The sequence below is a fragment of the Candoia aspera genome, chromosome 4, assembly GCF_035149785.1.
Source record: "Candoia aspera isolate rCanAsp1 chromosome 4, rCanAsp1.hap2, whole genome shotgun sequence".
Lineage (NCBI taxonomy): Eukaryota > Metazoa > Chordata > Lepidosauria > Squamata > Boidae > Candoia > Candoia aspera.
The window spans coordinates 73397103-73511651 of NC_086156.1; the positions used below are offsets into that span (position 1 = coordinate 73397103).

General features: G+C 40.0%; 3 protein-coding genes across 3 annotated transcripts; 1 reads left to right on the top strand and 2 right to left on the bottom strand.

Moving 5' to 3' along the window:
* Window positions 1–5389: 5389 nt before the first annotated feature.
* Window positions 5390–18568, bottom strand: DCAKD (dephospho-CoA kinase domain containing). Its single transcript, XM_063300542.1, has 5 exons — window positions 18444–18568; window positions 16904–17021; window positions 15371–15574; window positions 9342–9429; window positions 5390–7421 (listed from the first exon to the last, which is right to left on the bottom strand). Exons 2-5 carry the CDS (start codon window positions 17013–17015, stop codon window positions 7136–7138), a joined length of 690 nt encoding a protein of 229 aa, XP_063156612.1. The 5' UTR covers window positions 17016–17021; window positions 18444–18568; the 3' UTR covers window positions 5390–7135.
* Window positions 18569–21737: 3169 nt separating this feature from the next.
* On the top strand, window positions 21738–45693 carry NMT1 (N-myristoyltransferase 1). The gene is made up of 12 exons (XM_063300543.1): window positions 21738–21889; window positions 34001–34109; window positions 34568–34712; window positions 35129–35247; window positions 36074–36165; window positions 37764–37880; window positions 38446–38616; window positions 39546–39654; window positions 41236–41406; window positions 42455–42622; window positions 42868–43005; window positions 44864–45693. The coding sequence occupies exons 1-12, from the start codon at window positions 21783–21785 to the stop codon at window positions 44882–44884; spliced, it is 1467 nt and encodes a 488-aa protein (XP_063156613.1). The 5' UTR covers window positions 21738–21782; the 3' UTR covers window positions 44885–45693.
* Window positions 45694–49086: 3393 nt separating this feature from the next.
* On the bottom strand, window positions 49087–109238 carry PLCD3 (phospholipase C delta 3). The gene is made up of 16 exons (XM_063300544.1): window positions 109000–109238; window positions 79743–79904; window positions 74784–75012; window positions 73763–73892; window positions 71128–71353; window positions 66712–66913; window positions 65387–65531; window positions 61523–61675; window positions 60779–60895; window positions 58930–58965; window positions 57673–57832; window positions 56436–56552; window positions 55227–55405; window positions 53890–54025; window positions 52756–52905; window positions 49087–52187 (listed from the first exon to the last, which is right to left on the bottom strand). The coding sequence occupies exons 1-16, from the start codon at window positions 109124–109126 to the stop codon at window positions 52099–52101; spliced, it is 2358 nt and encodes a 785-aa protein (XP_063156614.1). The 5' UTR covers window positions 109127–109238; the 3' UTR covers window positions 49087–52098.
* Window positions 109239–114549: the final 5311 nt, after the last annotated feature.

Consider the following 114549-nt stretch of genomic DNA (forward strand, 5'->3'; position numbering starts at 1 on the left):
GACTAACCACTCCATACACACCTGAACAAAATGGAGTTGCAGAAAGGAAAAATTGCTCACTAATGGACATGGTAAGATGTATGCTTTTAGAAGCAGATCTGCCTGACAAATACTGGGCAGATGCTGTTTTAACAGCTACATACTTACAGAATAGACTGCCAACCAAAGCCAACAAGGCAACACCTTTTGAGCTATGGCATGAACACAAACCAAGCGTGAAGCATCTGAGAGTATTTGGATCCAAGGCTTATGCACACATACCAAAAGAGAAGAGATCCAAACTAGATCCCAGAGCTGAAGAAGGCATCATGATTGGGTATGCTCCAGGAAGCGATACAGAATCTTGAACCCGAAGACAGGAAAAGTAAGAACATGCAGAGTGGTGTACTTTGATGAATGAGAGAGAGGCCACCATAGTCATGCTGATGATGACTGCGCAGAAACCAACAGTGGCAGTTACCAGCTTGAGATGTTTAGCCCAACTTTCGAAGATACAACCACCACACCAACCCAGAGGGAGATAGAAGCCCAGGCAGAAACTCCACCAGAGTCAGATGATGAGGCCACAGATGCAGAAGGGGTTGAACCACCAAGTGCCACTCTTGAACTTGGTCCAAGATGCTCATCACAACCCAACAAAGGAGTTCCAGCCAAGAGACTCACCTACCTCGCAAGGTCGTCGTTACCAAAAGAACCTGCATCGTGGAACGAAGTCCAGCAAATGCCACCAGATGAAGCAAGCAAGTGGAAGAAGGCAGCACAAGAAGAGCTAGAAGCTCTGCACAGGAACAAAACATGGACTTTAACAAAACTACCAACAGGCAAGAAAGCCATAGGATGCAAATGGGTTTCAAAGCCAAACAAAATGAAAATGGAGAAGTACAAAGATACAAAGCTCGACTAGTTGCAAGAGGCTACTCAAAAAAGTATGGACTTGATTACGGTGAATGTTTTGCCCCTGTTGTAAAACACACCACAATCAGAATGCTCCTGAGTCTAGCAGCTTCCAGGAACATGAGTGTTGAACACCTAGATGTAAAGACTGCATTTCTACATGGAGAAATAGAAGAACTGTACATGCTGCAACCTCCAGGCTTCGCCAATCCCAAGACACAGCAACTCATTTGCAAACTTCAGAAGGGGATTTATGGCCTGAAGCAAGCAGCAAGAGCATGGAATAAGAAGTTGAACGAAGTACTTCTTAAGCAAGTTTTTTTCAAGGCAAAGCTGATTCCTGTCTCTACACAAGACCCAGAAATGGCAGAGAGGTGTACATTCTTTGTTATGTGGATGATTTGATGATTTGCCATAATAGCAAAAGAGACTTTGATGAAATCGTGCCCAACTTGAACAAAGAAGTAGAAGTCAAGCATCTGGACAATGCCAGCTACTACGTGGGGATACAGATTGAAAAAGAAGAAGATGGAAGCTTTCTTCTGAGCCAGAAGCAAAAGATCCTAGTACTGCTGGAGAATTTAGGACTGCAGAATGCCAATCCTATGCCAACACCAATGGAAACAGGTTTCCACAAGCAACAGGAACCTAGTGAACTTTTACCTGAGAACAATGGCTACAAAAGTGCCATAGATAAGCTATTGTATCTAGCCACCACCACTAGGCCAGACATAGCAGCTGCAGTAAACATTTTATGCAGAAAAACTAGTGCACCCACAGAGACTGGACTGGTGTTAAGCGGGTGGGAAGGTCCCTAAAGGGCACTATACACCTAAAACTAAAGCTACTAGCCACTGACAATCCTCAACTAGTGGGGTTTACAGATGCAGATTGGGCAGAAGACATTACTGACCGTAAATCCACTAGTGGCTATGTATTTTTCTGTGGGGGTGGAACAGTAAGCTAAGGAAGCCATAAGCAAGCTACAGTTGCACATTCATCCACAGAGGCAGAGTATGTGTCAGCAGCAGAAGCATGCAAAGAGGTTTCATGGCTCAAGCTACTGCTTGAAAACATGGGAACAGAGGAATCTACCCCTATTCAGGTCTACGAAGACAACCAAAGTTGCATTAGACTCTCACAGTCAGAAAAGATTAATGGGAGAACTAAACACATTGATGTTGAGTATCACGTAGTAAAGGACTTGCAAGAGCAAGGCATAGTCAGACTAGACTGTTGTCCCACAAGGAACATGACTGCAGACATTCTCATGAAGCTGTTGCTGAGGAGCAGTTACCAAGAACCGCAGAAGAAGTTGAACCTTCTGGACTCTGAGACATACTGAGAAGGGGTGTTGGAATTATCAGGGATCAACTCAGCATTGTCTCATAAGCATAAGGGGGTCACTTTAGCAAATCCCATCTCTACTGTGCTTGTGGGATGTCATGTGGGTCACCTGACTTCCTCTTCCTCCTTCTTCTTGGGCTTGGGAATTAACAGTCTCCATTACCTCATGGGCAGACATGCAAGCAGGGGGGCTGCAGGATGCAGCTCCTTGCCCTTTCTATTCCACATAGAAAGTGTCTGCAAAAGAACCAGTGATGATTAAGTGCTTTCTCCTATGAATCTACTTGTATCCAGATCTACTGAATAAAAGTAAGCTATCTCTATTTTTTCTTCATCTAACTACAGTGTGAAGACTGAATTTATTTCTGAACGTAATTAAGCTTAATGTGCAAATTCTCTTATTTGGTTCACGCTTCTATTGTGCAAGATTGCTGTTAGCTGCTTGGAGTTGTTTTATTAACCTTTAAAAACTCCATCAAATTACAGATCTGTTTGACAATTGTTACCTTCATTCATTTCTGTGACTTCAAAGACCTCAAATTTAATATCATGTTTCTTCTATTATCAGATATATTTTGGGAGATACAGAATTTTGAAAATGACATATATTCTTTCTTGCAACTCAGACTCATTGGGGAGACTTTTGGAAGAAGAATTTGCCAGCCAATAATAGGGTTTTTTCATGTAAAGGGAAGAAATCATCTAGCTGGTAGGCTACTACCCTTCATGGTTAGTCCTTGGAGGAATCTGGCTGGAAAATCTTGGGTCTGAACCAGACAATTGCTATGTTGCAGCTGAAGCATAAAAACAGTTTTTTTCCTAAACGTATTACAATTCCTTTGTAAATCTTACCAAATCAACCAAGTCTAACTATGATTTACAAAGAATTCTACTATGTGCACCTAGAGAGAAGATCATGCCTGCTCCATCATCGTTTTATTAACAGAACATGAGTTTTACATACACATTCCAGGATGTGCAAATTACAATATTTCTAGTAGTCCATCGAAAAATAAATACACAAATAGGCACAACTCAGCACTACAATCATTAGAAACATGGAAAACAGTGGGTTTCCACTGCCTGAAGTCTTCATATGTCTGACAAACCTTTTGTATACAAATGGGAGATTCAGCTACTCTGAAACCAGCAAAGCTAGGGTTTTATTCCTGTCTGTAGTTTTCTTTAGCTTGCCCTAGCTATGCTTTGGAATTACTTTATAATGATGAAAAGGGGGTTATTAACTGTATAAAAACATAAATAAAACACTTGCCTACTGTGTCCTGGGAAAATACCCTTCCTGGGGGGGGGGAATTATCATCTTAGATAAAACAAACTTTGAAGCCTTTACAGCAGTCAGGAGACGTCACTGGGTGACTGCTGTTTAAAAGATCTGTTTCCTGATCCAGATGGCCAGTCAATCGCTTTCCCCAATGTGGCGTCTCCTAGAATTCACCACTTTACCCCAGCTGGCTGAGAATTCCGAGACCTATAGTGCTGTATGTCTGAAGAACGCCAAGTTAGAGAAGCTTGAAATGTGCCGCCTACCCCATGCGATTCCTCCCTACTTGCTTCTCTCTTTCAGTTCTGTGTCCCACTCCTATTTCCCACTTTCTTCAATATTTGATGCATTTCAACTTCTCAAACTCTTAGTGATTTGTCCAGTTTGGCCTTTAATGTAAACAGCTGCATTATTAAAGTAGCAGCAGTCCAGTGGATTAGTTGCTGATGGCAAAAGCAAGAATTAAGTCGAGAGAGAGAGGTTGCACAGCCAGTTAGTGTCAAATGATTAACTTAATTTTTGCCCACCATTTTCCTTATTTGGTCACTTCCCCAAAGTAAAGATCAAGCTAAAGTGCTGACTACAGGGCTTCTCTGCTTTGTTTATCAGGAGAAAGTTTATAACACAGTGATCATAGTCTTTTTTACATTTTCTGTGAGAGAACACAGGTTCTACAGATTGGTTATGCAGAAATACAAAAAGTAAAATAGTTCTGCTCTTTGAACGGTTTACACAGCTAGAGTGAAACTGGGCCACCACTGCCCTCTCCTGGATATGCGAGGTAATGCCTGCCTGTACTTTCACATGTGTTCTTCTGCCTTATTATTGAAGCCTGTAGCTAAATAGTTGGCTGATTAGTTCAAAATAATTATGTGGAATTCTGTGTACCATACAATGCCTTCTGGCTCCCTTAGATGGGCCACAATGCTGCAGTGACTGTAAAAGCTACAATTCTCAGAATCACCTTTTTCAGGACAAAGGCCTGAATATTAACACATATTTGATCCCAGAATTGTTTAGCCTTCTCACAAGTCCACCAAAGATGATAAAAAGTCCCTTCACCAAGAGAAAATTTCCAGCAAACATTTGTTACCCCATGTTTCCCTCGACTCTTGAGTCAATAATAAACCAATCCCCCCCACTTTATTCTTCTTTCCCATCTAACCCTAAGCATTTAATATCTAATTTTAAACCGTGTGTGGAACATTTAAGAACCGCATGCAACTCCGACACCCCACTGGAGCCTCTGTATAGAGCTGAAACATTTGGAACCATTGTTTTCTGTCAAGGTTGGGGATACTTCATTTTATCACATACCCCTCACCCTCCAGATGAAAATAAAACAGGGTATCTTAAGTCTTCCTTTGCTCTTTTACCACCCCCAGATGAAAAGAAAAGGAAACACGGTCTGCATAACGTGAACCCCATGGCAGAATTTAGGCCCCACTCACTGTAATGATGCCCCACCTGCAGTCATGTCACGTATGGCTTCTAGACAGGGTAGAAAAAGGAAGTGCCCATTTTAAACACAATTTCTTCAGCCATCTTCTTTCATCAGTTCTCAGGCTCCTTTTCCCTTTCCTTCATTCTTCTACTTTTCCTTGTACAGGTTCCCTCTTTCTCAATCCATGATTCATTCTGCATTTTTGGCTAGGTTTCCTTGTTTGGGGGCAGTCTGCCCTTCAAGCTTCCCTGTGTCTCAGGAAATCCTCCAAAACCTCTGCTATTCAGGTGTAAGAGTTTTGTCCCACCTGTTACCCACCCCTTCCCTCCACCTTTTCATTGACAGGAATGCAGAAAATGAATGCTACAAATAGCACAGGCCTGGAATACACATTTGAAAATGCTGTATAGTCAGAAGAAGGGACAGACCAGTATTAAGTAAGTAAGTAAGTTTATTGTAACCACAGGTCATAACATAGGGACATACCATTATGCAAACATGCCATACATATACTCTTGAGGAAACCAGAATTGTTCTTGGCTCCTGCCAACATAGCAACATTGCATGGTTTGTTATTTGTGGAAAGAATGTGACCACACCAACCCATTATCCCTAGTCCAGTGTTCTGAGTCCTGTGTGTAGCACTCTTCAAATCTCACATTTCTCAGCTTTAAAAGAAACCCCAGTTATCTTACAATTTCACATGTGTGGATGCAGCTGTGAAACCCCACCTGTATCAAAGAGGAATAACTGGGAGTGTGTAAGAGAGTAAGACTGAATTTACAAATGAATTTCCTACATTTATCCCTTTCAAGAATATGAGTCAAGCATTTCTCTACAACAATCCCTGCTTTCACAGAGCCAGACAGTCCTGAAATACAATTGACTGCATTTGAATTTATTGCACATATTGCCTGCAAGCCATTATTACCTTCCTACTGATATCTGGATACTGTTTATAGTTATGGAATGAGGACATTCTAGACTAGTTTGCCCTAGAATGCAAAACTGGGCTTGTCAGGAGCTGAGCCTCACTTCAACTTTACTCTCTTGCACCATTTATATACATTTCAGTTGGGCTATTACAAAATAAAGAACTGGTTAATGTGACATATAATTTCTTTATATATCAGCAACAGCTGGCAACTGTACATGAGCAACCATCTGATTGCAGCCAGTTACTTGGCTATCATTGCTGGCTTCTTCACCTAATGTCTAGTTACAAGAGTATCTTAAGTATGTTCCAAGGTTCTCTAACTATACATGCAGGATTATAAGAGTATGTATCAGCCTGGGTTGTGTTTTAAAAGTACATTCTAGGGTGTTTCTCTTCATCTCTGTAACACTTATGGAAATCTTGCAGCTTGGGCATAAAACCTTTGCAGACATGCCGCATGATCAAGATTCTCTAACTATAGGAAGTTTAAAAAAATACTTGGACTGCATTACATTCCCTTATACTGTCTTAGACCGATCGTTATAATGTTAAATAAAAGTTCTGTATTGTAAGATATGCTGGTTATATAACACTGGGTTCTATTAGTCACTTTACTAAAAAGACATTAAACGTTGAGAAGCGGCACAGTGTCCTACTGAAAGTCTACGGATTTGATTCCTCATTTCCTTGTAGGAAGTATTTTAGTGGCGTGTGCTGCTCACCCATTCCTATAGAAGTAATATTTTATGCTGACTACATCCTTGAAGGAACCACCAAAATAAACATTTCTAAGAGCCGGTCAGTAGCAGATTTCATCCATCTGATGGATAAGGGTTCTTTTTTTAAAAAGCACTTTGTTGTACAGTTATTCTTATGCCAAAAATTAATGAGAACAGCACTTTGATGCTTGGCTTGTTAAATTCATTTAGCTCCCCAATCACCATCTCCAACCTAGCAGGTCAAAAGTTTTGCTTCCACTCACTAATCCAAGTCCCCACCTAAATTCCATCTTCACCCATAATCATTCTTTTGTGCAGGCACTTTGAAAGGGGGGGGAAAGGCAAAGACTCACTTCAGAGGGAACTAAGCCTCTCTTCACTGAGACATTTAGAGAAAAAAACTGGAAAGGCTTTAACCAGACTGTTCCTCGAACTCAGTTTTTCAGGTATTTGCATTTAGACAGCAAAACCAGCTAACGGTCCTCTGCCCTCTCTGATAAAGAAAGATCAGTCTATCGAACGAGCTGCTGTATTAGAAAGTACACAAGGCTTCCAACACCTGCTGTTGCTGCAACAGCCAATAAGCGCAGCATAAGGAAGTCCAAGGAGTCCTCCAACGCTGCATGCAATTTCAGGACCTGCCTCTTGGTGGCCTCAGTGTCTCCTGAGTTGTCAATGACATGATCAGCCAGCTTGACCTTCTGGGCAAGGGGCATCTGGGCAGAAATGCGCGCTTCTGCCTCTGCCTGAGTCAGCCCGTTCCTGTGCATCAAGCGAGATAGCTGGACTTGTGGGTCGCTGGCAGAAGAGAGGAAAAGGAATTCAGTTAAAATCAAATGCTCTCCAAAGTGCATCTATAATATGCATCCATGATCTAGACCAAGATCCCCGGGAGAAGAAAAGCTTTCACCTTGTCCCTCCCTCCAGTGCTTCCACTGCAGGCAGGACAGAGGCTTCCTCAATGTTATTAGTGAACAGGAATCAATAACCCCCATTAGGTTTGTCACTGTTGACGGCAGTAGCAGTGAAAGCTTTAACCGTGACTCTCCCTGCACACTGTCCCTAACAGTAGCAGCTGATCAGCAGAAGAAATTCACCATTGTTCCTGGGGCCCTTGGACTGCCCACCAGTGATCTAGATAAACAGTTTCCAATATTCTTCATCCTGCCCTCACTTCACTGTGACCAAGACCTATTTCACACACCTCCCCATGCTATATCATGATTGGCTTGATTTTGGCTTGGTGTGTTGTATTAACCTACACATTGTGCTTTGTTAACCATGGTTTACAACTCAGCATGTCACACAAACCCAGTCACACAAGAAATGGAAGACAGGTTTCTTTGACAGATGAAAGCTCCTTTGTGAAGGCTCCAGCCGAGTTTTCTAGTATGAAAGAAATTAATGGTGCTCCTTCCCACCACCCTCTTTTCCCAAAGGAATCCCAAAATACCATACTTTCATCTTCTCCCATGGAACTGAATGTTTTGCAGTAGTAAAAAGTACAAAGCGTTGCAATCGGAGGCATAACTGTTATGGAAATAACTCTGGCTTCCATTTGCACCTAAGACGGGAATGATTTCCAACAAATGAACGACACATGCTTGCATTTCCACACTGTCTGCAGCATTCTTAAGCAACCATTTGGGGGCAGAGAAAGAGAAGGAGCTGATAGTGGAAGGGCAACTGTGTGTATGACAAGCATAACAGGAAGAAAGAATTGAGGCCCTGTTCCCAACACCCATGAGCCTCAAATGTCTTGGTTCTTGGTTTCATAATGTAGTGGCAGTGACTACTAAGAGAATGTAGAGCTCAGGAAGTATGATATTTCAGTTACCTGGTCCTGCGCAGCTTCAATTCATCATTTTCTGGAGGTCTGAACCTTTAGAAAGCTTAGCACATCCACGAAATGAAGGACAGGAATATGAGAGATACTGCCTCTCTCCAAACCTAGCTGAAGCAGTTTTGTCAATGGGCTTCCCTGTGCATCTGGCTTGCCTCCTTAGGTATCAGGAGGTGGTCTTTCAGAAACAAGATGAACTACATTACAGCAGATATGTGCCTTCCACAAGACTATCTGTAGTGTGATGGGGCTTGCCCCATGAATATCCACACTGAAGGAAGAATACGATACTGTACAGTTTGTAGACTCTGAGATGTAGCAGTAACAGTAACAGGAAGAAGAGGAAAAGGAATACAAATTTCTTCCAAGCCAGCTACAGGAATACACAGAATGATCCAAGTGGCCACTGAACCTATAAATTCATTATGAGTAGCTGCATACACAAAGGGCAGTATGCTACACTGAAAGATACTGCCTTTGTAAATAGACTGAGATTCTAATGCCGTATCTGAAAGCCTCACAGATAAAGACTTGTAATTCAGAAAACTAATGAAATGCAGACAACTGGATAAAGAGAGTGCAAGTCATATGGCATTATTCTAAAAGTTGCAATTCTGTGGGAAGGACACCAAACCGCTCCACTCTATTTCAATGGCCCTTCAACTCATAAGGACAATTCCATTACCTATAGTCTTTTCAGCTCTAACTTGGATTAAATATCATTTTAACGGTTACCAGAAAATGCCCTTTATTCCTACCTCCATTTGGGGAAAACAATACATCACACAGCCCATTCTCTGTCTTTCATTCCATCAAAATGATCAGCACTGATAGTACTTAAGAATATACAATATTTCACCCAGTACTCTCCTTACCAATACACAACAACTGTGTGCTTCATGAACTTGGTCAGCATTTTGGCTTCGAAGAGGAGGGGGATATCCAGAATCACATATCGATAGCCTGGAAAAATACAGCGAATCTTATATTAGAATTTTTTCTTTTTTCAAATGGTAGTAAACTTTGTGTGTGTAACATTGCAAATACATACAGGCAGTCCTTGGGTTACGACCACTTGTTCAGTGACTGTTCAAAGTTACAACAGCTCTGAACGAGGGGGACTTACAACCGGTCCACGAGGAGTTGTGGCCGTTGCAGCACCCCCTCAGTCACCTGATCACAATTCAGGTGCTTGCCAACTGGCTTGCAATTACAACAGTTGCAGTGCCCTGCAGTCACAGGATTGCCATTTGCGACCTTCCCTGCCAGCTTCCCACATGCAAAGTCGACGGGGAAGCTGGCAGGAGGTTGCAAGTCGCTCCTGCAACTTTTCATTCCAAAGAGCCCCCAGGCAGCATGGGGATCTTGTACTCCGTAGCACCCAACCACCCATACTCCATAGCCCCCTCCATGGCACCCACCCATCCACTCATACTTCGTAGTGCCCTCCAGCCTGCTTGCCTAGGACATGGTTTCAGCACCTCTCCCCATGTCACGGACATGTGAAGTCCTCGCTTAACGATCCACATGGTCCTTGCTTAATGACAGCAGCAGGGATTGCCAGGTTTGCCACCACTAAGTGATGCAGTCATGAGATGTTTCACTTTATGACTGCATCGCTTAGTGACAGAAATTCCAGTCCAATTGCCATCATAACCCGAGAACTACCTGTATTTGCCTACAATGCAATCAATGCAATATTTAGTCACTAATATTGATTGGACTTTGATCATTCATATTTATGCTCCAATCACCAATGCAGAAGAGGAGTTTGATGGGTTTTATGATCAAGTTCAGTTTGAAATCAACAGAACATGCAAGCAAAATGTGCTGCTTGTGACTGGAGAGTGGAATGCCAAAGTTGGAAATATAAAAGAAGAACATACAGTTGGATTATATGGCTTAGGAAACCGAAATGAAACAGGAAACCGATGTATTAATTTCTGCCAGTCCAATGACTTTTTCATAGCTAACACTGTCTTCAAACAACCAAAACGCCTCTCTGTATGAACATCACCAGATGGAATATATAGAAATCAACTTGACTATATTGTTACTCAAAGGAGGTGGAGGAGCTCAATTATAGCATCAAAGACATTGCCAGGTGCTAACTGTGAAAGAGACCACAAACTGCTCATGTGCAAGTTCCAAGTTAAGCTAAAGAATATGAACATATAGTCACCATTTTCAAGGAGAGCATCAAGAATCGCTCTGAAGTCATAAACCTCATTGATAGGTAGGTTTATTCCAGAGGAATTACGGAATGTACTTAAAGTTGTTGTTAAGGATGAGTGTCAAAAGAGCCTGCCAGAAATGAAGAAACAGAAGAAAGCAAACTGGATGACAGAACAAACAATGGAAATTGCTGAGAAGGGAAGCCAGAGCCAAGAAAGACAAAAATCTCAGAAAGGAACTTAACGAAGAGTTTCAGAGAGCTGTTAGAATACAAGAAGCAGTATTACAACAGCATCTGTAAAGACACCAAAGATGGAAACAGACATGGAAAAACAAGGAAATATTTCAAAAGATTTCTGAACTCAGAAGGAGGTTCCAACCTAGAACTGGTATGGACAGAAAGTAACCCATTCAAAAGAGATCAAAGGAAGATGGGATGAGTACACTGAAATACCATACAGTAAAGATGTCAACATCCAAGATACCTTAGAAGATATTCCCTACTTACAAGAACCTCTAGTACTAGCAGATGAAGTTAGATCAGCACTCAAATCATTACCACAGAAATATGGCAAACAACAGAAGAAGAATCAGTAAAGGTTCTAACCAAGCTATGCCAGCAAATCTGGAGAACGACACAGTGGCCCACAGACTGGAAGAGGTCAATCAAGGCAAATATTTGTAGCTCAGGGTTGAACTGTGGAGTCCTTGGTGCTCTCTGAGCCTTGTTTTCTTGCAGACGTTTCATTGCCAGACTAGGCAGCATCTTCAGTGCAAAGAGGAAGTGGGCCTTGGAAGAGGCCAGTCTACATTCTAATACCAAAAAAGGGGAGACTTAACAGAGTGTGCAAACTATTGTACAATATCCTTAATTTCACATGCTAGCAAAATAATGCTTAAGATCATCTAACAGATTAGAGCTCTAAATGGAGTAAGAGATGCCAGATGTTCAAGCTGGCTTTAGAAAAAGCCAAGGAACATGAGACATTATTGCTGATGCATGCTGGATAACTAAGAAAGCCAAAAAATACCAAAAAGAAGTCACTATGTACTTCATTGATTATAGAAAGGCCTTCAACTGTGTCGATTATGTCAAGCTGTAGAATGTGCTCAGAAAAATGGGAATCACAGAACATCTCAGTGTCCTCATGAGAAACTTATATACAGGTCAGGAAGCCACAGTGTGGCCAGAACATGGCAAAACAGACTGATTCCAGGTTGGTAAAGGAGTGTGACAAGGCTGTATACTCTCCCCTTATTTATTCAACCTACAGTATATGCTGAATGTATATATAAGGAAGCTGGATTGGAAGAAGATGAGTGTGGTTTTAAAATTAGAGAAAGAAACATCAATAACCTGCACTATGCTGATGACACTAACCTGATAGCTGAAAATGCAAAGAAACTGTAAGCTCTAGTAATAAAAGTCAAGGAGCACAGTGAAAAAATGGGACTAAAATTAAATATGAAGAAGATCAAACTAATGGCAATAGTTAGAACAACCAGCCTTAGAAATGACAATGAAGATATCAAAGTGGTAGATAGCTTCTGCCTTTTAGGATCAACCATCAACAACAAAGGAACAAGCAGTCAAGAAATATGCTGCAGACTAGCACCTGGCAGATCAACCATGAAGGTCTTGGAAAAGATATTCAAATGCCGTGATGTGTCTATACCTACAAAGATCAGAATCGTGCAAGCCAAGGTATTTCCTTTGAAATATGGAAATACCCATGGAAGTGAAAGTTGGACTTTGAAGAAGCAGGATAGGAACACTATTGATGCTTTTGAACTTTGATGTTGGAGAAGACTCCTGAGTATATTGTGAACAGTCAAGAAAACAAACAAATGGATCATCAAACAAATCAACCCAGGGTTCTCACTCAAGGCACAAATGACCAGGCTCAAATTATTATATTTTGGACACATTATAGGAAGACCCAGCTCTCTGAAGAAGGCTCTAATGTGAGGAAAGGTGGAAGGAAAGAAAAGAAGCGGACAACCAGCAGCAAAATGGATGGACCCAGTTACAGGGGTGATGAGTGCACTGTTGGAAGACCTGAAAGACAAAGTTAGGGATAGATCATCATGGAAAAAATATATCTATGTGGTAGGAGTCAGCAATGACTTGATGGCACATAATCAATCAATTAATTTAAGAAGAAAAAATAAAAACTCCTGCAAATAAAATGGGTTTTCAAATTTAGACTGAATCAGTTTCCCGGATTCTTAATACAGAATATGGCATGCCTGTCTCTGCAACAAATACCCTTAACACGTTTCAAAAGTGTAGTTCTATTTATACAGACTGTTATGAAATACAGTGAAACCTCAATTTAATGGACTATTCGAGAGAAGGAATATCTATTAAAGCCAAATGTCAATTTTTCCAAAGATGGAAAAAGGGCAAAAAATATAAGGGGCAAGGGAGAAAGAGAGAGGACCAGGATTCTTGAAAGGGGGTGGAGGGAAAAGGAGCCCCCTAGCATGCACTGGAGAATGCATGGAGAAGGTTTGGCTTTTAGAAAGTTTCAAGGCGATGATGAGTGTGCGCATATCAAGGAGATGCTTGGCTTAGAACGATTTCTTTCTCTTCAACAGGGTAGAAGCAGGGCAGGAGGGGACAGGGAGGGCAGTAGCCAAATGAGCAGAAATAGTGCCCAAAGATCCCAGTGATGACGGGCGAGGAATGAGAAGTTGCCTTTGGAAATTGGAACAGAAGAGGCAGAGGTTGCAAGCATGGTGAGCAGATGTGAAGGGGGCACTCTGCTTGGGGTCTCTTCTCTCTATGTTCTAGAGCAGTGTTTCTCAACCTCAGCCACTTCAAGATGGGTGGATTTCAACTTCCCATGCTGGCTGGGGGAATTCTGGGAGTTGAAGTCCACCCATCTTAAAGTGGCTGAAGTTGAGAAACACTGCTCTAGAGGGTGGAAGCAAGGCAGGAGGGAGGGCAACAACTGACAGAGCAGAAATCAATGTCCAAGGATCCCAGGACAACTAATCAGGAACTTTTGGGAAAGTGTCTCAGAAAAGATGGAGCATATGGATGTGCTGAGGAGATATGAAGAACCCTCTCTGCTTGGAATCTCTTCTCTCCCTCCTTATTCAAGAGGAAGACAACAGGCAGCAATGCAGAGCTAGACAGAAGTAAGCATGCTAATGCATAGACAGAACTAACAACTGTCCAGACTTTTGAAACAATGGGCTTGTCTGTTACTTGGTGAAATTCACATTCAAATTTGATCAATTTTTCATTGCATCAGAAATCTGTTAAACAGGGGTTCTGCTAAGTCAAGGTTTCACTGAACATCCTGCAGCAGCTCCTCCCTCATTCTCCTCTCTCCAAAGTTCACCACTATATTTCCCACCTTAACAGAGTAGATGTGGTTGGCCTGGACTTAGTCTTGGACTCCTCTTTCCACAGGATGAAAAAATTTGATAACCTAAGTGAAGATTCTTGTTTTCCTCGATTACTAATTAAGCCTCTGATGCATCTGACAGTGCAGAACACAGCTTCCTCATCAGCTGACACTGCTTTAACTCAGAGTCTTTTAATGTCTCACATATATTATGCCTTTATGTGATATTTCAGATACATAAATAAAACTATTATAGTCTCATGCCAACCTGTTTTGGCCTCTAATAGCTCTACAAGCAACATTCCCTCATCTCTGGTCATCCTACACATTTTAACAGAGCCCACTGCTGCCTCTTAAATCCTTCTTAAACTTCCCTTCCCCTCAGATCTGTACCCCAGAAGGCCTTTGGGTTCATCCTTGTTCCCAGTTATAGTTATACTTAATACAAGCCACTGTATTTGCTGATACTTCTGAGCAACCTGTTTTCTAGTAAGCTTTGTTGATGGCTATAGATTTGGGGGGGGGGGTTAGGTCTATCTACTTCTTTCCTTAGGAAACTCTTTATAAAGCACTATATACTCTGATTAGTACTGATTTGAAGAAGGAGGCCTGAACTGCTCCAAAGAATTTTCATAAATGAATTTACTCTGTAAAAAAAAATCAGGGGTTTTGAAGAATGGGAGCCTGAAGACACAGTGAATTTGCTTCCCCCTGTCTCACATGCTTCCATTTCATAATTTTATAGGCCTTAGAAACTAAAGGGCACAGCCTCACTATTTCCCCATTTCCCTATCTGTCCTTAATAAGCTCCAGCTCCTTTTTGTACAGACACCCCCTCTTCTGTCACAAGAGCCCAAAGCAGCCAGTGATATTATTAGGTACTGGATTCAACAGGTTTGATGGCTCTGTTTGTCACAGTTATCAAAAAATAAATGGGAAAATATAAAGACATTGCAGAAATTCCAGCTGTCAAGCTCATATTTTATCTTATCAAGTTCAAAAAGTGCTTTTAGAAGAGCACCAGGGAGAATGGGGATACTGGAGAAATGCCTGAGCATTTTAGGAGGCATGGCACTATGCACAATGCTACCTAAAGATTCTTTTGTGTGTGCTCTTTAAAACCACATTAAGGGACTAAAAATGCAAAGGGCAAGTATAAAGAGAGAATTCTCAAGATGTAAGCAGTAAAAGGGTGATCGCAAGCAATATGTCACAAAGGGAGCCAGCAAAGGTGCCTTTTCAGCCTTTCCTTCTCTTGTCATAGAAAAATAAAATTAAACACATGGCCCACAGAGATGTTATCATTTTTGTCAGCATGCTGGATGCCCCAAGGATTCTACAAAGTAAAATCAATCTCTCCAGCAGCTTACCCAACACAAAGTATTTCAAGATCTGTTTTAACATCTCTTTCTGGATCTCAGGATGAGTGATGGAGTTCAGCAGCTGACGTTTTTCTGGCTGGGAAAAAATTATACTTCCCAGAGCTTCACGGTTGATCTCACCACTCTCCAATAGAATTTCTGGACCAAAGGAATGCACAATACGTTGATATGCCTGGAAGCATGGCTGGACCACTGAAAGGAAAGGAAACATTATAGCAGGAAGAGCCACCAAAAATTCCTTAGATTCACTATTCAGCTGGTTCACATATTTTGCAAAGGCTGTCAGCTGACAAGAAGGAAGGCAAGGGTAAAAAAATGACTTTATATATATATGTACGTATGTATGTATGTATTTATTAAATCAATGTATATGGCCTTTTATCTTATGAATGCGATTTCATGCTTAGAAACAGACAAACCTCTCTCCCAAAAGTCACATTAGTCCCCCTGCACCTCCATCAACAATTCACAGAGCAGCAAATTAAAGCACAAAAAATTGGTCTGAGCAGACAGGACAATCATAAATCTAAACTGGTATTTCTTTCCCCTTGCAGAAATATTTATCCAAGGCAATATGGCTGTATTCATCTTGTCATCAACCATTTGAAGTTGAGTGGCCAGAGATGCATTTCTTGCTATCAAGGCTGAATCTGAAATGTATCTTTCAAAAAGCCTCTAATGCCAGCACATATCATAGTATCTTGTGGCAATGAATTCTGCAGATTAAGACTTGTGGTATGTAGCATTTTTTTCTCTTTTATATTAGATGTCTCCAATAATTTCAAATACTGTCATAAATCATATATGTAACTGAAGAGCTCTGGGATGGACAAGTGGATATAGGAAAATAAACACTGAGGAATAATTTCTGATGGTTTTTTCCTGGCACCTCTGTGGTCCACTAAAGTCAGACAGAGTAAGATCCCGCATCTTTCCCCAGCCCCCAAAGGTTCTTAAAGAATTCTGAAGGCTAAACTTTACCCTAAATAAGGAATTAAACAGCTGAGATTTCAGCATGATTTTCTTCTTCAGACAGTGGTGTGTCTAGTGGTGGGAATTAAGTGAGTAAGGACCTTTTTAACAGGGAAAGGGTTTTTATAACCCTTAAACTCCACAAGCAATTCTCCATCATACATTTTCTCCTTTTCCCACAGCAATAAACAGAGAGGGTAATTTTCATGCCTATAAATTACTTGTCCATGGTTAGCATTATGAGTTGATTGTGTGAGTGTGCGTGTACACACACAGTCAGAAAATTTCCATGTGGAATTCAATACAGGGGCAAAAATATACCAACTAGCCTCATAGAGCTGATGAAAACCAGAGGCTTTTTGAAGTGGAAAATGTAATGTATACATTAGCTCCGAGGCATGTCAAATGTCATATTTAAAAGCAAGAAGCATGAAACCATTCCCAATAATGTCTCCACTGGGGATTATGTAGGATTTCTAGATAGTGGTTCTCTGGCAAATCACAGTCAATCTGCAAGCAAATAACTCAGGCTGGTTATAGAAAACTCACCTTGACGAGCTATAACATCGGCATCAATAACAACACAGCCCAGTTCCTGCAACAGAGCAACTACTGTACTTTTCCCTGATGCAATGCCACCTGTCAACCCCACCAAAAACATCTTGCCCTGAAAAAGAAAGAGAATACTAAATCTGAGATAATTTGTAATTTTTTAAAAAATAAAAGAAAAATATGAGTTTAGAGATATATTCACTCTCATTCTTACCTAACTTGACATCTACCCTTCTATCTTACATTCAAATACAAACCCAGCACAAAAAGCACTTTTATAGGTCTAAATTCCTGCTATTACAAAAATTACAAACCATTGGCCAAAAAATTGCTTTGGAACTTTCAAATCCATGTGTGAAATATAGTTTCATGCACTTCTCTTCCTTTGGGAGCCTCCTTGGTCCTTAAAATTACTTTGGCATCCAAAGTAATGTCTTGTGATAAGCATCTCAGATCTCCTGTCCTTTTCTTCTTTGAACTACACGGCCCTCCTGCTTGTAAACTTTATTAATTGGCATAAGAAATGAAATATTTTTCTTTTGCCAAGTTTTACCCATCACAGCAATGGGATGTCTACAATCAAAGCAGGACTGCACGCTTTAGAAGGTTGTCCTATTCCCCAAGCTGTTAACTGGCTTGTAATGGGAATCACAGACATTTTACAGTTCTCCCCATAAAATAGCTGGTGTCTTTTCCCCATCCTTTTTTTTCCCAGAGAAGCAAACAATTTGTTTCAGGGCTCCTAAATCAGATCAGAGTCCTCAGGCGCAGCAAAAATGCCATTTGTCTTCTTCAATGCCACTAAGATAATTGCAAAGTAATATTACTATTCCCAAATCATTACTGTATCTACTAAGGATGGAAAATAAATCAAAAGTCCTTCAAGTTTGGTTATGAAACAGTTCTCAACTAGAACACCACAAAGAGTTTCTGCAAGCACTACTCAAAATATGTTAATAATGTCTGCAGCTCAGGGACTTCGTATTTCAAATTACGGTATTACTATGAATATTAAATTTTGCTTCAAGGTTTGGATTTGTTAAATAAATCACTTCTATCCCCCATCCCGCCCACCCCGTGCTCCTTTTAGAGGAATATTCCCTATGGGTGGTACCGCTTAGCTGAATTTAGCTAATTTTTGGCCTGGGAATTAAATCGAAAAGATACCCCGGAAGAAGGCAATGGAAAACCATTCCCATAATATCTCCAACAACACAAGCGTGCACGGGTTTCCGTATCTTTATTCCGATCCGTTACGGCATTCTTCAATCAAATAATAGTGAAAGACACGGCAATGCTTTCCTCAAATGTAACAAAGGTACACAAACGCAATCTTATGGGAGCTCATACCACTTGCACCTTAACTTCCATAAAAACGGGAGGGTTGGGATTTAAGTTCGCTACGCCAATCTGACATCCCTTTCATAAAAACGGAGAATTGAAGGGGCGGGCTACTACGATCGCTCAACACCGAACGGGCGAGAGAGGAGAGAAACGAAACTCTGCCCATGTACGAATAATCCTGCCAATGCCTCACCAGAACCCGGAACTGAAGAAAACTTATTCTCCCATGCAAGAGAAGAAGGAATATTGTAGCAGCCCTTCCAGCTCCCGTTCGATGCTATGAAGTCTCATTCAAGTACTTCCCCTATTTCGAAAGGCCGCTACGGCTTTCCTCTTGGGCTTCACGCGCGCCTCACTTTTCTGATTTCTTATTGGCTGAAAGACATCACGTTGGGAATTCCATCCAATCTCTGCTACCCAAGTTGGGCTTGACTTCTCCAGGCTTGAAGCCGAGCAAAGAAAAGAACTGAAGAGCGGCAGGAGACACCGGGCTTGAGATATGCTTCTTATGTCAAAATTGCTTTAAAGAAGATTATATTTGCAAGAGATAGAAACTGAGTTTCTTATTCTGAGTCAATAGAAGCACTGCTTGGTTACTGGTGGAAGTAATTCCTCGACAAATAGTAACCGTTGGCACATTCTTGGTCTTCCCAATTAGATTGGCCGGTTCTTGAAATAATTTTGAGAAAAGAATAGGGGTCAGAGTAGTTGTCGAGCAGCCTTTTAGAAGTTTGGAATTAACGTTTTCAGAATTCCTAAGCTGCATGGCCAAAACATCTCAAAGGAGTTTGCTGGAAAAGGCTTTCCTTGAGGTGCAACCAAATAATTTCAGATAATTTATGAAGCAGAGTCCTCTACAAAATCTGCCTTGTCATTTGACAACAAGTCTATTCAGGGGAAAAGACACCCTGTTTGGCAATTGACTTGAAACTAAAAAACAAAAGCAAAGCCATTTGTCTTCTCATAGGTTGAAAATAGTGTTGTTAGATTTTAACTCTGATTGGATTGGAATGACCCTGGCTTAAACCACTGCTAAGCCATTAATAGCATAGAGTGACTTTTGACCAAATTTTATGGAACTACTGAGATGATAACATTTGAGAGGACAACCATGCATAATTCCCTGAACTCTATGAAGAAAGAGAGTTACAAAAACATAATTAATTCACTGGCATATTCAAGTTTGAAAATAGATAAGAGATCTGGAAGACTTCTGAAAACCTTGGAGAATTTCAGCCAGTCAGATGATACACAGCACTGAGTTAAAAATGGGTCAAAGGTGTTGTGTAATGTAAATCACGATCATATATTCATAACTGATATTTTGTTTGTATTTGCCAAATTACTGATAACACAAAACTGATTTCAGAAATGAAATGTTTAAGATTATTAAAAAATAATTTTTTTTTCTACAAAATGAGTAGGCAATCAGGAGAGTGCAGTTCTGTGCCCATCTACAGGTAATTTTTCCTTTGAGTCAAGCCTGACTCCTGATGATAATGGGGATACATCCATACAGTTTTCTTGGCAATGTTATAGAAGTAGTTTGCCTTTCCTTCTTCCGGGATAATTTTTGGACTTCCAAAGTCTCCCATCTAAGTATTAAACAAGCTCAACCGTACTTAGATTCTGAAAGAAGATCAGCTTGTCCGTATGCTGCCACCTGTTGAGGTAAAATGCTCATACATCTGGGAATAAATCCCACTGATAATTGTAGACCTTCCTTCTGAGTAAATATGTTTAAGATTGCACTATTATAATGAATCAGATTTATAAACAATATAAAGACATTGAGGTACTGATTTTAAAAAAAACTTTGACTGATTGATCCAGGAAAATAATTATATACAATTCCCTGTATAAGTTTCCTCAAACTCATGTCTTCTAGATGCACTGGTTACAACTCCACAGTGCAATCTTTTGCTGATATGCACTGGGAATTTTAGAAGTTGTAATCCATCGCTTTTGGAAGACAATCGCATATTTTGTGCATTTTATGTACAGTAGGTATGCACTGTTAGGAAAGACAGTGTAGACTGCCTTCTTTTCTATTCATATTCATATATATTAGGAACAAAAACTGATTTTTATGTACTTTGTCTTGTTGCACAACTCTGGTGTCCAAGTTTTAGCCGTGATCAAGTATACAAGGAACTTTATTCACTCACCTAGATGGCTTGTTCCCTAATCCCAAATAGCTGAGAATGTTTTATAAAACCTGCATTATTTTCATGGAGCTGGAAATGAACTACATGTGCCCAGAAACATCTGAATCACTTTTACTTTTCTATAAGAATATTAGGAATGAGCACAGGCCAATTTCTAAGGTGAAACTAATGTATGCCTTTTCCACAGTTTAAATGAATTGGGCACCATTGTCAAGACAAATTTGCATTACAGCCCATTTACTTGGAAGGTGGTTGTTATCAGTTATGCCCAGTGTAAACTTTATACCTGCCATCTACTTGGATATAAATCTCACTGACTCAATGAACTTCCTCCTAGGAAAATTATGGAATTGTAGTCTAAATCCCAAAATAACAGAGGAAAAAAATATCTTTATTAGAACTAAGCAGATTAACACAAAGATTCAAATGTGGCTTCAGTTCTGCTGAATACTTTGGCTTTTGGATTTTTTTCCCCTGTTGATCAGCAAGAACATAACAATCCTGTTGGGTCAGACCAAAACCCATCTTAATCCAACATTTTGTTTCTCACAGTGACCAACCAGGTGGCTCTGCAGTGCTCTGAAGCCCTGGATAAAAGCCTACCTGTTTCAGGAGAAAAATGGCAGGAGAGGTATGATTGGGTATCACCTACAGTTCAAAGAATTTGACTGAATCTAATGAAATATAATAATTACAGTAAAACAGTCAAGTAAATACAACAGAGTAGCTAACAAGCCAATAAAACAATCTAGACAGATAGGTTTTAATCTATCCCTGAAAAGACTGTTCCATATCAACACCATTATATGGAAGAAAGCTTGCCCCTAGAGGTCCAATCAGCCCCCATCCTGCTGAGTTTTAGGAAAGCAATTAAGTCGATTCTGTTCTGCCCAACATGTAGGAATTATATGGTGTTTGCATGGTTTTATGTTGAGTTTCTGAGTATTGATTTTAATGTTGTATTGATTATTTGCCTGTTTTAATTCATACTTTTTATTTTAGGGGACAATTTTAATATGTTTTATTTGCTATAAACTGCTCAAAGTTTTGGGGTACAATTTTTTGTGATAAACAATAAACTCCGGTCTTTCCTGTCATTTAGGGTAATTGCTAGCAAGGTAGCCGGAGGAGAGCCTTAACTGCAGGTCTTAAGAGATGGTTAGCGTAGTATTGGGAACCTGTTTTTTCCACAAAGGCTCATGGGTACTTTAGTCCCACGCCCTCTATTGCTTAAATCAGGGGCTTCTTAATTATACCGTTGCCTACAAATCCCACGGCGCACTGCAGTTGAGCGTCCAATCGCGATTTGGCTTTGGGCACTGCGCAATCAAGCGCGGTAGCCGACGAGGTTTCCCTTTACCAAGATGGCGGACGACAGTGAGACAGCGGTGAAGGGGACGGCAGGCGAGGAGAATGACCACCAACATTGCAGCGATTGTGAGAACGAGGACGAGCACAGTTACAACCAAAGGCAAGCGGGTGCTGGCTCTCACGGAGCAAAATGTCGCCCGAGGCGAGCCGCCGTAGTACTATCGTAGAAGGGAGGGAGGAAAGGGGGAACGTGGACGAGGCCTTGCCCACTTTGCTTTGCGTAGCACTTGATTGGGTGGGGGGCTAGATGTTGTGCGCTGAATGGTCGATGGCTTTGCCTGTTCTCAAAGAAGCGCCAATGGTTACCTACCACAGTTGCCGACAGCAGCATGATTGGAAAAACTCAGCAGCTGTCGGGCCTGACGCTTGTCCCAGGACCGTAACTGGAGCTGAGCTTAGGATCGAGATATTTGGTGATTTGGGCTAAAAGAGCGTGTTGAGAATGGCCAGGGAAGGCTCGTGCTTGCTTTCTTTATGGAGGCAAAAAATTCCATCTTGTCAGCTCAGACTTTATCCACTTAGCTCAGTTTTATCTGCTTTGGCAGTGACTCCTCAGAGTCTCATACAGACATGTTTTCTTGTTCATCTCTTTCTGAATGCTTTAGCTGGTCATGCCAGGAGTTATGCTTAGATCATAAGTTTCCTTGTCCTGGCCCAGCTTCAGGGCAATCAAGTGCAAAAAGAAGAAAACCCAAACCATTGTGTCTTGAGTATTGGAAAATTAAGCTTCTGTTTTAATAAGGACATAAACACACAGCATTTGGGGTCTCTGACACCAAGTGACTGTGTTGATGTGATGACAGAGAATAGTCACAACCTGGCTATGGGAGTGTCTATAGAAGAAGAGGAAGTTGTTCATTTCCCTTCAATTTAAACCTCAAACCGATCCTAGAAACAATTGTTTTTGTAGCATGAATGTTAAGAAAGGAATTTCAATGAGTAGAGGCCAAGAACATAATATATATCATTATATATGGTATATAATATAGTGAAGATGACAAAAATGGATGTGCTCTAGCCAGGAGATCCACAGGATTATCTGGCTGCCTCGTATATGATAGACCATTATATAATTATTTATATTATTATATATTATATACATATATATATACAAACATATATACATTATATATATTATATAATATAGTGTGTGTGTGCATATGGTAAATATGGTATATAACATAATATATACAATCAACCTATTGGAAAAAATGGTGCAGAGTAAATAATGGATTGGCTGGGGTACACAAAATGCCAAGCTAATTTGTATTTGGCTAAATATATATTTTGAATCCAGCTGGAATTATTAATTTATGTCACAATAGGTTACATGACTCCAGACAATTGTGTTAATGCAGTAGCCCATGGTTAAATCAACGTGCATTAGCACATTGTGCAAACCTAGCCACTGAACACAAGTGATCTTGTGTTAAAGGATACTGCATGCCCACTGTTGTTTATTCGTTCAGTCGCTTCTGACTTTTCGTGACTTCATGGACCAGCCCACGCCACAGCTTCCTGTCAGTCGTCACCACCCCCAGCTCCCCCAAGGTTGAGTCCGTCACCTCTAGAATATCATCCATCCATCTTGCCCTTGGTCGGCCCCTCTTCCTTTTGCCCTCCACTCTCCCTAGCATCAGCATCTTCTCCAGGGTGTCCTGTCTTCTCATTATGTGGCCAAAGTATTTCAGTTTTGCTTTTAATATCATTCCCTCAAGTGAGCAGTCTGGCTTTATTTCTTGCAGTATGGACTGATTTGATCTTCTTCCAGTCCAAGGCGCTCTCAGAATTTTCCTCCAACACTACGGTTCCAAAGCATCGATCTTCCTTCGCTCAGCCTTCCTCATGGTCCAGCTCTCGCAGCCATATGTTACTACAGGGAACACCATTGCTTTAACTATGCGGACCTTTGTTGTTAGTGTGATGTCTCTGCTCTTAACTATTTTATTGAGATTTGTCATTGCTCTCCTGCCAAGAATTAAACATCTTCTGATTTCCTGTCTGCAGTCAGCGTCCGCAGTAATCTTTGCACCTAGAAATACAAAGTCTGTCACTGCCTCTACGTTTTCTCCCTCTATTTGCCAGTTATCAATCAAGCTGGTTGCCATAATCTTGGTTGTTTTGAGGTTTAACTGTCCATAAACTTTGTGAATTGCCTAAGATACAGAAGGCTGTGATAGTTGGCAACCCTGTATAGAACTGCTTGCTTTGCAGTATAACATTCTTCTCACCTAATACATAAACAAGGTCAAACCGCCATGCAATTACTGTAGCAAATCTTCATGGCATTGGCAAGGTCCACATTCTTTACTATGTAACATCCTCCCTGTGTCTAAAGCAAGCTTTGAAATGTATGTCAGATGTCCTCCAGTTATACTGGTTCATTGAAGGATAGATAATAAATTTATTCAGGCTTTCCTGTGTTTAGCAAATAAGAGTCACACTATTACACAGTAACAAGAAGGGGTAACATGCAGGGTATCTGTGTCTTTGATAAGCTAATGTCTAAGTGTTGTTATCTCTTTCCCAGACAAGCAGGCACTTCCAAAGATGACACCTTCTACTTTATCTTGTTGATTGTAAACTAATTATTCAATCATCCCATGCTCCTCTCCAACAGACTTTTTATTGTAGAGTTCTATTACTATAGCATGTGTAAATAAATAGCTTTTACCGTTTTGTTTTACTGTTTTGCAACATAATATTTTATTATCTGGAAGGAGCTCCTACATCTTTAACAATTTCATGACTATCCAGAAATAAGCTATGGTACTACCTAACTCTACTTACTCTTGCACAGGAGTACAGTTATGACAGGAGCTGCATCGTATTGCTGTTAGAGTTGGGGGAGGAAAAAGTAAAAATGTTAACTCCAGGCCCATTCTCAAAGGTACTTATGAATCTGTGGCCTGTTAAAATTAATCTACTGCATCTGAGATTCAAGCATCTTAGAAAATGGTATTGATTCTCTCATCACAAAGAGAATTATGGCAATGTATCCTCTGTGGTGGCATGCTTGACATCTTTGATTTGGACAAAAGTACATAATTATTTTCAGCTGGCAATTCAGCTGTATTATAGCCAGAAACTGAGTTAATAAGTCAGTCTTGGTGATGTGTGTAATATATACTTTCCCTTGTAGAATATGACCTGGATTTTTTTTTTTTTTTAAATCTGGGACATGTAGAAGCAACACGCCTACTCTTTGTTTATGCCATGTTAAGGACTAGACTGAAAGGAATGGAATTTATAGTTGGCTTATTTTATCATATAGAGTGGCTAAAATTGATTTTAAAAATCTGATTCCATTGTGGAATTCAAGACAGGGAATTTAACATTGCACTGACCCAGATGTGCTTAGCTTCAGTTTAGCTACTGCATAATGTGATTTTGGGGCATTCGAAGGAGTTAGATCAGCATAAGTACTATGATTCTACTTTTCCTCTCTGGCTATATAATCTTGTATTACATATATTCATTTTTTTTAAAAAGCTTATTCTTCCAGTTCTGCCTCAAATGTTACATAAAGCAACTCAGGCAATTAAAAAGCAAATACCTTTTTTTTAAAAAAAAAAAAAAAACAGGCTTAGGACAAAAGTATATAGGCAGCTTTGCTCTTTTCCCCAACTTATCTAGCTTCCCATGTAGACCAAATATTGTTCAGATAATGACTTGAAGATACGAGCAGGTTCATATTACAGCATTGTTTTAGTTAGGTACTCTGGTCCCAGATTGTAGGTGAAACCCAGTACCTTAACTGGAGTACTGCAAATGTTTCTGTGCTGTTGATATATGTAAGGGTACCAGTGAACATGTTTACCACTGTATCCTAGACCACTGGCTTTCACAGGTATTATATGAAGAGCATATTACAGTTTATTGTTTTATCAACAGTAGCCAGGTTCCTATTTCCCAGGAGTGACTACAGATGTGTTATGCCAATTTAAATTAATCAAAACTGCTCCTGATCATGATGTCCTTTTAAAAAACACATCCATGATTTGGGGAGGAGCTTGGCTTTTTAGGTGGAGTGCAGTCTTGCCTCAAATAGAGCAATCCCATATTCCAGTGGTTTTCTGACTCTGGTTTCAGCTTGAAACTCTTATCTAATCCATCACTATTCCCAGAGCATTTCAGAACAAAAATTATTTTGGATGGATTATTTTCCATGTGAAATGGAAGAGGAAAACGGTATCGTCTTTGTGATGTTTTATCTCAGATTTCCTGATGAATCTTGTGTGTCCTTATAGTTGTTAATTATCATTTGGGCAAGATGAAACTTTGCGACGTTTCCAAAAGCAGTTGGTTAAGGTGGAGCAAAACCCTTTAACGTGAGTTTTCTGGAATCTGCTTCCTAGACGCAGGCAGAATCGCTACATTTCTTAACGTAGATTAGATTCCATCCAGAACAATATAATGCTTAATGGTGTTAAAAGTTATTGAGAGTTCAAGACAAATCAGCAGTAATCTCCTAGTTGGCCTTGAAAGAACGTATACAAAGACAGTGAGCAAAAGCTTTGACCTGTTAGTTTTTTGCCTTGGAGTAGGAGGAACGAACGTGAAACAGAAAACAGCAATCCCTTTAACAAGGGAAGGTGAATAGTTCAGTGTGTTAGTAGATGTGTTTATATTCTTAGACTTAACCACTGAAGTCAATTAAGGGACGCTGTGGTCAAAAGAAGTCTGAATAAAATTTGTAAAGTATGCTTTAGCACAAATTACTACATTTTATTTAGAAAATATATGAACTACTATTTGGAAAACCAATTACAGTAGTGGACTTCTAATTAGGTATATTTATATGCACTATAATTGATGTAAAACTCACTTTGGTTCCTTTGATATAAATAAATAAGTGCATCCTGCCAGACGTTGACTAAATGGTTTCTCAGTCAGACCAGCTATATAGGATTTGGTCTCACCGTACAGTATATTAATCAGTTTTTATAACAGTTTGAGATTGGGGAATCTCCAGGCTTTGCTTTTTACATTCAGCAAGAATCCTCAGCATCATCACAAAACAAGTGTAAGTATTACATTCACAGCTTTTATGTATGTCTTTAACACAGGGGCAGATACAGATCAGCATGTCTTGAAATATGTATGTATTTCTCGGCCAGTTAGGAAACCAATTTGCCTCCTTTGGGTATCTTTTACTAATTGATTTAGTCTAACACCAAAGACTGTATAAAAGTTAGGTTTGGAAAGATAATAAGCAACCATCAGCTAGCTTCAGGACAAGAACTTCTGCATATAGTCAGATTAAGGTTAATCCAGGGTACAGTGTAATCTAAACAAAGAGTAGAACTGATTAAAGTAGTATTAGGGGAAACATCAAATAGCTATGACTACCCTTTTTCAGAAATTTCAACAGAAAAATATTTATTTCATGATGCATTTTCCTTTATTCTTTCCATCCCTTGTCACGCTGTTCAGATTATGAAACTGAGGTCAGTGGACACTTCTTCTTACACTGATCTTTACTAGCTGCCCTTGAAAGCTTTTCTAGAATAAAATTCAATTAAGAATTTCCTTCAAATGAATCATTATGTTGGACCTCAGAGAAGCTCGTTCCCTATGTACAAGCACTCAGGGACTACAACTGGTGGTGTAGTCAAGATGCTGGCCCGGAATAGTCAGCCCTCACTCAGCACAGAGGCTCACCAGGTGCCTTTAGGCCAGTTATTTCTCTTAATGCAACCTACCAGGGTTGTTGTGGGAAAATAATTGGAGGGCGGGTGTGTGGAAAAAACTTGTTTAAAAGGTCATTAATATAAACCTCCAATGCTGGGACAAAGAACTCAGTGGGATAAAAATCCAGACTGGGAACTTTTTCTGTATTCATAGATTTAATAATATCTATTATTTATTGAAGAGAGAAAGCGCTAAGTAGGCAGGTGATTATGTATAAAATTAAAAAGAGCTATGTTAAAAAATATTGTTTCCTCAGTTACATTGATTCAGTATTATACAATCAAGATTAAAAATGAAATAAATGGTGATTTATTGAAGCAGAATATTGTATAATTAACTCAGGTGTCCTTAATAGTAGAGATAATAATAGATTATTGTAACTTTTTCAACCAAGAGGCTAGTAATTTATCAGGTCTTCTCATCTCTCTCCCAACCCAGTTGTTTTATATGATTCAATTAAACTAAACTAAACTTAAATTTTAAAAATGCATAAAATTAAGACTAAAAGAACCTTTAATCCCCCACTCCAAAATCTACTGCTTTGACTTCTTGATGCTCTGTACAAAAACCACAGTGCAGGAATCCCCCCCACCCTGGTCGAATCAGCCTATTCTACTCTAAAAAAACAGGAGGGGGGGAAATCTGGCAAGCCTGTTCTTTTAACTCAGATCTTCTTGTGACAATCTCTTAGCAGCAGCTGGAGCAAAAAACCTTTTCACACCTGTATCAAGAGATAAATTAAACATTGCAGGAAAAAGAAAATAGATTTGAAACCTTTTGGTTTAGCTTGCAAACAAGCTTTACTGAATAGCTTTTGCTTCTGAATTATTTGTGGAGGAAAAAAAAAATGTCATCTTTGTTTCCCATTTGAGGGCTTCTGTTTGCTGTGAAAACGTTGAGCATAGTCCTATCATAAACCACAGGAATTTCAGAACAATGGAACTAGATTTTTGAGCTGAATGAAACTGAAAGCAGATGATAAGCAACTTGAATTTCAAGCTTATATTCTGGTTGCAATGATAAAATCATATAAAGAAATAGGGAAGTCTTGCCAGCATTTTAGGGAATATTTAGAAAATGTAAATGATTTCTACAGTGAAGGCCTTATAAGGAGGTCACTTCATCCTGAAGATTTCATTTTCTTTCAAATCTTACCACATCTGTTGCAAGTTGTTTATGAGAGTGTTCCTGCTAAGTTATTCTTGTTTCATATGAATCAGCTATTGCCTTTTTTGATCACATTTCTGGCTTGGATCTGAATTTTTATTCAGATGATTCAGAATGACTTATCTGTGTAAATCCAGTAATTCTGAACATTTAAGTGTATTGAGAGAGAGCATTCAAGGTAATCAAAAGCTTAGTTTAGTTTCTTTTTCTTTTGGATCCAGATTAATTCAGCTGAAGCTTCCTCTGGCCTATTGTCAGCATAGCAAGCTCTTTTTCCCTCCTGTGCAGCTTAACATTAAACTGATTTCCTGGCTCAGCGGAACTGAGGTTGTGCTTCATGAAAATTTTCTGTATTAATAGGGCTGAGTCAAATATTGTCTCATGTTCCATCTTGTACTCTTTTAGTGCAGCTTGGCTTGTATAATCCAAATTAATGGTCTCCTTTAAAGAAAGAAAAATCTAGAACTATGGGAATCCAAGTGGGCCACTGAAAGGCTTTAATATTCCTAGAAGGGAACCATTTCTAGAATATGGGTTTTCATCTTAATGAAAACAGTATTACAGTCTTTGCTAAATGACCAGCAACTCTGTCACTAAGCAACATGGTTGTTAAACAAGGCATCACATGACCATGACAGACTTACAACTTCACTTCCTCTGTGGTCAGTAAGCAAATCACCTGCAGTCATTAAGCATGACATCACGTGACCACAACTTGCAATTTTATTGCCAGCTTTACCATTGACTGCTTTTCAGAAGCCAGCTGTGAAGTGTGCAAATGGCGACCACGTGACCATGGGGTACTGTGACAGCCGTAAACACCTGCCCGTTGCAAAGTGCTTGAATTTTGATCGTGTGACTGCAGGGACGCTGTGGCAGTCGTGAGAGGACCAGTCGTAAAGTTATTTTTTTAGTGCCATCATAACTTTGAATGATTGCTAAACAGGGCAGTCATTAAGCAAGGACTACCTGTATTAATAAAATTACTGTGAACAATATTAATGAATGAAAAGTGTGTGTGAACAATATTAATGAATGAAAAGTGTGTGTGTGTATCTTCATTATATATGTAAAACAATATTTTATAGAAATATTTCCAATATTCCCTATATTATAAATTGTAGTTCAGAGAAAACCTGTTTACCTCAGTCCATTGAGAGGTGATTAACAGCCCAGTCTCTAGGCCTTACACTATAACTGTTTTCTGTGTGCTAGTCATGAGGTCAAAAAATTGCCTTGTTTATGGGTTCTTTTCATGAGTTATATAGTTTTAGAGACTCTGAGTTGCAGCATGTTATGGTTTTTGCCTCTATCGCATGTGAGTTGACTTGCTTCAGTCATTTGGAGCCATTCGTACAAGTGGTCAGTGGGGCATCTTGCTTTCTTTTGCTCTCAGTGTGTGGCAGATGATATGGTCCTCATTTTGAGGTTGAAGAGGTTCCCATTGAAAGAGCTGTATGTTTTCTGTTTAGGGCTGCGTTTTCCTCATCATTCTGACCTAGAGTGTAAGACTGACACTATACTGCAACTGTATTTCTCTATTTTCTTTCGTTCTGTTGGGAGAAGGCTAACCATGTTTTTTTTGCTTTCTACTTAAAACACCCCAGGTGTGTTCAGTGGTTGAGTTTATGCAGTAGTAAGCTATAACTGGATGTATTTTCCCACTTCAGTAAATGCTAGAAATTATGTGTTCATGTATAGCTTTCCTCTGCTATATTAAGAAACATAATATTTGTATTGCCATATTGGTAGGTGATGTGAAGATGGGACACTGTGGATCATATTTTAGCAATTATGTCATGTCAGTTATACAGAGGGTGTTTTATTCTTTTCTATGGAACTGTGGTTAGTTTGTGCTATAGAGTTTTATATCTTTGCATCATAGCTTAGTTCTCTTTGTTCGTTTGATTTCACCACAGTACATCACCCATAGCATGCTGAGATTCCTTCTCACCTTAGTATTTTGCCCAGACTTGTTCTGCTATCCCTTTGGGTTTAGGAAAGGTTATTTGCTCAACATAGCTAATTAACTGTGTATTTGCCAAGTAGCGTTTATGCTAGCATCTACATTTGAGACATGATTCAACAGACAGTATGAGATATTAGAGCAGAGATGAGGAGCAGTGTTTCTAAATTTCAGGAAGTTCAGTTTAAACTTTCTGTTGGGAGGAGCATTCTAATCACCAGTGAAGCAAACTATTTTGAGAAGCTCTGGATAGCCTTCCTTAATGTTTTTATAGCAGAAGCTAACTGACAGTGATGATAATGTTCTTTTACATAAAAAATGAACTACATTACAGACTTCCTCCTGAAAAACTGCAGCCTGTCTCAGTTCACAGTACGCTAGCATAAGCAGTGATAAGGGACTATGAGAATTGTAGGCCAAAGCAACTGGAGGGCACCAGGTTGGCAACTCCTATCATGTATAGCTACAAACAAGATTTTCATGCAGACTAGTCATGGGGCCTGATCAGTGCCCTATGAAAATTGTGAATTCTGGAATGACAAGGGTTAGCCAGCATACTGTTGGTAGATCCCAAGTGATTTCCAGCAAGGATTTCCGACTCTTAATTATTTTGAAATAGAATAAGTGGTCATTGTTGTTACTATCTAAACTAAACCATTGAAATTGAGAAACCTTGGAGTCAATTTGGAATATTTCTGGGGGTCAGCTCCAATTCTGGTGCAGAAAAATAATTTCTGGACTGACTGTTCATACCATTGCACTTGGCTCCAATTTTGAGGGTTGTAATTAAAAAAAATCGTTACAAAATTCCTTGGTAATCATATTTATGATTTTTTTTAAACTAGAATGGAGGAAATACTCAAAAGAACTGACATAGGTACTTTAAGGTGGTTGGAACAATTTTAAGGTGGAGTTTCACGGAGACAGATCAGAAGCTCCTTGGTCAGAGTAGAAGATACACAGTAGTAGCACTTGTCCACCATGATTGCCATTCTGCAGTGTTGCAGAAGAACATGTACCTTTGGAAAACAATTCACAGTAGTTCCTAATTTAAAGACATAGTTCAAAGGACAGACAAAAGCTTGGGTTTGATATGATGCCTTCAGACTCTTTTTGTACCATCTCTCTCCCTTCATTATGCCACTGAATACATGTCATATCACCAAAACATCCTGTGTTGCCTTGGCAACCAAAGTATTATTTAAGAAGTGAAATCTCCAGGCCAAAAAGATTGCCCACTCTATGCTTGATTATTATTTATTGCCTTTATAAATTATTATTATATGCTTTGTTATTAAAGTAATTATTACGATTATTACTATCCAAATAGTTGAGTCTTTTAACACTAAGCAGAATAATGCTAAGTTCTGCAATGACATTAGTGTGTGCTGTGTTGATTGTATAGAACTGTATTACAAGTTGCTATATTTTGAAGTTTTTTTATATTATTGTCCTGGCCTCTGACTCAAAAAATTAATAAAGTATCATTAAGAAAAAAAATGTGCTGAGGCAGAGTAATAGCCAAGCAAATAGCTCTATATTAGTCATGCAAGTAACTCATATCATATGCTGTGATTAATCTTTTTCATTTCCTCACAAAACTGGAACACAAATTACAACCTCCTTGCACATCAAAGGAAATTCTACTAATTGTACAAAACATGCAGATTAATTCCATTCATTCTACCTTCGCTGTGGGACAAGGAGCCAGCCAATCCATCAATTTCCTTTGGTCTCCCCTAGTCTTTTCTCACAAGACTTTGATTGTGTGTGTCCATGAACACAATAGTTATGTATTACACAGAGATGGAAGTAATAGGATTGTGAGTGGTGATATGGGCCATACATACGGGTGATTTCATGATATATTTGATACTTTATGGAAACTGCCTTAAGAACTCTAACAGAGTAAACATAAAGCATGTAAGTTCTTATTTTATCACATTAATATTTTAGGAAAAAATAGTGCTCTACCCTGAGCTATGGATTGGTATTATGATTCCTAAAAGCAATGATAGAGCAATTAGGAGCAAGTAAGGTATGAAGGTAATTATTACATGGAATTTGAAGATACAGTGGGGAATATGTAACATGTTAGCTTAAGAAACATTTTTTGGGTTGTCACATGCAGCCTTTCAGACCAATGCAAGCTGACCTTCTAATTAGAAAGCCAATTAAATGTAGTTGGTATTTACATTAGCATGTTAGTAAGCCAGTTAAGGATACTGTGGATAGTATGACAATTGAAAGGATGCATAGCTGGCTTAACAACCTTAGAAGAATACTTAACCAAGGTTTGTCTTCAAACTGGAATAGGATGTTACGGGATTCGCTCTTGAGCTTTGTATGAGGTGGAGAGAATGCTGCTCTGATTTGCAGATGACCTAAACTTGGATGGAATAGCAACATTTAGAAAGATCTTAATAAATTTGAAAAAAAAGGGGCTGAAAATAACATATTTACTTTGGAAACAAATAAAATGCATAGGAGGGGGGGCGGAGTTGACTTGGCAAGAGAATTAATGAAGATGTTCTTGGAATGGTAGTTGATTGCAAACTGATTATGAGTCAATAGTATAAAATGGCCACAAAAAGGCAAATGGAATTTTAGGCTGTATTAAGTATAGTTAATATAGTTAATTTGAAAGTATTGTTTCCAAATCACAGAAGTAATACTTTGACTTTATTCTGCATTGGCTGAACTCCCATCTGAGTATTTTGTCCATTTCTAGCAATCACAGGATTCAGACAAACTGGAACATGTTCAGGAAAGAGCAGTAAAGGTGATCAGGGAACTAGAAAGAATGAGAAGACATTGACGGATGTGGGAATGTTTAGATTGAGAAGAGAAGACTGGGATTTGCGATCTGATGAGCATGAAAAGGACATCCAGTTCTGTTCCCTGTTATCCCAGAGGGCAGGACATTGAATAAAGAATTTACATTATGGGAAGGAAAATTCCAGTTGAGTATTAGGAAAACGTCCCTATCTGTAAGAACAGTTTTACAGTAGAAGCAGGGACCCAGAAAGGGCTGGGCTGCCATTCACAGAGGCTGAACAGCCAAGTGTCTTGGGTGCTTTAATCTGGATCCCTGCCAGGAGCAGGTTTAAGACTTGGTGACCTAAATGGCTCCTTCCACTTCTGATTCTGTGTTTGAAAAGGTGCTAGGATAATATCTGAAAAAAAAAAATATGAAAGCCAGCATGGTTTAGTTCTTAGTAATGGTTTCTCTGGGGAGCTTGAGTCTCCCCAAAGATGTGCAGTGAATAGCCTGACGGAAGGAACTCTTGAATCCTCTCCTCTCCTCTCCCCCTGCAATCTCAAAATCCTGTTTTTAGCAGTGAATCTTTTAGGTTTGTTCCTTATGTTCCCTTTGTTCTTCAGTGGCTTAAGCCCAGCAGATGACAGTGTGGGTAAAAAGAAGAAAAAGAAACAGAAACGGAAGAAAGAAAAGGGAGAACAATTTGATCTGGTCCAAGATCAATCAGCAAAGGTAAAAACCGTTTTTCAATAGGTTAGTATATTGAACTCCTCCAAACCTCCATGCACACACATGCACTTAGTGGAGCTTAATGTCTATTGTATTTATTTTGGGGTATATATGAAACTCAAAGTGCTGAGAATCCAAACTAAAGCTGCTTGCTTCTTTCAGTTGGAGTGGTCCTTTATCTGTCTTGCCATGGCCTACCACCAGTGATATAAGTTAGCAGCTCTTTCTGGGCGGTTCTTGGCAGACTGTGATTGAATATGCTACATTTCTTGCTCTTCTGTTCAGCACAGGTAGATGTGGAAAGGGAGAACATACACATTTTATGTAGTCTTTAGGGGGAAAAAGAAGCAGGATGCCTTCTCCCCCCCACCAAAAAAAGCTTAAACTTCTTTAAAGGAGGGAAGGACAAATAATTAGGGCTGATGAGTCTATTAATTTTTCTGCACTGGGTTCATATGCAGGTGAATTCATTGCCAGCAGAAAGGATGCAGGAGATTCAAAAAGCCATCGAGCTCTTCTCTGTAGGTCAAGGGCCTGCCAAGACCATGGAAGAAGCCACCAAACGCAGCTATCAGTTCTGGGATACACAGCCAGTGCCCAAGTTAGGTATGTATGAAAAGAGTGTCTTTTTCTCTTCCCCTTCTTTCAGTTCTAAAGCAAAATGGAGCCTATGTAAACTGTACCTCTCATGCCTTTCACTGCCACCGGGACACTGTCTGCATTGAGAGACAGAAGAGGAACTGAATTAGTTGAGAAGGGATACTGATCCCAGACCAGGAACTGATTAGAAGTAGACTGAAAATAAGAACGAAATGTGAGCTAGTGGGGACGAGGCTGTCTCTCAGCCACACTGCTATAGGGATCAGAAGCGTGGACGATTGGAGTTGCCCAAACAAAATGCAACGAAGCAGTTTGTGAGCCTGGAAACGAGGATTGACTAGGCAAGGCTAGGAATGTTTCTTGGACAGTGATCTCTCACATATGGAGGTGGCTTGCTCTCACCCTTCTTTCCCTTCTCTCAGGTGAGGTGGTAAACACCCATGGACCGGTTGAGCCAGACAAGGACAACATCCGCCAGGAGCCCTATACCTTGCCTCAGGGCTTTATGTGGGATGCCCTGGACTTGGGGGATCGAGGTGTGGTGAGTAGGGATGAGGCAGAACTAACCATCCTAAAAGTTACTTTTTAAAACTATCTCCTCTCCCCACCCCTCTTTCTGCTATTACGATGTTTCATGACTTCCTCTAGCATCAGCTTCAGAGTCCTGGTTTTTCTTTTTATTGAACTCTCCAGCATTTTATTGATGATCCTCTATTCCTTTTCTCCTAGGCTGCACGAGACATAAGCCGTTGATGTTGCTGCACCTGCACCTGCACCTGCTTTCCCCTTCATTTTGCTTAGCTATAATTCCTCTTCTCTTCCCCAACCACCTTCAGAATTCTTCCTAAAAACCAGTTTCTTTTGTAGAGTTTGTGAGAACATCTTTTGGAGAGTTGTTTTGCAATTTCATCTCATAGTGTTAAGCTTGGCTTGCTTGCTTGATTCTGCTATGTCTTGCTATCTCTGCCCTTCTCTTCATATTGTACTCATTTGTGCCACAGTTTAACTCAGAATTTCATGTTTTGAGAATGTGAAATATCTCCTTACTTTAGAGCCAATGTTGATTATCTTTTTACAGTTTAAAAACTGGTCCTTTCAGAACTGGTTTAAAACTTTATACAAAAACTGTGCTGTAAATCCTTAGGTTTTATTGCTTCACTAGAAGGAATTGAATCGGATGATGATGATTTGCTAAAACCCACTGACAGAAGCAAAACTATATTTTCCCGCAAGCATATCTAACTCACCTTAGTGTGTTGGTTGTTTTCTAATAATCAGTATGTGTCCTGTTGGAAGCTGCTATTCTCTTAATAGAGAAAACTTGGCTTCCTTAAGCAGATTATGCTTCTCCTTTTTGCTTTCTTTAGCTGAAGGAACTGTATACCCTCCTGAATGAAAACTATGTGGAAGACGATGACAACATGTTTAGGTTTGATTACTCCCCTGAATTTCTCCTGTGGTGAGTTGCAGTTTTTCCTGAATATGTAAGTCCGAGGTGTCTGTCCATTTTCCCTTCTTGTAGAGGAACCCGATAAAGATAAACTACTTCCTTTCAACAAATACAACACAGAGGTTTTCTCCAAGCGCTGGGGAGTAGATTCACTGTGTCCATCTTGACATGCTTGGATTGCTGCTCCCTACTCCTTAAAGTCCTTTTTGTCAAAAGACTGAAAGCCACTTTTGTAGGAGATAGGATGATCTTTCTGCTCTGCATGAGGCAAGCCTCTTTTTACCTTCCTGAATAGTTAGCATATAAGAGGGAATTCTGCATTTACAGATTCACAGGCTGCAGTGCTAGTTCTGGTGAAGTAATTTAGTTCAAAATACTACACATGTATAAGCTGAAAGGAAAACATTGAAAAAACAAGGAACAGACAATTCATAGTATTTCAGATAAGGATCTGAAAGCCATAATGGAGCCTGCCTTGGGGGTCCTTGCATACAGTGAATGAGGGGCTAAGTTTCTTCCAGGTAAACATTTGACAACTCAGTCATTTCCTTCCTTTGCATGACAGAGCCCAGTGAGAAGAACTGGTCAAATTAATTTATTAGCTAGTGAAATAGATTTCCCTTTCTCTTTAAATTAAATTGACTTGGTGGGAAAAGGCGTTTCAAGGTTTAAGTGATAGCATCAGATCCTGTCAATAAGGTGGCCCTTCTTTAGACAGAGATATCCTAAGCTTATCATTGTTAGTACATGCAGGTCAGAGCTGGTCAAAAGTAAAACAAAAGTAAATGTAAGCCTTCCTTATTGTTCAAATAGATACTCCTCTCAGACAGGGTAATCCATATTGGCAGCTTTCTTAGGGCCAAGTAGCTTGTTTGTTAACATACCTACTATGGATGCATGAGCTAGGGTGGGTCTCACTGAACTGGAAAGACATTGAATCAAAATAGCTATTGGAAGAAGACTTTATGTTAGTACTGCATTTGATCTCTCATCTAGGCACCCTTGGCATTTAATAATTTGGGATTTTCTCCAGCCAAGTGAATGGAATGGTGAAGGAGGAGTATAACAGCTTGTCCTTCTTACCCCAGTTCACTCAACTTTATTATTGGCTATGGAGGAAGAAAAGTCCTTTTCTCTGCTGCAGCCTGTACAGCGGACTAGGAAAGCAAGGGAGACTCTCCCATCTTTCTTTCACCAGCCTCCTTGGCTTTCATGTTGGGCCGTTGAGCAAGAGGCTGCCCTGTCCTTCATCACAGTGGAAACTGAGTTGCTTCTCCTGAAGAACAAGTGGTCTTCCATTTGACTTTTGCAAGGACCATGCATTTTTAGCCTACAGTTCATTTTATACATCTGCTTTTAATTCATGCATGAATTAAAAGCAAGCAAGTGAAACACTTTGTTGAAAGGGAGGTTTGTAATGTGGTTTTTTAAATGTCTAAAAGTTCTTTCCTATGAGATTCACACTCATTAAATTTGCTTTGTCTCTCTTATGCTGGCATACATGGTTCCATCCTCTGGCCACTGCAGATGGCTTGTATTAAGTGGTGACACACTGTAGGTCCTTGAATCAAAACATTTTATTTTACAAGATTGTGGATTTTCTCCAGGGCTTTGCGTCCTCCAGGCTGGCTTCCCCAATGGCACTGTGGTGTCAGGGTCATCTCAAGCAAGAAGTTGGTTGGCTTCATTAGTGCTATTCCAGCTGCTATCCACATATATGAAACGTAAGTCAAGTCACACTTTTCTTTTTATGCCCTAAAGAGCTGCCATTCCCCAGCTTGCTTGCTCCTTCCTTCCTTCCTTCCTTCCTTCCTTCCTTCCTTCCTTCCTTCCTTCCTTCCTTCCTTCCTTCCTTTTTTTTTTTTTTGGTAGATAAGAGTTAATTTGAGCTTGGAACTGAACAAAAAAGTGTAAACTCACATTGTATTCTTTCAAATCAGGAGCTCTGCATGTGTGTGGAGTGCTTTTTAATTTCTTGTTGCAAGTAGCTATGTGGAATAAATAAACAGGACCATGGAAGGTTTGAATCCCAACTCCTCTCATTTTAAAAATCATGTAAACATTTGGCAATGTAATCATCCTGAGGTGGAGAACCTAACTCTGCGTTGTAGAGAGAGAAAGCATGTTTTAGGTTTTAGAGAGAAGAAAACGCTATAGCCTTTGCAAATACAGAAATGAGACTTAAAGCCTGGGCAGGCAAGCATCTTTTCTGCACTCCTCTGGTTTGCTTTCCAAATTGTGACAGACAGCAGTGAGCAGCAATGGCTGGTTTCCCCTCTTCCATTAAAGGGAAAAGAAGATGGTAGAAATAAACTTCCTTTGTGTGCACAAGAAACTGCGTTCCAAGAGGGTGGCACCTGTCCTGATCCGGGAGATCACCCGACGGGTCCACTTGGAAGGGATTTTCCAGGCAGTGTACACAGCTGGTGTAGTTCTACCAAAGCCTGTTGGGACATGCAGGTAGGTATCAATTACTAGGGTTTCTTTCCTTTTCTACTTTAGTTCCCTGTGTGTTTTATTTTTGTTCAGTCTGATAACCTTCTGTCGCTTAAAAATCCCATCTGTTAGATGCACTCTTTACTTTAAAAATGAATAGAAAACTAGTCCTCAAACCTGAAAAGGGAATTATTGAGCAAGAGAGGACACTATTGAGCTGACAAATCCTTAAATACTGCAAGCAAACTGGAGTCACACAACACTGTTTTTAGGCATAGGTTTTGAGAAGTAAAGTAGAAAGTGGAGGTTCCTGGCCTGGCAGGTTAACTAGTTATCTTAGCTGTGAGAACAAAGCAGAGTGAATTTGGAAGCAATACAGAACAAACAAAACTACAATTGTTTAAGCCAGTGATTCTCAGTGGCTCACCAGTTAATGGGGGTGAGTGCTAAAGTTTGCTTTGAAAAATTAAACACCAATTTTGGGCCTGCCTCATGAGTTAGGCATAGAGGTTCAGTCTTAATTCTCCCATCTCTCTGCCAGTATGGACAGACAGATTCATCCTGAGGAAGAGAGGGAGGGGGTACCAGAATTTCTGATGCTGCATGTTTTGCAGTGGATGGACACAGATAAATGCTAGATGTATCACTGAGATGTATCACTGAGAAAGTAAATTTCCTTTCTAAAGTCCTGCATGATTGGACAAAGAGGGATATGAAATGCTGGGAAGAAACATGCTTTAGACTGACCTGCAGCTGCAAGGGTAATGACTACTCATTGTCCTTGGAGATCATTGAGAAAATACGTACTTTCCGTTCTGAACGTAAGAGTAAAATGTATTTCCAATACTGAGTTAAGTCTTGTTGATAGGCTTCAAATTACTAAGACCCCCCTTGAGGAAGAATAGCATATGAATGGGATGAGTAACCTGGGATGTTGCTTTTTTTTAAAACAGGTATTGGCATCGGTCACTGAATCCACGCAAGCTGATTGAAGTCAAATTTTCCCACCTCAGTAGGAACATGACTATGCAACGCACCATGAAGCTTTATCGGCTTCCTGAGGTGTGTGATTATGGACAGGGACGCTACCTCAAAGGGTCCTTTCTATAACAGAAGCTCAGGCAGGGATCAAGAAGTGTTCCATCTTGCTGGCCATCTTCCTTTATCCCTGGTAGTTTTAGGTTTCACCCATCCTCCATACTTAGTTTCTAAGTAAAAAGCCTCACTCAGGATTTTAAAAAACCCAATCAAATCTAATTGGGGGGGATATTTCATGAGCTATACTGATGCTGCACTTTCAGTGTTGAAAAGGGTTTTGGCCCCATGTACTTCTTGTCAGGGTAGGCTTGTGCTTGTGTTCTCCTGCCTTGCTACATGTTCCACATTCCACTTCTTCAGAAGCTCCAGAAATTATTTAAAAAGACAGCAGGGCAAACTATTCTGTATGTCAAAATAGCTATTTATATCCCACAAGAAATAGTTTTTTAAATTATTTATTTGTTTGTTTTTCAAATTTTGCCACCATGCATCTCCCCCCAAAAGAGGGACTCTGGGATGTTGTTCCTATGGAGCCTGAGTGTCATTCTGCAGGAAAGATTAACTGAAGTATCTCTGCATAAAGCATTGTTCTGGCTTTCCCATTCCTATTCAACCTCTTCTGTGAATTCCTATTCAGCCTCTTCTATGAGGAGGGCGTTCTCCATATCTCCATTAGATGTGACTAGATAATTTTAGTCACTATAAGTGCAGAAACTTCTTAGATGTTACTGTTTAGTTCATGTCTGGATAAAATATTCTGTACTTGAGGAGTCTGATTTTCACAGAAACATAGGAACACAGGGAGCTCTCTTCCATTCCAGAAAATTTGCTTCTGCTTCTAATTCATGAAGAAAATGGCTGTCAGATGTTGTGGGAATGCTGCTCAAGAAACAATATAGGGAATGATGTGGAAATTTTTCCCCCTCATACTAAGACTGGTGGTGATTTTTAGAATTTTTTTCCTCATGTTAGATTAGCCAGTAGCTTGGAATGGAAGAGAAAATGTTTTTTGTCCTCTTCTGTGCTACCTGGATCATTAGCTCTGGAGACAATATTCTCTTTGCTAATGATTGCGCTATGGTGTGAATTGTGCAAATTGGTTAGTTCCCACCTTAGACAGGTATTTGGATTTAAAAGTTCTTTGACATCCTCCTGATTCTTTGCTTCTAAAGTCAATCAAGACACTGTAGGGGGAGACTCATGTTAATCTATGGTGGCCAAAAATCAGAAGGAGCCTGGCAGTACCTTTTCTGTCTAACAGATTTTATTGAAAGGCATATATTTTCATGAGCTGCAGCTCACTTTTGAAAGAAGAAGTTAAGCACAACAGCAAAGAGTTTTAGCTTATCTGCATACCATTGAAGTTCAGTGGCATCTGTGGATTGAGTTCTGCTAATTCAATGTTGCCATTTACTGTTTTTTGTAGGGTTGTCAGGGACTGACTGAACATAGGAAAAGCTAATGTAACATTGAGGAATAGTTTTTCATTGAGGGTCTTCCAAATACAGTTTGAAAACTGGTTGGAACACTTGCCTTCATCCCCAACCAAGTAAATTAATTAACACACAGAGCGTTTCTAAGTGAATTAATTATCTCTCTTTCTAGGCTACAAAGACACCAGGGCTACGGCAAATGGAGCACAAAGATATCCCTGCTGTGCACAAACTTCTGGCAGAATACTTGAAACAATTCCATTTGTCCCCTATCATGAGTCAGGAAGAAGTGGAGCATTGGTTTTTGCCCCAGCCCAACATCATTGACACATTTGTTGTTGAGGTGAGGGCCCTTTTTTGTCACTCCAGTCAGTCAGTTTTATAGCCAGTTTTATAGCGGAAGGCACTATTCTCTGCACAGTCTGGCTCACCATCCTTTTGAGATACACCAGGAGAGAGAAGGCGAGGGAGAGAGAGAATATAAAAATAAATAGAAGGTCAGTTTATATTCTGGCTGGGTGTCTTAATTTATTACCTCAGTGCAGAATTGGGACACAGACATAACTGGAGCAAAGCAGAGATTTCACAGTCCTGTGCTCACCGTCTTGTGCACATGTGATATTGTGTATGGACAGAGAATTCAATCCTCCCTTTAGTGTGCAAATAGAGAAACTGCCCTGAAAATGCAAAACAGTCTTCCCTAGCCTAACACCCTTCATATATGTGTTGGGCAGCAGCTTCCATAATGCCCAGCCAGTATGGCCCACAGACTGAGCGCTGTGGGAGTTGAAGACCAACCCATTTGGAGGACATACATTTGGGGCAGGCTGCTCCAAGAATTCAGAGTGTTACATAAATGCTGCTCTTGTTGTGCACTGCTATACTTAAAAGTTCGGATTTAAAGCAACTTTAACAGAAGCCTGCAGATACAGTTGAAAGCAATAGTGGCATTCTGAGGCCATCAATATTAATTCAGAACCTGAATGCCATTTCTGAGGCTCTCTGATCCTAGAGAAATGTATTCTATTTATTAAAAAAATCCTAACAAGAGGAAAATTCCAATCCAGTCCTTTTCTTACTGTGCTAGCTTTTTACTTGGGGGATGGGGGAGAGAAAGAGAGCAGAATATTCAAATATTGCCTTTTCACCACCTGCCATCTGAAGTGCTACATAGAGCTCTTCCGCCTAATTTCCTTTTCATTTTGTTTCACATCTAAGCCAGAATTATATATAGAAAGGGAGGAAATGCCATACAAATTTCCTCACTCTGCTGAATTGTAGGGAACAGGCATAATAGCTGGTGATGGTGCTGCTAGCGTTACAGTTGGTTTCCTCTGACTGAAGGCTTAAGAAAAAGGATTAATGCTAAAGAATATAATTGTTTTCATCAGAACACTGATGGGAAAGTGACAGATTTCCTGAGTTTCTACACACTGCCCTCCACCATTATGAACCATCCTACACACAAGAGTTTGAAGGCAGCCTACTCTTTCTACAATGTCCACAACAAGACACCCTTTCTTGACCTCATGAATGATGCCCTCATATTGGCCAAATTGGTGAGTTTTTCTCTTGGTTTGCTTCTTAATGCTGTAGCATTTAGGGGAAAAAAGCATTAATGCAAGCAATCTCTCTGCCTTAGATGAAGAATAATGCAGAATGCTTACTACTTGATTTTTTTAAATTGAAGTTAATTCTACAATTGAGCAAAACTTGTTTCTTCTTAATGCTGTGGAGCTACAAAGTGTTTCTATATACACGCATATATACCCACCAAATTTTCTTTAACCACCTCTTGTTGCAGAAGGGCTTTGATGTTTTCAATGCACTGGATCTTATGGAAAACAAGACCTTCCTGGAGAAGCTGAAGTTTGGGATTGGTGATGGAAACTTGCAGTATTACTTCTACAATTGGAAGTGCCCCAGCATGGGACCAGAAAAGGTAGGTCAAATCACACCTCTTGGAAAAGTCTGCATATGGGTAGACAAACAACACAAGAAGCTGTTCATAAGCCTTCCAAATGGTTATGCCGATTGAGACACACCAAGCACAGGTATGTCTGCTGCTGGAGAGAAGGGGCAGTGACAGCTGCAATGTAATCCCGAGGAACTTAGCTTGTTTACCTCCTGTAATTACCCCAAAGGAAACAAAGGCTTAGGGAGTGTCTTGCATTTGCTGAAAATACAGTAATAAGGGAAGATGATGTTGAATGCCAGCAGTTGTATGGGAAATGTATATAAGAAAAGTGAGTGACTAAAGCAGAGGCAGGAGTGGGCACTCTCCCAGCTGTTCTCTTGTTGCTGAGAATATGGTGGTAGAGGAAGTTCCTGCTGAAAGCAGATGGATGAACGTGGGCAAAAGGGGCAAATAATGAAAGCAAGGGTGGAAAAGGAGGAGGCAGGAGACAGGAAAACCTGCTACATCTCTTTTGTTGCAACTGGAGGTGAGCATATTAGCTCTGCTCTCTCTTTTATGCCACGTCCATATAGAGAGCCACCTCTGTCAGTACTAGAACTCTGAGAAAGCAGATCCTCATTTCATGGGGACTGTGTGGATAAGCGGTCCTCCATGCCAGTTGCTCACCAGAAGGCAACAAGACGAGAACAGGGTTAGCGTAGTGAATGAACGGGACAGGAAGTGCTAAGCATGCTTGCCTGGTGGTAAGGCTCATGGATCTTGGGACTAGCTACAGGACAAGCATGCATGGATTTCTTTGTGCTTTCATTCTGAGTGGAAGAGCCCCCTCAAAGGAAGAAAGAGGCAAAAGGAAAAACAGCCCAGCACCAAGAGACCAAGGATCTTTTCCCCCGTTTCCACCCAAATGTATGTTGTCTAAACAGAGCTATCCCCAGCATAGCAGCAGCCTTTGCCCATTACATGGGAGTAAGAGCCATAGAAATCAGTTGATTTACTACAGAGTAAGCTGCTTAAGTTTATGCCTGCTGAGCCCAATCCCACAAACAGTTTCTCTTTCTCTGTGTAAATGTGTACGAGAGAGAGAGAATGCTGTGTGGGAAAATGGTTTGTGTGTATATGCAGCCTGGAGATCAGTGGGAAGCCTTAGTTTAATGTGCATAATTCAATATGAAAGTGGGGGTGTTGTCCTGCCCCTGTCGGTTTTTGGTACAGCCTCTAGCCAGTTCATATATAACATTAGGGTTTTGCATTGATCTGGATTCAAAGAGGGAAAGATGATTTGGAGAGTGTGTGAGCACTCGCATTTCACCGCTTGCCCATTCCTTAAAGGACCTGCTTTTCTGAGGGAAAGATATGGTTGATTTAAGGAAGAACTAACCAGTGCAACATGCATGCCCGTCCAATACTCCTTTGGATTTAGATCACTGAATAATGCTGAGATGCATACGTGTGTATTTGGTTCTCACATGCACACATTTGCTGGGAGGAAAAATCTCCAGCAATGGCTTTAATGAGGCTTAAGGATGCCTTAAATGGCAGGGTGAGCAGGATTTCTGTGCCTGTTTTTTTTATTCTGATCTTTCTTTGGGAAGGAGAGCACCTCTCAAATTCAGGACTGACTTCCTTTGGAGTAAATCTGGAGAAACCTGCCAACCTCCTTCCCTTCTCCTCCTCATTTTCTCGCTGTTGTGCTTAAATGAAATCTGAACAAGTGTTAGAGGCCAGCACTGATTAGCGAGCTCCTGTTCAACACTCAAGAGACAGCATGCTTTGAGTATTGAGCAGGGAGGGACTCACCAATCAGGTGAGTAGTGCAGAGACCTGAATCAAAAGTCCGAAAATACTTCCTAACCCTTCCCTTCATCTTGAATGTTTTCCATAGGTTGGCTTGGTGCTGCAGTAGCCAGTTTTATCTGAAGAAGGGCAGGCGGAGACTGAAGGCTGGGGCCAGTTGCCAGCATGGAATTGCCAGTCCTTATGGTTCAGAGTTCCATGGAAGTGACATAGTCCTGGGGAGGAGCCGGTGCCCACTGCACTGGCCACATGACCTGACATTTCTGATGATTGTATCACGTGCCACTGAGCACACCAGTGTGTTTCTGCCAGCTCTTGGCCCTTCCCCGCCCCCTGCCCCTCATACAATATGATCAAGGGAATGTAACTGCTGAGAACTAGCTCGCAATTGGCATATATTGGAGTTAACGGGTGAATAATAATAAAAATATATTATATATTATATATTTTAACAATGATTGCTGTTAATCTGAAGTGGAAACAGGGGTGGAACCATCAGGCAGCGTAGCTTTTTAATCTTAGAATTATTGTTCAAAGAAATATTAATTGCCTGGTGGTTTATGATGACTTTTGCAAGACGACCAAAAATTTGGCTCTTTGGATTTTCATCAGAAGAGCATAATGCATCACATTCCATCATACAAGTATATCCCCCCTTTTTGTGATGCAAAAGAGATTCTGAACTGCAGTTTGTGATTGGCCTAGATAAGGGACGTTTTAAGGCCAGTTTTCAGTTTTTACACAGCACTATGGCCTATTTCACTCCAATCCCCTGTTAAGATAACTTTCTTTTAAAAACCAAAGGGCTATTTTAATGATGGGTGATCTTTACTTCATGGTGGAGTAGGGTATGAATCCCAGCCATCATTCCCTGGATATGCACTAATAAAACTATAGTACAATGTTTGAATTACCAAATGTACAGCTTGTGGCTTTGGGCTTATAGAATCGATACCTGGTTCTGTGGGAGCAATTCTCCAGTTTCCTCCAAGAAATGGAGCTATTGAAGGGGATGCAATATCATGGATTGTAGCTATTCTCTGTCAGTTCTGATCTCCTTTTGTTTTCTAGCAATTGTATCTAAAACATTAACTATTCTAAACTTTAGTTATCTGTCTTGAAAACAACTTACATTGTCCGGCTTTGAAAAGAACTGTTTGTGCTTTCTTCCGCCAATGAAAATCAGCAGATAAAATGAGAAGCTCTGCTGACAATTTTCCTAGTGCTCGCATAAAACTCAGAACAGAAAATACCAGGCAAGCTAGAATGAAAATGGCAATCTATAATCAAAATATATTCAATGTATTTTATAGGATATAAAACCTTTGTTGTTGGGATGTTAGTTAGGCTGTAATCTTCTTTTTGAAATTGAAAGAGGTTCCTCTGTATAGAGTCCCAAACTGGGGAAGGGGCCCAATTTAACTGCCCACTTAAAACTTAACCCAAAATTCGTTTGACTGATGGGAGTAAGTTCATAGGCCAGCATGCTTAGGAAGATATGCTTGGTCTTTGTCAGGATTGGCTTTTGGATATAGTTTTAGTTTAGTTCATATTGGTGAACTTGGATCTAGACTTTAGTATATGTCCAAATTGTCACTGCACTACAGTCCCTGGCAGTCCCAGGCATCAGGACCAATGGTGAGGAATGCTGAGACTTGCAGTTCATTAACATCTGAAGGGCCTCTCCATTGCACTATTTCAGACTGTCATGCCACAATATGACAATAAAAAATGAAAATTCTGCCGATAGATGATGAGTATGTCACTAAGAAGGTTGGTATCTTCTCATCTCATTTTCTCAACTGAAAGGATTGGATCATGCAGTGTAAATCAGGGTAAGTTTATCTTATCAGGATAAGTTGATTGGCATAATGAGAACATATCTGTGATTTCAGATTTTTCATGTCAGGGAAAATATGGTGATAAAGAGCACATTTCTAGCTTTGTGGCTTTTAGTAAACATAATCTATGTGATGGTTAGAGATAAAGTGTAATAAACAATATAGCATAGAATGCCTAATTCCAGAGTTTACTGCCCCGTGCTTGCTTTGGAGAAAAAAGGCATTTTGGAAAGTTAAAACTTGTGGAAAAAATACCTTTTTTTCAGAAAACTGTACATTTCTTGTGTGATTCCTTTCAGTTAGTGAAATAGATCTACATTTTAAAAAAAACCCTTCTATTTGCCCAGTTGGTTTACTATGGTAGTGGCAGCAGTAGAAATAATGAAACTTCAATATGACCTCTCTGCGTTTGCTAACTTTGCCCAAGTTGCATTTGATATAGTATGGAAAATTCACTGTTAACTTTTTGGGGATATAATTTTTCCCATATATGATGGGGTAGAAAAAAATGCCCTTGCTTTCATTTGAAAAGCAAAATGCTCCTTATCTAGGCTTTGGAAGCTTCATTCTAGTATCTGCTTATGTTGCAGAAATGCTGCTGAACCCAGATTCTATACACACTTTGGAAATCCAAATTCTAGCATTTTTGTTTGGTTTTTCAGTTTGGTTTTCATTTCTTTTACAGTTTTAGTTGTGTACCATGTTGATGATAACTTTGGAGTCCCAGGTCTCTTGTGCACGTTGTGGCCTTTTTGTAGCATTTTTCGAATGTGAGAAATGTGTAACGTCCCTTTTTACCCCTTTTGTAATTCATGAGGGGATCTTGAGAACTCAATTTTCATCAAAGATCCAATTATAGCACCCCATCTTGAAAATTTGCAAAATTAATGCATAAGCAAATGCCATAAAAAAGTGTATTTAGCTAGTTTGTATCCTAAAAATAGAAGTAACAAGTATAGCAATAGTTGATTGTTAGGACAGGGCATAAATACAGAACAAGAAATGACGTGCTAGCTAAACATTAGTACAAGTACGATCCTAGTGTATATGTACTTGTATGGATAGGATGCACACGAGCTCTCTCCAATACGCTCAAGCACAAATAGGCATGGATTCATTGCCATGGAAAAACAGCAGACCATCATTATTTCTTAGCATCATTCTATCCACATGCCTGAAAGCTCTTCCACACCTACTGTTCACTTTTTCAGATCCTGTATTGTAATTGGTGACATTTTGCTTAGACCTCCTTCCAGCCAGCCTCTGCTGAATAGTTAAAGTTGTATCAAGTATAATTGAATGATTCAGTCATTTCAGATGCAGTGATTTAGGACAGTGACATTCTCATAAGTTACCATTTGCATCTTTGCATGACGTGTTTTTGGGTGGTGGTCCTGCCACTTATAACTTGCAATTAAAAGTGACTTATGTGAAAAGTCGGGGGGGGGTTATTGAGAGTACATAATTCTTATTCCCGAGAGGTGGTAAGAAAGCTGTCTTCAAGAGAATGCTGTTTGTTTGAGAAACAGGACAGAATAAAATCTGAACATTTTTGTATAATGAAGCAGGTTTTCCTAAAGTATATTGACTGGCAGGGTTATATAATTAATTGATGTGTTAGTCTGTAAGAACCACAAGAACCATTGGGTTGAGCAAACTCCTAGTTTAATGCTTGACTTCCTCGACTATCCAGGTATGGAAGAGTACTCAGTAGAATCTTAAGTGCAATGTGTAGTTACTTCATTGTGACAAAATGCCACATCCATCTCAGATTGATAAATCTTCCCTCTTCATTAATAAATGACTATACAATTACATTTCTAAAGGACAGACATCATGGCAGTTGGAAAAAAAAAACTATCATTCATCTGCTGGAAACTATTAACATTTTCCCTTTTAGGATTTAGGTTTGCTTCTCAGTTTCTGTAGGCAAAAAAAAAAACAGGCCTTAGCTATACACCTCGGTCCAAGTGCTCTTGTTATTGCCTTGGCATAAAGTTTTCAGAAAACTTTGCATGAATTTTGTGGTCAGAAGTTGAGTTTTGACTTACACATTTGCTAATGAAAATGTAAGTGGCTTTCTCCCTAAAATACATTTCGGCTATACTTGCATTACAAAGCACTTAGCATTTTTCATACATGCTTTAGCAAATGGGAGAAAAGCTTTCAGCACTGCGTAGCCCAAGGAAATCTGGATTTTAAGAGGAAATCCGCACTTAAGATCATACCTGACTTTATTTTTATTTTTTTTAAAACCTTGTGGCTGAAATTTGTATATAGTGGCTAGAAGAATAAGAAAAAAATGTTTATCCCAATCAGCATTGCTCAGATTTCACACAGTCAAGGAGCTGATCACTCAAAATTCTGTTCCTAGTAGCAATAACAGCTTTACCTTTTTTGTTGTTTGTGTGTTCTATGGAACTTGGATATTTCTCTGACACTAGATCATTTGTTAAAATATTTTATTCTTATTCCATACATTACAAACCAGTCTCTTTAATATATAGACAGTTACAAAATCAAATTCTAGAAGGTGCTTAGGTTCATGGGGGTCTTTTTTTTCCCTTGGAGAGGAGACGGGGGTGGAAAGATGAACACATGTCAGTGCTGCTTAGAAACTTCTGTGTATGAAGATGTCAGGTCTGGATTTGTAAACTGCACTCAGTTTAAAGAGGCTCCAGCAAAAAAAAAAGTGCTAAACTCAAAAGTGAACTTAAAATTGTCTAGTGCTAAATATTGCAGAACATACAGAATTAAATATAATGGGCTTCATCATGTCCTATGGTTTCAACTATCTAAATCCATTTCTGAAATTTATCCCTTTGATCACATCATCACAATTTATTGTAGAGGAAATTCTAGAAATGTCCTGAGAAGCACATTCCTTTTTATTAATTTCCACACTTACAATCCGTTTTCCTCTGAAACGCTCAAGAAACATGGATCGTTTGCTTCTTCTCCACCCACATATGAACCTTACTTGTCTCCAAGGAAGGTAAGCTGAGATAGAGTGTTTGGCCATACTACACTGAATTACAGTGAATTTGGGATTTGGCTCAAGGCCAATCCTGCTTGGGTGGGAGGCCAATTTAGACCAATTTTTGAAAATTGGAATAAAAGCTTTCCATAGTACAGGCTGTGTGTAGCTGGTATTCAAACCCCCCTGCCCTATGTCTTTTGCATCCTATAATGTTGCCAAGCAAAGAGACTGAAGTACTTGTTGCATGATTAGAGATTACCATCTTAGCCATCTTTCCTTCCCTCTGTTCCACAAAGTAAGGACATGCCCGTTTTTTTATTTTAACAGATACTATCAGAGAAAAATGTGGAAACCTGAGCTTCACACTTCTAATAGCAGCCCAAAGTATATCCATAAAGGAAATTTGACCTTGTCTAATAATAGGCTTGGACCAGTTCCACAGCCTAGTTTTACCTTGCAGCCTCGTTGTAAATGTTCGTAAGTACTACTAACATCATTACATGCCCTTCATGTTTCTATGTAAGTTGTTACTCAAACTCAACTCTCAGATTCAGTTGGCTTCTTCTTGTATGCCTGGGAAATGTCTTGCCCCCCATTTGTGTTGAGGTTGAACAGTCATAAGAAGAATTAGGTTGAATGATAAAAGCTACTAAATGTTCTGAAGTTGCTTAATCAGTACAATACAAATGGTGAACAAACTCTTTCAAGAAACTATTGCAAATTAAATATAGGCTATTTTACGAGACGCACTAGTCAAAATGCTTTGAAAAAATATAGCAAATGAGTCCTTACTGTTTCTTTTTATGGCACCTTAATATTTGCTGTGAAGCTATGGTCAATAACCCAAGCATAGAGCACATACTATATATTTCCAATGGATTTATTTTCCATCTAATCCCAGCTGCAGTAAGTGGTGAGAAATAAAAAGCTCAATTAAGGCTATATCCTTGTAACTGCTTACTTGGAAGAAAACCTCACTAAATTATTATATATTGTTACAGCCTGCCTTTCCTCTAGCAACTCACAGCAGCATATGTGGGGAGTCTTCCCACACTTTATCCTTACAAGAACAATCATGTGAAAGGTAGTGTGGAGAGGCAGTGATTAACTCAGTGGCTCCCAGTAGAGTAGGATCATGTAGGATTGTAGTGTAAAATCCTTTGAGATGCATTGTGAGTGATAGTCTAACTAGCACTAGCCAAAACAGCCACTAGCTGCCAACAGCTGCTTTTAATTTGTCCTGAAAGACTAAATGCTGTAAAGCTATATATTGTTTCAAATTAACCAAGAGAAACATTATACAAAAAACCCAATTTCATCCTTCAGGCCTGGTGGTTTTTTACAGCTCACAACGAAGAGTTCTAAGGGAAGAAGAACACAGTGCTTGGAATCTAGCTTCTAAAAGTACATTTCTACCACAAATGGGTCTGAGAATGTGTAGGAGTACACACATTTTCCTCATACCAATCTATGTGTTATATCTAAATGTACCTAAAAATAATTACTAGTGTTCACCCAGAAAATCATAAAAATATATATGCTTTGAAAAACTACTTAATACTAATTTTGTCAAGCTCCTTCAAGAGAATTAGTATTCAAATCTCATTAAAATTGTCTCAGACCTGTAAGGAGAAGCTAACCAAGTAGCTGGTGCAGGATTTTCATATTATATGTATGATACTCCTGGACGTGTGATTAAAATCTACAATCTTCTATCTTAAAATTTCCACCTGTTGTTCATTATCTGAAACACAATCTTTGAAATGATTTAAGTTATGTGCTAGATGAAGTAGCTTATTTCCTTAATAAATAAAGATCCAATTTCGTGCCCATTCACTGTACCAGGCTGTCAAAGTGCATATATTCAATCAGAGTCCAAATCATTTTTGCTACAATTCGGCTAGCTCAAATTCCTCAGTTCAATTTGTGGGTCACATTTCCATGCACTTAGGCCCTTACTACAAAGGTCGCACCACTTTCGCTCACTAGTCTTGGTCACAAGTCCATCTGTCCCTTTTCACAGTCTTCCTTAGATTTCGGTGGACATATCCAAGCATGCAAGATACGTTAATACATCTTTTCACTGGGCTTCTTGTGTTGTGACTATCAAAGAAATAAAACAAGAAAATCCCTACCCCAGTGTGTTCTTTCTGCAGGCCACTGCAAAGAAGAGGATGAGGTGGAACATTTTGTCAAACTTAAAATCCTGTCTAGGAAAGCATTCTAGGAGTCTGTAGATTACTTAGCTTTTAGCTTCAACTGCACAAAGAATCTTAAAATCTGACCCTAATGCAATAACTGGAATATTCAAGTGAGGACTGACATCACGCCCCTGTCTCAGCCTGGATCTTCTGGCTATGACATTCTGATTCTTCTGTGTGACTCCAACCTTATCTGCAGGTGGCACCCAGAATTACCACAGCTACTCATCCATTCTTCTGAGAGCTGACTGGACGTTCTCATTAATCCACTTCCACATTTTTCAAACCTTTATTGCAGCTTTCAGATCTTCCTGCATCTGATGTGTACAAAAAGTGTAGCTGGAGATAGGGATGTACCATCCCTGGAAAGCAGATGGATATGCCGGTAGCCTGAGGAGAAAGTGACAGGAAGATCTGCTCTGAGAAAGGTTGGATGGGGTGTCCACAGTGCTCACTAACCAGCATATATTTCTTCTATGTTTTCTGTTACATACGCTCTTAGATTGTTTTACCATCACCCAGACCACAGCCACTTCTGAGGTAATATAGATCACACAGCGATCTAAATAAACCTGCAATCTGATAAGCTCTGGGAGTCACCCCCCCAGGTGTGAAATTTGCAAATTCTGCAGCCTGTGGTCCTAAAACATCTGAAAGGCAATTATTGGAACAGTTTAATATTAAAAATCCCTTTGAGACATCTGGTTTTGTGCCATTATTTAAGTTCATTTCAGGAACTTGCTCTACAGGCAGATTTCTGTTTTCTATGCAGAGCCCGAGGCTGGTAGCACTTTAGGGTGGTGAACCTATTGAACAGGTGCAGAAGTCCACAAAATCAGAACTAAACCAAACGCTGTATAGAATTCCTGTTATTTCTAGGCAGACTAGCACTGGGCTGTTCTAGAGACTGTACAACACCCCACTTGAGCTCTCTTGCTTCTGGAAGAGAAACACTCACCTTCCCTGAGGCTGGACAAAGGCAACGTAAACTGTCCCACAAAATCATTGGAGGAAGTTGTGTCATAATCCTCTACTACAAAGCGCACCAGTGCCAGGTCTGGAACCTGTACCTGAAACATCAACGTCTCATCCCAGCACGGATTGAATCCTGCAAGGGGGCAAATCCAAGAAGTAGAAATGCAAGAGAGAAATATTGTGGAGATGCTTTGTTAAAGCAAGATTCCAGTGTAACTTTTATTGGCTAAGAATTTCTTTAAAATCTAGCAAATTTTCAGAAAGTTGTTTTTAGACTTTTGATTTAGACCTTTTCCCCTCCACTATATAGCTTTACTTACAATTTTCAAGTTTGGATACAATTTGTTTTTGAAAAATGAATATGTTTGCATTCAACAGATTATCTAATTTTTATAAATGCAAATACTACATTGGTTGATATAAGGTGTTGCCTTATCCTGTACCTGACTATAGATTCATCTGGAACAACCTTCTCCCAATTCTGTTGAAAGGAAATCAGGTTGGAAAAGAATAAACCAGATGAACCAATCGTCTGAAAGATCATCCATTCAGTTTTGTTATCCCAGCACAAAGATGCTCCACTCACTCCTTGCTGAGGACATGTCCTTACAATACTACCTTATTGTCAGCCCACTTCTATGACAATCTGAAGACAGCTTTAGGACTTCCTGTGTAGAAGTGGGGTTTTCCACATTAGGTCAGCCCAAGACGTTCCATGCAGATAACTCAGGGTGCCCAGAGGAGGCAGGATACAAGGAAAGCATGGCAAAAGCATCTGGATGGATGAGCCCAGAATAAAGCAATTTCTTATATCAAAATGGTGGTTTAAGTCATTTCACTGATTAAAGTCCCATGCAAAAGGCATCTCTGCAGGGCTTCCTCAGGCTTACTACTTGTGTTTCTTTTTATGTGGAAATATTAAAAACTAACCCTGGCATTTTCTTCAAATTGTAGCTCTGTCCTCAATCTGGTCCAATAGCAGAGGCAAGGAACCCATGGTCCAGATATGAGTGAACTAAGCGTCATGAACTATTGGTCACATGGGATGGATCCAGTGCAACCAATAATGTTCTCTACACCCACTTCTTATTCCTTTCATTCCTAGGCCAAGACTCACCATTATTTAACCGGTATTCAGTTTGTTTCTTGCAGCAGTCTGCAGGAATCCCATGAATCTCAATCCGTACAAAAGGGTCGACAATGGAAGAACTCTTCTCTTTATTTAGTTTGGGGAGTTGCTGAGCTGTAATCACCTGAAAGGAAAAAAAAAAGGAATCATTTCTGCACCCTCTTGCAACTCGAGCAGTAAGCAATGTACACAAAATACGGTTGAAATATTGGCTGAGTATTAATTAGTACCATCCTGAAATAAGAATTAATTTCCATCAATTGAATTATGGCTAGAATGGCCAAACGCAAACGAACAGAAAAGGGACAGGGCTCCTACACTTTTTATTGTTCAGTAGAAAAGAGAACTTTGGCAGAAGGAGGTTGCAAAACTACGTATCAGTCACAATGCCCTCTTCAATACAGCTATGGAGAAGCCCCATCCTCTTTTGAACCTGACACCCCTAATCAGAGCTATTTGCTCCCTCCTATCATCAGATTAAAATTCTGCACCCAGGCATTAATGTCTTCCAGGAAAAATAGAGTTCCGCAATCTTTGAAAATGATGCAAAGTGTACAAATTTCCGTAATTTAATATATAAATCTGGGCTGCACTGTATAATATATTCTATCAGAAACACTGAAGTCTGACACCAACCACTGTAAAATTTACTGTGCCTCCTTTCCAGCACCTGAGATTTCTGTGGGTATTGGTCATACAAATTTGAACATATCTTTGCAGCCAATAGAGCTACCAGCCCAGGCTACTTGCAGGTTCCTGTGGAACTGATCAAAAAACATTGTGTAGCTACTCTGTCTTCTCCCTCTTAGCAGAATCGGGGGGGGGGGGAAGAAAAAACACAGAATTAAGTGGGCTTTCAGCCAAACTACCTCACAGAGTTGTGAGATACAATGAGGGAAGCAAAGAGCCATGCATGCTGCTTTACATTCCTGAAGGCAGGTCTACAGCATGTACTAATTCAAAAACATGATAAAGTACAGGATGATTGTTGTAAGTGAAAAGTGGTATCATCTGGATGCTCTCCTCCAAAATTCTATTAACAAAGTAGGACAATTTTACAATAAAAGGATCTTCTGGAAGCACTTTTATGCCTTGCTTTTCTTTTAAACAAAAGCCCTTTATATTAAAGGTCTGCATGTTTCAGGTTCTGCAGAACCTGGAAATGACAGTACATTTAATTATGGTCATGACAGTAAATCCAAACAAGACTATGAAATAATGTTTCTTATTAAGTCTACCCTTCCATGTACTTTGCATTTATATGCATCTAAATACATATAACAAGCAACACAAAGAATATGTGGGCATCCTACATTCAACTATACCTTGATGGTGAGGGTAATGGGGTGCTGGCCACTCCTACGAATGGGGACCTTGGGGTCAAAGGTACTCTGGTTATTGCGTAAGAATGCAGGTTTCAGCACATAGCCACAGCGGCCATTCACCAAAAAGCGCCCATCATTCAAATCCATCTCAGCACCCGGTGTCTGGAAATTCAGTGCCACTAAAATATGACCATAGGAAAGAAAAAGATTAAATAGGCCATAAAACTGGAATATTGTCATGGTGCAGTTTTATAAAACTTTGTGTCTGGGCTTTTTGCACATTCAAAAAGAACTTGAGCAATACATAATGAATAAAATAGGAGCAGATCTGGGAAGAATAAAGGCAAGGATATCCATGGCCAATATACTACCTCCTATTAATGCATATGCAAAACCGTATTAATTTGTTCTTACGTGTTACATTTAATTCAAAGATATATCTAAGCTGCTGAAGAAAAGTACTATAAAAAACATTTAATGCTTTGGCTTTGCACATTATTCTGAAGCCCTGAGGAGAGGCCTACAGCTCAGGAGCAGAGCATCTACTTAAAATGCTCTCAGATTCAGTCCATTCAACTATACGATCTCAAGCAACAAAAAGACTTTTTTCCCCAAACACTTCAGACCGCCATTGCCCATCCTATTCAGTTCAATGGACCATGTTCTAACTTTGCATAAGGCAACTTCTTCTGGTGAATGAATAATAACATGAAAAGATCTACACGCTGCCAGGTACACCAAGTGATCCATGATACTCTCATTGCTTGCTAGATGACGGGGTTCCAGATTTGGTCTCCGCTACACTGCAGTGCTGCTGCTACAGACAGCCAGAGGGATTAGCTAACACAAGGGGCAACAGAGCTCCACAATGAGGCCAGCTCTGGCCTGCCTTCACAGTCAGAGTAAGCTGCCGCTCACTCAGGGACTGAGCTCCCCTTGGACTGCTCATCCTCAACCTCCTGCTTCTCTCCCAAGCCACTTTCTTTTTTCAGGGTAAAGCAAAGATGACTAGGACTGGAGATTCCAAGTTACTGGGAAGTACCTCTCTCTCCTGCTCGGTTACTGGGGTTGCAGGTAGTACTCCTCCAATCTACGATTCACTTGTGAAATCAAAGCAGGTCCAAGAGTGAGAGCGATTGGGAGAGACCCCAGAGAGAGTGACTGGGAATGAAGTGCACGGCAGGGAGTGTGCCTCCTCCTGGCTCTTACCAATCTGGCAGCCTGCATTCCACATCTCTTGAGGGTTGTAGTTGGAGGAGTTCATCTTCAGACCCAGTGGGTAGATACGGCTGAGATGCTGGGTGTTGTATCGGATGAAAAGGTTTCCTGCAGAGAAGAAAGAAGCTTCCAGCCTTAGACCAAAAGGAAGGAAAGAGGCAATGGTCCTGCTGCCAATTTCTATGCACCTGACTAATCAGTGATGGAGTACTACAGGTAGTCCTCACTTACCAACGGTAATTGGGACTGGGAACTCCATTGCTAAGCAAAGAGGTTGTAAGTGACCATGACTTACGACAGCAGTTCTGGCAGTCCCAGTTGCCGTTGTTAGGTGAATCCCACATGGTCGCAGCATCCCGCAGTCACACGATCACCATTGGTGACCTCCTGCCAGCTTTTCCATTGACTTTGCTTGTCAGAAGCCAGCAGTGAAGGTCACCAATGGCAATCACATGACCATGGGACACTGCAATGTTTGCAAGCCAGTTGCCAAGCACCCAAATCGCAGTCATGTAACTGCGAGGACACTGCAACAGCCGGAATTACAAGGACCCATTGTAACTACCCCTCAACTTCGAATGGTTGCTGAACAAGTAGATTTTTAATGAGGACTACCTGTATGCTGATCCCAGTTGGGACAGATCTGAACACAAGGTAAACCAGTCAATACCTGTCCTGCCTAACTAGCACATCCATGTTCTGCCAGACAGACCATTTTGGAGCATTTGTTATCTGCCGTTTATACTCTGGCCCTCCTTCTCAGTCTCTAAAACCTGGCTACCCATAAGACCAGGCTAGAGGTCAAGATTTTTGTAGCAAGTTCACCTACTTTCTACAGCTTTTACAAAAGGTATGTGGCCATACTCCTAATCAGTACACTTAGGCCTGGTTCATAGATCATGTTATGGTAGGATTTTTTAAAACCATGGTATGTTGAACAAGGCAGAGTAGCCTATGATCATATAATACAAAGCCATAATAAGTACTTCACATGTCATCTATATCAAAAGCAAATTAACCCCATTAAGATTTAGCATTAGGTATGAACAAAGCTATAATTCTCTCTAGTTTTATCACAGTCAGTTATGTCCAGAGTTATACTGTACCCCTGAAAGACTCATAATTGTACTTAGGCAGCCGGCTGAAAAAGATTTGAGCCAGACTGAGCCACAGAGCAAGCTAGCACATCATAGAGTCCTTGGCATCCCACAAGATCAATCCCCTATACCTGAATCTTTAATCATCTTCCTGGCTTTCCGTTCACTGAATGACGACATCTCTTCAGACTTCTGATGGAGCAGGGCATTAGACAGGCTTTGGAATGGGACAGCCTGGCAATATACAACCACATCAGAAAGTTCCTGGGAAATCTGCACTGCATCTTTTGCCTGGGGGCAGGGAAGAAATGCCATGTGCAAACAATTAATAAACTCCACTTCAGTTAACATATCTTGCTTTGCAAACAAATTAATTCATGCTTGCAAATAGCTACTAGTTTGGTACTGTTGAGTAGAGACTAATAATACTCTCCAGTCAATCAGAGAGGAAAGCTTTGTAAACCAGAAGGCAGAAGATCTTTTTTCCCCCTTCATTTAAGCCATTAAATGGCTTCTGTAGGTGTCTTTCAGGGGTTGGGAGACCTAGCTGAAAGCATTTGTGAACTTGCTTACATAGGTTTTCCTCAGCAGGTAGCAGTATCTAGCCAACCATGGCTGATCTCAGATGCTAAGCAGAGGTGGCCCAGTTAGAACTTGGACAGGGACTGTTCGGGAATTTTCATGGCTACTGGCTAGAATGGGAGTGAAAAAAATCCCAGAAGTGACAATTTCTGTAAGACCAGCAAGAAAACTACATGGATGCAGCCACCAAAAGTAAGGCTCAACTTGAAAGCATCTTCACTTTTTTTACATAAGGCTGCACTAGTAACTGACCATGTGAGGGGACAGCTACTACAAGGATGACCTCTTTTCAAGATACCACTTCTGGATCCAACACTAAGCTATCTGTAGTGGTGACACTGTAGCACAGCAGGGGGTGAGCTGGCATCCTTTTTAGCACAAAGAATGAAGTTCCTGGGTCCTGAATCAGATGTTCAACCTCCCTCCCTAAGCAAATCCTCTTGCAGTGGCATTTGATGAAATAATCATGAAAAGTAGCCAAAAGCAACTGAGGATGTTATGCTTGTAAGTAGACATAGCACCCTGTGAAAATAACAGCTCTCTTTCCCTGGGATATTTTGAGTGAAGTTATGTTCTTTACAGAACACCTAGCCCTCTGTGCTCGGAACAGCCATCAACAAAGGCTTTCTAGGAAATAAAGAAGACCCTGGCTTTGTCACAATTTTCTGCTCTCCAACCCAGATGAAGAGGACATCCTGAAATTTGGCTGAATTTGAGTAGGGATAGGTAAGAGACAACTTTGCTTGCTTGCTCATCACACTTATCAGCCATGTTGGGACCCCTTCCAAGAAACAAGGAATACTCACCTGCAAAGGTCTGATTTCCTGAAAAGAAAATGTAGACTGGAAGAAAGAAGCAGAAAGAGAGTTCAAAAGATGTCTTGTGTACAAAATACAGTTAGTAGTATTTTCCAAAGAAAGAGTCTAAGAAAACGTGAGCGGTCCTATTGGATTTTACTAAAGATCCAAGATCCCATTTCCTACAATGGCTAACCAGATGCTTCTGGAAGACAACAAAAAGGCATGAAGGCAATACCATCTCCCCAGCTTTTGTTCCCAGAACATTTTATTAATAGGCCTTCAGCCTCTGACCTTGCTTCCATAAAGCTATCATAATTTCATAGTTCCTTAATAGATTTATTCTCTCATTGTTGGCGATCACTCATAGCCGAGTAAGATTGTCTTCCAGGATTAAAATCTTAACGGTGGATCTGTAAGTGGCTGTAAAGGCCAATTCTGGATCCGCATAGCCTCCCACAATGAGGGCATAAATTTCCAGGTGGAAGGCGGTCACGATGAGGATTTGCTTGACGTGCCTTCCTCTTAGCTTGCTTCTCCCTTTTGCCCTGTACTCGTGCTTCTTCAAAGTCCATAGCACATTTAATAAGGGCTGACCTCCAATTTAAATGCTCATGAGTTAGGACTTCCCAGTTCTCTATCTACTTGTCTAATAATCTTTTTTGCTCTCTATTCAGCCACATCTTTGGTATCACATTCCAAAAATAAAGTAGGCATTGTATGGAAGACAGACTGACTTTTGCCAGCCAACTCATTATTGTAAACAAACTGTATATTATTTTTTTTTAAGTTTACCCATCGTGGATACATATTATTCTATACATACAAACACTCCAAAGAATCACAGAAATTATAGTTAAATAAAGGTGCTGAGCATTTTGCTAGCAGTCCCCAATTTGAAGCATTTAGTATAAACTTTGTCCAAAAGAAAGTTGCTTACTATTTTCCCTATTTTAAGAAAACAAGAATCTTTGAATTACCACAACCCAGTAAGTACAAGAAAATTTTAAATATATAAAAGAAAATACACAGAGGCTGTCTAACCTCTGAGAGGCTGATGGTTGTCTTTTGGCTTGCAGCTGACCACCATATTTTAAATTCTGCTCTGACGCTTTTAAAAGGAAGCTTCTATTGGCATAAGAGTATGATTCAGTTTTAATTCAGAGGAAAGTATGCCCTCCTTTGGTAGCATAAACTCTTCCAAAGCAACAAGAGTGAAATTTGCAAGTGGTTGCAGCACTCTGTTAAGAACTCCAGCCTGATTTCTTCTGAGGGACTCCATTCTATCTCACCCACCGTCGAGTCTTCCACCCCTTCCCTACCTCTGGCAATCACTCATCACTCTTTGGCCATAAAGCAGGCTTATTCTTCACTGGGTTGTTTGTGGGGGGCAGGGGGAGAAAAAGATCTTTGTGAATTTCCATCCTAAGAATATTCAGTACTTCTGTAGTCTCCCTCTTCTTTCTCAATGGGATAAATATAGAAAATGCAGGGAGACAGTGACCTTAGAGCTACAGGCACAGGGGGCCTTCCGGGCTTCCCTGCAATGATCACTCCTTACCTTATACCTTCAACACATCTGGCTACATGAGACAGGGCTACCATATCTGGGGTGCAAAAATCCAGATAACTGCTAGATATAAGCAAAGAGATAGAGAAAACTTTAATTCTTTCCCCCATGTGAGAAGTTTGCGTTGGGACCCAGAGAGCTTTACTTGCACCCCTGTTCTCAGCACTCCTACTTTGGCTGCATTCTTGACACTGAGCTATATTGGTTTGCTGTTAAAGAGAGTCTGCCTTAGAGGTTTCCCTAATATTCTCTTAATCACCCCTTCAGAAACATGGATCTAATTCTCACCCTCTGGTCCTCTTCCTCCTGCATTTCCTCCTCAGGGTTGGAGATCAAGCTCACTCTTGGATCAGTCTTGTCCTCTGGTAGTTTTTTCCCCTTCACTAATATCTTCCCCTTCAATTGCTGTAAGGTTTGGGAAAGAGAAACCAATAAGCTTAGCTCTCCAATAAAACTCTCCTAATAATCTTAATTAGCTGAGTGGAAGGCTGTAATTTCCTGCATCCCCAAATCAGCAAAGGTGTAGCACCTCAGTGCCATTGTTCTTCATTTACTTTGGCAAACTTTAAGAAAGATGTTTGTGAAGTACAAATACTATATGAAAAAAATATGTTATATAATCTCACCACAAAACGCCTTTTCAAGCGTGACATTGTAAGATAGTCAAGAACACAAAAGGTCACTCAGTACAAAAAAAAAGAACTAAGAAAACATGAAATGAAAATTTAAAATAGTGCAATTATTGCAATAATAGAAGTTGATCGTGTGCAATTCCTCATCCGACAAATTTCTGGGACAGTGCGACTGCAAAAATGCAAATCTGATACTGGGTGTAAAACAATGTTGATTTGTTGAATACAAGCTTCTTGCCCTGAAGCCTAGAAAAGACCAGCTTTCTATTTATCAAGTTAAATGTCCTTTGTGATTCTTAACATGGTTTGCATAGCCTGTAGAATTCTAGGAAAGATGTAGATCACCCACCTATGCAATGCTGGCCAAGTATACAGTGAAAATAGAGGCAAGCTATATTACCTCTGGTGATGGCAGTTGCTTAGACAGGTCTCCATCCAGTGGTTGGATCAACAGCATGTCCCCTAGAATAGTCTTCAGGTGATGGGCCATTGTAGACTGCTGTTCCAGGCCACAGTGGTTTTCCAGAGAGAGAATCAAAGGATAGGAAGAGTGCTGGGGACATAAAGTGGGATTAGAAGGCATCATCTCTCCACAGCAGCCCTTTTCAAATACTGTCCACAGTAACTTTTTTGTCTCTTAGTTCAGAGGGGACTTCTGGATATACAGTAGTTTTGTACAGATCTGCCATTTTTTCATGTGGGTTGCATGTCTATAGTTTTAAAAGCAATATAAAACACAAATAACAGCAAATAAAGCTTTCCTCATTATGTCTCCACAGTGTGAAAAACAAAATAGCTGCTGATATGTGCTTGTTATGCAACTATTGAAGCTGATGTGCTCTGTGAAAATATATGATGGCAACCAAGTGTACTTGTCTATATAAATCTACAGTATTTGCCAGCTTTGTCAAATTCACATGATGTGCTGGACAATATGGATACTATTCCAGGAGAATAAATCAGCACATCTTCAAGAAGGTCCTAAACTTTTTGCTTTTATTAAGGGCCGGAGTAAATATGTGACAACATTCACACAACTAAGAATTGTTGCCCAGGTGCTTTTTTGAGCCAAGCATTCAGAACACGTCACAATAATTCTGGTGCTGCATTGATTTTTAAGGCCCTAAAAAGTTTGGACACAAGTTACATGAAAAACTCATTCCACCATATGCAGAAAGTTTATCAATCATAGAGGTTCTGCTTGCAGATCAACAGCTCTACAATTAGGCTAGGGGGAATGCAAGGTGAGAACTTTTCAGTGAAGGCTCCATATCCCTAGAACTTGACAACAAATCTTATTGAACTTTAAGCCAAAAAGACTTTTTTTTAAAAAATTCAATCTTTGAATAGCACAGGTTTTAACTTAACACTCTCTTACTTAACCACTTATTTTAGAAATATTGTAATATTGTCAATTCTGTATTTGCTTTTGCTCAAACGTGTTTTATGGTGCAGCTGTAAACAATTTACTTGGGAGTAAATCTCACAAACATGGTGGATTTACTTCTAAGGTACATATGTATTGGAGTGCACTATTACTATATAAATATTTATCTTCGGGCATACAAGTTATTAGATTTGATGTGATACTTGTATTATAGTTTTTAAAGAAATTATGTTGTTAGCATATCAACATTTAGAAAGTAAATATAAATGAACACAGACTTAAAAACAACAAAATAAAAAATAACTTCTATATTCCCCCACTTCTTTTGTTATATCTGTTACTCTTCTCATTTCTCATTTTTTTATCTTCCAATAAGCACAGATTAAATCCTTCCAAAATACATTGTTATTATGGCAAAGAATATAGTCATTTTCATATTAACTTTGATTTACTATAGGCTGCTTTTGGAAAGCATATAAACATTAATAAAATAAACTGCAAGAAATAAACATACATACTGCAGTTGCAGAGACTCAGTCCATATCAGTACCTGGCAAGGTGCTGGTGCAGAGCATTAAACCTTCTGATCTTGTTTGGGTCTCTGTATGTGCTGCTAGTTTTTCAAAAAGCCATTCACAAAACTACTAATTGTTGGAATGGCATTGGGTCTGGTCTAGTTTGGCCCTAGCATTGTTCCTCCTTGTTTTTTCAATGATATGGGAAATCTTTTGGGTGCCAGGAAGGAATCCTCTGGGAATTCTGGAAGTTGCAGTCCCAAAACACACAGACTTCCTTACTGGGAATGGCTGCTGCAAAGATTCTGAAAGATGCCTATTATCATTAGCAACCACTGTCCTTTTGGACTAAAATGGGAATCTATAATACATGGAGAAGTGAGAAAACACCACAAAAGAATACGAATATTATCATACGCTCCTTTCTTTTCTAGTCGGTGAGAAGTTCCAGAGGCTGATTTAGCTGATCAGTTGCACTCAAGACTTTGCACTCTCTTTTTCTTTATAATGGGGTGCACACATTTTCTGGAAGATCTTAATTGGGCTACTGTGTGCCATGCCAAGGATGGGACAGCACACTTAAACAAATGGGTGAGGCCAGACCAAAACTAAATTTGAATTAATTAGATTTATATTTAAATATAACTGATATGATTATCCCCTGTGTATATAATAATTCCTCTTATTTAGATATTGGCCATATCCAAATAATTAGAATGTGATAGCAATTTTGGAGGGGCTTTAAGGTTGCCCAAGGAATCCTGGGGCTTCCCATCAAGTCCTTCTGTTTTACAAATAGAGAGGCTGATTGGATAGACACAAACAAACAATGCTGCTCTGAGGACATTAGTCCCACCTCCCAAAATTCTAAAAACTGTTTGGCATCTTTTCAAGCAAGCTGCAATATGAAACTTGTGACTTCTACCCCTGGCCAAATTGCAAAAACTGTTTCTTTAGTTTCCCAGCCAGGAAGATAGCAATTTGTACAAATTCCAGTGGCATGAATTAGTTCTCAGCCATCAAAATTATTTACTCAGAATTTCATTGTCTCAATTCAAATGTTAGGAAGCAGGAACAATATTTTGTATAAAAGTTTATTCATAATTATTGCATGTGAACATCATGCTAAATCATCATTTACTACTGCTTGACTGTGGGAACTAACATAATAATTCCAATTACCTAAAAAAAATTAGGCTGATGAAAGCTGGTATAGAGTGATGAGCATAGAGCGATGAACTTGTGAAGACTGCGTACTGTCCAAATCCTAAAGTGTAATTAATCTTTACTACAATTTGTGAATAGAAACTAACTTTGGAAACTATGGTTTGAAGACTCAGCTGTTTCCATTCATCATATTTTGCTAGGGTTAGATTACACAGAAAGCTGAAAAGATGGTTTATAATACATGGAAACAAACGTTTGAAACTTTTGTTTTACAGCCACCTGAGAGGAACAAAAAGGCCATCGAGACTTGTTCCTCTAATTTTTAATTCAGGGGATGTCTAAATCAGGCCATTATATTGCCCCACATAATGTAAACTATGATCATGTCATCTTATAGTGAGGGAAACATAAAAATTGCCATGTTCCTTGCAAAGGGAACTTACAAAAAGGTTCACCTATGAAGCCAGGAAATTTTGCCTGAGGGTATAAAATAAACCACATATTGTACTACTACATTAATAGAATTTATTATGTGGCATTTACATGCATCAGTTTATCTTGCAGAACTCTGTATACAATGTTAAATTATTTCAAATACAAGGACTTGCAAAGATAACAGGTGGCAAAGCACCATCTTAGAAATACTGTTCCTACTCTGGATGGTTCTAGAGTAGAGTTTCATTTTAGAAACATCCTGACAATCTATTAGGAAAGTAGGATGAAACAGAGATACTACAGGCTGTATTTATTAGATATGCTAAAATGCTGACAAATTTTCAGCAGCTATCATTTTTTTCAGTGCCCCAAATCTTTTTAAGATTTTGGCAGTCTCATCGCAAAGATCTCATAAGCTTTCAGCCATTTTCTAATATTTTTTTTAAATTTAATTCTGAGGCACTAAACAACAGGGGCAGTGTTGTGAATATTGCATTGCCAATCTCTGAGCAATGTAATGCCACTTGATAAGGAGCATTGGGAAGCCTCTATTGGACATTCTTCTTGTTTCACACAGCATATAATGCTTATTCTAAGAAACTACCTAGGGCATGCATCATTTATAAAGCAAGAATATTATTTACTTCACCTATTGCCTTAATCAATAACACTGCATATGAATAATGATACTGTATCACTAAGATTCTAATAAAAAAGAAGCTCTCAAATATCAAGCTTTGGGGATTGTAGTTTAGTCTACCTTGAAGGCATGGTCCCGGATACTTTCAATTACATCCCGGAAGAGGATCTTGGAGGTGAGGGTATGGCCATGGTAGATAATAGGTTCTCCATTAGAACCTTCCCAGCAGTCAAGCTCCACACATCGGCACCCTTTCATCAATGCCCTACCAATGGGGGAAAAGGATTAAGAAATAGATTTTGCACTTCAGAAATGCTAACTGAGATGGACAGAGGTAAAGGATAGTAGATTTTATTGTTTTCATTCTGGCACTCAGATGTTCAGTTTCATAGGCAATCAAGATGCTTCCCTAAAGCTTCTGAAGCATGCTAAAATCTAGAACGTGTGAAACTTATTTGTGCTACTGAAGTTCAGGAAACTCCAACATCTAAAATTATAAAAACAGACACTTATAAGATAGCCTAGAAAAACAATGGGCTATGCTGGCTAGCATAATCAAACCAGTGGATGTAGAAGTCGTACTATACTCATTTTTATGTAATACTCATAAGACAGGAGTTAGATTCCAGATCAGACAAATGAGTATCAAGCTCTAGAATCAGGAAATGTAGTTAGACTGGGCAGATGATGTAAAACAAAAGGTTAACTCTGTTACACATTGTGTGAGCAATTGGACTTTCTATAGCTACTAAGTAGTCTGATTCTCCCATTGATCTGGCCAAATACCATCTCTGACTTTTACAAGGAGTCAAATGCTTGGATGTGATGCCAGAATTCCTAACAAGAGTTCTTGGATACTTCCCACAATTCATAAGAACTGCAAACTGCAAATATCTGCTGACCATATCTACTCTTCACTACATCCTGCTCAGAATGGCCCACTAACTCATTCACCCAAGGGACAGTTGAGAATAATTGTTCATACTCTGCATGTGAATAATAGGTTGGAATTGATGTGATACCTAATTAATGGAACCACCTGATCCTAGGAAAGTGAATAAACAGATGGAAAGGGCAATCCCTCCCCAGGTACCAGTCTAATTGTTTCTCTTCTGTAATTTTACCTTGGCCTTGTTCTCCTTGTTCTATTCAAACTGGACTCCCTCCCAATCACCAGCTAACCTCTTCTAATCCATGGCTCAGCCAGTTCCCCTCACTACTTTCCATGAATCACAGACAAAAGCTCACAACATGTGGCCTCCCAGGATATGCTAGGATCTTCATCTCCACCTCTACCCCTAAATATCTGACCTGTTTTCAACTAGTCCTTTGTGGACTTCTGAGAACAACGCCTGCTCTGCTACCTCCTTCCCTCCTTCCCTGATTCTTCAATATGAGTCACATTGGCTATAGCTGTTCACTGCTGGATCATGAAAACTTCTTACCGGACATAAGCCTCAGTGCTACTGGCCCCTCCAATCTGATTGTCTGTTAGGTAGGTATTATGGGAAGAGGAGATGAAGTAATGGCACAGAGGCTGGCTCATGTCCTGATAGATCCCAGTGTGGGCCTGGTTGAGGATGTCTCCCGCTGAAGATAGTAGGTACATTGTGAAACCATCCAGCATCATGAGGTTGTGTTGCCTGGCTGTGGAATAGAGACAATTGGTGAAGCAGGTTTCACTACAGTCCATGAAACAGGGTTGACTGGATATATTTCATAAGATACTGTTCTATAGGCTCCAATACCTGCATCTCATTCTTTCCCTCTCCCTGCAATGAACAAAATACATAATGTGATGCCACCATTCTTTTTTTTCTCCCTCCTCAGCCCTGCAGCATTTCTCTGGATACTTTTTGAAGGGTAAGGAGAAAGCGAAGGACCAAGAAAAATAATACATTCTTGTATATGATTCTGTCCCCAGTACTTCTAACTTTTTCCATTCTTGATGTTTTTGTTTTATTTTGGTTGTTTTGCTTTTAATTTCATCTTTTTAAAAACTGGATAGGTTTTATTGCAATGTACCATGTTTTAACTATAATACTATGATGAAACCAACAAAGAGTTCATTTTTAAAAAAGGTAAGGCAGCATCATCTCATCGGTCTTGTTCTGGGGATGAAGGAAGAAGATAATGTCTATGTTCATCAACCATCATCCATAATAAGGCATCTTCTGAGGAATAAACATCTATTTTTGTGGCTGCACACAGATGATAGCTTTCCAAAGATTCAAGGGCAATATTATATTGTTATTTATACAATGCCATCTACATATATGGATCTTTACAAAGAATCGGTGTAAGATCTCTCTCTGAAGTTCACAGTCTAATAATTGGTACATGCAGATGAGATAAAAGAGAAAGAGGAATTAGTAGAAGCAGCAGTAAACAGGAAGAGATCCTGCAATTATTTTAGTTATATGCACTTAGGTTTAGTCACAACAGTCTCTTAGGACTCATGGAAAAAGTGGGTTAGAGGATAGAAGTGTAGAGAAGGTGGTATCACTGGATAGGAATAAAGGGCAGGAAGGAAGCAGATCCTCAGTGGCTGAGAGGTACAGGTTGACAACAATGAGGTGAAAAACAAAAAGGATACAGAAGCCTTGAAGATAAGATTGAGAAGCTTTTGCAGAATCAGGGGGAAAAAAATCAGTGTTGAGGTTGAAGGTTTGCAGTACAGGGTGAGAATATTGGGAAATGAATCGTTTTCTCAGCAGAATGCTAAGTTAATATCAACACACTGAGGGGAAAATCAAACAATCAGAAAAAGAAATGCTGTGTTATGGATTCTTCTGATTCCGAGAGCCTGGTGAACTCTTCGCCTGTAGATGAAGAGGTTACAGGCCGTAAGCCTCCTGTGAGTCAGACTCAGCGCAAGTGGCTAGCAGTCACAGCCTGGCCTTGAGACTGCCAAGCTCTAAATCATGCCACCAGTTAAAGAGGGCTGAGAGCAGAGATCTGCATGATTCCTCAAGAGGAGGGGACATTAACTGCTCCAATCAGGCAAAGCCCAAAACTCTGAGCATTCTCCAGACCCCCTCCCCTTGTTGGGAACAACTCTCCTGCTTCCTGACAGGAGTTCCTGTCCCTTCCTGTCCCTTGTTCTGTGAGCAGGCCTTTGGCTTAACTGTTGGAGTGACTTTTGTAGATTTCTTTGGCTCTTAACGCACAGTCTGTTCTTGCATCTGCCAGGTTTTCCGTCTTCAGTTTCTTCGAAGCAGCCTCGCATCACTGACATAAGTTACATATCAAGAACTCTGTCTTATCTTTTCAACCTTTTCTTGTTCTCTAATAGCCTACCCCTATCTCTGCCTTGGCTTCTGTTGAAAGTTTTATGACAGACCAATAAAAGCTTATAAACCTGTAACTGTAGCTTTCTGTTAGCTTGGTCTCAGGCTTGCACAGACATACGCTGTAGTCAGGGCAGGCTGGATATAAAAGGCATATCTCTAAAGGTGACTTTAGAGTAGAATTTCTGGCTCCCAAGCATTTGCTACTGGCATTACTAAAAGCACCCTATCATGCACTCTACATTACGCTGCTATGATGGAAAACCACTCAGATTTTTTGTGTAACAGGACAGATGACTGTATTTCTGAGCAGAAATGTACGCCTGGGGCTGAGGTTCTTAGTGGTATTGTTTTCTGGTATCAAAAACAAACTCCTTGGCTGAGCATATTTGAGATGTGAGAAAAAAAAATTCCCTTCTCACCCCTATGGGTGGTATGTGTCTTCTTCAACCTCGGGTCCTCTACCAGAAGCCTGGGAGTCTGAGGGTTCTGCGCAGTACCTTAGCTGTTCCTAGCACTGCTGTCCTAACAGCCAGGAACCATGCTGAGACAAGGAATAGGTCTCTAGTGTTTTATTACTGCTACATAACAGAAAATCCTAACAAACTGAAGAAGCGTGGGAAAAACCCAGACATATAAACCCCAAAGGCGGGCCCGATCTGTGTCTCTTTGAATGGCCACCTAATTCCTCAGTACTACGCATGCGCTTTACAGCCTGGATGGGAGCCCCCTGCTCGCCATCCTCACTCATGACAACTGCACTCTTCTGGACAAAGAGCTCTGAGGTTGTTCCTGGGATCTGTTGGAGCCACTCTCCCAGCTTGGGAGTCACAGCCCCAAGTGCCCCTACCACCACTGGGACCACTTTGGCCTTCACTTTCCACATCCTCTCTAGTTCCTCCTTCAGGCCCTGGTACCTCTCCAGCTTCTCATACTCCTTCTTCCTGGTGTTGCTATCACTGGGCACTGCTACATCTATCACCATCGCTGTCTTCTAGTCCTACTACCACGATGTCTGGTTGCTTGGCCAGTACCTGCCTGTATGTCTGGATCTGGAAGTCCCACAGGATCTTAGCCCTGTCATTCTCCACAACCTTCTGTGGAATTTGTGCATTGTGCAGATGTTCCTGTACACAATGCCAGCTATTTGGTTGTGCTGTTCAGTGTATGCTGTTCCTGCCTGCATCTTACACCCTGCCACTATGTGTTGGACTGTCTCTGAGGCTTCTCTGCACAGTCTGCACCTCGGTCCTATCTAGTGTGGTAGACCCCTGCTTCTGTGGATCTGGTGCTTGGTACCTGTTCTTGTGCTGCTATGATCAGTGTCTCAGTGCTGTCTTTTAGTCCAGCTCTTTCCAGCCACTGGTAGGATTTCCCAAGGTCAGCCACCTCAGCTAGTTTGGTGTAGTGGTTAAGGTGCTAGCCTAAAAATCAGGAGACTGTGAGTTCTAGTCCCACCTGAGGCATGAAAGCTGGCTGGGTGACCATGGGCCAGTCACTCTCTCTCAGCCCAACTCACCTCACAGGGTTGTTGTTGTGGGGAAAATAGGAGGAGGAAGGATTATTAGATAAGTTCACTGCCTTGAGTTACCTATAAAGTAATAAAGGCGGGATAAAGAAATAAAAAATAAAATAAAAATGAGAACCTGAAGAAATAGATACATGAGTACTGTGAATTTTAAGATCGGAAAAGAGTGAAACTGGAATAGAAGAAGAAAGAGGATGAGCAAATGCAGGAAAGACAAGCCGGGCTCTTCATTGTATAGAAGACAGAATTTGGCTACGTGCACAAATTCCCATTTAATATAGTGATTATAGGTCCAATTGTCAAATTTTTCTTTGCTCCAGGTCAACTTGAAGAACAAAGGCAGAATAAAGTCACTCTCTCAAGAAAAGATGCCAGCTGGGGGTTAAATATGAGTTCTAGGTCTATCTAAAAGGCTGTTTCAGTTGACATTTTCACAAGAAGACACTCCTTACTACATACTGGCAACCTCTTCTGCACTTACATGTGGGCACTGATTGTGTACTGCTGCCTATACAGGCAAACCTGAACTTGCTTGATTTATTATTGCATCACCCAGAGTTCCAGAGATATATTAAATATCTTATCAAGTTTCTTTCTAAGGTTCTAGGTTGCTAAAGAAAATCAGGAGTAATTAACTAAACCATTTCCTGTATTTGGTCTGCACTATTTCCTTTCTGTGTTACCTTATGCAATATTTAAGAAATCAAAGGAAATTATTAAAATCAAGCAAATTATTTTTTTTTTTGCAATACTCCCAATCCCAGTACTCCCTATATTTGTTACAAACCTGCCAGTATTGGATTGACTACCTGTCCAGTAGAAGCACAGAAGAGAACCTTGTGGTTTGTTCCACAGAAATAATGGCCTTCATGCAACCTGTGTCAGGTTCCTGATCAACTGGGACACCTAAATAGCTCATTCTTTCTGGATGCTCTTGCAGTATACCAACAAACAAACAGTGGTGCCTGCAGGACAAAATATCGTAACTGGCTGGCTGGCAAATTCACTACCTTATCGTTGAGATACTTGTAGCAGGGTGATACCTTTCTCATTGAGTTCATATGTCTGGATGATATGATGAGCTTGCTGCCAGCCTGCTTCTTCACCCTGGTTATGAAGAAATTCCTGCAGTTCCTCAGCAGAAAGGACACAGTCCTCGCCAGAGTATTGGTTGAAGATGTCCTCCAGTTCAGGCCGTTTCATTAGCCGTGTACAGAATTCTTCAATCTCATATTCCTCCAAGCGGTCATTATTTGATTTGTCACACTCCTGATAAAAGAGAGACAGAGGCACCTGATTAGCAACTGAGTGGCTTACATGGGAAAATGCAAGTTTTAGGACTTTCCCAGCCTGGTGACTTTTGGATGTACTGATACCATAATTCCCCAACTTCCCAGCAAACACGATTGTCAGGAATTCTGGGGGTTGCAGTCCCAATGTATCTCAAGCGTATCAGTTTGGGGAAGACTGCACTAATCTAAGATCCTATCTGCTTTTCCCCTTTAAATTGCAATTAAAAAGGTAATAAAAACAAAGCAAATTTGCATAACATACATTGTTTAGTCTTATCTTGGTAGCAACAGAAGTAAACATGAAATTATGAAAAGCATTAAAGAGTGAAATATAATAAGCATTATGGCCTGGGACCCAGATTCCATATTATTCTTGGATTAGTGAAGAACATAAAATTACCAGATAAAGAGGCAACATTGCTTTCTCTCATCTCCATGGATTGCATGGAGACTTTTGAACAGAGACTTTTGTACAGAGCCCTGGAGTTAATACCCCAGCAAGCAGAGAGGCCTACAAATTCAAGTGTAATGGAAGGGAGATTAAGGAATGAAGTGGACTAATATGTTCCATCTGCTCACTATGGCCCTAGGACTGAACGAGTGCCATGTTCTCTGTGGGCATGCTCGCAAGGTGATTCAGAAACTATATTTAGAGCAAAATGCCAGTGGAGTGAAGTGGAGTGGAGTGGAGTGGAGTGGGTAACATGTTGGATTGGACCAGAAGACCCAGGGTGAAGACCACCTTTGGCATGGAAACTCCTCCCAGGGTGACTTTGGGCCTCTCTTGCTCTCTCTCAATCTGTAACCTATCACACAGCATTGTTGTTGTGGGAATAAAATACAGGGAGATCCCCAGGTAGACTTCCTTGCGCTCTTGCAAGAAAACAACATGTTAGAGAAGGGACATTATTTTCCTGCTTCCCCTGACACCAATAAATTAAGCTACTCTCATCTTACCCTAGAAAGATCTGGGAAAAATTGATTTAAAAAAAGGAAAGAGCTAAGAAGGGACAGTGCCTGAATAGGCAACAGACCACAGGAACAAGGGAGGGATCTAGCAAAATGAGAGCTTGAATAGAAGGCCAGAGAAGGAACCTGGGCAAAGAAGGAAAGCAGAAAGACAGAACTCCTGGATTCTATGGTAAAACACAGGCAATTTCATCAAGTACCTTATCCAGAGATGATATGTATATATGGTATGCCTCAATTTATAGGACAGCACTCATATCCACTTTGACTGCCAACTATAAGCTTCAGCCAGAGCACAGCATTTAAAGTCACAAATTGAGAGGATAGCCCATTGGGACCCCATCAATAAGATATCTTACTTCCTCCAAGGTACAAACACATGGAGAGTAAGAAAGATTGCCAAGTTTATAGCTAAAGCCATTCAACTGAGAGCTTCCTATCTAAATCAGATTGGGGTTAACTGCCAATGGGATGATCTTATCTGATTATTTCACTGAATATTTTTATATCCCAATATGCTGTATTATTTTATCTCATTTTGTCTGATAGGGTCATCAGACTAAACAATAAACTAAGCTTAAACAGAAAGACAGAATGTTTAGAAAGGAAAGGCTGGGAAAAAATGCACAAATTAATAATATTCGCCTGAAAGAAGAGCCACTGTAATTTGTATAATTATTTTAGGTAAACTTTCAGTCTATAGCAGTCACAAAGCATGATAATAAACATTGTTGGGGATGGGGGATCTGAAATCAAAACAATTTAAGGTCTATCTAGATGGATAGTGCTATCAATCAAAATGTATTGTAAGTTCTTCCATCCATTCCTTTTAACAGATTTTTCTAAAGAAGAGAAACATAGTCAAGAAAAAAACAGTTACAGACAGATGTTGGTGACATTTGGATCCTAGACAAAATTCCATGAATGAGTCTAGAAATAGTCTCAGGCAGCAGCTGAAAAAAAGAAAGAAAATGCAAACCTCTGACTTCAAACTCTTTCCTCTACAATTCCTCTGTTGTAGTTATTCAAAAAAATGCCATCTAGGGCCATAAGAGAGAGACACATCTCATGACTTTTTTAAAAAAATACAGTCTTTTTTTAAAAAAAATTTCCTTTAGAAACTCAAGGCAGGGGATCGCTCTTCATTTTATCCCCGCAATAACCTTGTGAGGTAGGCTGGTCTATGAAAGAGTAGCCCAAAATCATTCAGAGAATTTCTATAGCTGATAATGGACTTGAACCTCAGTCTCTGTCCAACACTTTAACTACTACAGGAACTATGGAACCTGCAAAAGAGCCAAAGCATCTTTTGTTCATCAAGAATATGAAGCTACAGCTGAGAAGGCCACAAAACAGAACCCAGAAGACAAGACAAAACAAGGCAGAGAATAAGGTATGAGGCTTTGCCAGAAAGTACCTTGAAGAGCCGGTAGGCATAGATGTCATTCATATCTATGTTTACTATGCGCAACATGTTTTTGATCTCTTTGAAACTCATCTTATTGTCTTTGTTCTTGTCAGCCTGGTGTAAGATGCCATGGATCCAGGTAGGGCCTGATGTAAGGAAAGTGCAAAAGAACTGGGAAGCATCTGCCTTCAAATTTAAATTCACTCTCCTTCTGTCTTACATAGTTAATTCAAGAAAATTGTGAAGGCAACTAAGAAGATGAGTCTTAAGACAGACTCTTATGAAGAAAGGAAGGAGAGCTGGAGCATGTTTTACCACGAAAAGATAGGGTTCAAAGGCTATATATCAGCCATCCACAAATATTTGATGGAGTAAATTTCTATCTAGGTCCTGGACATATGATCAAAACACCCTTACCAAATTCAGGTTTTAAGAAAAGAGAAATTCCTGGCTGTATAAGCTGTTTCAGAAGAAAATAAAATTGCTTCAAAAGTCAATGGATTCTCCTTTGTTAGGTAAGGGCTTTCAAACAGATAATGGTTACACCTTAGCAACATCACTGCCACAGAATTCCTTCACTGATAAAGGTTGAACTGGTTGGCCTTGGAGGCTTATTTCAACTTTCGGATTCTATGTCCATTTCCCCACTTACTGCGGTATCATAGCATACCCCTGCCATGGTTGGAAGTATATAAAGGCTGTCCTCATGATCACTATTGGAGCCAACAATGGTTGGTTAACTCCAGAAGATGCTGTAAGATGCTAGGGGGAAAATGCCCCCAATTCTAATTCTAATTGCTTCTTTTGTGCATCACTGGAATACAGCAACTCATGGAACCAAGTGTGGCTCCAAATCCCATTTCAAACATGGTACCATATTTTTTTTTTTTAAACTTAGTTGTCTGGTATTTAACACTTACAGTGATTCAGCAGAACTTTCCTTCTCCTTTCTAAAATCTATACCTCAATTCCAAGAAGGAATAATATCACCACGCTTCTAAGCCTTTGCAGGTCTAGAAAGAAAGGATATTGCTCAAGCTTTTCTCGCTGGCTCATGGCTTCACATCTGGCCATCAGTTTTGTGAGTCCTCTCACCCAGTGCTGGGCTTCAGTCCCAGTCCGGGCAGCCAGATCCAGATTTTTCCGTTTCCCCCTGAAGACAATAGTGAAGCACTGCTCTTCCGCAAAAGAACCACCAAATTTCCGAAGCCCCTCAGACTGATAACCTTCACGTACACCTTCAACGTGTAGGACAGAGACTGAAAGACAAGGCATCAAAGGAAATCATTCATGGAGAGAGATCAAAATTAAATGACAAATTGTATTAGGTATTCTGGGTATCTCCACTCACCAAATTCTTACCACTTTCCAGTGAAGAACTTTTCATTTGCTATAAGAAAGCTGGGAAAGGCTATGGTAGAGCATATGCTTAGCATGCAAAAGGTTCAACCCAGGACACTTCAGCATAGGGCTGGGAAAGCCACTCTGAGTCCCTGGAGAACTGCTGTCATGAATGCCCATTGACCCTCCCTGATCGGATGCCTCTCAGCAATACTGAATTCCAACCCCCATCATCCCAGATCAGCAGAGAGAAGGTGGGTCAGAACAGTGGTTGGATATCGTACAAGGTTGTTTCTCAGCCAAGGGTCTGTCAGAGGAGTTACAGGGGGAAAGCGGCCACAATAAAGGTTTCATGATGCTCAACCTAATGCCTGGGCAGGATGGGAATAATAATCTAGCAGTCCCAGAAGAGGAGGCAGATCTCAGGCTAGTAAAGGTAAAGGTTTCCCTTGACGTAAAGTCCAGTCGTGTCCGACTCTAGGGGGCGGTGCTCATCTCCGTTTCTAAGCCTTGGAGCCGGCGTTGTCATAGACACTTCCGGGTCATGTGGCCAGCATGACTCACGGAATGCCGTTACCTTCCCGTCGAAGCGGTACCAATTAATCTACTCACATTTGCATGTTTTCGAACTGCTTGGTGCGCAGGAGCTGGGACGAGCAACGGGAGCTCACCCCGCTGCGCGGTTTCGAACCGCCGACCTTCCGATCGACAGCTCAGCGGTTTAACCCGCAGCGCCACCGCGTCCCTCAGATCTCAGGCTAGGGTGTGTTTTATTTAGCACTTTAATTTGTTCAAAAGTTTCTCATTTACCATTTCAGTAAGATTTTAAATAGCTCTGCAAAATAGTGATTAGATTCACCGTAAATGTGACAGGTGGGAGCCAGTGGCTTGAACAGCCAAGGAACTGTACCATCTCTTCTCTGTTTGGATATTCTAGAACAGTGTTTCTTAAACTTTTTGCTCTCAGGACCCTTCCCACTTTTAAAGATTATGGCAGACCCCAAAAAAGCTTTTGTTTGTATGGGTTATATTTACCAATATTTACCATATTAAAAATTAAAATTGACGCATTCTTAGAATATTTATGTATTGAATCATATAAAAAATAACAGTATTAAACCCATTAGATATTAACATAAATAAAATCTTTTTCATGAAAAAACCCAATATTTTTTAACAAAAAAGAATGAGAAGAGTGACATTGTTTTAAATTTTTGCAAATATCTGCCAGCTGGCAAATAATTTTGATTTAGAGGAACCCTGAGTGGATCTTGGGGGACCCCCAGGAGTCCTCAGACCACACTTTAAGAAAGACTGTCCTGGAACATTATAGATTTATCTCACAGTCCAACCCATCCAGTCAAAACATCATGGAAAGCCCTATTAAGTGAGGTGGACATATATGAGACCACAGGCATTCTCTGTGGTGGCCCTCTTATTTTGGAACTCCTTACCCCTAGAGATGCATTAAAGCTCCCTCTCTCACAGCTTTTAGAATATTTTTAAAGACAGTTTTATTTCACCTCCTTTCAACCCTAGCTAAGTCTTATGGGTATCCATCTTGGGGGAGACTTATCACTGTTGATTTCCTGTTACTGTTGCTTTTAGAATTTTGATTTATTTTTTGTTGAATTCATAGTTTAACTTGTTATCCCCACCCAGATTCATCTGGGTTGGATGGGATATAAAACCTCTTAAATAAATACACAATCTACAGTATACATATTGCTCTATAATCTTTTGCATCGTATGTACCAGCATTTCAATTCAAGTGAAACCAATCCTAGTCATATTGGCCAGTTTGCCCTGCAACATTTCCCACTGCTTAAGAAATACCCTCACTGCTACCTGGCCATGTACATGGATCCGATACTACCTCTGAGAACCCGGGAGGGGAGGGAGGGAGAAAGGAAGGAGACTAGGATCCTAACGATCATGAGCAAACTACACCAAACATACATATGACTTCTGCTTGAGAGTTTTACATGTGACATTCCATTAGCCATTGGATAACTGTAATGGAATGTGTAACAGACACCAAGAACATGGCAGAAAGAGCAAAACTGTTATGAGAGGGAGTTGACCATTATAGAAAACATTCCTTAGTCCATGTATCTTAAAGTTGCTAAGGTTGAGAAACGCTATTCTAAACCTGTCATTCTACCAAGGCACTCAAGGTAGCCCCCATAGGTCTCCTCTTCCCCATTTTAGACTTGAAAGGTAAATTAGACTGAGAGAATGTGCCTGGCCCATTGAGTTACCCACTGAGTGTTATGGCATAATAGGAGCACCTGACTGACAGTTATCACAGGCAGTTTCACTGTCACATGCCCAAGCAAGTCTGCATTTCTAAAAACTCTACACCCAAGCTCTTAAATTTAGCAGTGAACCAACAGTTCAACATTCTTAATCTCTGTGCAATTTTTCCTTGCCTCACCCTATCCTAACAAAGTAGTTATCTTTCAAAATGCATTCCAGAAAGCAGTGCTACCCCTACTGAATTAAAAAAATGTCCAAAGAAAACAAACCCATGCCCTCCTATCTCACACCCTGTCCTAGAAGGAACCAACCATGAGTAACTCATACGGGGTCAGGAGAGTACAAGTGTTTCCTGTTTCAAAGAAGCTAGTAGACAGACGGGTGGGAAGAGCTACTTTTACAAGTTAACAGACTAAGCTGAGAACCAGGAAGTCCTCAGCCACAAATCTTTTTATATATAACTGACCATTTATTCCTCTCCTTCTCCTTCCATCTCCTCCCTTCTTCTTTTTTAATAACATTTTAATTGCTTTCAGTGTGCAAAAAATAAGGCAGAAACAAAGAACCAAAACAGAACAAAATTAAAAATAAGTCATATCCATCATATAACAGAGACATTAATAAAATAACTCAGTCTTTAAACAACATATTCAGCATTGACCATGTGGAAAAATAGTGGTCCATTTCATAATTCATAGGTGGAAAGTGAACACATATCATTAATCCAAGATTTAAAATCATGTATGGCAGAAACTTTGCACTGAAGTAAAACGAAGTTTTTAGCTCCTCATACATTAATAAATTCTGTATTTTTGATACAGTTCAACATTACCTGTAAAACTTATTTAATTATTACCTAATTAACAGTGTGGCAGATAGCAATTAAATTGGTGCAAATTTTGCCCATCACTGCAACTCTTATCCTGAGAAAAGGCTCCTTCGTAGATATGCAAATACAATTTATTTATTTATTTATTAATCAAATTTATCACCGCCCATCTCCCAAAAGGGACTCTGGGCAGTTTACAATAAAATGCAATCCAATTTTTAAAGCCCTTTCCATTTGTAAAAGGGTCCCTACCTTTGGTGGTCTATATCAGGTGAGGAGCAGAGTAAAGTAAATGGGTTGGCCAAAGATTGGCATCTCTCAAATTGCCTGTTCCCATACAAGCCTACCCTCTTCGAAGATATTCTTTGAGTAGTCCCACCTTCAGTAACAAGATACAGGACCTTCTTACTTGTGCCCCAAGACTGAATTTGGAATATTTTTAGCATATTCTAGTGCTGAGCTGTAGTCCTTCAACTAATATTAATTATTTAATGAATATTGATATAATTATTACTTAAGTAAATAACAACAATAGTGGACATGTTATTTAACTGAACAGAAGTCTTGGGGAAAAAAAACAACACTGACATATTTAACCATTATGAGCACCATTTCTTACAGTTAAACCTTTTCTTTGAATCTGGTGTAATTGTTTATTTTCATTCTCTTCGTGCAGGTTGGATTATCAGATCCATAGCTGTTGAAGAAAGCACCCTAAAAACTATAACAATAAAAGGGAAAAATGGGGAGAGAAATATAAGCCCCATATGAAATTAATTAAGGTTAAAGTAGTTGCTATTGTATGGTGCTTTATGTGGGATCTGGTAGACTAGAATGTGATGGGATTTCTGGAATTCTTTTACCTTGTATAACAAAGTTTGTGGGCATTATTCTATATCTACTGGAAATCATTAATCTTCTGTAAAAGGATATAGAAGTAATTTTGCTGGGCTTTCAAGCTCCATTTTTTCATGTTTCCATTTCTTATCTGACTTAAATGGGAATCTAAAACTGACAATTGATTAGTACAAACAATAAAAGCTTATAGGAAAATGATCTAATGCCAGTTTTATATTTAATTACTTTAATCCCAAGAAAGACAAAGTCTAGCTGTGATTACCTGTGGGGAAAGAATACTGTGCAATGGCAGAGCCAGGATTTTTCTAACATGGACAGGTCTATAGTTTTTTCTGTCTTGTTACAGAACTCTGACTGTGGCCCCCAATAAGCATCTAGAATGGACATTTTAAATCACCACAGCTCCATGCTAACACCCTATCCCACAATAGCGGAAATCTCCAAAGCTATGGATTGGAAGGAAACCTGGATCACCATCTTTTCTAACAACACTAACCTTCCACCCTAATTTGGGCTAATCAACATTGGATTGTCAAAGAGAGGAAGATGGCTGAGTTCTTGATTCTGGAGTAAGCAATAGTATGATTTTCTAAGTGTTGTTTAGCCCAGAAATACTGCCAATACTAGATCATAAGAATTTAATTTAAACAGGTGGAATTAACATGCAGGGAATAATACACTTGTAAATACTCTGAAACTTACAAATATGTTTGGAGTGAGCCTTTTTAAAACGAGTCTCAAACCAGATGGACATCCCATCTTCAAGAAGCCGGTAGAGCCTTTGTTTCTGGGGCTGATATGTCTTGACTTTCCAGAAGAAGGTCCCCTGAAGCATCACCTTAATATCTTCATCATCTGTCAAGCCTAAAGAGGAGGAGACAGGGGCAAATGTGAAACAAATTTAGTACTTAATCTGTATCTTGAAATAAAAGAGCAAGGGGGCACTGCTTTTCACCATGATTTAGAACTCAACTCCTGGAATTTTGCTTTCAGAGCAAACCTTGGAACCTTCAAAATACTAGAACAAATGAACTTTTCATTTAACCACAGTCAGCCAACACTGTCTAGAAGACCTCAAGAGGCAAGAAAAGAACTACAGTTGCAATTTTCCTTTCTGTCCAGCCCTCGGTTTAAAACATCTGTATCCTGACATTTTAAAAAAATTCATTTGATGGTAAAGTTTGGAAACTCTTACTTCTTAATACACAATTATCAATGTCCAACCTGAACAACTTCTGATTCCTTGTCAGCACCAATATGATTCAAGACAATGATACAGTAAAAATTGAATCAGTACTCAATTTCCAGAGCAGGCAGATCCGAAAGATCAGAGGAAGACAAAGACACAAAGGGGTTAATGGGCAGGTTCCAGATCCAAAAGACAAAGAGCACAGGCAACTACTCAAAGAGACAAGATAATTTGGGTTGATGAATCAAATCAAGATCAATACCATACAGAGCAAGCCATGCCCTTACTGGGTCCTGAATCTATTGATCCAAACTGTGTAACTGTATCTCCAATCACAGTATAGGTTCTGTTAATAGCAGAGATTAGCCAGCAACCACCATTTTCTAGAGTTGACCCTAAGCCACAGAGAGAACTGCAAACTTGGAAACTATAGCTGGCACAGAATGCAGCCACCCACCAGCTGACCTGGCCTACCCATTTCAGCCGAATAACAACTATTATGCAGGAGTTGCACTAGTTGCCAGTAGGCTTCAGAGCCCAATTCAAGGTGCTGGTAGTTTCCTATAAAGCCCTCCATATGACCTTTCAGAGGATCTTCTCCAGAAAGAATCTGCTTGCCCTACACTTTGCTATACTCCCTAGCAATGAGAGGATGCACTTTGTGCCCAAAACTTTGTGGGGTTAGGACCCAGACAGGGATATTCTCCTCATTCTAGAACAGCTGGCCTCCTGAGGTCACCCTCTTGTCCTTTAACAAACAGATGGAAAAAGTCCTTTTCCATGGGGCATTCAGAGAAGAGGTTTAACTGAGGACAGCAACAGATACTTACAGTATTTTAATGTTTGGTTTGCATCTTATTGGGATTTTAAGCTTGAATGCCTGAGTCTTCTAAGTAGGAGGCATAAATTATTGTAATGTCAATCACTACACTACCTGAAATCAGCTAGGAAAACTAAGACCACAAACCATGTTTTGTATCCTATTGGTAAGTGAGAACCCTTCCACATCAACAACGGGTTTATCAAACTCTAGATGGACTGCTCTACTCAACTGGGAGGCAGAGGAATATTTCATTTGATGAGTAAGGGGACATGGAAGTCTGTTCAGAGTGGCAAATGTAAATAATTAGGGTTTGAACAGCTTCTGTGACTTGGATATGCTGGACCATAATTCCTGTCAACCCCAGCCTTCATTGCTCAGAAGATGATTAGAATATGGAAAAACACTGAAGCACTGGCAAAATTGCACCTAAGAAAGTTTGGAAGGCAGGGTTTTTTCAGTATTACTTTTCACTGTGGTTTAAGCTTTCTAGAAACAAAAGCAAAAAAGAGCAGTATTATACTTGGAATGAGAAAAATAAAATGGAAATACATACAAAAAAACCTTTCTTTGCAGGACACAAATGACCAAATATATTCAGATGGACACTTTAATACATAGAGTGCAATGCTTCTGCACCCTTTGTTATGGAGAAAAGACAACAACTATGGTTGATCCCTGGCTACCAAGCTCTGATATCCAAACAAAGGGACAAGAAGATGGGGATTATACACAGTATTTAATCTCCAAGCACAGGGATTAATAACCACATTAACGGTTGCTTTTTCTGCTAGATTTAGAGATTATCAGGACAATTGTGTTGAGGGATGCTTTATATTCCTTACTAAATTACTAACCTCCACTTTCCGATCACAGTTCAGTTTGCTGCTTATGGTTTCAATGTTTGGATAACAGAAAAAAAAATAAAACGAAGACATATACTATATTATTATATATTAGGTAATGCCAAACCCAAGGTGGGGCAGGCATTTTCCTCTGTCAATGCTGGCCTGCTGCCCGTCCAGCAGAACATTTCACAGTGTTTCCTGAAATCTATCAGCAGAAATAGTTCAGTTACTCTAAATATATGCAGGCAGAGGAGGAAAGTAATTGAAGCAGACTCAGAGATGGATTAACTTAGATACTATTTAAAAAAATAGAAGCAAAGCAGCAAAATCAATGTACAATCAGACACAAAAAAGTGCATGTTACCGAAATCTGGATTATTCAGGATAGGTATGAAAATGTCTGAATGAGTCTGTTATAATTTTTTTAGAAAGGAAAACACGGCTTAGATGTAGGGAAAGACTGGCATAAAGTTGTACATAGTTTGGAAATCATCCTATAATAAAGTATCTTGGCAGATAATGTAGATGAAAAAAATTTATTTGGGATTTGAATTGTTCTACATATGTTTACATATACAAACAAACATACATGTATATGTGGCTTAGGCGAACAAGTGCAGCTATGGGATTTCTGGAGGTACAAGTATGAACTGCACCAATATGATGCACTGGGTTTTGCGTGTGTGTGTGAGAGTGCCTTTGAGTCAGTGTTGACTCCTGGCGACTACATGGACGAGTCCCTGCAGTTTTCTTGGCATCATTTTCAGAAGTGGTTTGCCACTGCCTCCTTCGTAGGGCTGAGAGAGAGTGACTGGCCCAAAGTCACTCAGTTGGTTTTATGCCTAAGGCAGGACTAGAACTCACGGTCTCCTGGTTTCTAGCCTGATGACTTAACCAGTACACCAAATTGGCTCTACGATGCACTGCAGAAAGGCCATCAATTATTCAAGAACCTGGCAGCCAGCCAGTCCCTCTTCCAAAATACTCCCATGCATTCCTCTTCCATTTCTTTTCCCCTACAGAAACTGAGAATATGCCTTGACAAAAGCAACTCCCTTGACATATTCTGGTTCTCTCCAAAATATGTCCTATTTATACTGCTACCTCTTTCCTCTAGCTTCAGACCTTTCTGGAAGCACACTGCCACTTGAATTTCTAGACTGTGGTTAAGTGACTCTGTTATACAGCTTTAAGAAAATAAGTTGCTCAAAGGAGCTCCCTATCTGGGTGATCAACAGAGACTGGCATAGAATACAACTTGCTGCCTCCATCTATTCTAATTTTCCATCCCTGAGAGCAACTGATTGTAAACAAGCAACCTGAACTACAGGAGAATGAAATTAGAATCAGATTAGAAGAGTTAAAGAACAGTTGCTGGAGTTAAGAGGCTTACGGGGTTCAGAGTAGAGAAAGGTCAGGCGTCTACTTTGAGGATTTTATTTTTATATCTAAAAGGTAACTCCAAGTAGTGAGTTTGGCCTGGCTAAGGGAGAGAGGAGACCAGCCAGTTCATCCAGCAGTTCCTTGAGTTGCTTCCCCTGGAGTAACAATGCCTAAAGTGGACACTTGCCTGAATAACTGAAGGGTGCAGAAGACTCCCCCTCCAACTTTTCAAGCAAGCAAAAGTCCTGTGGCTACTCTATAGTAAGCCAATCCACCAACTAGAATACCAAGACCCAGCTGAGACATTTTGCCCAAACATAAGGTGGTATCCTTGTGTCCATTGTCCTACTCCTACAGAGAAATAGGCAGTTAACTGTAATCCCAACACAGCTAACAGAATAGCCCTCTCTACCAATCTGGTAGAGTGCAGAGCAAGTTAAAGGATATACACACCTCCCTCTTCTTTAACACCTCAATCCTACTTCCTCCTGACACAAGATCTTCCCTAAGATCTTCCCTAATGGAATAGACACACATAGACACATGCATACACAGAGAGAGAGACACACACAGTAGTTCAGCCAAAAATGATAAGAGCAAGAGCACCTGGGGAAGAAGTTGGAATTTAGTAAATGAGCAAAGATGTATTTTTCATTTATGGACTCCTACCTACTGTATTATGATGGTGAACATTTCTCCAGTGAAGAAGAAAATGGAGAGTGCCTCTCAGCTCAGAGATAGATAGCCAGCAAATATCCTACAGCACAGAGTAACATGGACAACCACAAGGGACTGAAGGGGGGCAGGAGGGGGGGGGGGGCAAAAGGCTTTCAGCAAAAGAGCAAATGGCCAGTTCCTAAATCTCTAGTTGTCTCTCCTACCTCAAATCAGCAAAACAAAGCAAAAAAGAATCACAAATACAAAGGACAATAGATGACCATCTAGATCAGTGTTTCTCAACCTCAGCAGCTTTAAGATGTGTGGACTTCAGCTCTCGGAATTCCCCAGCCAGCATGCTGAGTTGCATGACAGGCAGCAAATGGGGAACCAGGATGCTGGCTGGGGATTTGTGGGAGTTGAAGTCCACACATCTTAAAGCTGCTGGGGTGAGGCACTGATCTAGATCATATTACTTTCTGTTCACAATATCAAGCCCTTTCTGTGACTTAGTACATGCCTTTCAGTTCTAAACCTAAAAGAGAGATCAGAAATGGGAGTTGTTTTCTGTACTTCAGGCAGAGTAATTTCTGTTTGATGGTGAGAAATTACCTCCTCCTTGCCTAGAAGGCCCCACTTTGGGGTAGAGAATTTACTGTTATCTGTTCCAAGAAGGAACACAGAAGTGGTGCAATCTTTCCTGAGATCATGCAAAGCCATGGGGTGCTGGAATGCAATGGGGTGGAGGATGAAAGGTTGGGAATGTTGTTGATACAAAAATGGGCAAAGGTTCCTGTTTGCAATGTACCCGACTCCTCACAGAAAAAACTGCCGTAGTGTTATTGTCATCATCATTCCAGCACAGTAAACATAACCAAAGCTCCACCACATACAGTGTTAACACTTTTCCAGCTGTTTTGAAAAAGAATAGCCGATGCCCTTTTGTTCTAGCCTTTGACCACGGCTAGAGATTTTAGCTGATCTTTTAACAAGGAGCAACCACATCATCACTGTTGTTTTAAAAAATATTTCTCCTGGATCTGATGCTTAACTACGATGCAGAAAGGACTGCAAATGTTTCGATTTTGGCCATGCCACTTTCTGTACTTTCCTTTATCCATCCCACCTCCTCCTCCCATCTGTGCTTTGAGGATTTTGTTTACAGCCAGCTGAGTGGCATCAGGTCAAAAGGATGTGTAAGACTAACTACAGGGTCAGCAGTGGATTTAACAGACTTAGGTTTTCAAGCAGCAATGTTATCCCTTCTAAACTCCAACATTAAAAAGAAATAAGCAGATATATCCTGTGTGAAATTCATATAGGCATAACAAGGCAGTGACAAAAACAGATCAGTATGCCACTTCCATAAGAAGGGGTGGATCTTATCAGCTTAGAATGTGTGGAGAAGAGAGTCACTTCACCAGCATTACATACTTTGTCCTACTACACACCATGCCCATATTCCCACTTACCTATTTTTTAAAAATGCATAATATTTACATTCACTTTCAAACCTTGAAAGAACCCTGAGAAGAATCTTGGGTCCTGCAGCAAGGGAGGCTCATTCAGGAGTTGCACATTTTATTTTATTTGTCACAGCACTCCATCTCAAGATCTCAAATGCAGTTTTTCTAAACAGGACAATTTTTACAAGAAAAACAAATAAGGATAAAAATAAGAGCAATGGGAGCTTATGAATTACCGGATAATGTACAGTGAGGAAAAAGCAGTAACAGGCAAGAGCCACAAGAAAGTCACCTTAAAGCAGTGTTTCTCACCCTCAGCAACTTTAAGATACGTGTGGACTTCAACTCCCAGAATCCCCCACCCAGAATCGAATTTTGGGAGTTGAAGTCCACACGGATCTTAAAGTTGCTGAGGGTGAGAAACGCTGCCATGGAGTAAAAATATATTAGCCTTCAAACACCTTGATAATGCTTTGTTATCTATACTGGGTAGGTTGGGAGCAGAGTTACACCAGAAACCTCCACAAAATTTCCACAATCAAGTCTGAAACAAGGCAGGAGATGACAGGGGAAAAAATCCTAAACTGCAGGGGTTTAGCAATGTTATCTGGACTTTCAATTAAAAGTAACTGACTGTTCCAAACTAACAATCCTACACATGTCCACACAGAAGTAATCTTACAGAATTCAACAAACTGTACTCCAAAGTAAATGTTTACAGGCCTGAATCCCACAAACCAAGGATGCTGCTTCATTCTTGGAATTGTACAGACTAGAGAAAGCATCAGCGGTTCTGGAGCTTTATTTTCCTACAAATGAGATAAAAAGATGGGGGACCCTGGAAATGCTGATACCCGAACAAAACCAGAGTGGATAAGGTTTTCTTTTGGGAACAATCCAGTTCATTCCTCATAAATTGTGTTTTGTTACTTTTTCTATGCCACTCCACTCACTTATCAGATTGTGTTTTTCAGCAAGACGTAGATGTTCCATTTCTGCTACACAGAAGGTCTCTAGGTAAGACATTATTTCCCTTCCTAAAGCAGCACCCAGGAAAGTTTAGGGATTGGGTGGAAAGCCAATGGAAGCCAGAGAAGAGGAGCCGGGGGAGACCAGAGAAGGGGCAGACCAGCCAGTATCCAGGGGTGTGCGCTGAGGTAGAAGAAACTAAGCATCTTGGCAAAGCATTGGGAGTGACTGCAAATGGAGCACGGGTGTCTGCAGGGTGTGATCAAAAAAGTCAACGCTCATAAAAATCTGGCAGAGCTTCGGTCTCACTGTTGCAGCTGCCATCTTGACTCCTGTGACCATACCCTGCAGATGCTCCTGAAATGGAGAAGCTGATGGGAGCTCCTCATTTTCTATGGGGGCATCTCTTCTCTTCATGGCAAAGAGCAAACACTCTCCTTCTATTGTCAGCCTTTATCCAGTCCTAATAATGCTCTTCATTTGAAACACCTGTCTGTTCCCCTTTCCCCAATACCGAAACTGAGGGTGGGCATCATTCATTCTCCAACCTCCTCCACTAGCTCTACTGCCTTTCCTTTGTTTTCCTTGCAGAGGCTATTTTCTCAATGGCATTAATGTCTTCAATAATAATAATAATTGTTATTTATTAAATTTATATGCCGCCAAACCCTCAATGACTCTGGGCAGTTACAATTGTTAAAACGGTTAAAAACAGAACAATAGAAAATGCACACACACACACAAAAAGAAACTGAATACAAGACAGAAGAAGAACGATGGCAAAGAAAATAAATCCAGAATGGAACAGAAAGAAAGAAAGAAAGAAAGAAAGAAAGAAAGAAAGAAAGAAAGAAAGAAAGAAAGAAAGAAAGAAAGAAAGAAAGAAAGAAAGAAAGGGGCATCAGTCATCCTCTCTAAAGGTCTGGGCGAAGAGCCAGGTCTTTAAGGCCCTTCGAAACACCAGCAGGGTGGGAGCCGTTCGAATCTTGGGGGGGGGGACTTCATTCCAGAGGGCAGGCGCTACTGCAGAGAAGGCACATTTCTGGGGCCCCAATAGGTGGTATTGTTTAATCAGTGGAACAATGGAACACCAACCCTGCCAGATAAAACCAGTCAGGCAGATACTATGGGAGACAGGCAGTCCCTCAAGTAACCAGGCCCTATGCCCTATTCCTTCTTTATCCCAGGCTTAGAAAACCTCTTCTGTTCTCTATAACCACAGTTGCTGGCATCATTTCCAAAAATCTGCCCATTAGGTGCCATGCATGTGACATGAGTGGTTGTGGGCTTTTGGCTCCCCTGGATCCAGAGATCTTCCATCTTTAATTCTTGATGGGGTAGCATTCCCCCGGACAGAGTTGATGCACAATTTGGGGGTCCTCTTGAACTTGCAACTCCTGCTCAAGGAGCAGATAGCACCTATGAGGAGGAGGGCCTTTGCACAAATTCATCTTGTATACCAATTGCACCTATTCCTGGACTGGAAAGCCCTGCTCATGGTCATTCACTTCTTCTTTGGGCTACTGCAATTTTATTTATTTATCAATCATACGGCAGCACATCATACATATTACAAATATATTATATTTAAAAAATTGGGAATATAAAAAAGTTTATATAAAATATACATTGGTCATAGGGCAATTATAACTAAAAACAACCATTAAGATTACAAATAGAGTCTTTTGCACCATCAGTTGCCATGAGGAAATCAGCAAAGTTCCCGTCGTAGGCTCTAGTCTTACATTCTTGCATTACGCGTCTAACAGATTGCCTGTCAGCCCTGCAGTCACACCTTGGAGATGGTATCTTACCCCATTTATATAGGGAATCTGCATACCTGCCATGATTAGTGCGCACTCTATTGATAGCTGACCATATTCTGCGTGGGGGACAATCGATAGACCGCCTCCATGTGGTGTCCCCTGGGCCTCCTAAGACTTTTGGGAGTGGCTAAATGGTCTATCATATGCGAGGCAGCCAAATAATCCTATGGACCTCCTGTCTAGAGCACATCCATTTTTGTCATCTTCACTGTTACAAGGCTACTGCAATGGAACTGCCCCTGAGAACACCCAGAAACTTCAACTGGTCCAGAATGCAATGGTGCATGTAGTTCTGGGCACTCTACAGTCCATCGGTGTTAAGCCGCTGTTGTGCAAGCTGCAATAGCTACCAGTTTCTTTCTGGGTGCAATTCAAGGTGCCAGTTATCTCCTTTAAAGCCCTGTATGGCACAGGGCTAAGTTATTTGAGGGATCACCTCTCCCTGAGAACATCTTCCCGTCCCACCAAATTGGATAGTGTTGGCTCATTCCAGATGCCCTCTATTAATTGTTGTCATTGACCTAGAAAGCAAGCCTTTTCCGTAGCTGTGCCTATCCTATGGAATAGCCTCCCCACACCCCGAAATCCAGGGGGCCCATACGCCTTTTGTCTTCTGGAACGCTGTTAAGATCTGGCATTTCCCTCAGACACGGTGGTGTGGTGGGAGGTGAACCCAGCGTCTTCTGTGCTTTTTGAGAGGGTACCCTTATGGCACTGATAGTATGGTAAAGTTTTAATTCTGTGTTTTTATTATTTGTGTGTTTGTTCGCTACCTGGGGTTGTTTCATACAATATAGGTGGCCATAGAAATTTGTCAAATAAATAAATAAAATAAAATAAAATAAGCACTTATAGCCTGAAGAGGAATAATAATCTAATTAAACTCCTGTAGAAAATATAGCTCACACTTAACAGGAAGGGAAGGAGAAATAATCAGTAGGGCTACCAGATCTGGGCTGCAAAAATCTGCATGACCATGAGATGGCAGCAGAGAAATACAGAATTATTCCTTGCCACCAAATTTGATAGCCTAGGAAATAGAAGAGTATTTTATTCCTTGTTGTCAAACTGAAAAGGAGCAAATTACAATGTCCGCATGGTATCTCCCCCACAGCTCTTAAGCAAATCTAAAGGTGAAACTGCAACAAAAATACATAACATGTCCCTTAGATTAGCTTCAGTACCACACAACTGCAAATGTATTGCTTATTTTAATGTGGAATCCAGAGGCAATCCAGTAAATTACAAGATGCCTAGCTTAATGTTGGTTAACATGTTGGAAAGTGTTATTAAAGATTTGCGTTTGCCAGGGGATGGACATCAACATGGCAAATGCATTGCAACTTTTATGCACATGGGGACCAAAAAGAAGGCAATTTCACAAAAAGATAATAACATTTTAATAGTATAACCTCTGTTTTAGGTTTGTTTTTTCTTTTTTTAAGATAGGTAGGTATAAATAGTGTAAGGTATAAATAGTGTTGAGAACAATGTCAGTGGAAACAAGATGACATCTGAGTAGAATGTCTTGCAGAACTGTTTTTGACCTGGAGGGCTGGAAGACTTACATAAGGACGCTAGGGATAAATATAGACACAAGGAATTTATTCTGCAATATCCACAGGCAATTTCTATGACACAATAGTGAGATGATTCAGATGCTATGGGAAGTAGAGATGTAATAAGGTTGAGCTGGGCATGTCACACAAAGACTGGCGTATTGCACAAGAATGTAATGCTACTACTGGTGTAGCTTGGCTCTACCTTCCTGTGTTGTGATACTTACTGAGCAGATGCTGCTGTCTGAACCCATGACCAATATCAACACATGATATGAAAAGTGACCGTATGGAAACTACAAAAGCAGAAGGAGAATATTACAAAAGAGAAAGTGGGCAACTAACTAGCGATGCAGTAAAGCTCTTCCTCCACTCTTACTTGAGGCGAGGAAAATGCATTCTGTAACTGCACAGAGGCATTTTCATTCTATTTCACTTCATTTTAAAATTTTTATTTTATGTGCAAAATCCCAGCTGGGCAATAAGATTATCAACATCTGCCAGAAGATAGGTGAGGTTTCAGCAAGAAACAGAGAGATGGGGAAAAAAGCTAAGAACAAAGTCTAAAAATGATGTTGTGGCTATGTTATCTGCAGTTTAAATTAAGTTTGAACATGTAGATGTGGACTGGATGAATTAGCCACCAATATGTGTTTCAGGCATCAGACCGCACTGAACATCAGGTGCTAAACAACAATAGCTGAGTTCCACCCTAATCTTTTAAACATTAAAGATCAAAACAAGCACTCCTGAATTTTGCCCTGAAAAAAAATAGTCAGTGGTGACCTTTAAGTCTGGAAGGATATGACTCACCTGGGAGTCCCAATTAAGTAACAGGACCTGTTCTGAGCTAATTGAATTTGTTAATGCAAAATGAGATAGCTGCATATGTTAGCACCTTCCAACTATATAACTTATCCATGCTTTAGTAGCAAGATCAGTCTTTCTCTGAAAAAATCTGTACCTTGTGTATCAATAAGAGGCAGCTTGAGCTAGACGAACGTCATTGCAACTACTTAGGTAAAGGTAAAGGTTTCCCTTGACGTAAAGTCCAGTCGTGTCCGACTCTAGGGGGCGGTGCTCATCTCCGTTTCTAAGCCTTGGAGCCGGCGTTGTCATAGACACTTCCGGGTCATGTGGCCAGCATGATGACTCGGAACGCCGTTACCTTCCCGCCAAAGCGGTACCTATTGATCTACTCACATTTGCATGTTTTCAAACTGCTTGGTGTGCAGGAGCTGGGACTAGCAACGGGAGCTCACCCCGCCGCGCGGTTTCGAACCGCCGACCTTCCGATCTACAGCTCAGCGGTTTAACCCACAGCGCCACCGCGTCCCTCTGCAACTACTTACAGGGCAATTTACAACAATATAGAAACAGAAATAGCAACATACAAAATACCCGAATAAAATAAATGGTTTTGTCTGGCAAAAGATACCACTTAGTTCCAGGCTAGCCTATGAGGTTTCCATAACTGGAATAGCACCCTCAAGGATGACCTTTAAAAAATGTAGTTAGTAAAGCAAAACATGGCTCAAGGGCAGACCTCTAAGCCTCTCAATCAGATCTCTCTAGGCCATGCCTTGACTTTGTTCCATGTGGCTTCACTAACCACAGAAGTGAGAGAAGAAACCTTCCACAGGCTAGGGAAGGGTGTTAAAGGTTGCATCTTTTGTGTCTACCCTTGGTGAAAGGTCCCCTGTGCAAGCACCAAGTCATGTCTGACCCTTTGGGGGGACGCCACTTTCGCGACATTTTCTTGGCAGACTATAGTCGGGTGGTTTGCCATTGCCCTTTGTCTACCCTTACCCTGGGGTTTCTCAACCAGGGTTCCATGGAACCCTAGGGTTCCGCAAGAGGTCGCTAGGGATTCCCTGGGAGATCATGATTTATTTAAAAAATATTTCAAATTCAGGCAACTTCACATTAAAGACGTAAGTTTCATTCTTTATTTCTAGTGTAAGAACACTGTTAATGCATATATACAGGCCTACACGTGAAACGAATGCAATAATTATGAAACTTCTGGCCTATATTTGAGCCTGAATATGCAGGGGTTCCCTGAGGCCTGAAAAATATTTCAAGGGTTCCTCCAGGGTCAAAAAGTTGAGAAAGGCTGCCTTACCCAGTAGTGGACCTTGTCAGATTTTGCCCATGGTGGCAAGAACTTGGACACAGGGCCTGTTTTAGGAATGTAAAGGAATCCAAAAGAGACTACTGTAAATGCCAAAAACGCCACTTATCTTGTCTGGACTTATTTTCATTTTACTGGTCCCTGTGTACCCTGTTATTGACTTCAGACAATTATTCAGGAAGCTCTCACTCTAACATTCGGACAGAATGGGGCTAATTATTTCCAAGTTAAAATCGGAGATACACTCCATACAGTATTCACACCCTACACTTTAGCAAGTTAGCAAACATAAGATTATCACCACTGCCCCCCCCCACTTAGTCCAGTAGTCCTTAGTCCTACACACACCCGTTTTCCATGTACATGAGACAGACTCAAGGCAACAAATTACACAACTTAAAGCCTACTTGGAGGGTGAGTGACTACCATGTGGCTCTTTTTTGTCAGGGGAGATTGACAGGTCCAATCATACAATGTAGAAATTACTACAGAATTTCCTATTTTTGCAACCAAGGAAGGCTGCTAGCAGGAAGCAAGACTGGAAAATAATTCATAATGAGGTGTAGCAAGAGCTGTGTATCTGTGATTTCTAGGTGTCTTTAATTATTTAATGTATCACTTCCTGCACACTAGCATCCTTATGAATACTCTATTTGGCTTAAGAACAATTAAGAAGGCAAATTTTTGACATTCTCAATCTCTGGCTGGGCCTTTTGAGGTTAACAGGAGGAAGAGGAACACTCTCTTAGGTCTAGAATGTTGTCAGAGTCAGATCTGTGAGTACACACCTGCACCTGGGTCAGCCAACCATCAGGCCAAGCATTATGAATCCAAAAGACAAATTCTAATTCCAGGGGAGGGGAAAAGTGCTCTCCAAGTGTAGGGGGAGAATCAGGAGACCTTTCTCCTTTTGTAAGTCAATAATGCAAGCTTCTTAGAGTGAGAATTCTGAAGCAAGCCATAATAGGGAAGAATATGCATCTTCTGCTTTAATTTCTGTGGAACAAAACTCCCTACTCCAAAACCATTTTAAATCCTGAGCTTCTGAAAGTAAGTACATATTCTTAGAACAACTTGCTCCCAGAGACAGCCAATGAAAGCAGCATTTCAATACTAATTTCAGTTATGAACTGTAGGGCTTCTCAGTTAGATTAATTAGGTTAGAAGAACTGGGACAACAGGGTGAAAAATCAAAGGGGCACAGGATCCCCACAAAGTTACCACAAAATTCTGTTTGTGAACTTCTTAAAAACATCTTGAAACAGGACATTAGATGAGATGAATCTTGGGTTTCATTTGGCAAGCTCTTGTTAGATAGAGGATCTTCAAATCTTAGTCCTAAAACACCCACCAGGGAGAACAAGGTACCTTTCTTGGGAGAACTTCAAAGAAGATGCAGGCAGGTCACTGCCGAACATGTAGAACAAGTTTTGTTATTCCAAGCTCTCATCCTGGTAGCATGTTTTGAAATCTGGATGTTCGTTCTTTGTATATTAGGTATCCAAAAATGAACATGATACCTTTCCTGATCTTATCCTGCTCAGGTTGACATAGGGTAGCTGGTATGTAGTATTCCTTTTCTCCCTCAAATAGCAATTAAATTTTCCTAATCTGTTCTATTAAAAATGAAACTTCAGTTTTTCTCCTAGAAATTCCTTTAGTTCTCTCTAAATAGTCATGGATAAATGAGAAGAATTCAGGAGGAAAACACAAGCAAAGGAAAAAGAGGGGAGGAAGCAGATTTATGGATGAATAAAAACAAAAAAGAAGCAGACCTCCTAGACAATCCCTGGAGTTGATGAGTTTGTAAAGCATAGGCGCAGATCCACAAAGCACATGAGTCTGAGACCGATTTTCCTTTAGCTCTTATTTAAATTATTTTTGAATGTTTCCAAGTTATTTATGCTATCATTGGACCAAACAGAATGCAAACCAATTGCACATTTAAAAAAATTCTATATATTCCACAAGAGATTTCTTTAAAATGTACTAGTCTGAGTAAATAGTTAGATTGCAGAATTATGTTATCTATAAACATCCATGTTATTTTACATTACAAATATTTTCCAATTATTTTATTTTGCACCTATTATATTATTATATTAAAAAACCAATTTAACAGTATTGAGTCCATAAAAAGTAAGCCAATTCATAGAGAATACAAATACCCTGGAATTTGTTCACCTTTCAGTTCTTTTTTACAGCTGGCTATGGATCAGAACGCAGAAAAGAAAAATAAGAAGTATCCTTCCCCCCCACCCCCTTCTCTAAATACAGATGAATCTCAACCTTTCAGAGCTGAAAATTCTGACTCTTGTTTATCATCCACATGTGTTGCCAAAGGGCATGTCCCCAATAGTGCAGATTTTAGAAGACTCTTTCCTGTATTCTTGTATCCACCGGCTTGAGTCTCAGACAATTCAAAATCAGATTTAGAAACATGGCACAGCACACGTTTGAAAACAGACAGAGGCAGCTACTGTAGTCTGGTTGTTGAGGAACAGAATAACTACTTTGGAGCACAATTATCAGTAAAACTGCAGAATCATCGAGTTTTAGCCATTATCCTTCTTAAAGTACAGTGCCCAAAACTGGACATGCTATTCAACATGGAATCCGACCAAAGCATAATAGACTGCAGTTAGAACAATTCATTGTTGCAAGATAAATGAGTTGTCTGCCCGGGTCCAGGCACTACCATTCTTATTCCAGAAGTCACATTCATTCAGGTTTTGGTCTCAAAATAGGCACTCTTGTTAAACAGAAAAAGAGTGTTCTCTTTGTGACCAGTTTAGCTATCTTTCTTTTTCTTTTCATTTTAATGAAGAAGTTAAAGACTCAATTTGTGACTCCAAAAGCAGAGTGCAACTGCACTAGTGGCATCCCATAAGATAATGTCCCTAACATCATTTCACATCCAGGTGAGACAGCAGCATACCTTGCCAGGCCCCATGAATTTTTAGCACAGTGTGAAGGAACAGATGCCATTTCTCTCTCAACGTTTTTTGGCAGCATGCAAACAATTTCTTTAAAGCCAACCGGAAAGCTTCTCTTTGCTGAGTAAAAAAAGAAGTGCTTTCTCCTGCAAACAACATGCTCTGTGGTGCCCACACTGGACACAAAGACTGGGCAGCATTAGGAATACCAGGAGACAATACATACATGCACACCAGATTCACCTGAGGCCTTCAGGTTTTGTCATTTCCAGGTACTGCAACCACAGTAGATTGGGAAACAGCAACATTTAAGTGGTCGATATTTAATAACTTTGTCAGGAAGCTATCTTGTGAGTCATAATTTGGTTTTGCACCTCACTTAGCCTGATAGTCCAGCAGAAGGCAGTTCGAACAGAACAAACAAACTAAACTACAGGGCTTCCTTGAATATACATGTGTATTTTTCAAGGAAGCCCTGTGGTCAATATACATACAAACACACATGCATGCACGCACACACACATATATAATAGAAAGTGTGAGCAATTAGTTACCTTTGCCATATTACATAGGGGAGCACTTCTGGATGTTAGTTAATCTCTAATAAGAAGCTGGAAATCATACGAAGTTCCCTCCTGGAGGGAAATGTTGAGCTCTGCCTTCCAGTAGTCCAACTGAAGTTGGATGGTCCACCATTTCGCAAAAACACAAATTCAGTTTTAAATTATTGTATCAAAATCTTAATGACTACAGACTCAGATCTGAATTTAAAGCTTATCATTCTGATTTTAACAAGCAAAATGGAATTATTTCCTTGTAAGGCATTTGTTAGAGGGCTTGATTATGACATGGAAGATGTTCAATGTTTATCTAAACTCCAACTAAGGAAGTAAAGAGAGCCAGTTTGGTCTAGTGGTTAAGACAACGGGCTAGAAACCAGGAGGCTGGGAGTCCTAGTCCTGCCTTAGGTATGAAAGCCGGCTGGGTGACTTTGGGCCAGTCACTGTCTCTCAGCCCAACTCACCTCACGGAGTTGTTGTTGTTGTGGGGAAAATAGGAGGAGGAAAGACTATTAGGTATGTTCACCACCTTGAGTTATTTATAAAAATAATAAAGGTGGGATTAAAAAAAAGTAGGTATGTGATAGTTATCTTATTTATACAGGTAGTCCTCAAATTTCAAAGGTAATTGGGACCGGAATTTCCATCGCTAAGCAATGCAGTCGTAAAGCATGATGTCACATGACCACATCACTTAGCAATAGCAATCCCAGCACCTTGTTGCTGTCATTAGCCGAATGCCATCAGTTGTTAGCCAAGGATCCACCCCAATCCAAGCCATTCTGGGCTTCATCCCTCCCAGCCCCAAGCCTCGGTTCTGTAAGGGACTGCCTCCCCTTCAACTTTCCCGAACTGCCTATTCCCCCCCATCTCTGCCCTTGGTATGAGAGGCCATCTTCCCCAGGTCTTGCAAGGAAACCACTGTGCGTGACCTTTGGAAGAAAGCCTCATGCGGCCAGCAGCTGCCTCACATGCTTGGTCAGCAGCTGGAGAAAGAAGTCAGCTAGGCAGTCAGCTAGGGCAGCAGGGGGCCAAAAGGGCATAGATGGGGGGGATAGGTAGGTGGGGGAATCTGAAGCACCTCTGTAATTGTAAATGCAGGTGAGCTACCAAGTGCCCAAATTTTGATCATGTGACCACAGGGGCACTGCAACAGCTGTAACTTCAGGGACCGGTCGTAAGTCCCTTCATTCAGTGCCACCATAATTTTGAACAGTCACTGAACCAATGGTCATTAAGCAAGGACTACCTGTACCAGTTATACAATCATCCAGATGAGGAGATGGAGGTATACTTGATCTCTTTGTGGGTAGAACCAAGACAAGAACTGAACAATCTGAATTTACCTTAATTAAATAGTTAATGCCACTCTCCTTGTATATAACCACCACTCACTTCTGTCACACTAAATATTGTCATTTGGTGATAAGCTTTGGAGAGTTCTGCCTTACTGTACATTTCTCATCTAGATACTCCAGGATCTGCCACCTTGTTAAGACAAACAACTGGAAATCTATGTACTGAATGAGATTACACTTATACTTCCATAGGAATGGTTTCGCTGAATTCAGATTTATGTTAAAATGTCTACTTTCATAAAAGTTCAGCACAGTTGTCAAGCTGATGTCCTAACAGCCAGGAAACACGCTGAGACAAGGAACTGGTCTCTAATGTTTATTGCTAGTACATAACAGGAATCTTAACAAACTGAAGAAGCGTGGGAAAAACCCAGCCATATAAACCCCAAAGGTTAAGGCGGTCCCGATCTGTGTCTCTTTGAATGGCTAACCAATTCCTCAGTGCTACGCATGCGCTTAACAGTCTGGATGGGAGCCCCCTGCTCGCCATCCTTACTCATGACAGCTGATCTCTAATTCTATCTTATCTGTAAAACAGTAGGTGAATATGTTATCCAGGCTGTCACTAGACACCCTCTATACAAAGACACCTAAGTAAAAATCATGCTGGAATTTAACAACCCCAAAAATGTTGTTAGTCCAAATGAATGTGTATGTTTTCTGCTCTCAGATAATGGAAACTATGTGGTTTTCCACTTTTCTCTCTCTGCTTTACCAGCATGGAAGTGTAGAGCCAAACATATTGCTCAGTTGTCATATTTTCTGTCATACCAAGAGACCAAAACAAAAATGCCCACAATTAGTCATTATAAATACTTGCTATTGATAAATCAATTTGATATGCAAGACTGAACACAATAAGGAATAGGTGATTCCCATTTTGTCTAAACAACAGGAAACTGTCTCAAAGTGAGCAACAAGAATTTCAGAGATCTTAAGATTATTCAGCCATGCATCTTAACTCCTGGTAAACTAAGTGATGCTCTCAAGGTCTCATCCAGTGCCTGGAAATTGTGGGGGTCTGGATAGAAAGGAGCAGGCTTAAGCTCAGGCTTGACTAGTTATGGGTTTATGATTTTTCCAGTGTCAGGGATTTTCCTTCTTTAGTGCTAAATGGGGTTGCACTTCCCCAGAAAGAATTGGTATACAACTTGGGGGTCTTCCTGGATTTACAGCTCCTGCTCAAAGAGCAGGTAGCAGCCATGGCCAGGAGGGACTTTGTACAGATTCATCTGGTGTGCCAATTGCACCCTTTTCTGGACCAGGAGTCCTTTCTCATAGTCACTCACATCTTACTCATGTCAAGTATGGACTATTGCAATACCTTCTATATGGGGCTGCCATTGAAGAGCATTTGGAAGCTACAGCTGGTCCAAAATGCAGTGTCATAGGCCTCTGTACAACCACACAACACTTCTGCAACATGAGCTGTAGTGATTACCACTGAGCTTCCAGGTGCAATTCAAGGTGCTGGTTGTCACCTGTAAAGCCCTTCATGGCACAGGACCTGGTTATCTGAGGGACAACGTTTCTCCCGTTTTTTTGCCTGTCTTATAAAATCCAACAAAGAAGACTTACTATAGGTCCCATATGTCAATTAATGAGATCTGATGGGGCCTAGGAAGCATGCCTCCTCTGTTGTAGAGCCTGCCTTCTGGAAAAGCATCCCCCAGAGGTTCAAAATAATTACATATATTTAATTTGGCTTTGCGGCAAGGTTTAATGTTTGTGAACATTCATATTCTTTTGTACTATGTACCTATCATATAGAAATGGATGGCTGAACAACAAAAATGAATTTTGTGCCCTTTTTATTGCTGAAAGGCTACTCCTTCAACATTGGAAAGATAAATGTATTACCCCAGTTACTCCTCAGGTTGAAGATATGGTATTATTTACAACTTATGAACAAATTGTTTGCAGATGCAAAGTATGGATGGCTGATTACAATGAAATATGGTTACCCTTTATTGTTGTATAAATTTCATATAAATATATCATGCATGAGAAGCCCTTATATATATAATTTTTGTGGTTGCTTTATTCCTTCCTTCCTTCCTTCCTTCTTTTGGTATTGTTTTAATTTTGTTCTCTTTCTTCTGTTTTATTGAAGAAATAAAGGCAAAAGAGAGAGAAAGAAACAAAAACCACAATATGGCATGTTGAGATGAATGCCATTACTGAAACTACATGAGCAAAAATGCACATTCACTTTTAGGAGACTTTTGCTTTCTAAATTGCAATAGTAATATTGGTAGAAGCATGGTACTCTGGGCTACTTAGCATTTTTGCTGTTGCTTGTGAACACCTTAAGATGTCCTCAGCTAGCAAGGCCAGGGCCCATGTGCAGGATGAAATAAACTCTGGTTATAAATAAATGTGGTACATAGTGCACTTTCCATCTATCCATTAAGTGGATTTCCTAAGATGACAACTCTCCTTGATATGAAGCAGCATGGAATTCAGCTTTGTGCAGCTCCATGACTGGAATCCAAAGTTTCAAGATTCAGGACACCAACATACATGTAGGATGATTTAGTCCTAAAACTGGGATTGGTACAATAACAGATGAAACAAGTTCAGGCTTGTCTGTACTGGCAACAATAGCCTTTTGGTCCCTTGGTGTATGAGCAGAAGAAGTTTCCAAATACACATCTGGGCCTATCTTGGCACTCTGTGGACATGTCAAACAACAGAGCAATCAAACTTTTAGACCTAACTGGCATCATGTGAAACTTTTTAAATGTTTGGGTATATAGCTAGACGTATATACACAAGTTGATCAGGTGCAAAGAAAGACCAAATATTACAAAAGAAGGTATTCCTTGAAATACAAAGCATGACCTAGAGGCCACAGCAAAGGAGAATGAATTCAGAAAACACAATAGGTACAAAATCACTCAAGGAAAAAGTCTTAAAAGTGTGTAAGTACAGATTATGGAGAAGCAGGGAATGAAATGCAAAATATGAGCATATACCGTAGACAACCCATCTTTTCTCTCTCTGCTCTTTCTTTCTTTTCTCCTCTTAAGAATAATAGTTAAACTAAAAAATTGTTTATCCTGGGAAATGGAGCTCTTTTAAATAACATTTGTGTCTAGCCCCAGTTGTAGCCTAGTGGGGACAGGAAAAGGTTTTTCTCACTTGGTCTAATAGGGCTGCCAGTGCTGGATATTGTTATTGGATAGTATAGGCTGCATCCCAACAGAATTTTATTCAGAGTGATACAGTTGTTATTTTTCCCTACAGAGGAATGAGATTCACACGTTAGATAGGTAAAAGTATGTGTAGGGATTATCCTTCTCCTGTGTGGCAGGTGGCTGGGTTCTAGATAAACCGAACATTCTTACTACAGCCTGAAGTTTGTAATATACAAACAGCATTCCCTTTTTTTGAAGGCAGTTTCCCCCAATCCATTGGCTTCCACATGTGTTGGACTATAACTTCCATCACCACCATGCAGCAATCCATTTGCTGCTTGCTGACTATAAACATTTTATTCCTGCACATTTGGAAGGCGCCAAGTTGGTTTAAGCTTTGAAAAGAGGATTATCTATTCTCAAATCTATCTGAAATCCATAATGATTTGTTACTCCTACAATTATTCCAGAATATTTACACTTTTAATAAACATCTCTTACCATCCAAATACCTTGGAGGTCTAGGCCAGCTGAGAGAAAGTAACTTGGCTAAAGCCAACATTGTTGTTGTTGTTGTTGTTGTTAGTATACTATAAATTCATTTGCAAAGAAGCATTTTGAATCTTGGAGGCACTGATTGTGCTATCACTGGGGTCCTGATCCTGGAATTTCATAAGAAGCCTGATGGTGTCATTTTCCATCTACAGTCCACCCAACTTTTCTCTCAAATTTTTTCATGCTTTCTCCTTCCACAAAACAAAACAAAAAATTGACCAGATATAGGATGTCTTTTGATTGGTAGCACTAAGCATCTGATATCTGGGCACACTTCTAGTGTTCACGTTAGAATTGGACAATCTTTCACCAATTTCTAGGCTAACTTTACACACTGAATATACATGGTTTATTATAAACCAAAGAGCCATTAGACCAAGAACACTTGTGGAAGATAATTTTTCTCTTTCCAACAGGCAATATTTTAGTGAAAGATAAAGCCTGCAAGTAGAATCTATTGTCCAATCCTTCAGCTGCAAATATCTATGGAAAAACTCAATTACTACTTGTAATTAAAGATTCTTTAGGAATCTTCGATTCCTTGCTTTAAGCAAAAGCCCTGGATGTTTTTTATTCCTGCAAGTCTTGCCTATAGTTTTCAGCTGCCATCCAGTACCTATACAAAAAGGCTTATCTCCCTGTAAAAGGCAGAAAATTGTACTGTTAGTTATATATGAGAATGCTTCGATGCTTCTTCATGTTTATGCAGCACTGTGCTCTGTCTTTAAATTCTGCTCATAGGTTTCCTGGTCACAGTGTGCAAAAAGTTTCACTTTCAAACCAGCTGCTTCAGGATCAAGATGTGTTGCTCTGACCTATTTGATGGGGTCCCAAGAGACTAAGAAGCCACTGATTCTACTTGCTGAGTTGCAAATTAGGCTATTGAAATGTCTTAGAGAATCAAACCTTAAAATTCAGCCACCATAGAACTGTTTTTAACATTAAAGAGAGAACCTTCACATGATCTCATCTAAGGACCTAGAAAAGAGGAGTAAAGCAGAAAAAGTGATTTTGCATCAGTCTTCACCAGAACTAAAGAAAACTCCATTAAAAATCAGAAAATGCAAATTTTCAGAACTTGCTCAAAACTTACTTCTTTTGATTCAGATTTGGCAATCACAGTAAGATTTGACATTAAATAAAGTAGCCTGTATCTGAAGATATATATTTATATTTTAATGCTACACAGAGTATATATTATTGATAGAGAGCAACAATGAAATAGCACCATCACTTTTATTACCTGCTTCTAAACTTCCTGGATGAATCTGGTTTGGCACAGAAATAGTACCTGGACTAGAAAGGCTTGTTTTCTTTCACACAGATACTATTTTTGTAACATATATGTAGAGAACCATTTGGTGTAGTGCTTAAAGGCACCCACACACTATAGTAACATACTATAGCCCCAATTTAAATATTCTGGCAAGCTCAATAAAGCCCGCAAATTCCAAAGTAGCAGCTCAAAATGCATGTAGCTGTCTGTGTTGCAATGTGCAAAAAGCAAATACACAATCTAATCCGTTGACTATAGTGTAAGTAGGGAATGCATTCCATGTCAAAATGGCTGCATATTACAATATATGCATCCTTTCATATCCAAGTTTCTAACGATTTCAAGTCATGTAAGGGAAGGGTGCACAACTTCCATTTGTTCAAGGGTCACATGAGACTTTGTGCAACATGTCAGGAGCCTCTTTCAGAAGAGGGCAAAGCTAGGGCCCATTTTGCAAGTAGGTGGGCAAGCCATATGTAGACCCTGGGCTTCACGTTTTGCACCCATGCCGTAAGGGAATCTGCACATGGATTCTTTTGTGCATGTGTACAGATGAATAGTTTAAGTTACAGATTGTAACTTTGTCATTCTTTCTAGTAGCAAAGTGAGGAGCTGCTCCTGACAAGTCTTGACTGGGCTTGGAGTTGGCCCTGCTTAACCCCTGGATATAAGACCAGGACTAAAGATTAAAGTGGGAAGGTAAAAAACATCCCAGAAAAAGGCAATGGCAAACCACTTCCATACAGAGACCAAGAAATTGCATGACATTCCTATAAGTCAACAGGATAGAGTTCAGCTGAAGAAAACTTTACTTTTTACCTTTAAGAAAATGCCATGGGACAATCCATAAATGAAAGAATGTAGAAAAATAGTGGGCTTTTTTAAAAGGACAATCACTGAATGAAAAAAAAAGTTGTGCATGCATGCTCCTTCTATCACTCATAAAGCCCTTGCAATATCAGAAGAGAACACTGAGTTCGTTCATTGGCAATCACTCGTAGCCGAGTAAGATTGTCTTCCAGGATTAAAATCTTAACAGTGGATCCGTAAGTGGCTGTAAAGGCCAATTCTGGATCAGCATAGCCTCCCACAACGAGGGCATAAATTTCCAGGTGGAAGGCGGTCACGATGAGGATTTGCTTGACGTGCCTTCCTCTTAGCTTGCTTCTCCCTTTTGCCCTGTACTCGTGCTTCTTCAAAGTCCGTAGTGCCTTTAATAAGGGCTGACCTCCAATTTAAATGCTCATGACTTAGGACTTCCCAGTTCTCAGAGCTGATAAACTTTTTAAAATTAGCTTTGAGAACGTCTTTGAATCTCTTTTGCTGTCCACCAATATTCCATTTTCCGTTCTTAAGTTGGGAGTAAAGTAGCTGCTTTGGAAGACGATGATCAGGCATTCAAACAACATGGCCGGTCCAGCGAAGTTGATGTCGGATGATCATTGTCTCAACGCAGGTGGTCTTTGCTTCTTCCAATACGCTAACATTAGTCCGCCTACCTTCCCAAGTAATTTGCAGAATTTTATAGAGGCGGCGTTGATGGAATCTCCAAGTTTCACAGGCGTACAATAGGGTTGGTAGTACAATAGCTTTGTAAACAAGCATTTTGGTCTCCCTGCGGATGTCCTGATCCTCAAACACTCTGCACTTCATTCGGGAGAAAGCTACACCAGCAGAGCTTAGACAATGCTGAATTTCAGCATCAATATCGGCTTTTATAGATAGTTGGCTACCAAGATAAGGAAAGTGGTCAACATTTTCCAGTGACACACCTTCAGGCTGAATTGATGGCGCTGCAAAGGGATTAGTTCAAATTTGCTGGTAAAGCACTTTGGTTTTTTTAATGTTAAGTGAGAGGCCAAGCTTATTGTATGCTTCTGCAAAGATGTTTAGGATAGTTTGAAGATCTTCTGTGTGTGCGCAGACTACATTATCATCAGCATATTGGAGTTCTATAACAGAGTTACAGTTGTAGTTGTAGTTATAGTTACCTTATTTTTTGCCTTTAGCCTACTAAGATTAAAAAGCTTTCCATGTTCAATATATAATTTCTGCACTGGTAAGAAGTTTCTCTTCAACAAGGTGTAGAATCATAGTGATGAAGATAGCAAATAAGGTTGGAGCAATAACACATCCCTGTTTAATGTCAGATCCCACTTTAAATGGATTGCTTTGAGAGCCATCATTATTCAGGATTGTTGCCATCATATCATCATGGAGTAGCCACAAGATTTTCACAAATTTATCAGGACATCTGATTTTCAAAAGGATGGTCCAGAGAGCGGTATGATTTATAGTATCAAAAGCCTTAGATCAATAAACACCATGTACAGAGGGCAGTTTTGCTCCTTGCACTTTTCTTGGAGCTATCAAGCAGTGAAAAACATATCCACTGTCCCCCCCGGAAGGACGGAAGCCATTTTGAGTTTCAGGGAGGATGTCTTCCGATATAGATAGGAGACGATTTGCAAGAATCTTGCGAGGATTTTACCTACTGTAGCTAGAAGAGAGATGCCTCGATAGAACGCTGAGTACTCATATATCAGAAAGCTTCATCCTAGGATTTTTTCAGTGTGGTACAGTTTGGACCCAAATTAATACTTCCTTCCCTCCCTCCGCAAATGACATATTAAGCAGCAGAAGGCAGGAAGATTCCCTAACATAAGGATGGCAAATGTAAAAATGTTGCTTGAACCCCAACTCTCATCAGTCCTTATCAGAAGGCCAACAGTGAAGGGCAGTGGGAGGGAAGTCCATGTCAGACTTCATCCAAGAGACAAGGATGAATCACTTAGGCAACTTCACAAGAAATCCAAGAACTGCAGTTAAGTTGAAGGAAGTAGGACGCCATAACCAAAGAATTTCCATAACTATAGTGATCCAAGAACAACCCCTACATATAGAAACAATGTTCAACCCCCTCCCCTTACATCTAATTTTTCTTCCTGCTCTCCATAACTGTCCACTTGCTCCCCAATTTGGGATGAGCTCTCCTCCTGTCCTTTGTTTGTAACCACCCAGTTCACAATCATGTTATTTTTCCCTGACTATAGGAGAACTCTGACAGCCCAAGGATCAAATGTTATCCAGTCCTGCCCTAGTGAGTAGGGCAACTCTGGAAGTTGGAATCCACCTAACTTAAAGTTGCTGAGGTTGAGAAACACTAGAGTAGGGGGATGGATGCAGATATGAGCTGCCAATTCATTAATAAGGGCTCTCCGGTCAACAGTGGGGCAGAAGGGGGCACAAAGTCTTTATTTGGTGGTCCATAAAAACAGAGGTATCTTGTTTCTCTCTCTGGAAGCAATTCATTGGAAGAGGTAAGGTTCCACCAAGTAAAATGCAAGAGCCCATCCTCTCTCAAGTCTTCCTTAAGCTCTCTCCCACCTAGCCTTCCTTATGCAGGATTGAGCTGCAGGCTTTACAGGGCCTGCCTTATCACAACCAAGTCACCATCAGCTGATCTCTCCTCAGTGTTCCTCTTTGCATTGTCTTGCCACCCTCTATGGTCATAACATTAAATTTTATCAAGCTAATTTTTTAAACAAGGTCTCTGATCACCCTCAAACATTTAACAAGGGTTCCCACGAGCTCTGTTCAACACATTCCTGCACTTATGCCGTTAAGTATATATTCATCAAATCCAATTTTCTCCAGAACTATCCCATGTAATACAGCAAGAGGGTAACATGAAGCCCCCTGCCTGAATTCAGTCAGCACATTAAGTAGTGGTTAGCAAAACACAATTCCATGTTTATGTAAGATATTCTGATCAAATAAGTAAACCTCATTATGATTTACATGATGACCTAGCTCACACAGCATGCTATGACAATGGATGGACTTCCACAGAATCACGAACTGCCAACCCACAGCTTAGCCTAAAGCTGGCTGGGTGACCAGCCAGCTTTGGGCTAGTCACTCTCTCTCAGCCCAACCCACCTCACAGGGTTGCTGTTGTGGGGAAAATAGGAGGAGGAAGGAGTATTAGGTATGTTCACTGCCTTGAGTTATTTATAAAAATAATGAAGGTGAGATAAAAATTAAATAAATACATAAATATGTCCGCATCAAAGGATTCAGGGAGGGTGGCTCCCATCTTGAATCTGAGCCCAGCTGCATTATAGAGCAGAGAGACCATTTCTGCATTCTTTTCCCCATCTTGAGGTTCCTTGCAGGACTCCAGCTTGCTCTATTTTTTACTGTTGGGGTTATGTTAAAAGTTCCAGACTTGGCCACAATGAATCATGCTTCTGAAACCTGCAGACCCTATTATTATTACAACTCTGTAAGTTGTCCTGGAGTAACACACTACTTGTCCACAAACTCTGCCATCAGTTTGCCTGAGTGAGATGGGCGGTAACTAAATTCGGAGTATAAATAAATAAATAAATAAATCTAAGACTTCACTCTGGGTTTCCTCTGATTATGTACAGAGAATGGCAACTAGAAAGGAAACGATTCATGGTGTTTCTTTAGCTTTGGAATACCCCTTTCCCCAGGAAATTGTGTGGCAGCTCTGCTAGCATCCTTTAAACAGCAGATAATAAAGATGATGTTAAACCTCCAATATTTTTTTTGCTTGATTTTTGAGTAAATGCAGAACTTTTAATTTTCATCAGCTGAGCTAACAGTTTGCTGTTTATTCTACCATTTTAAATACTGTTATTTTTAAGTATCTTTTAGCATTTTTATATTGTACTTCAGAGTCCTGCCACCAGCAGCTCATATATCTGGTATGCAGGTGAAAGCCTTCCCCCCATCCCATGACCCACAGCTTTTCCCAGGGACGTGCATTTGGCCCCCACTCTTCCATGTTTTAGGAAAATGTGAAAAGCTTTCTTTTCCATGAAGTTTTTAATCTTTAGTGGAACAGGGTTCTTTTAAGAAATATTTTAATGATACTGATTCTAAATTCAGCTTGACTTTATTTTATTCTGATGTTTTATAATTTTAACTACTATAAATCACCATGATTGTCAGATAGACACAAAAGTGGGATATAGATCTAATTAATAGAGTCCTGGGTATATGTTTGTGCATGTGTTTGTGTGTGTGTATATATATATATAAATACATACACATGCATACACATATATACTACAGTATATAGATATATAATAGCTGAATATAAACTCGATAAACAAAAGCTTCAGCTGATGCAGAATTCTGTGGTGTTTGTTGGGCTTTTTCTCCTGGAGGAAATAGGACCATATTCCACTGTTTGTTTCTTTCCCAACTGCCACAAGTGCTGGAACCGCAACATTGTTAGTGTATGCTGTATATTCTGCCTGGGAATTTTTTGGAAGTGGTTGTCCCAATTTACAGTACCTAGATGATATCAAGTTGAGAACAGCTATAATAAAAGATGAAAGGTTTTAATCTAAGAACCAGCAAACCAATATTTAAAGCTGCTTAATGAATTACCGATCCATACTTCACAGAGTGGCTTAAACCAGCTTTCTTTTAATTAAATATCATACCTCTTTATTTTTTTGCCCCGGTGTATTATTACTATGGGAAACTGTATAGTAAGTATTTTAAAAATCCTTCTAATGGAGAGCAGTGGCTTTATTATATTTATTTCACTACCTCCATTATCCTCAAAAGCATTTTATCTCAGATAAATTAATTCTGAATATTGGAAGGCAGTGTTAAGCTTAATGTATCCTGTACATCATCTTAAACATTTTTTAAATGGATAGGTAATTCATAAGTGGGTAGGTTAATCAGTCCCCACTACATCTGGTTCAAAATACCCACCTGTAGAAATTTGTTCTTTGTCCCTATAAGCTATGTTTGTTAACTTGAAGCTACAGTGTTTATTGTTAGTGCACTCTTTTATTAAGGAGAGCTATTAGGAGGAAAGAAAACTTTTCATTGCAAAATTATAAAGTTGTATTAGCTTATCATTTGATGTTTAATTTTATACATGAATATTTTCTGAAAGTGTCATGACTCCTAAATCAACTACAAATTACTAAATGGACATTTGCAATCAATTTTTTAATGATACTGTTTACTCTGATTATTTCCTAACAGATATTCCATAATACAATACCTAGCAAATTATAGGCGTTACAATTGGAATATACAGGGCTGCTCAGGTTATGCATCATAAAAAAGAACACTCTGCTATTAATTATTTTTCATACTTTAAAGCTAAATTCCTGAAACAGCAAATAGTTCCCGGAGTGGAGCTTTGGCAGCAATTAATTTTAAATGGTACTGCCTTCCTGAAATAAGAACAACTTGATGCAGGTATGCCTTTTCCTAGGAAATGTAAATATTTTCCTGCCTAATGTATTTGAGATTAATATCTCAAGATTTCCTGAGTAAAGTTAATAAATCTGCAAGTAAAACCTCCACTTCAGGGATAGTCTACCATATACTTTTTGAAAGATCAGTAAAAGAAAGAGCATAAAAACTTACTCATTTTATCATATTCAGAATATATTGGAAACATTTAAACTATGTAATAACAGAACACGTTAAGAATCATACGAACATCAGAAATGTGTTTAAATGCATACATTATGGACAGATTCATTCCCCTTTAGTTTAAGGGGGTTGATCTCGGAGCTAATTTAGCCTCAGCCTTTATATAGTTTCACAGCGAAACTTTCACTGCTAAATTAAAAACTGAAGAGGTCGAAAGTTACTTTACTCAGTTGATAAAATAACTATTCTCTTTTCATTTTAGCTTCTGTCATCCTACTACAAGGAAAAAGGCTAATTTTGGTTCTTAAAATATGTTTTCTATCTTTTGACTCCAAGATCAAATTGTTGCACTTCTTTAATTTCAAGTTTTAAAACCACAAAGAACACATATGTCATTCCCTTGTCATTACAAATTTCTTCTGATTCACGTATTTTCCTGGAGTCTCGAAAAATGGGAATTTCTTATTTGTCTCGTTATTCCATTAGACCGACGTCTTACATTAAAAACAAAAAATCACTACAGCTGTATACATTTCTAGAGAAAAACAACATCTTTTTATGTCCGCAACTTTTACACCACCATATACCCTTAGTCCGCTTGGACTCGGGAGTTACTTGGCTGACGGGGAAATGCACTCTGCAGCCGCTCAGAGTTCCTCTATCTAAACTGCCATACTCCGCTCCAGGATTGAGCTCCGGCACTTAAAATATGCCAGAGCTGAGCCCTAACTTTAATCAGCACTGGATCTGAACTCAGTAAAATAGCTGGGAAAGGTCTTGGAAGGCGCGGCTCGCCTTTTCCTCGCTCCGGGGCAGCCCGGCCCGCCAGGCACTTTACTTACCCAATTTTTTGAACGCGCGGTGCCCCGAGGATTTGGCAGCTCCTCCGTGATGATGGGCAGAAATTTGTTGCTGCTGGTGGCGGTGGCAGCTTTCCAAGCGGGACTTTTTAAATTTTCCGCAAAACATGGCTGATCTTACCAGCTCCCCCACACCCCGGTTTGGGGCTGAGGGGGCTCCTTTTAGCGTCTTGTCGCCCCACTTTCGGGGCAGCCCTACCCCAGAGTCCTGCTCGCCCGGCCTCCTTTGTGACTCGCGGCTGCCGTGCGCAGATTGGAGAAGCAGAGCTTGCCAGGGACGCTCAAATTACAGCTGATGCGAGAGGGTTTAACTCTTTCCCGCCCTTCGCTCGTCTGGCTGGAGGATCCGCGCGCCGGCTCACCGCCTTCCCTGGAGGCCGGGCAAGTGAGTGGCGCGTGCCCCAACATCACCCCAAGAAATAGCCCTCTTGAATTACGGGGAGTGGGAGAGGCGGCTGCGTGGAAGAAAAAATAAAGCATGACTGGTAGATTTGCGCCCTCATACAAATTCGCAATTTTGGACTAAATTTAAAAAATGGGCAGAGCTTTAGTCCGAAAGTAGGTCAAGAGGGTAAATTGTGGGATGGACCCCGTTTCCGCCCTGACCGTACAAACTCTCATCAATGGCACTTCAACAAACCTTCCCCTTCATGAATAGGCATCCCTTCGGATGACATGGAAAATAAGGCCACACCACATAATTCCAGGCCTGGAAGGAAGGGGGTGGGGATTATAAAGATGACATTGTTTACCTTTTTTTTTTAATCCATTCAATCGTGTCCGATTCTCGGAGACTGCCTGGACAAGCCCCTGCACTTTTCTTGGCAAGGTTTTTCAGAAGTGGTTTGCCATTGCCCCCTTCCTATGGCTGAGAGAAAGCGACTGGCCCAAGGTCATTAATGTACTTTAAAATAAACCATAATTTACCATAAAGAAAATATAGTTCATGGAGTAAACTCATTTCTTTTGGATTTGAGTGACACATTCAAACAGACTCATGAAGCACATCGGCTGGATTCCCACAACACACTAGACCAGTGTTTTTCAAACTTGGTAACTTTAAGATGTGTGGACTTCAACTCCTATATTCATGAAACAAATAGTATAATTTTGTGACTTCTGGCCTATATTTGAGCAGGGAATGGCTGGGGAATTCTAGGAGTTGAAGTCCACATATCTTAAAGTTGCCAAGCCTGAAAAACACTGCACTAGACCTAACAAGCATTGCTTACTTTGTGACTCAGAATGTTGGCTGAATGCAACCAATGTGGTTAATTTATGATCCAATATGTTGGATAACTGAGTAAAATTCAATCAATCATGGCTTACTAGGCAGCATAAATCCAACCATCAGCAGGTACAGAGAAAAAGACAAGCAGAAGAGAACTGTTACACTTGGCAACACAGTGCAGGGCAGAAGAAACTAGCATCCCAAATCAGGAGGAGCTATACATCCCTCCACCCAACATGCGCATGCACACATCCCTCGAACCCAGGGTTTCTCAACCAGGGTTCCACAAGAGGTCACTAGGGGTTTCCTGAGAGATCAAGATTTATTTAGAAAATTATTTCAAATTTGGGCAACATCACATTAAAGAGGTAAGTTTCATTCTTTATTTTTTAGTTTAAGAAGATTGTTAATGCATATATACAGGCCTACACATGAAACAAATATAGTAATTGTGTAACTTCTGGCCCCTGAATGTACAGGGGTTCCCCAGGGCCTGAAAAATATTTCAAGGGTTCCTCCAGGGTCAAAAGGTTGAGAAACCTAATTTGAGTAACTGGAGGAGACATCCTGCCCACATTATTTCATCTTTTAAAGGAATAAAAATCCATGTCTTCCTGCGTACCTCTTAATGAATATAATCAGAAGAGATTTCACCAGTTATTTTCTTGTGCCAACTTCTATGCCCCCCACCCAACTAAAATGCAAACACATGAGGGAATCTGTTTTCAAGGTTGACTCCAATACAGATGTTGAACACCAGTCCAGCACAAATTCAGCCACAGAGGTAAGATTTTCATTCATATACCTTGGCACACTGAACTTTACAAATGGATTTTGTCCATATACTGTAGGGAAGCAGCACCACCTTGAGGCCAAAGACATTTACCTGTCAGTTGTGATGCACAGTATATTTACCTGGCTTTCAGAACAATTTATCATAACAGTCAGTGGAAAATGAGAACCTTGGACAATTAGAAGGATGCAGATAAGTGAACACAAGCTTACAATGTCAAGCAAGAAATGACAAGGCCAAATATCTTAAGAATGTCAACAAAAAGGAAAATAATAAAATAAGGAGATACGTTTTAGGAAGATCAGCAAAATCACAGGAAAATTAATTAATTAATTATAGATCATGTGGGGATTGACATTCCCTTCTCACCCCTATGGGTGGTATGTGAACTTTGGGTCCTCTACCAGAGGCCTGGGAGTTTGAGGGTTCTGTGCAATATCTTGGCTGTTCCTAGCCCTGCACTCTTCTGGACAGAGAGCCCTGATGTTGCTCCTGGGATCTGTTGGAGCCACTCTCCCAGCTTAGGAGTCACAACCCTAAGGGCTCCTCCCACCATTAGGATCGCTTCAGCCTTCACTTTCCACATCCTCTCTAGTTCCTCCTTCAGGCCCTGGTACTTCTCCAGCTTCTCATACTCCTTCTTCCTGATGTTGCTGTCACTGGGCACTGCTACATCTATCACCACTGCTGTCTTCTGGTCCTTGTCTACTACCATGATGTCTGGTTGATAGGCCAGGACCTGCCTGTCTGCCTGGATTTGGAAGTCCCACAGGATCTTAGCCCTGTCATTCTCCACAACCTTCTGTGGAATCTCCCATCTGGACTTGGGAGGGTCTAGTCCACACACTGTGCAGATGTTCCTGTACACAATGCCAGTTACTTGGTTGTGCCGTTCAGCGTATGCTGTTCCTGCCTGCGTCTTATACCCTGCCACTATGTGTTGGACGGTCTCTGAGGCCTCTCTGCACAGTCTGCACCTTGGGTCCTGTCTAGTGTGGTAGACCCCTATATATATATATATATATATATATAGAGAGAGAGAGAGAGAGAGAACACCAAAAGTCAGGCCCCAAAAGCTAATCACAATACATTTTATTAATTTTATTTTTTTCAGAGAAGATGATACTATACTTTAGAATGTTCAAAGGTCATGAGTCAAATGAGTAAGGAAGTGTTTAGAAGAATATCACAGCCAATTTGAAGATATATAATAAATTGTCTATGGGAACTGATTTTTGGAACACCCTGTATACAGTATGTCTATACCAAAGTAGGGAGATTTAAGAATATATCAGACTTCGCATTATTTCCTCACACAATATACAGCATATATGTAAAGTGCAATGTCAAATGCACAACAAGCAGATTTCTGAAAAGATTGAGAGGCACAAAATCAGATAGATAGTATAAGATATCTCTAGATAATGAAAAAAGCAAGAGAAGATAATTTGCTTTTTTGACTACGGCAAGGCCTTTGATTATACAGTTCATGCCATAATAGGAAACATAATATGACTAATGGGTGTGCCAGAACATATTTACAATAGACAATAAGCGACTGTATGGATAAACAAAATGTTTCACAATACATGTAGGGAAGGGAATGAGACAACAATCCATATTGTTAGTATTGCCTCTGTATTTAACTAGTATGGTGAATACATTACAAGAATGGCAGGATTTGAAGAAATTGTATCTAGAATCAAAATCAGAAGTCAAGATACTAATGATCAGGAATATGAAGGTGATACCATGTTGTTCACTGAAAATAAAGACTTAAAAGAGCTCATTATGAAAGTAAAAATGAAAAATATGGGTTACTATTAAGCATTAAGAAGACAAAGTAATGTCGACCTGCAGGATAATGATGATTAGAGCTGATGATGAAGAAAGAGAGGTAGTAGATAATGTTGCTTGTTGGGCTCAAGACAGATAGACAAATAGCATGCTGAAGAAATAAAGAGGAGATTAATCCTAAGGAGAAAAGAGTGACAGGATTCACCTCCTTACCCTAACCCCTTTCCAATGTATTCATTCTCCCTTCATATATTTGTATTGCAATTTAGTCCTCATTCATTCCTTCTGTATGAACCACCGCAGTATGCTTTTTTTTGTACTGATCACTGACTCTTGTATCCAATCAACACTTGTTCAGCATCCATTCATTTTTTAACCAATTTTAAAAAATATATTGGCTGGACCTGACCACAAGAAAATTGAACATGCCCTACTTATTTATTTTTCTGACTATTTATTTGCACTGTATTTTGAAATATATACGTAACAGATTTATATTTGAATTATTTGCCAGTGGAGTGGTGCTGAGAATTTTTATTGCTTTCTGAGAAGCATCCCAATAGCATCTAGTATGCTCGGGTCTTTGGAAAAATAGTTTAGATTGCATGAGTATTTTTCTTTATGTAACAAAAAAATCATAGTTATGTACTATCTCTTGAGGAGAATTGAAGTTTTGAGACTTGAAAAAATATAAAGAACAGCAATTTTCCTAATAAATTGTAGGTGCTTGCAAAATAATGAAGAACAGGGAGTATTGTGAAAGAAAAGTATTTTGCCCATCAGTTATTTATCATGCAGATTTGGTGTTTTATTGGTTTGGAACTGACTTTTCTGCAAAAATAGCACAAAGAATAAAACACAGAGAAACTTGTTTAAAACATTTAAAGAGAACTGCAGCTTCCTAGAATGTAATTACATTTGAACAACTGAGTAAAATTAACCACATTTTAAAGTAAAGGTAGGTTCAGAAAATAAATAGGAGGAAGTCAGTACATATAATAACTTGTAGACTGCCCTGAAACTTGGGAAGTGAATCAGTATATAAATATTTGGGGAAAAAATGGATGGTATTAGTTCTTTTTTTTTTAAAGTGTTTTCAACATTCTGATAAATATTTCCGCTATGGCTAAATCACAGTTCTTTTCTAACTACACTCATTCTGAGCCAGATCTCTGAGATTTCATCGCAAAGCAAAATCTTTAAAATTTATGTCATGTGTGCCACTCTCAACAAAGCTCTTATTATTAGGAATCATCACTTATTTTGCAGGAGAATAACTTCCCCCAAGTACGCATATTTAGAGTTTCCTGTATCTTTCCTACCAGATACAGTAGCCCTATTCTCTTTCCCTTTATAACACACATACATACAAAACCTTGGTTAGGTGACCTGCTTCTTTGCCTCTTCAGCACATAGTACATCACCCACTTTCCTTTTTCATGGGATATATCCCCAAAACATCAGAATATTCCATAACCATATCAGTGCCCACTAAGCTCTACTTAAAGATTTTAAACAAGAAATATTATTTTGTGACTACTATGCTAGAATAGCTCATGGAACTGTTTTTCACCAGTTTCGGTATTTCTGCCACCTACAATATGCACTCAGCCTGGTCTGACTCAACAGTATCTTTCCTGAGAGAATCAGTAGTAGACAATGTTTTTAGCTCCTCCTATTCCATCATCCTGGGACTGAGAAGTCCCCATGG

What these genes read in the sequence shown, in the direction of transcription:
- PLCD3 (XM_063300544.1), bottom strand. Translation starts at nt 109,126, where the DNA reads ATGTTTTGCGGAAAATTTAAAAAGTCCCGCTTGGAAAGCTGCCACCGC. An exon ending in ATGCCTACCGGCTCTTCAAG is followed by an intron (nt 71,354 to 73,762) that starts GTACTTTCTGGC and finishes CTCTTTTATCAG; the next exon opens with GAGTGTGACAAATCAAATAA. An exon ending in AGGAGGAAGAGGACCAGAGG is followed by an intron (nt 58,966 to 60,778) that starts GTGAGAATTAGA and finishes TCTTTCTTCCAG; the next exon opens with TCTACATTTTCTTTTCAGGA.
- DCAKD (XM_063300542.1), bottom strand. Translation starts at nt 17,015, where the DNA reads ATGTTTTTGGTGGGGTTGACAGGTGGCATTGCATCAGGGAAAAGTACA. An exon ending in CTTGAAATACTTTGTGTTGG is followed by an intron (nt 9,430 to 15,370) that starts GTAAGCTGCTGG and finishes GTATTTTTCCAG; the next exon opens with GCTATCGATATGTGATTCTG. An exon ending in CACACAGTTGTTGTGTATTG is followed by an intron (nt 7,422 to 9,341) that starts GTAAGGAGAGTA and finishes CTCTTCTGCCAG; the next exon opens with CGACCCACAAGTCCAGCTAT.
- NMT1 (XM_063300543.1), top strand. Translation starts at nt 21,783, where the DNA reads ATGGCGGACGACAGTGAGACAGCGGTGAAGGGGACGGCAGGCGAGGAG. An exon ending in GCTATCCACATATATGAAAC is followed by an intron (nt 37,881 to 38,445) that starts GTAAGTCAAGTC and finishes CTTCCATTAAAG; the next exon opens with GGAAAAGAAGATGGTAGAAA. An exon ending in AAGCCTGTTGGGACATGCAG is followed by an intron (nt 38,617 to 39,545) that starts GTAGGTATCAAT and finishes TTTTTAAAACAG; the next exon opens with GTATTGGCATCGGTCACTGA.